Source organism: Rhinoderma darwinii, chromosome 5 (genome assembly GCF_050947455.1).
Source record: "Rhinoderma darwinii isolate aRhiDar2 chromosome 5, aRhiDar2.hap1, whole genome shotgun sequence".
In the NCBI taxonomy this organism is placed as follows: Eukaryota; Metazoa; Chordata; class Amphibia; order Anura; family Rhinodermatidae; genus Rhinoderma; species Rhinoderma darwinii.
This window is the reverse complement of record NC_134691.1, coordinates 80,216,682-80,360,860: the sequence shown is the minus strand read 5'-3', so window position 1 is coordinate 80,360,860 and position 144,179 is coordinate 80,216,682.

The window sequence follows — 144,179 nt, the reverse complement described above, 5'->3', positions numbered from 1 at the left end:
GTCCCCTCCATTTCCGGATCGACCCCCCCGGGATCTTCCTGGGGTGGGCATTAAAGCTTCTGCCCAGGTTCGCTCCATATCTAGTCGATTCCGTTTGGCTTCTCTTGACATGCGATTTGGACTGTGTGTTGGACTGCGATGCTCCTCGTGCTGGGGTCTGTGTCTGCAAAGCTCTGTAAGTGCGTCCTCCGCTTCCTTCGGTGTGGTGAAAATCTTGGTCCGCCCGTTTTCTTGAAACACCCGTAAGATGGCTGGGTACTGCAGGTTAAAACGTATTTTCGCTTGGAACAGCGCGGTTCAGATCTTGCTGAAAGAACGCCTTCGTTTTGCGACCTCCGTAGAATAGTCCTCGAAAAGTAGCACTTTCATGCCCATTATTTCCAAAGGATGCGATCTGCTGCGGAATGCCTTCATAAGTGCCACCTTATCATTGTAATCCAACAGCTTAAAGGGAATGTGTTGCCAGAAAAACATGTTTTTTTTTAAAAAATTAAACATTTAGTGTGTGGGTGATTAAACATTGTTCAAATTTTTTTTATTTTTTTCGCGAGTCAGGAAATATTATAAATTTTTTCTAATTTATAATACTACCCATTTTTGGTCACTAGATGGAGCTAGTTCCCAAAATTGCAGCATTGCAACATTGGGTTAAAAGCCCTCGCTCTAGTGAGCTCTCAGCATCCCCCCCTCCTTTATCCTGGCTAGTGCCGGGATAAACGAGGGGTTTGAAAGGTTTAACCTCCTACACTGTGTGTCGCCATTTTTTGAGGTAACCCACAGTGTAGTAGGTTTACATACAGTAGTAAACACACACAAACACTAACATACATTGAAATCTCTTACCTGCTCCTGCCGCCGCGGCTCCCTCCGGCCCGTCCGCTCCGTTTGCTGCCGCTGTTCCATGTGCACAAGTCCGGAAGCCGCGACCGGAAGTAGTAATATTACTGTCCGGCCGCGACTTCCGGTCCACAGGAAAATGGCGCCGGACGGCGCCAATTTCGAATAGGACTGTGTGGGAGCGGCGCATGCGCAGTTCCCACACAGACGCCGTACACGGCAGTCAATGGGACGGGAGCCGTTCGCAGTCCCTATGGGACTGTGGCTGCCGTATTCCATGTCTGTGTGTGTCGTTAATCGGCACACACAGAAATGGAACAAAAAATGGCAGCCCCCATAGGGAGGAAAAAGTGTAAAAATAAGAAACAGTAAAACACAAACACACAAATGAATATAAACGTTTTTATTAAAGCACTAACATCTTTAACATATAAAAAAATTATTTGTGATGACACTGTTCCTTTAAAGATTACTTGACTGGGACGAAGCGAACTGTGGTCATCTGCTGCTGGGAGATGTCTGGGGTCCGACCCCACCCTGTGTGCCCTCTCCACCCGGCAGGGATGCGGAAGACCTAACGCTGCTGGCAATGTCCTCTCACATAATCGCTGTAAATCAGAAGGGATCACCGCTTCTTTCAGACCCACCAGTCGTAGGTTGCTCCTCCTGGAGCGGTTTTCCAGATCCTCCACCTTGTCCCCCAACTGCGTAGTAGCAGACAGCACCACTTTAAGTTTGGATTGCAGGCGCTCATTTTCATCCTCCAGCAACGTCATACGCTGTTCTAATTCATCAGTCCTGGAAGTGACTTGTGCCAGCTCCGCATGCACGCGGTTCAGGGAATCTTGCACCGTTTTTTCCAGTGCCTTTTGCAGGTCTGGCGCTATCTGCTTGGCCACTTCACGGGCCAGGGCTATATAATCAATGGGTGCAGGATGAGAAGAGACTATGGGCTCTGCAGGGCTTGAAAGCTGGGACTGAGGGTGCTGCAGCTCATCTTCCTGTGTGTATAGCAGGGGCGCAGTGGCGGGAAGCGCCGCCATGTTACCTCCCTTTTCCACGGCCGCGGCTGAATCTTCCATGGCTGGCTTATGCGCACTTCTAAGGAGGTACCTGTCCATACAGGCACCACCGGGTATGTTTCTGTGTGCAGGGCTGGTGGCTTCACAGCTGATTGTCGTCGCCGGAGCGACTATTGCGAGCAAGCAGGCTGGACGGGAGCGGGAGCTCAGTCACTCGCGTCCTGCATCGCCAGCGCCGGAACCGGAAGTCGTCATCTATTTTTAAACGCTCCAAATTATTAGCTGAAAATGTTACACATAGTTTTTGCATGTCGTAGTGTTGAATGACTGATACAGGAATATACAATTTATTTCATTATAAATTATGTTATAAAAAAATTATTATAAATCATTTAATTTATTATAATATTTTTTTCTTGATGGATCTTAATGACTTGGAATCAGTATTTTAATATAATGAATGATGCAATTTAGCTAAAGAGGTAACAAAATATAAAATATCATTGACACATTATATTATGCAGATTTCTAATCCAAGAATAGATTTAACAATTTTTTGACATTTCATTGATATACATTAGGGCTCATTCAGAAAAACGTGAATAACGTCCATGTGCTATTCGTCAAAATCACGCACAGCACATGGACCATTTAATTTTAATTTGGCCATTCACACATGCGTTGTTTTTCATGCAGCATGAGTCCGTTGCGTAAAACTCACTGCATGTCCTATATTGGTATGTTGTTCACGCACTACGCGCCAATACAAGTCAATGGGTGCATGAAAATCATGCACAGCACACTTGCACTCGCATGAGCTGTGCGTTGTTCACGCAGAGTTGCAAAGACAGCGTGGCCAGATCCAGGAAGTGCAGTGTTGGAATACAGTCCTGTGCGCAGCCAGCTACAATGCCTCGCTCCATAGATGTGGAGAAGCTCATCACTTTGGTGGGGGAGAGGCCTGAGCTCTGGGACACTAGGTCCGAGGAATATCGTGACCATCTCAGGAAAGACACCGCGTGGGAGGCTGTAGCTAAAATCTTTTTCACTGCTCAGTGGACTAGTGCCAGACCCGCAGAAAAAAGTAAATTAGGTAAGTGCAAGCATAGTATAGACTGTATTGACACAAGAAAAAGTAGAAAAAATCCTCCAGCTCACCTGACACACTCCTGTGTGTCGTTGATAGCGCCCGGATCCTCGTGTCGGCACACGGAGTATCAAGTAGAAAACAAGGGAAGAAGGTAGGATCCAGCGCTGAGGCGTTTAAAATGGAAAACGATTTTCCAAGTTTAATTGTTAAATTCTAAAAAGAAGTCCAGTGGTATGAAGTCCAGGGTGTATAAGAAATTGAGGGAGGGTATCCTCTGTAAGCCTACGCGTTTCGGACAACGCTATGTCCTTAGACTTGGCCAAGTCTAAGGACATAGCGTTGTCCGAAACGCGTAGGCTTACAGAGGATACCCTCCCTCAATTTCTTATACACCCTGGACTTCATACCACTGGACTTCTTTTTAGAATTTAACAATTAAACTTGGAAAATAGACTGTATTGTATAGTTGTGTCCCTGTGTATCAAGTTTTGGCGACTATAGTTTGGGGCAACTATTGATGTAAATGACGCCATGTGGCCCTGACAGAGACATTGTTTCTGTTACTGGCCCAATGATATTTTCTTGTGGCCCTGTGTATCATTTTTGGCGCGTGTTGATCACCCCAAATGTGCGTATCAAGCGCAAGTATATGTTATCTAAAACAATATATTTTTCTTTTAAACAGTGGAGGAAGTCAATGGACGTTGGAGAAGCACAAGGGACCAGTATAGGAGAGAGCTGACCCAAAAAGAAAGGAGCGGTACAGAACCTTCTAAAAAAACAACCATAGCTATTCACATAGCAGCTAGCCTTCTAGAACCCGATTTTTTGAGCTTCGATCATAAGTATCGCAAATGAAAAATTACAATTAAACGTTCTACAGGTTTGTCACATCATGGAAATTGAGGACCTATCCACACAATTTTATTTCAAAATGTGAGAGATGTGGTATCCACCTCTGGGACACACACACACCTATCTATACAATAATCTGTACATAAACTACATTCTACTGCTATGTGTTCTACAGGTGGGAATTTGTATTGGCCATTGTGTATATAAAATGTCATGCCAGGAGGCTGCCATGCTATCAGGCTGGCAAAGTGCATTTTTCACTGCGTACATTATGGCAGAGAAACTTCACAACTTTTTGCTGCTGTTTTTATTCCAGATTACCCGGCGGCTCAAAGGCAGGATTCGCTACGTTCTATTACGCAGCGTATCCGCTCTGTGTGAACTCACATTACATGATGTGCAAACCACTTTAAAAAAAATTTAACATATATTAATTTTCTCAAAATTCCAGCACCCAAGACAACCTTGGGGAAAACGTTGTGGAAGGTGAGACCAGTGAAATGGAGGATAAGCCAGAGGACGCCAGTCTGCCAGAACAGGAGGAACTTCAGGAACAGCCTGACCCAGGAACTTCAGCTGGACCTATTTCATGCAGCCCTCCGCCTCTGCCAATTCAAACTTCCTCTGGTTCCGCTGCAAAAAGGAGAAAAGTGGAGCCTTTTACATGCAGCCAAGTGGACAGTATGGTGCTGGAATATCTGAATAGGCACCAGCCGGAGTATGACTTAGACACATTTGCATGTAGCATCTGTCCTTTCTTACGTCAAGTACCGGCTGAGCGTCGCCTACGCACACAAGGCGCAATGCTGATCTTGCTGGAAGCTCCCTCGCCACCAAATGACCCAAGGGAGTGCTTCTCAGCGCTCGAGCACTGGCGTCTCTATGGCCACACTATGCCGCAGGCTACAAACCCTGCAAGTTACAGTTCTCCACCTCCTCCTATGCAGTATGTCCAACGCCAAATGCCGCCAGAACAGAGCGCATATATATATATATATATATATATATATCTCAATCTATTTTACAAAGAACACTCAAATGAGGTATTAGTTGATATTCAGGTAAAAATATTAAGGTTTAATTTTTTTTACATTTATATAAAGTTTCTTAAAAACATTATTTTGACCTAAATATGAAAGCCCGCAACCCACATCATGGGTCCTCATTGTATTGCGAGTCCCTAAACTAAACTAAACTAACAAAACAGAACTATGTATTAACATAACTAACCAAATTTAAACTGCACACACAGAAATACATATCATCTCTAGTGGATAGAGTCCTGCTGCCAGAGCATGGCTCACAAAGTAATCCACAAAGAATTCCCGGATTCGTTGGCTAGATGTTCCTGGTCTTCCTTGCAGTGTCTCGTCCAAAGTCAATGCTCCAGAGGCCATGTGATGTTCCACGTCAACATCACCTGTTGAATCGGACATTCGTGTGAAGTTGTGCAGTATGACACAGGCCTTGATTACGTTATTGACATTGTCTGCACCCATTTGGGTTGTCGACATGAATACCCTCCATTTATTTGACAAAATCCCAAAGGCGCACTCCACATAACGACGAGCCCTGGTAAGCCGATAATTGAAAATGTGCCTCGGCTCGTCCAAACCACGCCTAGGAGAGGGGCGCATAAGATGGGTGGAGAGTCCAAATTTCTCATCTGCCACTATCACAAATGGTGCGGGGCTCCCGAAGATCCGAGCAGTAGGCGGAGTTCTGGGAGGCATAGCTGGTTGCTTAGAAGCCGCTGACCCGTTCTTGAAGCCTTGAAGATGCCAGCATCCGCAGTGCTTCCATTGGAACCGATGTCTACAATTACAAACCAGTATTGACTGGCCAACAGCACTACCGAGAAATACTGTTTGTAATTGTAAAATCGGGCTGCAGAGTGTGGCGGCTTCTTCACCCGGATATGTTTTCCGTCCAGAGCCCCAATGCAGTTTGCGAATTGTGCGTTGTCCATGAACCCATCAGCTATACTCAACCACTGTTCTGCTGTAGGTTCAGGCATCACGGTATCTTTTAGTTTCCGCCAGATGAGCTATGAGGTGGACATGAGAATTCCGGAAATGGTCGACGTCTCAAATAGGAATTCAAAATGAAGGGACGCAAACGAATTTCCAGTGGCAAGGAATCTGATGACAAAGGATATCAAATTTGATCAATTTTATAAACTTTTCTCTTCGAGAATATCAAGAGGGTCAAATACCATAATAATTATATGAACATTTTTTGGATATGGTCTTTGTGGGCTGCCAAAATGTTAGAGAAAGGTAACATGTTGAAAAAGGGGGCATTAAGGTCTCATTCGCACGCTTATCCAGCCGGAATTCCGTTGTGTGTGGACATGGCCTTAAAGGAACAGTGTCATCACAAATTTTTTTTTAATATGTTAAAGATGTTAGTGCTTTATTAAAAACGTTTATATTTATTTGTGTGTTTGTGTTTTACTTTTTCTTATTTTTACACTTTTTCTTCCCTATGGGGGCTGCCATTTTTTTTTCCATTTCTGTATGTGTCGATTAACGACACATACAGACATGGAATACGGCAGCCACAGTCCCATAGGGACTGCGAACGGGTCCCGTCCCATCCACTTCTGTGTACGCCGTCTGTGTGGGAACTGCGCATGCGCCGCTCCCACACAGTCCAATTTGAAATGCGCGCCGTCCGGCGCGATTTTCCTGTGGACCGGAAGTCGCGGCCGGACAGTAAGATTACTACTTCCGGTCGTGGCTTCTGGACTTGTGCACTTGGACCAGCGGCAGCAGACGGAGCGGACGGGCCGGAGGGAGCCGCGGCGGCAGGAGCAGGTAAGAGATTTCTATGTATGTTCGTGTTTGTGTACGTTTACTACTGTATGTAAACCTACTACACTGTGTGTTAGCTCAAAAAATGGCGACACACAGTGTAGGAGGTTAGACCGTTCAAACCCCTCGTTTATCCCGACACTAGCCAGGATAAAGGAGGGGGGGGATGCTGAGAGCTCACTAGAGCGAGGGCTTTTTACCCAATTTTGCAATGCTGCAATTTTGGGAATAGCTCCATCTAGTGACCAGCAATGGGAAATATTATAAATTAGAATTAATTTATAATATTTCCTGACTCGTGAAAAAAAAAAAAAAAAATTGAACAATGTTTAATCACCTACACACTAAATGTTTAATTAAAAAAAAAACAACATGTTTTTCTGGCAACACATTCCCTTTAATACTGATAATTGGATAAGGCATTTTAAGATACTGCTAGCCTAGGCTGACAGTGAAATTTTTTTTGCAAAATGCAGACACTATGTATTCTTACCTCAGGGCGACAATTAGACGTTCTTCTGGTCAAATGTTGCGACGTTTGTTAGTGTTCCATAATGTTAGTGCGGAACGCAGCTCCTCCAGTGGCGATCAAATGTTGCGACTGACATGCAACAGAAGGAATTAAATTTCGCCGGGTGCAGCCATAGGTACTCATAAAGGGTGTGGAAGTGCCCTTTGGAAGCACGTTGGGAGACAATGGGATGAACCCAAAGCCTCCTTCTCCTCCTAAGTTTTTCCTCCACCATCTTCCGTCGCCCTCCATATGTGCGAGAGATCAGCCACATCATAAGAACATGGTCCATAGCTTTGGATGTCATGTTCCTAAAAAAGTGGTTTTAATCAAAACAAACCAAGCACAGCAATCCAGCAAAACTCTCTACGCTGTAACAGGAATAGAAAATGGCGATTTCCGACCATGTGACCTACCTGCGGGTATTCCTAGAGGGTTGGAACCAAAATTGTGATCAAAAAGCCCTCCTTCAGTTTTTCACGCGCGTATTAAACGCGTGTCATACCCGCGTAAATTACGGACACACGGAAGCACAACGGAGACACTCACATGCGTATAACGAAGTGTATTTCACATACGCTCATGTTATTTGGTGTCATGGTTTGGCTTCAACTGCACAGGGGAGAAATTTCCTCAACCTGTTGCAGGAAAATTTTATGGGCCAGTTTGTGGAAGTCCCGACTAGAGGTGAAGCTCTGTTGGATCTGGTCATTTCTAATAATGCAGAGCTTGTTGGGAATGTCAATGTTCGTTTAAACCTCGGTAACCGTGATCACAATATAGTTACATTTTACCAATACTGTAAAAAACAAACACAGGCTGGGAGGGCAAATACACTTAATATTAAGAAGGCCAATTTCCCCAGGATGAGTGCTGAAATTCAGGATATAGACTGGGAAGAACTAATGTCAAATAATGGTACAAATGATAAATGGGAAATCTTAAAATCCACTTTGCATAATTATAGTGCAAAATTTATTCCTATAGGTAACAAGTATAAACGACTAAAATTAAACCCCACATGGCTTACACCTTCTGTAAAAAGGGCAATACCTGACAAAAAAAGGGCATTTGAAAAATACAAATCTGAGGGTACAGCTGTAGCCTTTTTAAGTTATAAAGAGCTTAATAAAAACTGTAAAAAGGTAATAAAATCAGCAAAAATACAGAATGAAAGGCGGGTGGCCAAGGATAGTAAAACAAATCCACAAAACTTCTTCAAGTATATAAATGAAAAAAAGCCAAGGTCTGAACATGTAGGACCTCTAGATAGTGGGAATGGGGAGTTGGTCACAGGGGATCAAGAGAAGGCAGAGTTACTAAATGGGTTCTTTAGCTCTGTATATACAACAGAAGAAAGAGCAGCTGATGTAGCCGGTGCCAGTGCTGCTAATATATCAGTTGATATACTGAATTGGCTGAATGTAAATATGGTCTAATCTAAGTTAAATAAAATAAATATACACAAGGCCCCGGGACCAAATGGGTTACACCCTAGAGTTCATAAAGAGCTTAGTTCAGTTATTCCTGTCCCACTCTTCATAATATTTAGAGATTCTCTAGTGACTGGTATAGTGCCAAAGGACTAGCGCAGGGCAAATGTGGTGCCTATTTTCAAAAAGGGCTCTAGGTCTTCCCCGGGTAATTATAGACCAGTAAGCTTAACATCCATCGTGGGGAAAATGTTTGAGGGGCTATTGATGGACTATATACAGGATTATGTGACAAAAAATAGTATTATAAGTGACAGACAGCACGGTTTAACTAATGACAGAAGTTGTCAAACGAACCTGATTTGTTTTTATGAAGAGGTGAGTAGAAGCCTAGACAGAGGGGCCACTGTGGATATAGTGTTTTTGGACTTTGCAAAGGCATTTGACACTGTCCCTCATTGACGTCTAGTGGGTAAATTAATGACCATAGGTTTAGAAAGTATCGTTTGTAATTGGATTGAGAATTGGCTCAAGGACCGTATCCAGAGAGTTGTGGTCAATGATTCCTACTCTGAATGGTCCCCGGTTATAAGTGGTGTACCCCAGGGTTCCGTGCCGGGACCACTATTATTCAACTTCTTTATTAATGATATAGAGGATGGGATTAATAGCACTATTTCTATTTTTGCAGATGACACCAAGCTATGTAGTATTGTTCAGTCTATGGAAGATGTTCGTGAATTGCATGCAGATTTAAACAAACTAAGGGTATGTTCACACGAGGTCATTACGTCCGTAATTGACGGACGTATTTCGGCCGCAAGTACCGGACCGAACACAGTGCAGGGAGCCGGGCTCCTAGCTTCATACTTATGTACGACGCTAGGAGTCCCTGCCTCGCTGCCGGACAACTGTCCCGTACTGTAATCATGTTTTCAGTATGGGACAGTTGTCCGGCAGCGAGGCAGGGACTCCTAGCGTCGTACATAAGTATGATGCTAGGAGCCCGGCTCCCTGCACTGTGTTCGGTCCGGTACTTGCGGCCGAAATACGTCCGTCAATTACGGACGTAATGACCTCATGTGAACAAACCCTATGTGTTTGGGCGTCCACTTGGCAAATGAAGTTTAATGTAGATAAATGTAAAGTTATGCATCTGGGTACCAACAACCTGCATGCATCATATGTCCTAGAGGGAGCTATACTGGGGGAGTCACTTGTTGAGAAGGATCTGGGTGTACTTGTAAATCATAAACTAAATAACCGCATGTAATGTCAATCAGCTGCTTCAAAGGCCAGTAAGATATTGTCGTGTATTAAAGAGGCATGGACTCGCTGGACAGGGATATAATATTACCACTTTACAAAGCATTAGTGAGGCCTCATCTAGAATATGCAGTTCAGTTCTGGGCTCCATTTCATAGAAAGGATGCCCTGGAGTTGGAAAAAAAATACAAAGAAGAGCAACGAAGCTAATAAGAGACATGGAGAATCTAAGTTATGAGGAAAGATTAAAAGAATTAAACCTATTTAGCCTTGAAAAAATGACGACAAAGGGGGACATGATTAACTTATATAAATATATGAATGGCACATACAAAAAATATAGTGAAATCTTATTCCATGCAAAACCCCCTCAAAAAACAAGCGGGCACTCCCTCCGTCTGGAGAAAAAAACTGCTCAATCTGCAGAGGCAACAATCCTTCTGTACTGTGAGAACTGTGAATTTATGGAATAGTCTACCGCTGGCGCTGGTCACAGCAGGGACAGTAGATGGATTTAAAAAAGGCTTAGATAATTTCCTAGAACAAAAAAATATTAGCTCCTATGTGTAGAAATTTTTACCTTCCTTTTTCCCATCCCTTGGTTGAACTTGATGGACATGTGTCTTTTTTTCAACCGTACTAACTATGTAATGTAGCCTTAGAAGATTGCATTGGCATAAAGTTCATAAGCTGTGACCCCAACCAACTGCTAAATTGCAGAAAGTGCCACGCCATACTTCTTGAATTAAATTAGCTCTGTTAGGTCTCCTATATTGACCTTTCTGAGGGAAGTATAGGTTATAGAGGGGGATGCTGAGCTTGCAATATAAAGTTTTCTATGATTTTATTCAGTATTTCTATGTAAAAAGCTGTTTAAACGCTGACAGGGCTCATAGAGGGAGCCTGGGAGTCCTGCTTCCTCCCGCCCACACACCGTGATTGACAGCTTTTTGCTCAAAAATATTGCATCAAATCATAGAACATTTTGTTTTTTTACCCCAACCTAGGCATCTTCCACTCTATCCTATGCTGCCTAGATATAAACATAGACGTCCTGAACCACTTTAACATGGACATTTCTTTCCTTCCGAGTTATGGCTCCCCCGTTTGAAAAGATTTAAACAGGAGAACAGTTAGAACAACTTGGAGATAAATAAAGTCCTGTGGCCCCTTCAGTGGGGTCACAGCTATCAATGCCATGTTGGAGGGTAAGTTGTTTGGCCAACCCTCATCGCACCCAGTCAACCAATTGAATGCGTGTTATTTCTATGGAAGATGGACGGTTGAGCTACTTGCATTGCTCATTCTCCAAGGCAGCATCATATGATGACAATAAACTAATGTATATTCCTTAGGAGTTACTTAGCTATTATCATGGGAAGACTTCAATGCCTATGTGTTGGAGGGGATTAGGGTATAAATTCCAGCCCATATCACACCCCTCCTTTTGTAACCACTCGTTTGCACCCAACCCTCCCCATTCCCCTAACCTCATTCTTTTTCTTTTGGGCCGGCCCAGAAGGCCAATTACTCATTGTTGTCAGGGCCACTCCCACAATTCATATTTTCAATATATATTTTCAATATATTCCCACTTTATTTTTTTTATCATCTAATTTCTGTTTATATTTAGTGTATTTAGTTTTTCCAAATTAGCGGAGTTTATGTCCACTAGACTGTGTAGCAAGACAACGTAGGACAAATGTAAATACTTTGTTTGCTGTTGTGATGGATAATCTTTGTCTACATATCGGCAGCTTCCTGTCTACATACAAGCCGTGCATTCTGGAGTACAGGTTCTGCAGAGGAACATGAATAATTTAGCTGGTGATTCATGTGAAACCTTAGTTCCCTCTGTAGCTGCTGTTTGTAATAATGTATCATACAATACTCCTCCTGGGAATCAGGATCCTCAGCATCCTCATTTTCTTTGTCTTTCTTTTAAGTGACCTATCATTTTATTTCCCAGCATTTAACAGTTTACTGGCGTGATGTCTGACGTTTTACTGATCATGTGTGGGCAGGGCTCATGTGCTTATAACAGGGGCATAATGCAAATAAAATGCAGAAAGCATAGAAGTCAGTATGTAAATTAAACCAATAGATACGTTCTATGGCGATGAAGATCAAAGAGAATTAATTGTGTAAAATCATTTTTTTCTTTCTTTTTCAAAGATTGATTATTTTGAAAGGGATCATGATGTGGCCATTTTAAAAAACCTTAAATGCTACTGAAATTCCATTTGAGTCTGTTATATTAGTCCCTTATCAAGCAATATAAGCTTCCCCTAAAATATAAAGGAAAAAGGAAATCGCCTTTAAATATAAGTCCTTAAAAAGGCTCTGTCACCAGTTTATAAATGCCCTATCTCCTACCTAATCTGATAGGCGCTGTAATGTAGATAACAACAATGGTTTTTATTTTGAAAAACTATAATTTTTCAGCAAGTTATGAACAATTTTAGATGTATGCTAATTAGTTTTTTAATGCCCAACTGGGCGTTTTTAGCTTTTGACCAAGTGGGCGTTGGAAAGACAAGTGTATGACGCTGATCAATCAGCGTCATACACTTCTCTTCATTCATTCCCATCTGTACTCACAGCACAGCGTGATCTCGTGAGATCACGCTGTGTTGTCACTTACTCCCACAGTAACTTTGCCGAAGTGTCTTGAGAGTGAATAGACATCGCCTTCAGCCAGGACGTGATGTCTATTCACACTCCCGACACTTCGGTAAAGTTACTGTGGGACTTACTCACAGCACAGCGTGATCTTGCGAGATAACACTATTCTGTCATTCATGTCCATCTGTAGTCACAGCACAGCATGATCTTGCGAGATCATGCTGTGCTGTGGGAATCAGGAACGTAGGAAAAATGCTCCTTGTATCGGGCGCTCTTGTGTGGCTGGTTCAGTAAGTCCACAGTCTCAGATGTTCTTTCTTTTCTTCCAAACATTCCGGAGTGCGCAGATACCCGACAATTCAAGCAATCCCACAAAGAAGCTCAGATGTTCTTTCCTTTCCTCCGATCACTCCGGAGTGCGTAGATGCCCAACAACTCAAGCAATCACAAATAGAAGCTGTGGAAAGTATTTGCCACCTCAGCGAATGGGATAAGTTGAAATTAATTTATAGATCTTCTTTACGAAGTTCAGTTGTTTTTTGATCATCCTGTGAGAAGGCTGCTAGTTCAACAGAACTAAATACAGCAAATACTTTCCACAGTTTCTTTTCGGGATTGCTTGAGTTGTCTGGTATCTACGCACTCCGGAGTGATCGAAGGAAAGGAAAGAACATCTGAGCTTCTTTTCGGGATTGCTTGAATTGTCTGGTATCTGCGCACTCCGGAATGGTCGGAAGAAAAGAAAGAACATCTGAGACTGTGGACTTACTGAACCAGCCACACAAGAGCGCCCGATACAAAGAGCATATTTCCTAGGTTCCTGATTCTAAGTGACCACGGCAAAGAAACCCCATTTTTGGAGGTATAAACTGTGGGTCTGCTCCGGATCCTTTCTCAGTGTGTTCGAGACTAGGGTGAACTCACCCGACAAGTATCAAAGTCAAGTTGTGCTGATGATCCGGCACAACTATCAGGTGAGTCTATCTAAACTCACTTGCACATATCCATCATTTAAAAGTACGTTATCACCTTAGAGGAGCGCCGTCTCTCTCTTTTTTTCTCCACATATCGAGCTGTGTTGTGTGAGTAAGTCCCACAGAAACTTTACTAAAGTGTGAATAGACATCGCTTCCTGGCTGGAGGCGATGTCTATTCACTCTCAAGACACTTTGGTAAAGTTACTGTGGAAGTATGTGACAGTACAGCGTGATCTCGCGAAATCACGCTGTGCTGTGAAAGAAGCTGGGCAGGAATGAAGAGAAGGGTATGACACTGGTTGGTCAGCATCATCCACTTCTCTTTACAATGCCCACTTGGTCAAAAGTTAAAAAACTGAATAAATCGAAAATTATTAATAACTTGCTCAAAAATGATAGTTTTTCAGAATAAAAACCACTGTTATCTACATTACATCACCTATCAGATTATGTAGGAGATAGGGCCCTTTTAATCTGGTGACAGAGCCTCTTTAAGTCAAGTTCTGTCAAGTTGTAAAAAAATAAAAATCTATTTAGCCATTTCTTAGCTATATCTGTTTTGCAGTATAACTGGGCAGATTTGGCATTTGGAAGTCTGAAAAACTAGGTGACAACCACCATGGGAGCTTTAATGCTGGCGCTTATTGATTGTCATCTGTCTTTCATAGAAAATTATATATCAGTTTAATAACGGAATATAATTTTTGACATCTTGACATTTGCTCTTTTTTTTTGTTATTTTAATTATTTTTTGTTGTTTATGTGGCATTAACATATTCCACAGCGCTGTACATCATTCCTGGGCCTCACCTTCTAGATTCTCAACACACACATTAGGGCCAACGACAAAAAAGCCAAGTAATCTATCAGTATGATTTTGGCGTTTAGGAGGTAAGCAGAGTACCCAGTGGAACCTTACTCAAACATGTGGAGAACATACAGAATCCATACAGACGTTGCCAGGATATAACACCAGTGGTGCAGGCAACAGTGATAGCCACTGGACCACCCACATTATTTAAAAAGGGAAATACTTGTTAAGGTTTATTCAACATGCTAAGCTTCTCTAGTCTAGACCATATTAGAGAAAACGTGACTGAAATTACAAAATGGCAATGACATAATATAAAAACATAAAAAATCTGTAAAAAAATATATTTATTTGCATATAAATTTTAAATAATTTCATTGCATTACACCTTAATGATTAATTTCTATGTTTTCATTAAATGTATAAAGAAATTAGAGAAATGCTTCAACGACCTTGCTAATACTCTCGTACATTTGTTTACAAGTGGTATCTTCTTTACCATTCATAATCCGCACACGGCTAATTATTTATTTTAGTCTATACCGAACTCAAAAGCATGCCACATTTGTTTCAGGCAAGTCAAGATGCTAGTCTCAAATACAATAAGATTGGCACTCTGACAGGTCTGCATTGTATATGTCTAATTACCTTATTAGATGTATTATGTATCAGTGATTTTTTTTGTGTGCCCAAATATTTCACAACATTGACACAACACTTACTTATATTGTCCAATAATTGCATTAAAGTTGAAAGTCCAACAACATTATTGTGTAAAATGTTTAATACCTAGTAATTAAAGACTTCCAGGCAAACTGAAATGCAGTAGTTTTAATTCCTCAAGCTGCTTAGATAGGCAGATCATCATCAGTAATATATATATATATATATATATATATATAAAGACTGCATTTATTTACATTTTCAGCACTTTATTTCATGGATTTTTAACGGTTTTTTTTTTTCATGCCTGCAGCTGCTTTTCTCAGCCTGTAGGAGGGTCAGCTACATGTCCGTCTGTTTCTAACCTTGCACAAGCTGTAAAACATCATGAACATAATCTCTTCTCTCAGTCATTGGGGTTCCCCTTTAAAAGAAGATTTAAGAAGGAAGAGGAATTATCTCGCAGTTAATGAAGCTCTGCCTGGAAGAAGCAGCATTCAGGACCTGCAGATCTTTCAACAAGACCATTCACTCATGCATTATTATGATTGTTCGATGTGACATGAATGACAAGGAAGCAGGGAGGAAACTTTGTAGGAAGAGTGAAATTAAAGCATTTTATGTATAATCCTTGGGACAGAAAGAGGTGGAGCCTGACAAAGTATACATAGAAAAATGTGGGAATAATCTACTCAGACATGACAAAAAGTGCTATAGGCCTCTATTACTATTATGGCCTTGCAATAAAAGACAATAGTGGTGCAACCAACAGGAAATAAGGAGAGGGGGTAGGTAGTGTTGTGGGCAGTGTTTAATTAAGCTTTTCTTTGTCACTTGCAAAAAATGGAGGCCTCAAATTGATTTTCCTTTCAACAAACATCCCCAATTCAAGCGCACAAATAATGAGGGCTAATGTTGGCTTGACTAAGGCCCCATGCACACGACCGTAAAAAAACTCCGTTTTTGCGGACCGCAATTGCGGTCTGCAAAAAATGAGCCATTCACTTTCATTGAACACTGACACCTTTCCGTAGCACTATGGAAGGGCGTCCGTGCCGTGGAAATGTTCCGGGAATTATGGAACATGTCCGTTCTTTTGCATTTTGCGGGCCGTGCTCCCATACTTTGTATGGGAGCACGGCCCGAAAATGCGGCTGTCAGTCGACGGGCCGTGATTGTGGGCACGGTCGTGTGCATGGGGCCTTAGGGTGTATAAAAAACTAAACCATTACTACGGTACACTACAAGAGACGTGCTCATTTTCTCAATTATGTATTCTAATTTGAAAATGATGCTATACATACTGTATATTTATTTACCATTTCTACAAATGTTATAAGCAGAATAAGTAATTAATAAAATATCATTAACATATTCCATATGCCCTCAAGTACTGTAACAGCTTTGCCTGTCCATGATGACATATATAATAACTCATTTTAGACCCCCCTACTCCCCAGGTATTAAAATAAGACATTTATCACAAAGCTTTTATATTACATTGTGTCTTTTTTCTTCTTCAAATACATCAAAGTTATGTTGGTTTTCCTTGGAAGCAAACAGCATTTTCCACTCCACTATCAGACATGACCCAACAGCTTAGCCCTAAAGGGGTTACAGACATCTGAGCTTCCCTTCAGGTAAAAAGTCACATTTTGCATTGTAGGCCTCATTCACACCTGCGTTCAGGGTTTCTGTTCTGCTTCATCAGAGCAGAAAAAAAAATACAGAAATGCTGAATCCGTCGCATGATGAACATCAACGGCGCTTGACGAAACCCATTGACTTTCAGGTCTATCAGGTTTCTGTCATAGGTTTCCTTGTATTAGCGGAACAATTAGCAAAGCATGCTGTGCTATTTTTTTCTGGTATTTTGAACCGGATATGCAACGAAGGCTCCTAACCTCTGGCGGAGATGTGAACAGAGCCTTACTAGTATGATGATAACACCTTTAACTGGAACTAAAAACCAGCACAAAATATGAGTTAGGCCTCATGCACACGGCCGTGCTCGTAATTACTGCCTACAATTGCGGGCACGGCTGGCTACTGACCTCATTTTCGGGTCGTGCTCCTATACAAAGTATGGGAGCACGGCCCGTAAAAAACGAAAGGTAGGACATGCTCCATAATTCCCGGCACGGTTTTATGGCACGGACACCTATCCTTAGCGATACGGAAAGGTGTCTGTGGCCAGTAGAACCGGACGGGTCCGTAATTGCAGACCATATTACGGTCTGCAATTACGTAGATTATTACGGTCATGTGCATGGGGCCTTAACCTGGGAAATTGTGTAAACTGTACAAACAGAATAATTAAATTGATGTAAACTTATAAGTTAAAGACTAAATGAAATCTCCATTATACGTCTTACTACAAACAAGATGGCCACAGCTATAACTAACCAGCTGACAGTGGTCATCCTGTCAACATCATGGGCGGCTGTTAAAAAAACCAAAAGTGTAATGTGACTAATATCTATGTACGAAATAATAAATAAAAGCGTACATTCTCTTAAAATGTGATATTTGTTTCTAATTTGTATGAATTATTGAGAAAACCCCATCTGGCATAGTATTCTTACTTTCATCTGTAACCCATAGAATCGCTTTAGCTCTGACTGATTTCCTTTGAAAAAGCCAATCTTTATTTAGCGTAACGCACAATACACAGCACTTTGCCTTCAGCTGACACACTTCTCTATAGAAATTTGATGTCACTCATATTCCTAATGTAACCTGAAAAGGCGGCAGTGTGAGTGGCTTGAAAGTACTGTGTAATTGCTCCTTAGTAAACACCATAATTACAAATTACTAATCCTGTTTAGTAAATCAGTGACACACTGGGATAGGGATAAAGAGTGTGGAAAATACCTTGATCGTTATGAAAAAAAAAAATCTAATTTATCTTTTTTTGTCCAGAGCATGTAATGCAGAGCATGGCTTAGAAAGAAGAAGCATTTTTTTTTATAGGATCTGTCAACAGCAGTACATGAATTTGTAGGTGAAGTGTAATTAAAAATGTAATTTCCAGTTTTATAAAAATCGAACTTATTTATTGTATATTACATAGTTACATAGTTACATAGTTAGTACGGCTGAAAAAAGACACATGTCCATCAAGTTCAACCAAGGGAAGGGAAAAGGGAAGGAAAAATTTCTACACATAGGAGCTAATATTTTTTTGTTCTAGGAAATTATCTAACCCTTTTTTAAAGCCATCTACTGTCCCTGCTGTGACCAGCTCCTGCGGTAGACTATTCCATAAATTCACAGTTCTCACTGTAAAGAAGCCTTGTCGCCTCTGCAGCTTGAACCTTTTTTTCTCCAGACGGAGGGAGTGCCCCCTTGTTTTTTGAGGGGGTTTTACAAGGAACAGGATTTCACCATATTTTTTGTATGTGCCATTAATATATTTATATAAGTTAATCATGTCCCCCCTTAGTCTTCTTTTTTCAAGGCTAAATAGGTTTAATTCTTTCAATCTTTCCTCATAACTTAAATTCTCCATGCCCCTTATTAGCTTCGTTGCTCTTCTTTGTATTTTTTCCAACTCCAGGGCATCCTTTCTATGAACTGGAGCCCAGAACTGAACTGCATATTCTAGATGAGGCCTCACTAATGCTTTGTAAAGTGGCATTATTACATCCCTGTCCCGCGAGTCCATGCCTCTTTTAATACACGACAATATCCTGCTGGCCTTTGAAGCAGCTGATTGACACTGCATGCTGTTATTGAGTTTATGATTTACAAGTACACCCAGATCCTTCTCAACAAGTGAATCCGCCAGTGTAGCGCCCCCTAGGACATATGATGCATGCAGGTTGTTGGTACCAAGATGCATAACTTTACATTTATCTACATTAAACTTCATTTGCCAAGTGGACGCCCAAACACTTAGTTTGTTTAAATCTGCCTGTAATTCATGAACATCTTCCATAGTCTGAACTATATTACATAGCTTGGTGTCATCTGCAAAAATAGAAATAGTGCTATTAATCCCTTCCTCTATAGTTATTGAAAAGTTATGCAACTGCCACAAAGACGCACAGATTGTTAAAATGTATCAGAGCTTTTTCTTGTAACGGAATCATGCACCTTTGCCAGTTGGTCATTATTGGTACAAGGTTCACTTTTTTTAGATGTAAACAATAATTTTTCCATTCACTGACAGCAAGATGGATCTTAAAAAAATTGTCTGTAATTGAATTACTTAGTTTATTAGAAGGTTGAATAACTTATGATGATGATGATTTACATAAAACCAGAAAACCTTTCAATCAAACAGTTTCTAAAAGTAAGTTAGACGGGGTTCCAACCTCTTGGCTGGAGAGTATGACATTGCCCCTCTCCATAGACTTGTATGGGATGCCAGAAATAGCTTTTACGGACTGCCCCATTTAAGTCTATTTAGAGAGACGGCACATGCTTGTCCTGCTCTCCAGCCGAAAATGAGGACTAAGGGCCCTTTGTTCTTGTCAATGGTGGGGGCCTGTTGGATTGACAGTTTATATAAGTAAAATAGAGGTTTATGTGGTAAACCCCTTCTAAGTATTGGAGTTTTACGGTTCATGCACCTGGGCGTATTACAGATCCATGTGGTGTGGATCCATAATATGGCTTCCATTCAATCCATACTGTACATCTATGTACCTCTTATAATACACACACAGATTCTTTATGTATTCCAACACATGCAATATTACGGAGATATTAACCTTAACATTATATGGGTATGTTCACACGGCGGGGGTCCGTAACGGCTGAAATTACGGGGATGTTTCAGCCTGAAAACATCCCCGTAATTTCAGCCGTACCGGCATGTGCAGGCGCTTGAACGCCGCGTCAATTACGGCCGTAATTAGCGCTGCTATTCATTGGAGTCAATGAATAGCGGCTCCAATTACGGCCAAAGAAGTGACAGGTCACTTCTTCTACGCGGGCGTCTATTTACGCGCCGTCATTTGACAGCGGCGCGTAAATATACGCCTCGTGTGAACAGACAAACGTCTGCCCATTGCTTTCAATGGGCAGATGTTTGTCAGCGCTATTGAGGCGCTATTTTCGGGCGTAATTCGGGGCAAAAACGCCCGATTTACGTCCGTAAATAGGCCGTGTGAACATACCCTAAGAATAATAAAAATACAGTGGCACAGAGAGTACCTATGGGTCCATAGGGACATTATGTTCCACCATACAGGATCAGTTTACATGTCATTGCTGTGTTCCCCCTAGTTTGCTAATATAAATAGGGATATAGAGATGTTTGTATGATATAACTGTATTACTGTGAGCATACTAATGAAATAATTTAGCTGGGGGAGGTGTAGAGACGGTATGGCAGCTGGCCAACAGGGCACTGGTCAATGTCTATGGCTCGTATAGGGTACCTGTGGCAGCTCGGACAGTAGCAAGGCAGGCTCGGCTGGAACTAGGCAGCAGGCAAACGTCAGGCGTGGAGAAGTAGGTCAGGCGTGGCATACAGCACGGCACGACTTTGGCTCAGCACAGTACGGAATGCAGGGAACAGCAACAGGAACACACTAGGAGGCCATCACATAGACAAACTTAGGAAACAACAGCAACGCTCAGGCATCGAAGCAGGGGGCTGGACCCCTCTTATAGTCCAGGGTACTCACGGCCTGATGTTCATCAAAAGTCCGGTGCACGCGCTGCCGCTTTAAGAGCGGGCACAAGCGTGCGCGCGCACCCTACGGGATCCGGCTGAGGTGAGTGGAAGCGAGCGCTGGTGTCTCCTGAGGAGGAGGCTGGGGCCATCGCTTGCCGACTCGTGGCTGCGGCTGTAAGGTGGAGATTGGAGCTGACGGCCTGCAGCCACGGACATGACACTCAGCAAACTGTATCACACATAAGATTAGATACAGGGCCCCAGCATTTAGTATCCCACATGATAGGCTTAGATACAGTGCCCCAGCAATCAGTATCACACATGTTAGGCTTAAAAACAGGATCCCAGCAGTCAGTATCAATATACTTACCCGCCTCACTCCTGAGTCGGGTTCTCTTTTGGTTCAGCGCTGGATCCCGACACCATTATTTTTACATTTTGGGTGGCAATGCTTTTTAGTTTAACAAAAACGTACAACACTGAAGTCTGCCACAAAGAGCTATAAAAACAATCCATATTCAGACAATGGACAATCTCTAGAAATGACCAGCCCATCATTTTATTCAAGGACAGATATTTCAGATATTTTTAACACAAGTTTTTTTTTTTTTATGACACTTAGTAAATAATCCGATATCCTTATACTTTTATTAATTCTCACATGCTGGTTTATGATATGCTGATTTTGATATACATGGTATCGACTCCCACAAAGAGTTTTATTGCATTTGATTAATTGAATGTTTTAACTATACCTAAAGGGAGTTGAGCGTCTCCCATGGTGAGTGTTAGATTTTGCTTTGCTCCAGTTAAAAATGGTAATATATTTTCTGGGTCATGGCCGAGATGAATGTTTAATTGAGTTATTATACTATTTGCAAACTCAAGTCAAATACAAGATTTATTTGCTTTTCAGGTTTTTTTTTGGTGGCTTAGCAAGAACAAATGGATTGCCTTTTTAATACAAATCACTGATTGACTTTTTACTGCCTGTAGAGTCAATAAGAAGTACTATATTTACCAAGGACATAGGCTACAGTGAGTCAAAGTAATTATTGCTGGCAGGGGAGTTGTGGCAATTGCCCTAGGTAAGTGAAGATGTCCCTTCACATTATGTTGCCCTGCTGAGGTGACAGCTAACATGATGCTTTGAGTTTTAACTCCTTGCAGGGTTAGGCTACATTTACACGAGCGCGACAGATTTACGCGTGTAAAAAACGTGCGTAAATCTGGTCCGTGTGCGTTGCGTTATTCATCAGTGTGCTTTGTGAGTGGCATGTGTTTTTCACGCCCTCGCAAAGCACTGCTTTTTTTTTTTGTCAATGGAATTGATGCACAAATCACGCACAGCACCTGGATGTGCATCTGTGTGCTATGCGTAATTTTCACGCACCCATTGACTTCAATGGGCACGTAGGTGCGTGAAAACTCACCAATATAGGATATGCAGTAAGTTTCACGCAACGGACACTCTCTGCATGTGTGAACGGCCCTATTGAAACCAATGGGTCCGTCCATGTGCTGTGAGTGATTTCCACTCACAGCACACGGATGGGTCTTACGCTTGTCTGAATGAGCCCTTACAGATTGCAACTTTTAGCATATACACTGTATGGACTAATGTATATGGACACACCTCTTAATCATTGAATTCAGGTGTTTCATTCGGTCCCATTGCCACAGGTGTATAAAATTCAGCACCTCACCATGCAGTCGCCTTTACGAACAATTTTTTGAAAGAATGGGTCGCTCTAAAGAGATTATTGAATTCCAGCGTGGTACTGTAAGAGGAGGCCACCGTTGTAACAAATCAGTTAACTAAATTTCTGCCCTCCTAGATATTCCACCATCAACTGTAAGGGTGTGTTCACACGATATAGCAAAATACGTCTGAAAATACGGAGCTGTTTTCAGGCGAAAACAGCTCCTGATTTTCAGACTTTTTTGTAGCCACCCGCGTTTTTAGCTGCGTATTTTACGGACGTTATTGGAGCTGTTTTTCAATGGAGTCAATGAAAAATGGCTCCAAAAACGTCCCAAGAAGTGGCATGCACTTCTTTTTTCACGGGCGTCTTTTTACGCGCCGTATTTTGACAGTGACGCGTAAAATAACACCTCGTGGGAACAGAACACTGTAAAACCCATTGAAAGCAATGGGCAGATGTTTGTAGGTGTAATGGAGCCGTTTTTCAGGCGTAATTTGAGGCGTAAAACCCCCGAATTACGTCTGAAAACAGTGCGTGTGAACATACCCTAAGTGGTATTATTGTGGTATATAGTGGTATATAGTGGTATTAAGTGGAAGCATTTAGGAATCACAGCAACTCAGCCACCAAAAGTTACAGAACGGGGTCGCCGAGTGCTGAGGCGCATAGTGAATAAAAGTCCATGCAGAGCTGTCAGGAGGGATTTGATAGGTGATGATGTAATCCTGTAGTTCAGAGGAAATCAAACACATAGGAGAAATTACCTCTTGTCGACACATGAGAACACGGTCTATTCTGCCTATAATAAATAATAAAACAGTTCAGAATGTATAGATGCAACTGAGCTGGAAAGAAACAAATGACACTGCTAGAATATTGTTGGCTTAGTACTTCTTTAAAGTTCTGGTAGATGTGCTATGTGTGATAGCCTAAACTGTGTGATGTCTTCTATATATAGAGTAGGTGATGTTATTAAGACTTAAATAGTATCTGTCATCAAAGTGTGTTTTGTGTACAAAAAAAATAGATAATAGAATGAGAAAACAAATATTTTAAATAACGAACATTATGGCGTTCCTGAAATTACTCCATCAAAATGGTGCTTCCTAAATATGCATTAGGGATTCAGGTTCAGTACTTTCACTTATGTATAACATTGCAGCAATGCTCTTGGAGAGAATAACGTCATACTAAGGCATGCAATACTGCAGGTCGTAATTTATTTTCTCATGGAATACATGACGAAAAAAAAACTCTAATGTAGCTTTGTAAAAACACCAGCGGCACACAATGTGAAGCTACAGTATGGGACCATAGAAATCTATGTGCGCTGTATTACTGATCTGTAATATGGCTGTGGTGCATGATCTCTAATAGTCAGTTTTCCTTGAGATCAGTTCCAGAGGGCACAGAGACTAGCTGCTATGATGTCTCCCATACACTGCGCACAGAGAAAATTGGAGAATCCTGCTCTCCTAGCTCTTTGTAGCACACCCTCAGAACCAGCAGCAGTACTAAGAAGTATAGCTGTGAATCCAGCACATGGGCAAGATAGAAAACTAAGGCTATGTTTACATTTGTGTTAGTTTTTCCATTTTTCCGTTTCATTATAGGAATAGAAAAACGAAAAAAAAAAAAGGAAGTGCCATATCCGCTGAATGACGGGCACCAAGGGTGCCTGACGGAATTGACTTTAATGGGTTCTTCCGGATTTTTCGTAATTTTCCTGGACAATATGGCAATGAATTTGTTACTGAATCTACAAAAAAGGCTCCTAATGGAGCAGATGTTTGCAGAGCCTTAATAGAAGCAGCAGCATATCTGTGTCTCTCTCTGCCTCTTTCTCTTTCCGGCAGCTTCCTCCTCTCTCCATAGACATCTATGGGCAGCTGGTAACCTGATCCCTCAGTGAGCTGATAACCCGTCTTGCCTCTCCAGATGGATTTTAGCAGTGAATTGAGAGTGAATGATCAGTGCGGGAGGCAGGAGAAGTGGTTGATAAGTGGGGAAAGAGGCATTTTTCTGTAATACAACATATTACAAAGTTTCTTATATTTTCCTGGACTATTGATTTATGCAACATTTGTTGAAAGGACAATGACCATTTCAATCTCATTTTTCATTTGTTTTACTCACTTGTGGCTGATTGATGATTAAATGGCTATATACTTGTGAATACTGGTGTAATGATGGGGGTAGGGAAACGGACAAGTGAGCCCTAATCTACCCGCCACTCTGTCCCTGCCTACTTGCAACGACCTGCCCTAGGCGACGGGGTACAACTGGGCGGCGGTCCCTACGCTCAGTAAGTGCACGAGACAAACAGACAAGGGTACACAAAGCTAAGGGAAATGGGGCAGTTGCCCACGGCAACACCGTGAGCAACAAGAGTGGTGAACGAGCCGAGTCAAACCAGGAGTGCACGAGGTACCAAACGCAGAGCAGGAGAGTAGTCAGTAAGCCAGGGTCAGTATGGAGCAGGATCAAATAGTTAGTAGCTGTAGCTGGGCCAGGAAACCACACGAGAAGAATCACAAGCAAAGGAGGAACAGGAAAGGCAGGTATAAATAGACAGAGGGCGGGAGCTAGCTCCGTCTGGCCAGGCTGCAATATGCTCTCCCACTCCTAAGCCTGCCATCCTGAGTGGTGGAAGCTGGAGTCAGTCTCAGAGACATAGACTCAGGTGCAGATTGATTACCTATGGGCGTATACACAGAAGTTGTGCCTGGCAGATCCTTTACAGTACCCCCCCTTTTATGAGGGGCCCACGGACCCTTTCTAAGTGGACCTTTTTTATTGGGGAAACGAAGGTGGAACTTACTGACCAATACCCCAGCGTGAACATCCCGGGCGGGTACCCAAGTCCCCTCCTCAGGCCCGTATCCTCTCCAATGGACCAGGTACTGGAGGGAGCCTTGGACCATCTTGCTGTCCACAATCTTGGCCACCTCGAATTCCACCCCCTCAGGGGTGAGAATGAGAACAGGAGGTTTCCTCGAGGGAGCCAAGGACGGGGAGCAGCGTTTAAGGAAGGAGGCATGAAACACGTCGTGTATTCGAAAAGATGGCGGCAACTCCAGTCGGAAGGAGACAGGATTGAGGACTTCAATGACCTTATACGGCCCAATAAACCGGGGAGCAAACTTCTTGGACGGGACCTTAAGGCGCAAGTTCCTAGACGATAACCACACCAGATCCCCGACCATAAACAAGGGGTTAGCAGAACGTCTTCTATCAGCCTGAGTTTTTTGTACGCTCTGGGACGCCTCTAGGTTCTTCTGAACCTGGGCCCAGACTGTGCACAGTTCCCGATGAACGACCTCTACCTCGGGATTGTTGGAACTACCAGGTGAAACGGAGGAGAACCGTGGATTAAACCCAAAATTACAGAAAAAGGGGGAGACCCCTGACGAGTTACTGACCCGGTTATTAAGGAAAAATTCAGTGAGGGGAATGAATGAGACCCAATCATATTGACAGTCAGAGATAAAACACATTAGTTTCAGGATGAAAGGCAGAGGAGAAGGACAGATCAATTTCAAACTTTTTACAGAAGGCTCTCCAAAACAATGAAACAAATTGTACCCCTCTGTCCGAAACAATATTGACAGGGACCCCATGGACCCATGGAGACGCAGGATGTGTTTGACAAACAAGGTAGCTAACGTCTTGGCATTGGGTAGTTTCTTGAGGGGCACAAAGTGGCACATCTTACTGAAGCGGTCTACTACAACCCACACCACCGACTTGCCTTGAGATGGAGGCAAATCGGTGATAAAATCCATGGAGATATGGGTCCAAGGTCTCTGGGGAATGGGCAAAGAACGTAGTAAGCCCGCTGGTCGGGACCTGGGAGTCTTGGACCTAGCACAAACCTCACAAGCGGCGACGTAGGCCTTAACGTCTTTAGGCAACCCAGTCCACCAATAGTTTCTGGCAATGAGGTGTTTGGTACCCAGGACGCCTGGATGACCAGATAGTGCGGAGTCATGATTTTCCCTAAGTACCCTTAGCCGGAATTGCAGGGGAACAAACAGCTTGTCCTCAGGAAGGTTCCCCGGAGCTGAACCTTGATCAGTCGCAATTTCAGAGACTAAATCAGAATCAATAGAAGAAATGATTATACCAGGAGGCAAAATACAAGCAGGATCTTCCATCGACGGAGGGCTGGCCATGAAGCTACGCGACAGTGCATCGGCCTTAATATTTTTAGACCAAGCCCTATAGGTAACCAAAAAGTTGAATCTGGTAAAAAATAGCGCCCATCGAGCTTGTCTCGGGTTTAGCCTCCGGGCAGATTCTAGGAAAACCAGATTCTTGTGGTCGGTAAGGACCGTTACCTGGTGCCTAGCCCCCTCCAGGAAGTGGCGCCACTCTTCAAATGCCCATTTAATGGCTAAGAGTTCGCGGTTGCCAATATCATAGTTACTCTCAGTGGGCGAAAACTTCCTAGAGAAGTAGGCACAGGGACGGCGATGGGTGAGGGACCTGGTACCCTGGGACAAGACAGCCCCCACTCCCACCTCGGATGCGTCAACTTCCACGATAAATGGCTCCATTTGGTTGGGCTGAACCAGCACCGTGGCCGAGATAAAGCACTTCTTAAGGACCTCAAAAGCCTGGACAGCCTCAGGAGGCCAGTAGAGGAGATCAGCACCTTTGCGAGTGAGGTCCGTAAGAGGCTTAGCGATGACCGAGAAGTTAGCAATAAATCTCCTGTAATAATTAGCGAACCCCAAGAAACACTGTAACGCCTTCAGGGAGGCAGGTTGGACCCATTCCGCCACAGCCTGGACCTTGGCGGGGTCCATGCGGAATTCATGAGGAGTGAGGATTTGACCCAAAAATGGTATCTCCTGTACCCCAAACACACATTTTTCGGTTTTCGCAAACAGTTTGTTTTCCCGAAGGACCTGGAGCACCTTCTTGACATGCTCAATGTGGGAGGACAAGTCCTTGGAAAACACCAGTATGTCATCAAGGTACACTACAAGAAATACCCCCAGGTAATCTCTTAAAATCTCATTTATGGAATTCTAGAAGACCGCAGGAGCATTACACAACCCAAAGGGCATGACGAGGTATTCGAAATGACCTTCGGGCGTGTTAAACGCAATCTTCCACTCATCCCCGTCTTTGATGCGGATAAGGTTATACACCCCCCGTAGATCAAACTTAGAGTACCATTGGGTCCCCTGAACCTGATTAAAGAGATCAGGAATCAAAGGAAGGGGATACTGGTTCCTTACAGTGACCTTATTCAGGTTACGGTAGTCAATGCATGGCCTAGGACCACCATCCTTCTTCCCTACGAAGAAGAAGCCAGCACCTACCGGAGAAGTAGAGGGACGAATGTATCCCTTGGCCAGGCATTCCTGGATATACTCTCTCATGGCTTCACGTTCGGGACAAGAAAGATTAAATATCCTACCCTTAGGGAGCTTAGCTCCTGGTACTAATTCGATAGCGCAATCGTATTCTCTATGAGGAGGTAACACTTCAGAGGCCTCCTTAGAGAAAACATCAGCGAAGTCCTGAACAAACTCAGGTAGCGTGTTCACCTCCTCAGGGGGAGAAATAGAATTAACAGAAAAACATGACGTCAAGCATTCATTACCCCATTTGGTAAGATCCCCAGTATTCCAGTCAAATGTGGGATTATGCAACTGCAACCAGGGAAGGCCTAAAACGAAATCGGACGATAATCCCTGCATCAACAGTACAGAGCACTGCTCCAAATGCATGGAGCCAACAAGGAGTTCAAAAACAGGGGTATGCTGTGTAAAATAACCATTAGCAAGAGGAGTGGAGTCGATACCCACTACCGGGACAGGTTTAGGCAAATCAATCAAAGGCATAGCTAGAGACATAGCAAATTCCACAGACATGATATTAGCAGAAGACCCTGAGTCCACGAAGGCACTGCCGGTAGCAGACCTACCACCAAAAGAGACCTGAAAGGGAAGGAAGATTTTATTACGTTTCATATTTACGGGAAATACCTTTGCGCCCAAGTGACCTCCCCGATGATCACTTAGGCGCGGAAGTTTTCCGGCTGCTTATTCTTACGCCTAGGACAGGTGTTCACTTGATGCTTGTCATCCCCATAATAGAAGCAGAGACCATTCTTCCTGCGGAACTCTCTACGTTGTCGGGGGGACACGGAGGCCCCGAGTTGCATAGGTACCTCCGAGTCTTCCGTGGAAGAGCGAAGCAACGGGACCTCGGGAGGCATCATGGGGGAGTCAGAGGGGAAAACACAAAAACGTTCAAGTTTTCATTCCCTGAGACGTCGGTCAAGTTGTACCGCTAATGCCATAACCTGGTCTAGGGAGTCAGAAGAGGGATAGCTAACTAGCAGGTCTTTCAGGGTGTTCGACAAACCCAACCTAAACTGGCACCTTAAGGCAGGGTCAGTCCACCGAGAAGCTACGCACCACTTCCTAAAGTCAGAACAATACTCCTCAACAGGTCTCTTACCCTGACGTAAGGTCACCAGCTGACTCTCGGCAAAGGCAGTCCTGTCAGTCTCGTCATAAATGAGTCCGAGAGCAGAAAAGAAACGATCAACAGAGGAAAGTTCAGGGGCGTCAGGAGCCAAGGAGAGGGCCCACTTGGGGCCCTTCCTGGAGCCGGGACATAATTATACCCACCCGCTGGCTCTCAGAACCTGAGGAGTGAAGCTTTAAGCGAAAGTAGAGCCTACAACTCTCCCGAAAGGAGAGAAAAGTCCTCCGGTCCCCTGAGAACCGGTCGGGCAGCTTGAGGTGGGGTTCAATAGGTGAGGTGAGGGGCACTACCATGGTAGCGTCAGGCTGGTTGACCCTCTGAGCCAGGGCCTGGACCTGTAGGGAGAGACCCTGCATTTGCTGGGCCAGGGTCTCAAGGGGGTCCATAGTAGTGTCAGGGACCAGGGTAGACTAGGTATATGGGCTTGTGATTATGTAATGATGGGGGTAGGGAAACGGACAAGTGAGCCCTAATCTACCCGCCACTCTGTCCCTGCCTATTTGCAACGACCCGCCCTAGGCGACGGGGTACAACTGGGCGGCGGTCCCTATGCTCAGTAAGTGCACGAGACAAACAGACAAGGGTACACAAAGCTAAGGGAAATGGGGCAGTTGCCCACGGCAACACCGTGAGCAACAAGAGTGGTGAACGAGCCGAGTCAAACCAGGAGTGCACGAGGTACCAAACGCAGAGCAGGAGAGTAGTCAGTAAGCCAGGGTCAGTATGGAGCAGGATCAAATAGTTAGTAGCTGTAGCTGGGCCAGGAAACCACACGAGAAGAATCACAAGCAAAGGAGGAACAGGAAAGGCAGGTATAAATAGACAGAGGGCGGGAGCTAGCTCCGTCTGGCCAGGCTGCGATAGGCTCTCCCACTCCTAAGCCTGCCATCCTGAGTGGTGGAAGATGGAGTCAGTCTCAGAGACATAGACTCGGGTGCAGACTGATTACCTATGGGCGTATACACAGAAGTTGTGCCTGGCAGATCCTTTACAACTGGAGTCAGTCTTCAATATGGCTGCTGCACGTATATAGATGTGTAAGGGTGGCAAGAGCTAATAACTATGTCTGACTTTTCCAATTGTTGATGTTTAATGTACTACTGACCTTTAATTGTTTCTCTTCCGTTATTCTATAAATCACTTGCTATGTTATAAGATGGAAAGAGTTGACTCAGAGGTTTTCAGTGCTATAAAAAAAAATGACACCAAGAGACTTGATGGAGACCCTTGTCGAAATCCCAATGTCAGCTTATTGTGACCTTGGACAAGTAATTTGTCTCTCTATGTCCCTTGAACAAAAATTAAATTGTATGGTTGACTGAGCATGTAGACAGTGTCTGATATAACTGGTGTATGACACTGGGAAAACTTTAAGAGCAGATTTGCTTGTGGTTGTAATCTTTTTATTTTTCTACTTTTGAAAATGAAATACTGAAACATTTTTTTTTCTAATTTGTTTTAACTTTTTGAATATATATATATATATATATATATATATATATATATATATATATACACATTGGATTTGAAATGAAACAACTGAGATGCAATTGAGGTGTAGACTTTCAGGTTTAATTTAAGGGGTTGAACAAAAATATCCTGTGAAATGTTTAGGAATTGCAACCATTTTTCTACACAGCCGCCTCATTTCAGGGGCTCAAAAGTAATTGGACAAATTAACGTTATCATAAATAAAATGTTTTTTTTAATACTTTGTCGAGAATCCTTTGCAGGCAATGACTGCCTGAAGTCTGGCACCCATGGACATCAGTGCAATACAGTACCCCACCTCCCCATTGTAGACCGTGCCCCCAAACAAACAAAAATTTTACTCACCTAGGCCCCATTCCCATGACGAACTGAGCTGCTCCACGACGGGATCCTGTAGCCAGAGTTTCCCAACCTTTTCGGACTCAAGGCAGCACTGGAAAAATAAAATTTCCTCAGGGCACCCCTTCCAAAATTGTTTTGAGAAAAACCAAAAACGGCTAAAAAAAAAAGAAGCACTGCACTCGTAGGGTATGTTTACACATGTTTTTTGTAAGGTAAAAAAATCTGCCTCAAAATTCCTTCAGGAACTGACGGCATTGTTTGACCTTTTTTTGTGTTTTTTCTTAAGCTGTTGAAGCTAATGCAAAAGTTGCAGGCAAAAAAAGCTCCAAACGGGCGCCTCCTATTAATTTCAATTGGAGGTCAGAGGCGGAAACCACTTGAAGACCATAAGCCAACCACTCACAGTAAAATGACCATCAGCCCGCCACTCACAGTAAAATGACCATCAGCCCCCCACTCACAGTAAAATGACCATCAGCCCCCCCACTCACAGTAAAATGATCATCAGCCCACCTATCAGAGATAGGTAGCGCCACACGGCCCCCTTGTAGGTAGCGCCACACAGCCCCCTTGTAGATAGCACCACACAGCCCACTGGTAGATAGCGCAACACAGCCCCCTAGTAGATAGCGCCACACAGCCCCCTGGTAGATAGCGCCACACAGCTCCCTGGTCGATAGCGCCACACAGCCCCCTGGTAGGGAGCGCCACACAGCCCCCTGGTAGATAGCGCCACACAGCCCCCTGGTTGGTAGCGCCACACAGCCCCCTGGTTGGTAGTGCAACACAGCCCCCTGGTTGGTAGCACCACACAACCCACAGCCCCCTGGTTGGTAGCACCCCACAGCCCCCTGGTTGGTAGTGCCACACAGCCCCCGGGTTGGTAGTACCACACAGCCCACAGCCCCCTAGTTGGTAGTGCCACACAGCCCCCTAGTTGGTAGTGCCACACAGCCCTAAGCCTCTGGTAGGTAGTGGCACACAGCCCACAGCCCCTTTGTAGATAGCGCCACTGTAGCTTCCTGAAGGAGCGGAATCCCCGGCCACACAGAGCGCTCCTTGAGGTCTCTGTCCATATATGGACAGAGACATCAGGGGAAACTCCTGAAGCGGAATCCCCGTCCACAGCGTTGCCGACACTGTGACCGGGGATTCCACTCCAGGAGAAGCTAATGACGTCTGTGTCCATTTATGAACAATGATGTCATTGGCTTCTCCTGGAGTGGAATCCCCGGTCACAGCGTCTGCAATGCTGTGGACGGTGATTCCGCTGCAGGAGTTTCCCCTGATGTCACTGTCCATATATGGACAGAGACATCAAGGAGCACTCCAGGAGCAGAATCCCCGGCCAAACGGGGATTCCGCTCCTTCAGGGAGCTACAGTGGCGCTAGTAGATAGCAGAGCAGGGAGATACCTCCCTGCTCTGCTATAGTGCCGTCGCTACCGCTGTAGCAGTCGCAGCGGCTGCTAGTGATGCCACCGCCCTCATGCCCGGTGTCGCCGCTAGCACCTGCTATGCCTGCTGCAGCGGTAGCGACAGCCACTAAGTGAAGAAGCAACCGGGTGGAAAGGCGACTGCTGAGTCGCTGGGCCCGGGCGCTTCTGAAACAAGCAGGGCAAGGGAGGCAGCGCAGCGCACCTTATGCCTGCTGGAGTGATGCACCCCTAAGGCCATCACACTGCCTCCACCATGTTTTACAGAGGATGTGGTGTGCTTTGGAACATGAGCCATTTCAAGCCTTCTCCATACTTTCTCCCTCCCATTATTCTGGTACAGGTTGATCTTAGTCTCATCTGTCCAAAGAATGCTGTTCCAGAACTGGGCTGGCTTATTTAGATGTTGTTTGGCAAAGTCTAATCTGGCCTTCTATTTTTGAGGCTGATTAATGGTCTGCACCTTGTGGTGAACCCTCTGTATTTTCTCTGATGAAGTCTTCTCTTTAAGGTAGACGTTGATAATGATACACCTACTTCCAGGAGAGTATTCTTTACTTGGGTAGATGTTGTGAAGGGGTTTTTCTTCACCATGGAAAGAATTCTGCGTTCATCCACCTTGTCTTTTTTGGACGTCCAGGCCTTTTGGAGTTTACAAGATCACCAGTGCGCTCTTTTTTTTTAAAAATTTACCATTTTGCAACTCATAACATTTGTGCTATCTCTCTGATGGATTTCTTCATATTTTTTCAGGTTAACGATGGCCTGTTTCACTTGCATTGAGAGCTTCTTTGACCTCATGTTGTGGGTTCACAGCAACAGCTTCCAAATGCAAATACCACACTTGGAATCAACTCCAGACCTTTTACCTGCTTAATTGATGATGTATTAATGAGGGAATAGACCATGCAGCCCATTAAATAGCTTTGAGATAATTGTCCAATTACCTTTGGTCCCCTGAAAAAGAGGCAGCAACATAATAAAGAGCTGGAATTCCTAAACCCTTCTTCAAATTAGGATATGAATACCCTCAAACAAAATCTGAAGTTCTGCACTTTAAGCCCATATTGATTATATAACTTTATATACCATATGTTTTGGTAAACAGCTAAAATGCCAAAACATGTCACTGTCCAAATAATTCTGGACCTAACTGTATATTTTAGTCTATTTTCTGTAAATGATTATAGGGGCAGTCTTCTTGTCTGAAGTGCTGCTCTGACTCTAAACCACAGTTCCAGAGATTTGTTTTACAGCAGTCACATTGACATAAGAAACCTCCATATAAGAAAATGATTAGGGTTGAGTGAATTTACCGAAAGTCGTTTCGGTCCGATTCGGTTGAACCAGCTGTGAGATTCGATTTGGTGCGGCTGTAAAACAAATCTCTGGAACTGAGGGAGACACTCTGAGTTCTTCTAGGACCCCATCCAACCCCTTTCAAGATCTTTAAAGCAAGACAGCATCATATTTATGGCAATGGGTAAACGGAGGGTAGCTGGAGGTAACAAACAGCATGCTTAAAAATACACTGCACTGTTGGACTTTTTATGGTTTTTAAATCTAAAAAAATGTTACTTGGACACAAACCGAAGTATAACGGCGCTCTATAACTGCTTGACGTAGAATATGCCAATTTTTGGTGGCACTATTATTAGCAATTAGATATATGCAAAACAATGAGTGATGCCACGCCTGTGACGTCTGTATTAGAAGGCAGCGACACACTTTCAGTAACGTGATTAATATTATTGAAGATTTGTGAATGTGAAGATTGGTAATTCACAAATTAATGTAAGAATTGTATAGCGGCAGCAGCACTCACTCACAGCAATGGCTGCCTGTGCCTGCCTAACACACTGACTGACTCCTATCTCTCTAACTAGAGGGAGGGATGCCTGTAAGGCATTATTAGGAAGGCTGCTGCCCGAGGTCATGTGTGCCTTCTTCTTCATCTTCTTGTCTTCTGATCTGTAAAATGGCGGCAACCATTTTGAGCAATTTGTTTTGGTCAAATGCCAAAAGTTTCGGATTCACAAAAATCTGAAACGTTTTGGAAATTCGCAACGACTTGGATTCGCGTAGAATCAATTTGCTCATCTCTAAAAATGACCTATTGACTTCTTTAAGAAAGTTATAGATTTACATTTAGAGCCTGACTTCAGGTCCCTACAGCCTGATTTCAGGTCCCATTATAATACTCACAAACATGAATAAAAACAACGCTTTTTAATAACAATGCAAGCAGCACGCCTCACATAGACCAGACAATGGGTTTCGCCTTAAAGCTTCTTCCTGGGGCAGGAAGCGCTGTTTTTGTTTGTCTCTGTGAGTATAATTAAAAACCCCTGTTCATCTGAAGTTGCGAAGTTACACTATGTTTGGGCCATTTTAAACTTTGTTACAGTGAGAGGCTTTGTTGCAGTGAGAGTGGAGCGGAAACATTCGGGGAGACGCTCTTGTTTTTTGATCTGAATGAAGCAAACACTGGAAGGAGGTTTGGCCTGAAAAAACATATTTCTCTGCACTGCTAGAGTAAGATCACTTACACCTTTACTACAAGGTGGAGTTGAAGGGAGGATAGCCCCTAAGTTGGATAGTTTTGCGGTTTATTAGTAGAGTGGGAGCGAAGGACTTCTTTTGATTGCGTTTGGACATTTTTTGGACTTTGTCTTTGGACCTCGAGCTCCATTTTGCTTTTTTGTAGTTTCCTGTGGTTATTAGTTACATCATATTGTAGTTCCTTGTGTGTAACAGCTTACACTATATAATATTCCAATATACTTCTATTGCTGATTTTGCTTCCTTCATATTTCAGCACAGACAGCTGTAGGCTTCTCATATAATGAATGAGAGGAGTCCTAGCGCTGGCTCCTAGGCTTCCAAATGCAAAAGGGGGGTGTCCTATTATAAAGTATAGGAGCTTTGCAGCAGTGCCCCATTGTACATAAGTCTATTATGTATATAAGTTATGTTCAACATGTATACTATGTTGCTTACTTGCTTTCTGCACAATGTGTTCCAAATCTATTTCCTCAATCGGTGGCTGCTTTAGCCAATGTATACAATGATGTGGTCTGGTATTCAAGGGAGATATCCTTCCCAGTTCATAGACTGAGTAGTAAAGGCTTCCTATTGGTGTCCTTACAGGGGGTAACCAGAATTCATATGGTCCCATAGCAAAATCAGGAATGCTCCTCTCCCCAGCTTTGTTAACAGTAAATTGAGATGCAGTAATGCAAACTGTAGCATTACTCAGAGGTATAGCTAGATTCTCCTGCACCCAGGGCAAAGATTTATTTTGCCCCTCCCTCAACTACTTTCCCGACATCTCATTCCCCCTCGCCATGTTTGCTTTTTCTACCAATCGATGAGGTGTAATTGTTTTTTATGTAACTCGAGCATAAAACCATTTGTACATTTTACAAGCAATATAGTTATATAAGGTAGTTAACATAACAATAAATAAAAAGAAAATAAATTCTTATAGCTAGTGCCACACCCCCCCCTTGTAGATACCGCCACTCAGCCCCCTGAAGATAGTGCCACATCCCCCCTCTTGTACATAAAGCCACACAGGCCCCGCATGTACATAGTGCCACACACAACCCCCCTGTAGATAGTGCCACACCCCCCCCCCCCTAGTAGATGACTCGTTGATCGGCACTTGCTGCACTAGCCGATTATCGGCCGGTGTAATAGGGCCTTCAGTTGGGAGATCGCTGCACATACAGCACTGTAAAATACCTTCTCAGTGAGGTCGTCCTTCTTTTATTATAGTATACTATAATATAACTTTTTGTATAATCTATAATTCATTAAGGGCAGCATATTGTAAATCCAGGTGAGAAAAGTTGATTGGACAAATGACACAAAAACGTATTGTAGCGTTTGTTACCCTTTACAAAGAACATGCTGCACTCATGAGGGAGCACTGCCCCACATTTGTGTGACTGCAGTCGCTGTATAAGCCTTTATACAGCGGCTGCCATCACTCAAGAGTTAGGAGGGCAAGAGGTGATAGGGATAGGTGGGGGAACGTTCATGAATATTATACTTGTGTATCCTTTCTACAGGGTTATTAGACGAATGGAACAATTTTTTTTTTTGTGCTGTTTGACCTATTAACCCATAGGATCTGGATATAAAATATTGTGCCCGTAATTCGTGGAACATTTGTATGGAGAGCTCTACATATGGTTATTAGTGAGACTATTAGTGAGAACATGCCGGTAAATGAATGATATTTCGATAGTAGTGATGCTATAATCTATATATAAGCTATGTTTGAAGAGTAGTGGTGTATTTTTTTATCACTCGTTCGTTCCATAATGCAATGCACAATTACCAGTAAAAGTAATAACAGCATGCATTACATTACAGAGGGGATCAATGGCCTATTTGGCAGACTGTGAATGACATTCTTCTTGTGTTGGGTCAGTGCCAGCGATCAACATGGAGCAGGGAGACAATTGCACATGCCAGCTATAATCTATTCTTAAAACTAGGGTAGCACAGTGGTAAACAATGTTGACACACAGCAACATCACAGGCCATCAGTGGACATAGCCGTATGGTCCACACCAGTCTGAGCGGGTGCAATGTAATGGGGCCATGATGTTGTCTTATTACTGCAGCAGATTGGCAGGTTTTGTTGCTGCAGGCAAATAATGCCAAGTAAACCGTGATTTTCATTTAATTGCCACTGTTCACTTATATCAAATGGATGAGGTATATGTTCATAAGTATGAATTTCAGGTGACTGTGAGAATTTATTTACATAAGTTGTTGGTTTTTTTGTAGGAATTTTACCAAAACTGCGCCATATTTGTAAAACGCCACAGTTTTTAACCCGATTACGAGATTTGCAGCAAAAATATGCAGCAAAAAGAACTCATGTAAATAAATTTTTATGGCGTTTTTTACTTCGTGTCCTTTTGTACAAGTGTTTTTTTTTCTGAGGTTTTGAAGTTATGCAGAGAAGCCTTTGAAAAAATACCATGCCTATAGCCTGCTGTGTGCACAAATCAAAACACTGTGTATGTAGGCTTTCTCATATTTCACAAAAACCTTTTAGCGTAACATCTGTCTGCAACGTTTTTAGCCCAAAAAATTGCTGCGAATAACGCCACCAAAAGAGCTATGTGTAAATCCAGCCTTAGAGCATCTGGAAAAGAGCCTCAGTTAAAGCAGTCTATCAGTAGCGTAGCTATAGGGGTAGCAGTGGTCGCAACTGCAAACAGGCCCTGGAGCCAGGGAGGACCTTGGCCCCCACATCCCGTCTGTCAACAGTTACTGTAGTAAGTGGGGCCTATGTAATTTCCAATAAGTGAAACTACACAAACCCCTCTTATTACAGAAACTCCTCCATATATCTACCTTCCTCAAGTCTATTATGTGTGATATTGTCTGCTTAAGCCCTGTATCTAAGCCTATCACGTTTGATACTGTATCCTGATGCCTGTATCTAATCATATAATGTGTTATACCGTAGACTAAGCGGTGTATCTAAGCCTATCATGTGTGATACTTTCTGCTGTGCCACAGTGTCTAGTCCTATCCAGTGGCGTAGCTATAGAGGTCGCAGTCTGATATATATGCTGTTTCTGATATAAAGTTACGGGCGGGCAGCGGCCGTTGACTGGGAAGAGAAGTTGCACCTGGGCCCATGAGCCTTTAGCTACGCCCCTGGAGTCTACCCTGGTGGTAAGTGGTCTAGCACACTGAGTAATGTATGTTCATGGGAAACTAGATTTCTAAGCTCCTTTAAGACCAGCACTAGCATTTCCTGGACAACATTGCAGAATATTTTGGTTATATATGAATACATGTAATGATATTTGCATTTCAGCTTTCAATCAAGGTAATGAAAAATGAAATTATAGAAGTCATGGAGCATAATAATAAATTCACATTCAGTATTATTCACTGAGCGTTCGAAAAATGTGTACAAATAAATCCAACATTTCATTGAATGCCAATATTATGGCCGCTATCAGCCAAGAACCTTAATATTTTGACCTCCTGTTACACATTAATGGGCTCCAGGGCAGCATCCAGGCATTTTCTTTACCCTTTTCATATACCGTTCTCCTTTCTTTATAACAGCAATAAAGTTGGCAATGAACTGCACCGCAGAGGTAATTGTCTCCCCATGATTTACAATTCATCAAATTGCCATCTATCTATTACTTCCTACACATTCTCCTCCTTGCATCGCAATCTCATTACAGCTTTGCACATTAATATGTTTACATATATCACCTTCAAGACAACAAGAAAGTCGTCACAGAGTCACCTTTATTCTAAGAATTTGACTGTTCGAGGCTTTGACTTTTCTACCTGGGCAGTTTAATAATAATCTAATAATAATCAAATGAGTTTCTTCCAGTTGATGCAATTATTATTAATGATATTACAGTAATCACTGCTCTGAATGATAGGTTAGATGACCACTGCTATTTTTATATTCTTTTCCTAAAATAGTCACAGACATTCATTTTTTTTTTTCTCTTCAGGATCCAGTAATAATAACAGGACCCAAAGTCATTGAGCGTTGCAGTAGATGAGAATAAAACCTGCACCGCTGAGCACTAAGAATGTAAAAAAGGCCATATATTAGTAAATCATAAGTAAGGGCTCGTGCACACTGGCATGGAGCTTGTACGGCACTGCACAGAGCATGTACAGCTCCTTTAGTACAGTGCCATGCAGCCTCCATGCACTGCCGCACATGCTCTGTTGGGCAATACAATGAAATGCTTATCAGGGACAATACCTCGGTACAATCCCGTACAGTCTGATAGAGCGTGCCACAATTTTCTTTTCTGGTGGATTCGGATTTACCTCTGTATGCCTCTTTATGAAGTCGTCGGCATGCAAGGGTTCATTAGAGGCCTCATAGACTCTCTACGGCGTTTCTATTATGGCTCAGTACAAAGCGGCGTCATGATACGGCCATGTGCATGAGCCCCTATACTTTTCCTCTGTTTAAGATCCACTCCTGGAGATTGTCTGTGTTAGGTATCTTCCAGCTAGGTCCTCCGCCTCTCCACACTTGCCATGGATCTAGTTTATGGCCTTCCCACTAGCCCAGATATCCTCTCCATTGCAGTGTCCCATCACCATAATAACTATCTTCTCCCTTTGCCCTGTCCCCATGACAACTACTTACACCAAACCATGTCTCTGTAACATGACCAATATCTTCTCAGTACTCCTCTTATATATTTTGTACATGCTTCCTCTATATTATAATGCAATTAAATTATTTGATTTTATTATGTTCAATCCACAGTGATTTTTATCTTTTTTTTTTTCTAATCTCTCATATCTCTCGTTGACTTTTTGTGAGGGTTTTTTCTCCGTTATTTTATGTACTTGTCACTTTTTTTCTTTTTTTCTTTTGTATGCCTTAAGGCACCAGTACGATGCCGCAACACGTAGCATATTTCAAAATAAAAGTCTTTACTACTCACCTCTTGTCCTCACTTGAAGCTCCTGTTATATAGTTTCTTAAGACATAGGGCGAGATTGATTAAGTTAAATGCACCAGAATTCTTTCTCAATTTGCGCCAAAAGCGTGCACCACTGTACAAAATTTGGGTCATCTTTTGCCTGCGTTGTCCAGTGTTATTCTAAGTTTAAGACAGTAATGAGAAATCCGCCCCATAGTCTGTATTTAGTCTAGTCTAGATTTTCTCTCGATAGTACTCCATTTTTTTTTTTCCATAATCAAAAAACATACGGATATGTTAAGTAATTATGAGAGATTTATATTCACTTATATTAGCCTCTGTCCCCAGTGGAGCTCACAATCTGATCTTCCTGTTTCAGACACAGATATCTGTTCTGTCTACCACTCTACAGAATATTTTAGTGTTATACAAATAATATTTTATTTAAAAAAAAACTGAAAAAGTGTTGAAACATTCTGACTTTTATCTGCAATGTGGCAAAAACCTTAGCAACAGGAAAACGTTAGCCGGGCGCAGTGCTCCACAAACTGTGATGCAGGGCTTACTGGTGAGGTGCCCCCGATTGTTGGTGAGTCATAGCTTAGGAAGTAATTTTGACAGAAGTGATTATATACTGCACAGACCTTTATATAATTGCACCAGTCTCTAATTTAGCAACACAATTGACTTATTTGTGCAATAAAAATTTTCTACAGGGTTTATGAGACAAATGATGATACATTTTTACCATTTTTAAAAACTTCGGCCCAAGCATCAATGATTTCTGGATGGAATGGCCCGAGTACAAAAATATTGAGAAGGCCTGACCTGGAGGATCGAGAATAATAAGAAAAACGACATATTCATTTTTAAAGACTTGCCATCTCTAATGAAAATATGTGTCTTTTTTTGCGGTGATTTGCTTCCCCCCTCTGGTTAAGGTACAGTAATATATCCCCTGGAGCAGTTTTATCAGATGACCCGAATCTGCCCTCAGGACGCACTCTCATCAATCCCCATCATCCTTCTTTTATCATTTGAATAGCTTAAGATAAGGCTGTAAAGACCACAGGGGGTCTGACCCTATTTAAAAATGATTTTTTTTAAAGATCCTGTAGATTACCTTCTTGTCCTCTTACCTTATCAACAAGAGGATGCCTCAGCTCCCTGCTGTTCTATTCGACCTTTAAGTACTGTAAATTTGAGGCTATTATGTCTCCTTGGGAATTTCTCTTTGTGTTCTAACTACTTCCCAGGGAAGAGTACAATATACCAGAAAGTGCAATAAACCAGAAGTAGACGATTAACTGGGGTGTAATTAACCCCTTCTATGTGTAGCGTATAACACAGTGGTGTGGGAAATTGCATTCACCGGCATTAGTCCTTTTTATTTTATATACATTTAGCTTTTATTACACTTTGACCTCATGAAGATCCCCATGATTCACCTAATGATGAAAAGCTGAATACATCAAGGGAAATAATGTCTGCTTTGTCAGTTTTCTGCCAATTATGTGTGCCTTTATTTGAACTGCATTGACATGCCATAGGTCACATACAAGGCATGGTGGACAATGTTTTGGGGGGCTTTGTGGACCCTCCCATTCATTCCTTAAAGTGCACCAAATCTTACTATAAGCAATACAAAAACTGGGGGACATGTATCATCTTTTTTGCGCCGTTTTTCTGGCATAATTTGTGAAATTTTTCCTTCTAATTTGAATGAAGACAGATTTATCACTTATTTGTGCTTTTTTTCAATCACTTTTACACTGACACTTTTCAGTTTTGTCTAGCAAACTGGGCATTGCTTGGCTGAAGTGAATTAGCTTAGCTTTTTGCAAAAGTAAAAAAATGTTGGCGCAACTTGACACCACTACAAAAGTGGTGTAAATTGAGGAACCAATAAGAGAAGATACCCAATTGCAGGTTATCTAACTCCTGCAGCTGCATTCCCCCCCCCCTCCCACAGCATGTGAGCCACCAAAAAGCTTCCTGGTTCCTTCTCTTTTCACTCCCGCAAATATAAGGTGTGAACTTTTTGAAAAGCTGGGTGACTCAGCATTTACAGTCAAGCCCCCCAGCTTTCAGGGGCTCCTGGTGCCCTTTTCAGAAAACTGACTGGAAAGTCAGAGCGTTTAACAAGATGTGCCAAATTCACTATACACTGTGCGACACTTTGGCCACGTTCACACGTGGCAGAATTTTTCCGCTGCAAATCTAGGTGCAGATTTGTGGCAATTACGCAATGAATCCGCACCAACCTTTGCATATTCGACAGGTAATTCAGACGTTGCAGCTATCACAGCGGACTTGCCACAGATTTCAGTACTTGAGTTGCAATGGCTGAAATCTGCAGTGAAATTCCGCTGCTTCCCCGCAACCTAATGAGCATGTTGTGGAGGGGGAAATTCTGCACCGCAGCCTGATCTCCGCACAGTTATTTTCCGCAACGTCTGAACTAAGTTTCCTAAAAAATTATAGAAACAAAAGTAAAAGATGGCTGCTGCATAATTCCACTGCGGACTGTCCGCAGCAAAATTCAACAGCAAATCTGGCACGTCTGAACATGGCCTTTAGAGGCTTTAGTGCAAAATTCACAGGTTCAAAATACTACACCTAGACACAAAACGGTCTTGAAAAAAATCTTCTCATGATAAATGCCCCCCAATGTCTTTTCATCTTTTAATGTAAAATTGGTGGTGTAAAGAACCATGCAGAGGAAGAAGACCTTAGGCCACTTTCACACTGCAGTATTTTGGTCAGTATTTGTAAGCCAAAAGCAGGAGTGGGTTTCAAAACAAAGAACTTTGTGCTCCATGCGGCATCGCATTACAGGGTTATTCTATCCGAAAATAGCTCTATAAAATGGCATCTGATAGAAAAAGCCACTTTTTTAATCTATGTTTTCATATGAAAACCTCTGAAAGTCTATTGCTGCTGTATTATAGATCTGTTCAACTTAGAGGCTGTAAGGAGCCATAATACAGCCATGTGCACAAGTCCTCAGGCCGTGGACCCACTCAGTAGTTTTTCTGTGGATTATTAAAGACAACCTAACCAAAAACCTCACACCAACTGAATGGCATGTAATGGGGTCCCCTATAACAGTTAAACCTAAAAACGAACCAATTGGGACATATCCCTGAAAGAAATATTGTACTCAATATAAAAAGTACAAAAAAATATCTTTATTAAATATAATGACAAAATAACACAATGATAGGAAAAAGAGGAATGATACAACAAATACGGAGACATAAACAGCAGGGTCAGATGTACAAGACCATGACCGACAGAATCAACCGTCCACTAATGACCTAAAACACGCTCAGATGATAATAAGTAACACACAAGCCCAGGGGTGTATAATGTGACATATGGCACAATATTGCTGGCAAAAAATTCCCGTGTACAGAGATGATAACCTATACACAGACGAAACCTACACAGTATATGATAACATATAGAAAAAGCAATGTGCATATGGCGATCTACATGTAATAATGCATAAAGGCCAGTACGATAAGTAAAGGGAGCATCTAAATAGATATGCATCCAATGGAACGTACAATGCTGGCACAAGAAATAATGCAGATACCAATGTATATCAAAAGGTGTAATAGGACGTGCAGTACTAGCACAGAAGGCAATGTATATCAGAAGGTGTAGCAGCTCAGGTAGTAAAAAAAGAAAAAACTGCCATAGCAAGACCGAATGAACACATACCCTGAGACATGTTGAGGAGCGTGAGGGGTCAGAAGAGCTGGATGGGTGAACAGACGCCTCGACGCGCGTTTCGCCCGATAGACCGGCTTCGTCAGGAGGCTAGTTTAATATGATTCTCAGGGGGTTTATAAATGAGTAAAACAAAGTTGAAATCACCTGTGATGAGCGCAAATCGGCGCTCGGCACCCACGCCCAGTGACGCCCACAACACGGGACGCGCCGCGCGTCAGATGCATGGCGAAACATCACCATGACAACGTAAGACGCCGAGCGGCACTCCCGGATGCGAGCCACACTGCGCATGCGCAGCCGAGCGTCTGTGCAGACGCCACAGGGGAGACAACATAGAACATAGCAGTGAGTGGGAAATGAAAAAATGAAAAATGAATGAATGAATGAAACGGACCGGACAGGACCTAATCGCAAAAGATAAATAGATGGAACAACATATTAAAAAATAAAAATAAAAATAAATATAAATAAAAATGAAAATAAAAATAAAAATAAAAAAGTGCACATATGAAAGTGAAAAGACCGTGCACAATAAAAAATCGAGTGAAACATATTGTGCAGTAATAGATGAATATATAGTGCAGGAAATATATATATGACAGAATAAATATATAATAATATAAACATGTGAAAACAAACAAACACCCATAGTGAAAATAATAAATATATATAGTACAACCATGTGTATACAGTGAATACATATAAATGTATAAACTTATGTAAAACTTACAGACATAGAATGTGCAATACATATATATATAATGAAAAATATATATAAAAAATATGTGAAATATAAAATATATATATAGTCCATCTAATTATATACAAAAATATACAGAAGCAGATAATATAAGATCCAATACATAATAATAAATAAAATCCATAATGCTAAATATCTCAAAAGTACAAATTTACCTATAAATGCATTAATAAATGTACAGAGTACTGCAGCAAAAAAAAAAAAAAAAAAAATTATATATACACAAAAATAATAATAATAAAAATAATAATAATAATAATAATAAATATAGTGATAGAAAGATAATGAATATATCAAAGATATATAATATAATAGCAGCACTCACAGCACATATATAAGAAGCACATGTATAGGCAGCAATAGTACTACAAAAAATATAAAAAATACACAATACATCAAGAACATATTCAATATACATATATATATGGATCTTCTCCGCCTCTTGATTTGCAATAGCAACCATGTACGATCCTCATCGATGTAGAGAAATTTGACCCACTCACAGGATAGGATAAACTGAAACAGACAAAAAAGATATAAAAAACAAGAAAAAAGCCCTAGAGAAAATAAAATTCACGCATGGTTAAAAAATTACAAAAAAGGCCTGAAACTAGTGGCTTCGTTTAGACCAAATGGGGCCACAGTATTAAGTAACGTGATCCATTTCATCTCTTTTCTCAGTAGTGCTATGCGTACATCCCCACCTCTACAACACAGGGAGATTCTGTCTATTCCACGTACCTCAAAGCCCTTGGGGTTACAAGAATGGTGCTCACGAAAATGTCGAGCAACAGGCTGGAGTTTATCCATGTCCAAAACATTAGAAGCCGACTTAATTTTGCTGACATGTTCCAGTACTCGCACCTTCAATTGCCTGGTAGTCATACCAACATAGATAAGCCCACATGGGCAGGTGGCGAAATACACCACAGCTACGGTATTACACGTAATGTGGTAGACAATTTTATAATCTTTCTTTCTGTTTGAACTGTGGAAGTTAAAGGTCCGTAGGACGTATTTACAAGCAGAACAGTTGCCGCAGTTATATGAGCCCCAGGGTGGGCCTTTACTCCCAAATGGATTGGGGGGAGCACTGGGGATATAATGGCTAGCTGTCAGGAGGTCCTTAAGATTTTTAGAACGTCTCCAAGTAATGGAGGGATAATTAGATAGGACCCCTGACAAATCCCGGTCAGTGAGAAGGACCTGCCAGTGCTTTTGCAGGATATCACGGATCTCGGTCCAATGGGGGTTAAAAGTGGTGATAAATCTGACATTCTGATCTATTTTATGTCTCTTAGGTCTACTCACCAGAAGTCCGTCGCGAGTCGAATTTTTAGCTCTGAGATAGCCTTTCTTTATAACCCTCTGGCTATACCCACGGTTCTTAAATCTTGCCGTCAAATCCAATGCTTGACGCTCAAAGTTGCTGTCACTGGAGCAGATACGCTTAGCCCTCAAAAATTGGCCCACGGGTATAGATGTTGTAACCTTCGGATAGTGGGCAGACGTAGCATGGAGGAGGGCATTAGTGGAGGTTTTTTTCCTAAAAATATCGGTAGAAATAAAACCGCTATCATTTCTACAGATACAGATATCCAAGAAGTCGACGCGAGCTGAACTAAACTGCCATGTGAGTTTTATATTAACATCGTTCCTATTCAGGGAACCGAGGAAGGATTCCAAATTAGACGTGGAGTTTTTCTGTGGATTATTTACAGATTTTCGGTGCGGAATCTGTAAAGTACAGTACAATGCATGTGAATGGAGTTTAGTTAAAATGTACATAATATATAGAGAAGATCAGAATGCTGGCTTCCGAATTTGAATGGTAGTATTTATCCTGTTAATGAATGTGCACATAGATATCTTCCATAGCCTTTAATGTTCAGAACAGACAGAGTACTGTAATAAAGAAATACACTGAACCAGTATTATCCAAAAATTTAAAATTTATAGTTTGGGTATGTGCACACACACTAATTACGTCCGTAATTGACGGACGTATTTCGGCCGCAAGTACCGGACCGAACACAGTGCAGGGAGCCGAGCTCCTAGCATCATACTTATGTACGATGCTAGGAGTCCCCGCCTCTCCGTGGAACTACTGTCCCGAACTGAAAACATGATTACAGTACGGGACAGTAGTTCCACGGAGAGGCTGGGACTCCTAGCATTGTACATAACTATGATGCTAGGAGCCCGGCTCCCTGCACTGAGTTCGGTCCGGGACTTCCGGCCGAAATACGTCCGTCCATTACGGTCGTTAATGTGGTCGTGTGAACCCAGCCTTTGAGTGCAAGTGAAACAGTCCTGATTAGGGTAATGCATAAAAGGTGAATTGTCCTTTCATGATGACCAAAAAAGTATACTGCCACGCTTTAATTGAAATGTATTAGTTTAAATCTTAATTTTGTTTCCTGATTGTTGTGCAGCGCCAACATATTCTGCAGCGTTGTACAGTGATTGTCGCTCTTCAAATCAGTACCTGATGCCAATGCGGCTCACAGTCTAATTTCACTATCTCAGACATACATACTAGGGTCAATTTGATAGAAAGCTAATTAACTTATTAGTATGTTTTTGGAATGTGGGAGGAAACTAGAGCACCCAGAGGAAACCCGCACGAACACGGGGAGAACATACACGTTCCATTCAGGTGTAATACCTTGGTTGGAAAAGTTTTATCTTTAGATTTTCCTTAAACCAGACATGTGAAACTCCTAAATATGAAATGACTTATCAATATGTCTAAATATTCATCAACATTTATCATAGAAGCACAATGATGGGGCTTTGGAAAGATTAGATCAGATATTAATTTGGCTCTAGATTGGAGGAATGGGCCATTGAAGAACATTTTTCTTGGTTATTGACTATCCAACTGTCACCAAATATGGGCCATGCTGTCAATGAATTTTAAAAGGCTGACCTGATTGAGAAGCGGTCATACACAATCTCACGGCTATCCGTGTTTCCCTGTTATTTATATGTGTTAAATTGTTGGTCCTTACAATATTGAAAATACATTTAATATCCGCTGTTTTATATCATAATTAGGCCCTGTTCACTCTGAGTTTTTTTGCAGGCAGAAAAATCTGCCTCAAAATTCCTAAAGGAATTTTCAGGCAGATTTGGACCTCCCTACACTTTCTTTGCATGGTTTTTTGCGACGTTTTTCACCCACGGCCATAGAGCGCCACGGGCAAAAAACGCTGCAAAAACCACTTTCTCTGCCTCCCATGCCAATGGGAGGTCAGAGGCGGAAACGCGGGAAGAAAGAGCATGACGCTTTTTCTTCCGCAAAAGTTTTTTCCCGCTCGCGGAAAATTAATGGGTGGCGGTTTTTGCGGATTTTTCCGGCGCGACTTCCGTGTCAAAAACAGCGCCAAAAACTCTGTGTGAACTAGCCCTTAGAGATAAAACTTTCTCCAAAGCGGCTTGCTGACAAATTTCTTATTATGGAGCCATATTTTTCTTATATAAGACAATGGAGGCTGAAATAGGGATCTGTATTAATGTAGTTTAGCCACCATTGCCTGATAGGTAGGAAATCCGTATGTCAGGGAGACAATTTTTTTCTCCTTTTTTTTTCATATTCTAAATTTTTATTGTTTTTAATACAAACAAGTACAAACACAGGAGGAGAAGAGGTGTCCACATAATAAAAAGAACATGACAAATAAGGGCACAGCCCAAACAGGAGGGTGAACATCACAACCTATAAGGCTGGGTTCACACGACCATGTTACGTCCGTAATGTACGGAACGTATTTCGGCCGAAAGTCCCGGACCGAACACAGTGCAGGGAGCCGGGCTCCTAGCATCATAGTGATGTACGATGCTAGGAGTCCCTGCCTCGCTGCAGGACAGATGTCCCGTACTGTAATCATGATTTCAGTACGGGACAGTAGTTCCACGCAGAGGCAGGGACTCTTAGCGTCGTACATCACTATGATGCTAGGAGCCCGGCCCCCTGCAGTGTGTTCGGTCCGGGTCTTCCGGCCGAAATACGTTCCGTACATTACGGACGTAACATGGTCGTGTGAACCCAGCCTGAGAAGCACAAAATTCAGCTTCCTGTACATCCTAAAATGCAGTGGCAATAGTAGGTAAGCACAATCACAGGAAGAAAATGACCACTCAAACACATTTTTTGCTCCTTTCTATGTATTTCATAAAATACATCAAGCTACTTTGATAAAACAATGATTTTTTAAGACTCGTACATACAGTGAAGGAAATAAGTATTTGATCCCTTGCTGATTTTGTAAGTTTGGCCACTGTCAAAGACATGAGCAGTCTAGAATTTTTAGGCTAGTTTAATTTTACCAGTGAGAGATAGATTATATAAAAAAAAAAAAAAATCACATTGTCAAAATTATATATATTTATTTGCATTGTGCACAGAGAAATAAGTATTTGATCCCTTTGGCAAACAAGACTTAATACTTGGTGGCAAAACCCTTGTTGGCACGCACAGCAGTCAGACATTTTTAGTAGTTGATGATGAGGTTTGCACACATGTTAGATGGAATTTTGGCCCACTCCTCTTTGCAGATCATCTGTAAATCATTAAGATTTCGAGGCTGTCGCTTGGCAACTCGGATCTTCAGCTCCCTCCATAAGTTTTCGATGGGATTAAGGTCTGGAGACTGGCTAGGCCACTCCATGACCTTAATGTGCTTCTTTTTGAGACACTCCTTTGTTGCCTTGGCTGTATGTTTCGGGTCATTGTCGTGCTGGAAGACCCAGCCACGAGCCATTTTTAATGTCCTGGTGGAGGGAAGGAGGTTGTCACTCAGGATTTGACAGTACATGGCTCCATCCGTTCTCCCATTGATGCGGTGAAGTAGTCCTGTGCCCTTAGCAGAGAAACACCCCCAAAACATAATGTTTCCACCTCCATGCTTGACAGTGGGGACGGTGTTCTTTGGGTCATAGGCAGCATTTCTCTTCCTCCAAAAACGGCGAGTTGAGTTAATGCCAAAGAGCTCAATTTTAGTCTCATCTGACCACAGCACCTTCTCCCAATCACTCTTAGAATCATCCAGATGTTCATTTGCAAACTTCAGACGGGCCTGTACATGTGCCTTCTTGAGCAGGTGGACCTTGCGGGCACTGCAGGATTTGAATCCATTACGGCGTAATGTGTTACCAATGGTTTTCTTGGTGACTGTCGTCCAAGCTGCCTTGAGATCATTAACAAGTTCCCCCGTGTAGTTTTCGGCTGAGCTCTCACCTTCCTCAGGATCAAGGATACCCCACGAGGTGAGATTTTGCATGGAGCCCCAGATCGATGTCGATTGACAGTCATTTTGTATGTCTTCCATTTTCTTACTATTGCACCAACAGTTGTCTCCTTCTCACCCAGCGTCTTACTTATGGTTTTGTAGCCCATTCCAGCCTTGTGCAGGTCTATGATCTTGTCCCTGACATCCTTAGAAAGCTCTTTGGTCTTGCCCATGTTGTAGAGGTTAGAGTCAGACTGATTAATTGAGTCTGTGGACAGGAGTCTTTTATACAGGTGACCATTTAAGACAGCTGTCTTTAATGCAGGCACCAAGTTGATTTGGAGCGTGTAACTGGTCTGGAGGAGGCTGAACTCTTAATGGTTGGTAGGGGATCAAATACTTATTTCTCTGTGCACAATGCAAATAAATATATATCATTTTGACAATGTGATTTTCTTTTTTTTTTTAAATATAATCTATCTCTCACTGGTAAAATTAGACTAGCCTAAAAATTCTAGACTGTTCATGACTTTGACAGTGGGCAAACTTACAAAATCAGCAAGGGATCAAATACTTATTTCCTCCACTGTATATTTAATGTATCCATATTGCGAAACATACTTAAGGCTATCTGGAACCTACAGGCAGTGGCGTAACTACCGCGGTAGCAGCTGTAGCGGTCCAAATGTTCGGTGACGCCGCTAGCAGCCGCGCCGTCGAGCCTCTAACATGTATGGGCCGGGGGCGTCGCTAGCACTGGAGGGGGCCCGGGTACTAGCGACAGCCACCCCCCCTTGCAGTAATTGTAACTGTGTCTATAGCACGCAGTTACAAATGCATGCATTAGCGCTGAATCGCCGGGCATGTTCCGTGCCCGACCATTCAGCGCCTCACAATGGCGCTGATTGGCGGGGCAAACTGACTTGCACCGCCAATCAGCGCCTTTCAACGTGCTTGAAAGGCGGTAATTGACGGGGCAAGTCATTCTGCCCTTCCAATCAGCACCTTTGAACGATGCATCATTCAGCTCCAGCAGACTTGCTCAGAAGAGAGCGGATCTGCATTGCCACTGGACAGCGCGGAAGGGGATCATGTGAGTATGTAAAGTTTTTTTCTAATAAAACTGTGAGTGGCATTTTCTTCAGGGGGTGTCTATGTGTGGATGTGGGCCACTGTATACAGGGGGGTCTATATGTGGGGATGTGGGGCACTATCTACAGGGGGGTCTATATGTGGGGATGTGGGGCACTATCTACAGGGGAGTCTATATGTGGGGATGTGAGCCACTATATACAGGGTGGGGTCTATATGTGGGATGTGGGCCACTATATACAGAGGGGGTCTATATGTGGGGATGTGGGTCACTATATACAGGGGGGTATATATGTGGGGATGTGGGCCACTATATACGGGGGTCTATATGTGGGGCACTATCTACAGGGGGGTCTATATGTGGGGATGTGGGGCACTATCTACAGGGGAGTCTATATGTGGGGATGTGAGCCACTATATACAGGGGGAGTCTATATGTGGGATGTGGGCCACTATATAAAGGGGGGTCTATATGTGAGGATGTGGGCCACTATATACAGGGGGGTATATATGTGGGGATGTGGGCCACTATCTACAGGGGGGTCTATATGTGGGGATGTGGGGCACTATATACAGGGGAGCTTTATGCAGGACACTATATACATGGGTGGGCTATATGTAGAGCACTATCTATACTGGAGCTATTTGTTAGGCACTATCTATAGGGGTGGGCTATATGTGGGAAACTATATACAGGGGTGGGTTACCTGTGGGGCACTATTTACAGAGGGCTGTATGTGGAGCACTATCTACAGGGGCTTCTATGTAGGGCACTATCTACAGAGGGCTGTATGTGGAGCACTATCTACAGGGGCTTCTATGTAGGGCACTATCTACAGAGGCTCTATGGGGGTCACTATCTATAGGGGTCTATGGGGGCACTATCTACAGGGGGCACGGTGTGTGTGTGGAACACAGTGTATGGTACTATCAAAATCAGGGACACAGTGTATGGCGCTATTATAATTAGAGGTGCACTGTATGGTACTATTATAATCAGCGACACAGTGTATGGCGCTTTATTATATTTAAAAGGTGTTGAGAATTTTAACTTCGTTTATAGGCGCAGAAATGTTTTAAAAGTGAGAAGTGAAGACATCTGAGTGGAAAAAGGCAGAAATGGGTCGTGGCCAGAAGAAATTCATCATAGAGGTCTGGACTGGAGAGAGAAGAAAAGAACTAGAATCTGAGACGTTACCGGTGAGACACTTAATGTAAATGTTTATTCTGCCTCTAATCAGTAATGTAGTCACTGTATGATCTGCAGCAAGATGATGGGTGGTATGAATTTTTTTGTGAAACAGCATCTCCCAGCATATCCTTACTATTGTTCGGGCCATGGTGGGAGCTGCAATTTTACGCCGTACAAACCTATACGGCAGGGGTTGCACTAAATTGAACGGTATTTGTTCTGATGTTGTATATATATATGTACTGAGCTTGGTTCTGGGGCTGTATGTATGTACTGATCTTGGTTCTGATGCTGTATTTAAGTACTGAGCTTTGTTCTGGTGCTGTATATATGTATGAGCTTGATTGTGGGGATGTATATATGTACTGATCTTTCTTCTGGTATTGTATATATGTACTGAGCTTGGTTCTAGTGCTGTATTTATGTACTGTGGTTAGTTCTGGTATTGTATATATGTACTGAGCTTGTTTCTAGGGATGTATATAAGTATGAGCTTTGTTCTAGTGCTGTATTTATGTACGGAGCTTGGTTCTGTATTTATGTACTGAGCTTGGTTGTAGTACTGTATATATAGCTTGGTTGTAGTACTGTATACATGTACTGAGCTCGGTTCTGGTGCTGTATTTATGTACTGTGCTTGATTCTGGTGCTGTATTTATGTACTGAGCTCGGTTCTGGTGCTCTATATATGTATTGAGCTTGGTTCTGGAGCCGTATATGTCAGACCTTGGTTCTAGAGATGTAATTATATAGAATATATTTCTAATAACAAAATTGTAGGGCAGGTGGAATTGTTCTCAATTCATTGTATATTTCATGGGAATGTGTCTGGTAGTTTTTTCTTTTTTTAATGTATGTATTTTTATTTTTCCAAACATTACAAACAAGCGCACAAAAATTCAACAATATGTCCCATGGCAATAGCATCTCTGAATACTTATATCATTATTTTGCATATTATATAATCTACAATTTGTATAAATTACTTCAAATGATCCTAGTTGGAACGAGGACAGAATTAGAGATTTTACCCCAAAGACAAATGGAAAAAGTGTCAATATTCATAGGACATGAAACACACTAAATAAACCATAAAGAAGGGGGAAGGGAAGGATAGAGGGGGAGGGGGGAAGAGGATGGACACGTGTATCCCCCATTGGTACCGTGATTCCACACAGATATTTAAGGAATCATATCATGATTGGTGTCACACCAGACAGCTGATGTTCCAGATACCAAGTTGTGGAGCCAAAGCATGCAATTAGTTTTTGTTTTATATGAAGTGGTAAGAGGTATAAAGTTCTCCCACAACTTAAAAAAAACTTCAGTTTTGTGCTCTTTTCGAAGGGAGGTTTTCACCCAATCCATTCGGAAAAGATAAGATATTTTTTCTAGGAAAATACGATGTGTGCGGTGTGTATTATTTATCCAAACCTGGAGAATCGCCTTCCTAGCTGTCGCAGAGACATAGTATAACAGTTTTTTGTGATGTTTCGGGATAAAAAGCATGGAAGGTGGCAGTATCCCAAAGAGACCCCACTTTTGGGTTGAGGGGCATTCTATAGACAGGGTGTTTGACACAAAATATTGTATCTTTCGCCAAAAGTCAACAATAGTTAGGCATAACCAGAGACAATGTAATAAGTCTGCATGTGGGGCTCCACACTTTAAACACGAATGGTCAGAGGAGTTACCCATGAGAAAGCCCCTATTTGGGGACACGTAAGCCCTATGAGCTATTTTAAAAGACATCTCCCAGTACATGGCTGATGGGAGGTATTTGGAAGCCGTAGTTACAGATGACAGGATATCATCATGAGTTATTTGATCTAAGTGGTCAACCCAGTAAGATACACCCGATCTCGGTTTAGCGTAGTCCAATGGCTGTCTTAAAACTTTATAGTAGGTAGTGATTAGTCTTTTTCGGCATTGATGAGATGGAGTTAAGTGACAGAAGAAGTCATCCCAGTCTTGATCTTGTAAGTGTCTAATGACCTTGTGAGCATAGCTACAGGCCTGCATGTAATAAAATGGGTCTTGGTCCAAAAAATCATATTGGATACGTAGTTCATTAAATGAATATGGACGACAAGTGAACATGTTAATTATCTGATTAATACATGTCAACCCCCTCCTAGCCCATCCTCGAAAAACCACATGGGGATTGGCGTTTTGGAAGTCAAAGTTATAGATCCAAGGAAGGAGTAGGGAAAATCTAGGCTTTAAACCTAAGTGTTGTCTGACCTTGGTCCATGTATTCCAGGAGGACATGACTAGGGGGTTAGCTAGTTGATCAGGTCATAGAGCCGAGTAGGGAGTGTGTAAGAGGCATGTTAAGGAAACGGGTCTTGAAAATTGTTGGTCTAATGTAGAATCAGTAAAGCAGGAGCTACCAGTTATCCAATCTTCAATCACTCGCAGTTGAGCTGCCATAGCGTATAAGTGAATCTGTGGAAAATTAATCCCTCCATGCTTACGATGTTGCTGCAATATGCATAGGCTCACTCTTGGTCACTTTTGGTTCCAAATGAAGTCTCGAAAGAGAGTATTCAGCCACCTAACGTCCGTGTCTGGTAGTTTTAACCCCTTGAACCGCCACCATGCGGTAATACATGACCTGACAATATTTCCAAATGTATGTTTTTTTCAGATGCAGCAAAATCTTTAAAACCATTTTTAAATCGGCACACACTACATGCTAATTACTCATTAAAGGGTCATGGGGCAGTGCCGCTTTCCTGAAGAGTCACATAGTCCTGCCTCCAAACCCAACTTTCCATGTTTGATTGACATCCCCCTGGCTGATACAACTTTCTCGGATGCGTCATTGCCTTGTGGCACTATACACAAGGGAGGGCTGTGTGGCACTATACACAAGTGGGAGCTGTGTGGCACTATACACAAGTCGGAGCTGTGTCGCACTATACACAAGAGGGGACTGTGTGGCACTATAAACAAGAGGAGCTGTGTGGCACTATATACAAGGGGCTGTGTGGGTGGCACTACTAAGGGGGGGCTGTGTGGCACTATCTACTAGGGGGGCTGTATGGCACTATTTACAAGGGGGAGGGCTGTGGCTCTATCTACAGGGGGCTGTGTGTGGCACAATCTACAGGGGTCTGTGTGTGGCGCTATCTACTAAGGGGGGGGGGGGGCTGTGTGGCACTATCTACTAAGGGGGGCTGTGTGGCACTATATACAAGGGAGGGGGGCTGTGTGGCACTATATACAAGGGAAGGGGGGCTGTGTGGCACTAGATACAGTGGAAGCTGTAAGCGCTATATACAAGGGGCTTTATGGCGATATCTACAGGGTGGCCGTATGGGACTATCTACAAGGGGGAGGGGGAGGGTGCTATCTACAAGTGGAATGTGACTGTCTATAGGCGTGGCTGTACAGCACTGTCTACAGGGGGGCAGTATGGCACATTCTACAGGGGGCACTATTTATAAGGGGGGCTGCTTGTGGCACCTGGGGGGGCCCAGTCAAGAGTTTGCTATGGGGCCCAGTCTTTCCTAGTCACGCCCCTGCCTGCAGGTATTTTCTTTTTCTGTAAATGGACATTCCCTCCTATGTTGTGATCACAGCTAAAAACAGCCCTGACTGGAGAAGATTAGCCAGTCAGACATCAATTATTTCACCTAAGGGAGCTGTTCGCCTCAGGCACCACAATTCTACGATCAGAAATACCTTTACAAAACCAGTTGTCAACCAGCACAGACTCATCTGCTCTTACAGCACAGCAAGGCTTCCATGCACACTTACCTATAGATTTCAGTTAGCTAATGAAAAATGAATAGCTGGGTGTCAATAGTACTAATAGGTAGATACCTGTTTTATAATAGTAATACCAATATCTTTTGTTTATGTGACTTATTATTGTTACTCTTTTTCCCTCATTACCAAATTAAATAAGAAAGAACAGATTATTTTTTTTTTATTCAAAAAGGAAGAGAAAAATGCATTAGCAAAAATTATTAAATGAGAGCACATTGAGATATACGTATTTTGAGGAATTATGGCAAGAAAATCCTTTGGAATTAGTCCATGGCCTTTAATTAAGATCAGCTTGACAGCAGTAACTGTATAGTATAGTATAGTACAATTAGTATTACTTACCTACTACGCACCTTTATGCAAACTACAGCAAACCCTTTTTAGGTTGCATCAGCCTGGCGATCAGCTGATCACTGCAGGTTCCGATTCATAAAACCCTGTCTGCTGTCAATATTGGAGGAAACTGTAGAAGGATATGCATTACCCAGATAGTGGGCACTGTGAAATCTAATGTCAAATGCCGGCCATTCAAATGAATCCAGTGTCAACAATTCCGCCTGTTTCAGTTTATATCTATGCAGAGATGAAGCGCCATACTGGCCATACCAGCAGTTAAAAAAATAATCACAACTAGAATAATTTTCCTCAGCAAAATTGTTCAAAATTGTTCAAATAATAGAACAATAGATAATATTTGCAGCCATGGCGTTATCACAGATATTGAATAAATAGCTTATTCATCAAACTGACTATGCCTATAATTTCTGATCTATGTACAGTATGACTGACCATGTGGTGATACATTGTATCGTACATGTGAATAAGAAGCAACACTAATGTTTTTTTTAATCGGGTTACTCAAAGTACTGACTTGAATCCATTCTATAGCCGGACATGTAACAAGCAGTTCATGTATGAAAACTTACCAATGTCCGCATTAAAACAGTTCTACAAAGCAGCGTCAGCTAGAATAACAGTGATGTAGTTTCCTGTAATATTAAATTATACGGAGCATTTGGCTACAATTACTGCTAAAGGTGATGAAACAAATTATTAATCGGCATTTAACTTTTTACATTGACGATATGGGGGATTGATACTTAATAAGACAATCCCTTTCTAAATGCCCAAATAAATCCATAATACGGCTTCTGATTGATTTGTATTCACGGGGAATCTGACAGAAAACCTCCATTAAAGCTCGGAGGTATACGGAGGCACAGCTTGGCACCATAGAAGTCTATGGTACGCTGTAGTGGCTCTATTGCAACTCAGAGGTTGCGGATGTACAATACTATGGTGTGCATGAGCCCTAAATCCATAACAATTATCCCAGCCATGGTATTCCTGAAAAGCTGTAAACACAACCCTGTGAATTCATTTTTTACAGTTGGGTGCAACACAATTGGGCAGATTCACTAAACCTACATGCATACGTTGCGAAATTTGATGCAGAAAATCTGCATCAAAACTGCAGGTAAAAGAAGGAATTCTGCAGGTAAAACCCACACATAATATTGCGGATTTTTTTAAAATGCATTTTTAGATGTGGCTATCATCTTGATGCGGAAATAGGTGTGGTTTTTAATGCTGCGGCTTTAGATGCCGTTTTTTAATAAACTTGCCAGACACAATTCTGAGACAGAAACTGAAGATAAATTGACATGCTGCAGATTTTAAAATATGCACCACAGGTTTATTTATATGCGGAAAAATTCTGCAACGCGTAGATGAAATTACTTAGGATCTCATTTATTTTGCTGGTACTGTATTAAAGAGTCTCTGTCACCACATTATAAGTGGCCTATATTGTACATGATGTGATCGGCGCTGTAATGTAGATTACAGCAGTGTTTTTTATTCAGCAAAACGATCATTTTTGACGGAGTTATGACCTATATTACCTTTATGCTAATGACCTTCTCAATGGACAACTGGGCATGTTTTACTATATGGCCAAGTGGACGTTGTGGAGAGAAGTGTATGACGCTGACCAGTCAGTGACCAATCAGCGTCATACACTTCTCTCCATTCATTTACACTGCAGATAGCGATATAGCTATATCGCTATGTGCAGCCACATAAACACACTATAACATTACTGCAGTGTCCTGACCATGAATATACATTACCTCCAGCCAGAATGTGATGTGTATTCAGAATCCTGACCACTTCTCTGCACGTCTCTGTGATTTACAGCACAGCACGGTGAGATCTCGCTGTAAATGAAAGCTTACAGCGTAATCTCGCGAGACTACGCCTGCTATTCTGTAAATCACAGAGAAGTGCAGAAAAGTGGTCAGGATTCTGAATACACATCACGTTCTGGCTGGAGGTAATGTATATTCATGGTCAGGACACTGCAGTAATGTTATAGTGTGTTTATGTGGCTGCACATAGCGATATAGCTATATCGCTATCTGCAGTGTAAATGAATGGAGAGAAGTGTATGATGCTGATTGGTCACTGATTGGTCAGCGTCATACACTTCTCTCCACAACGCCCACTTGGCCATATAGTAAAACACGCCCAGTTGTTCATTGAGAAACTCATTAGCATAAAGCTAATATAGGTCATAACTCCGTCAAAAATGATCGTTTTTCTAAATAAAAAACACTGCTGTAATCTACATTACAGCGCCGATCATATTATGTACAAGATAGGGCACTTATAATGTGGTGACAGAGCCTCTTTAAGATGTGGATTTGCCACAGGAAATTCTGCACGGCTAATCCACACGTAATGCGTATCGTGTGCATGTGGCCTCATAGTTTCTTAAATTCAGACAGTTTAGAATTAGAGATGCTCCAAATATAATACAGTGGATCATGGTTGTGTTTTTTTAGTAAGGTTTTATTTGGTGCATCATAAACCACACCCCTTTTCCGCTAAGATACGCCCCCCTGTCACAAACATCTGTTCTTTTTGGTGCATTTTATTGATTGATTAATTTGCGGCTTTGGATGAGTTCCGGCCTGACAAAGGCCTCTTATGAAAAAAAACCTGTAATCTACAATTCAGAATTGTAGTCATATAAAAATGGAATATTCTTTACACATTGTTGAAATTCTGGATGCCAAATAATAATAATTTGCAGGTAATAAGAAAATAAATATTAATTTGCTGTAAAGCCATCACAACAATAAGAAATATTTCCAGAAATCTAAGTAAGGCTAAGTGGTACAAATCTTTCTGTTTTACAGAACAGAATGTCATCGTGTTAACTTCTGAATGCAATACAGCAGGGAGCCATACAAAACCACTTACGGAGGGTTATGAAAGACAATTGCTTGTTAACAAAACTGCATAGAATTTCAGATATCCTGATCTGTCCTATGGCGCTCTGTCAGTCCAAATAATTGCGTCTTTTGTTTCCGTTAAATTGTCTTGCTGCAGATTTTGTGTAATCTCACATGAGTTTACTTCAATTTCATAGAGAAAAACAGAGAACAAAGAAGTGACTCGAGAATGTAGACAGGACATCTGATATGACTAAAGTTCTAGAGAGTGCGGCATGAGACATCTGCTGACTCATGTTCTTTATAAGTAACAGCCAGTGCTAAGCACAAGAAAACAAGGCAGTGACAGGACTGAGTCATTCTAAGGGATCAGAGAACATTTTAATTAGTTCCTAACCAGAATCTGAGTCACTTCTTCTTTTCAAATTTAATCCTCTACCTGTGATAAATCTGTCTGACCCATCTCTGTTTTCCAGTAACTCGCTAACCGTCTTCCAGTAAATATGATCCCTCAGGTAACACTGTTTCCACTTACCAACTCAAAGCAAATTTCTTCAATTATTCATGATGTCCTGTGCAAAATATTCTTTAACTCTGGTGTCACAGATCAGAAATCCATAAGATGTGTCACTGAAAGGTCCCTCTAAGGCCTGTTCACATCAGCGTTCGGTTTCCTTTGATGGGTTCCGTTAGACCTTTCCATAAAAGGAAGCCATGAACGGAAAGGCAAATGGGAACCATAGCTTCCATTTACATTACCATTGATTTCAATGGTAATGCTTCTGTTGCTAATGGTTTCCATTTGTCTCAGTTCCGTAAGGTTTCCGTTTATTTGACGGAATCGAATGCGCAGTCGACTGCATAGGATGTGGAGCGTGTCGTCCGAGTGTATCAAGAGTTTGGTGCCCTTTTGGGTATTCAGATAAGTTGGCCTAAATCTATGTTTCTCCCCTTTGCGAGTATAGATTCAGCTTACCAATTGAAGAGAAATATTCAAGTAGAGGACCAGATTAGTTACCTGGGTGTTATTTAAAAAAAGATTCAGGAGTATAATTCTTTGAATATTCTTCCTTTTAATGAGTAGGTCGAGAAGTAAGGTAAAGACTTGAAATCGTCTCCTTCTGTCCAGGGTAGCAGGGATTGCATTGATTGAAATGGTTATATTACCTATGGTGCTGCATATTTTTGGCAATTCCCCAGTTTGGATTCCGGGAAAGATCTTCAACATACTAGAGTCAATTGTCAACGATTTAATATGGCGTGGTAAGAAAACTCGCATTATATATATTAAATTATGCCGCACAGTGATAGAGGGAGGTTTTGCACTACCCGATTTTAGGCTGAAGTTTCTATCTTCACAGATTCAGCAGTTTATTGATTGGAATTATTCTGCGGCAAATAGATGGATATTGGCCAATGGGGGTACTATGCGAAGGGAAAATATCTTCCAGGCTCTGGAGGCAGGATGTCTAAATAAGATGCCACCTAGATATAAAGTCTTGGTTTCACCACACTCCAAACCTTGTACAACATACTAAATTGGGAGTAAGGCAGCATTCACTCGAGCGTGACAGATTTTCCCACGTAAAAAAATGCGCGTAAATCTGTCCGTGTGCGTTGCGTTATGCATCAGTGTGCTTTGTGAGTGGCATGTGTTTTTTACGCACTCGCAAGCACTTCTTTCTTTTTTTCAATGTAATTGATGCGTAAAAAAACATAGACAGTACACGGATGTGTATTTGTGGGCAGCTAGGTGCGTGAAAACATGCACTGCAGGACATGCAGTGAGTTTCACGCAACGGACACTCGCTGCGTGAAAACTGCCGCACGTGTGAATAGCCCCTTTTGAAATTAATTGGGTCACACACACTGTTTTTCCTTTACCGCTATATAGGGAAATTAAGTGTTCACTGAATTTGCTAAGGTAGAGGATAATAGATTTTGGTTGAAGTGTGTTATTACTCAATTGTCACGTTTATTTATTAACGGGGTAATTAAAACAATGGACACATTACAGAGGGAGTTCAGTATTTTATCTGGGTCCCTCTATCTGCACTATTTTCAAGTTAAGCACGCTTGGGAAGCAACACGTGATAGTGAATCTTTTAAGATTGGCTCTGAGGAGCTATTTATAAAACTATATAAAAGGGGTCACGTCTTTGGTGTATAACGAATTAAGTATGTCCGTAAATAGAGAGAGGTCAATAAGGGCGGAATTAAATACGAAATGGGGAAAAGATTTGGGAAATGATGATATAGACATGTCTCACTGAACTATTCACGGAGATTGTCCAAATTTATGTTGGTACACCGAACGTTCTATACTCCTAAATTGCTACATAGAATGGGATGTAGAGAAAATTACACTTGTCCTAGGTCCTTGTAATATGGATCAGGCTGATTTGATACATCGATTGCATCGATATTTGTTTTCAGTAGTTAGAATTATTGAATCTGTTTGTAGTAGAGCTTTGGAGATCTCCCAGGGTTTAATGATCTTGGGAGATTACGAAAGAGTACCAGGCTTAAAGAAGGCAGACAACTGTGACCTTGTGATACAGCTACTATTTCAGGCAAGACAGCAAATTCTTAGGAAATGGTTTACAAAAAATCCACTGGGTGTGATCGAATGGCAGAATGCAGTATTTAGAGTGCTACACTATGAACGAGCCTACTACACTTCAAAGGGGAGGAACACATTTTTGTAATAAAAGGAGAGGATGGATTGGTCAACTGGATCCTGGGGATAAAATTATCGCTCTAACGCCCCATGTATGATGTTGGAAAATGTTTCCATGAAAAGGTGTTCTGTGATCCTTTATTTTTTTTTTCTCTCTTCTTTTCCTTTTCTCTCTTCCTCTTATTCTTGGGCGCCAGGCAGGGAAGGGTTTGGTGGGTGCTACATTGATTGTGTATTTTCCGTATGATTAAAATTATGTTAAAAAAATATATGAAAACAATAAAGAATTTATAAAAAAATAGAAAATAATATACACTGAAATACACCTTTTTTCTATATTGTTTTTATTTTCTGATTAAAAAAATATACAATCTATTTCATTTACATGATTATAGGGGCAGTCACCGTGCTGTGAGCTGGGAACAGAAGTTCTAGAGATTTGCTCTACAGCAGGTACCTTTTTATATAAGAAAAAGTAACAAAAAAAATCAAAAATCATTGACTTCCATGGTCATGTTTTGTGACATATGCAAAGGTCATCGTGCTGGGAGGGGGAGGAGGGGAGCTGTTCGCCTCACCTATTGTCAACGGTTTGATCCTGTGTTATCTATATAGAGGTGTTACTTGTTATTGTAATCCTGCCTGTGATGATAATGATTACAAGTGATCTCTACAGAACAGGAAGTGTCAGTCTATTGTGATGCTCAGTGACCAGTGAGAAAACTGCAAGTTTTTAGGATAATTTTTAAAAATAGTGTTAAAAAAACCCACAACCATTTAAATAAAAAAAATGTTTAACATTAAAACGTGATTTAAACAATAGGTAATTTCATGTTGATAAATTCCCCTTAAGGACATTACATTTATTTATTATTTCTATAGTACCAACACTTACTGTCCCCATTGGGGCTCACAAAATAAGGTCCATATCAGTATGTTTTTGGGTTGTGGGAGAAAACCAGAGTACCGGAGGAAACCCGCACAAACACAGGGAGAACATACAGGCTTCATGCAGATGTTGTCCTTCACACCCAGTGGATTTTTTTGTAATCCATTTCCTAAGAATTTGCTGTCTTGCCTGAAATAGTAGCTGTATCACAAGATCACAGTTGTCCGCCTTCTTTAAGCCTGGTACTTTTGAGAAATCTCCCAAGATTATTAAACCCTGGGAGATCTCCAAAGTTCTACTACAAACAGATTCAATAATTCTAACTACTGAAAACAAATATCGATGCAATTTCGGGCATCGCCACATCAAATGTATCAAATCAGCCTGATCCATATTACAAGGACCTATGATAAGTGTCATTTTCTCTACATCCCATTCAATGTAGCAATTTAGGAGTATAGTACATTCGGTGTACCAACATAAATTTGGAGAATCTACGTGAATAGTTCAGTGACACATGTCTATATCATCATTCCCCAAACCTTTTCCCCATTTTGTATTTAATTCCGCCCTTGATGACCTCTCTCTATTTACGGACATACTTAATTCGTTATACACCAAAGATGTGACCCCTTTTCTTTTCCCCCTTTTATATAGTTTTATAAACAGTGCTAACCACCAAGCCACCGTGCTGCCAAATGTGTCAGTATATCTTTTACATAGGGTCAAAAACTATAGCTAGACTGCTGTTATATTTGAAGCATATGCAGATGGCAATGTAGGAAAACTTTTCCCGATTCCCCCTTGTCATTGCTATTGTAATGAAGTTGACTTTATAATAAGTGACACGTAACGACCGTCTTATCAGGAACATTCAGGGCTATTGAGAATACAGTTATCTAATGCATGACAAAGACCCAAGTAATATGGGACAAGTCAAAGCAATCTGGTCCCTTTAAGAAGCCAGACAGCCTAAATGACTGCGGGTTAATTCCCAAGAGCACTTCTGTATCAGGCTCTGAGAGCAGCACAACAACAGACACAGCTGTCTCTTATTGTCCCCGGGGAATAGTATTTATGTTTACATGAATGATCACTTGGTAACCTCTTCCAGCTTCTGGCCCGGCCACTCACTTACCTCATCTTCAGCAAAATTACCTCACCCATTTAAAATGGAGTAAGTGCAAAGCAGTAGCACAACACAACGGCCTCAAGGGCCTGCACCGCTCGTTATGAGGTTGTGAAGAACCTCTTTTACTCAGACTAAAGCAGAATAAGCATGCTGGTTATTCATTTCTGGATGATTGATATTAACACACAGTAAATGAACATATATACGTCAGCTGTGGAGGAAAAAAATTCTTGTTAAATCAAAGACCCTTTTCTGTTAATAAGGAATTCCGCCCTAAACTTAAAATTAACCATAAATTAGCAAATGGTAATTACATCTGGCGGCTATTTGTGCAAAAATGACAACCGGAAGTGCAATATTGGTTAGCACTTTTGAACTTGCTTCTCTTTGTACTTTGTATTTGATAGAATATGCTGACAAAATATCAGTTTGTTTTCAGCAGCTTTAGGCTATGTTCACACGGGGCGGATACGCTGCATAAAAGCACTCAGCGCCACAGTGAATTCCGGCTGAAAAAGCGCACCAAATTTTGGTGCAGTTTTTCAGACGAAATGTCTGCTGCGGAAAGTTGCATATAAAAAAAAATAAAGGTTCATACTTTTGTAGCCATGGCGACGCGTCCCATCTTGCAGGCCGGCCTCCTGGGATGACATGTCATCCCATGTAACCGCTGCAGTCTGTGATTGGCTGCGGCGGTCACATGGGATGATACGTCATCCCATGACGCCAGCCTGGATGAAAAAGCACAGAATTCTGAGTAAGTATAAGATTTTTTTTTTTCTGAGTTGTGATTTTTGCGGCGGAATCGCAGCTTTTCCACCACAAATATTGCGACATATGCTATTTGTTGCGGGTTTTACCTCCCATTGAATGCAATGGGGAAAACCCGCAGCAAAAAAGCAGCAATTACGCATAGACAACTGAAACGTGCTGGTGATTAAGAAAAACGCACCGCAGTTCAATTTGAGCGTTTTTACACGCATCATTTATGCAGAGTGTGGATGAAATTTGTTCAAATCTAATCCACTCAGCTGCTACTGTATTATGGTGTGGATTTTCCGCAACTAAATCCATGGAGGAAAATCTGCAGTATTTACGCTACAGGTGAACTTACCCTAAAAGGTGATTCAAAGGTGACAGCCAACATTATGAAAAATTTTCCAGGGACACTTTTGCCAGGATGGGGGCAGAAGGTTCGGGGTATGTCTAATTGGCAAAATAATGATAATTTTTGACCACCTCATGGTAATAAGCCACACCAAGCTCACATAATTCTGCTTTGTGATGCTATATGATGACAAGCATATCGGGCGGTGTTTTTTTTACTGCAAACAAAACAAAGTAGATGTCAAAAATTAGTGATTGACTGCAGTGGTCACATGGGACAAGACAAAGTCATGTCAGGAGGCCGCCAGGGATGCTTTGCAGCAGCCGTCACACAGGACAAAACAACGTCATCTCAGGAGGCCGGCAGGGACGCTTCACTACGGGAGACCAGATGGGTATATGTTTTGTTTGTTTTTTTCCCCTCCTCTTCTCCCCTCTTCCTTTTTCTACTCTGTGAAATGCAGCTGGCTTTTTGCGGATTTGTGTGCTGCAAATGCCAAAAGATTCATATTTGGCCAAAATCCGATACTTTTGGGAAATTCAGACCTAATTTGATTGTTTTATAATCGATTTTCTCATCTCTAATCTCTGGATATTCTTATAGTGTTACCGCGGCATTTATGGCCCTGTACTGCGGAGCACAGCATGGGGACTTTAGCACAATGATTGTATTCTCTTGCTGTAGTCAATAATTTTAGATTTCCCTCTGGCCAATATAAAATTGTTCCCAGTTGTAATGGATCATCATTAATTCACTGCAACCTCATCTCTAGATACCGTAATTGCTCATTACATTAAAAGTTATTTTAAAAATAATATATAGATTCCAAAAACATCATGTGTTATATGCATTTTTTTAAACTTTACCAGTTTATTTTTGGCACATTGTTTGGAATAATATGAATCCACATTTTCTAAGCAATGTGCCCTCTACATGTCACTGAGATGCGGAAACCCTTGAAGAACATTTTTCTGCCTCCGAGCTGAATAATTTTACATGGGGCATACAAAGTGTCCCTGCCCAGCAGTGCCAGGTGTGCATGTATATTATATTTCACAATACTCCACTCCTGGGGGAAAACAATAAACCATAATAAGGTAATTAAGAAGTTGCATGCGTTGCACATCAGGACAGGTTTGTGTGTTTGAAGCTGTGGCTGGGAATATGAAGGACAGCTCTGTGAGCAGGTGATGTGTGCTTCTATAGCCCACCATGCCAACACAATGCTTGTTGCTAAGGTCTTGGAGACAAGAAGATCAACTAAAAGGTAAATAATGAGCAACATAAAAGACACTAACAATATAGAACAGGTTTCTGAATTGTGGCAAAGATAAGATTCGCTGTATGTTATATAAGGGAAATAACATCACCCCATTTGTCAAGTTACTGTAATGGCAGGAAGGAGGTGAAGGGAAAGTGAGCCCTAATCTACCCACCGCCCTGTCCCTGCCTACTTGCAACGACCCGCCCTAGGCGACGGGGTACAACTGGGCGGCGGTCCCTACGCTGTCTAAGTGCACGGGAGAACAAACAGGGAACACGCAAGGGAAGGGGCAGTAGCCCACGGAACGCCGCGAGGAAACGGAGCGGGGAATGAGTAGTCAGGACCAGGATGAAGTGGAGTATACCAATGTGAGTACGGAGAAGGAAGCAAGCCAGGGGCAAAGCGAAGCAGGTTAAGCGGAACTGCAGCAAGGCAGAAGCACGGCAGAAGCAGGCTGGAGCAAGCAGCAGTGGGGCCAGGAATCCAGAAGAATTACAAGCACTGAGGAAGAGAACACGGCAGGTAATAAAGGACAGGGGGCGGAGCTAACTCCGACTGACCAGGCCGCGATAGGCTCTCCCACTCCTGAGCCTGCCACCCTGGTTGGTGGGAGACGGTGTCAGTCTAACAGGTCTGGCCTCAGGTGTGGATTGATTAATCCCAGGAGTATACCTAGACGTAGTACCTGGCAGATCCCTAACAGTACTCCCCCTTTTATGAGGGGCCACCGGACCCTTACTAAGAGGACCCGGTTTAGTAGGGAAGAGAAGGTGGAACCTCCTGATCAATACCCCAGCGTGAACATCACGGGCAGGTACCCAAGTCCTCTCCTCCGGCCCGTAACCTCTCCAATGGACCAGGTACTGGAGGGAGCCCTGGACCATCCTACTGTCCATAATCTTGGCCACCTCGAATTCCACCCCCTCAGGGGTGAGAACGGGAACAGGAGGTTTCCTCGAGGGGGACCAGGACGGGGAGCAGCGTTTAAGGAGGGAGGCATGGAAGACGTCATGTATGCGAAAGGATGGGGGCAGCTCCAGACGGAAGGATACAGGGTTGAGGACTTCAATGATCTTATAAGGTCCAATAAATCGGGGAGCAAACTTCCTGGACGGGACCTTAAGGTGCAAGTTCCTGGACGACAACCAGACCAAATCCCCGACGACAAACCGGGGGTTAGCAGAACGTCTACTATCAGCCTGAATCTTTTGTGGGCTCTGGGACGCCTCTAGGTTCTTCTGAACCTGGGCCCAGACTGTGCACAGTTCCCGATGAACATCCTCTACCTCAGGATTATTGGAACAACTAGGGGAAACGGAGGAGAACCTTGGGTTAAACCCGAAATTACAGAAAAACGGGGAGACCCCTGACGAGTTACTGACCCGGTTATTCAGGGAAAATTCAGCAAGGGGAAGGAATGAGACCCAATCGAATTGACAGTCAGAGATGAAACACCTTAAATATTGTTCCAGGGATTGCTTAGTCCTTTCCGTTTGGCCATTAGTTTCGGGATGGAAGGCGGAGGAGAAGGACAGATCAATCTCCAACTTTTTACAAAAAGCTCTCCAAAATAAGGAAACAAATTGTACCCCTCTGTCAGAAACGATATTGACTGGGGCCCCATGGAGACGCAGGATGTGTTTCACAAACAAAGAAGCTAACGTCTTGGCGTTAGGTATCTTCTTAAGGGGCACAAAGTGGCACATCTTGCTGAAGCGGTCTACTACCACCCACACTACCGACTTGCCCTGAGATGGGGGCAAATCGGTGATAAAATCCATGGAGATATGGGTCCAAGGTCTCTGGGGAATGGGCAAGGAACGTAGTAAGCCCGCAGGTCGGGACCTAGGGGTTTTGGACCTAGCGCAAACCTCACAAGCGGCGACGTAAGCCCTAACGTCTTTAGGCAACCCAGGCCACCAATAGTTTCTGGTAATGAGGTGTTTGGTGCCCAAGATGCCAGGATGACCAGATAGAGCGGAGTCATGGTTTTCCCTGAGTACCCTTAGCCGGTATTGCAGGGGAACAAACAGTTTGTCCCCAGGGACGTTCCCGGGAGCTGAACCCTGATCAGCCGCGATATCAGAAGCTAGATCAGAATCCGTGGCAGAAACGATTATACCAGGGGGTAAAATACAAGCAGGATCTTTCTCGGAAGGAGGATTGGCCATGAAGCTACGTGACAGAGCATCAGCCTTAATATTCTTGGACCCAGCCCTATAGGTAACCAAGAAATTAAATCTGGTAAAGAATAGTGCCCACCGAGCTTGTCTAGGATTAAGCCTCCGGGCCGATTCTAGGAAAACCAGATTCTTGTGATCCGTAAGGACCGTTACCTGGTGTCTGGCCCCCTCCAGGAAGTGCCGCCACTCTTCAAAAGCCCATTTAATGGCTAGAAGTTCGCGGTTGCCAATATCATAGTTACTCTCCGTGGGCGAAAACTTCCTAGAGAAGTAAGCACAGGGGCGGAGATGGGTGAGGGAGCTGGTACCCTGGGACAAGACGGCCCCCACTCCCACCTCGGATGCGTCAACCTCCACAATAAATGGCTCCTCTTGGTTGGGCTGAATCAGCACGGGGGCCGAGATAAAGCACTTCTTGAGGGTCTCAAAGGCCTGGACGGCCTCAGGGGGCCAATGGAGGACATCAGCACCCTTGCGAGTAAGGTCCGTAAGAGGCTTAGCGACGACCGAGAAGTTGGCAATAAATCTCCTGTAATAGTTGGCGAACCCTAAAAAACACTGTAACGCCTTAAGGGAGGCAGGTTGGACCCATTCCGCCACAGCCTGAACCTTGGCAGGGTCCATGCGGAATTCATGAGGAGTGAGGATTTGCCCTAAAAATGGTATCTCCTGTACCCCAAAGACACATTTTTCAGTTTTAGCAAACAGATTATTCTCCCGAAGGACCTGGAGCACCTTCCTGACATGCACCACGTGGGAGGACCAGTCCTTGGAAAACACCAGTATGTCATCAAGGTACACAACAAGAAAATTACCCAGGTAATCTCTCAGGATTTCATTAATAAAATTCTGGAAGACAGCAGGGGCATTACACAACCCAAAGGGCATGACCAGGTATTCGAAATGACCCTCGGGTGTTTTGAACGCAGTTTTCCACTCATCCCCCTCTTTGATGCGGATAAGGTTATATGCCCCCCGTAGATCGAACTTAGAAAACCATTGGGCTCCCTGAACCTGATTAAAAAGATCCGGAATCAAAGGAAGTGGGTACTGGTTCCTTACGGTGACCTTATTCAGGTTACGATAATCAATGCACGGCCTAAGACCACTATCCTTCTTCCCCACGAAGAAGAAGCCAGCACCTACAGGAGAAGTCGAGGGGCGAATGAAACCCTTGGCCAGGCATTCTTGGATATACACCCTCATAGCTTCACGTTCAGGACATGAAAGATTAAATATCCTACCCTTAGGAAGCTTGGCACCAGGCACCAAATCGATGGCGCAATCGTAATCTCTATGGGGGGGGCAACACCTCGGAGGCCTCCTTAGAAAACACATCGGCGAAGTCCTGAACAAACTCAGGAAGCGTGTTTACCTCCTCCCGGGGAGAAATAGAGTTAACAGAAAGACATGACATCAGGCATTCACTACCCCATTTGGTGAGATCCCCAGTATTCCAATCAAACGTGGGATTATGCAACTGCAACCAGGGAAGACCTAATACCAGATCAGACGATAATCCCTGCATCACCAGTACAGAGCACTGCTCCAAATGCATGGAGCCAACAAGGAGTTCAAAAACAGGAGTATGCTGAGTAAAATAACCATTAGCAAGGGGAGTTGAGTCGATACCTACTACAGGGATAGGATAAGGTAAATCAATAAAAGGCATCTTTAGAGACATAGCAAATTCCACAGACATGATATTAGCAGATGAGCCAGAATCCACGAAAGCACTGCCCGTGGCAGACCGGCCAGCAAACGAGACCTGAAAGGGAAGCAAAATTTTATTGCATTTCACATTAACGGGAAATACCTGTGCGCCAAATTGACCTCCCCGATGATCACTTAGGCGCGGAAGTTTTCCGGCTTTTTATTCTTGCGCCTGGGACAGGTGTTCAGTAGATGCTTGTCGTCCCCACAGTAGAAGCAGAGACCATTCATTCTGCGAAACTCCCTACGTTGTCGAGGAGACATGGAGGCCCCGAGTTGCATAGGTACCTCCGAGTCCTCCGTGGAGGGGCGAGGAGACGGGACCTCGGGGGGGATCGCAGAAAAGTTAGAGGGGAGCACATTGAAACGTTCAAGCTGACGTTCCCTGAGACGTCGGTCAAGTCGTACTGCTAGGGCCATAACCTGGTCAAGGGAGTCAGAAGAGGGGTAGCTAACCAGCAGATCCTTCAGGGCGTCAGATAATCCTAACCTAAACTGGCACCTTAGGGCCGGATCGTTCCACCGAGAAGCTACGCACCACTTTCTAAAATCAGAACAGTATTCCTCAACCGGTCTCCTACCCTGACGTAAGGTCACCAGCTGACTCTCGGCTAAAGCAGTCCTGTCAGTCTAGTCGTAAATGAGTCCGAGTGCAGAGAAAAAACGATCAACAGAGGAAAGTTCAGGGGCGTCAGGAGCCAAGGAGAAAGCCCACTCTTGGGGCCCTTCCTGGAGTTGGGATATGATGATACCCACCCGCTGGTTCTCGGAACCTGAGGAGTGGGGTTTTAGGCGGAAATACAGTCTGCAACTCTCCCGGAAGGAGAGAAACGTCTTACGGTCCCCTGAGATCCGGTCAGGTAACTTGAGGTCGGGTTCTAGAGGTGAGGTGAGGGGTACTACTAAGGCAGCGTCACCCTGGTTGACCCTCTGGGCCAGGGCCTGGACCTGTAGGGAGAGGCCCTGCATCTGCTGGGTCAGGGTCTCAAGGGGGTCCATGATAGCGTCAGCGTAGGAGAAATGGTAGACTAGGTATGGGCTTGTAATTATGTAATGGCAGGAAGGAGGTGAAGGGAAAGTGAGCCCTAATCTACCCACCGCCCTGTCCCTGCCTACTTGCAACGACCCGCCCTAGGCGACGGGGTACAACTGGGCGGCGGTCCCTACGCTGTCTAAGTGCACGGGAGAACAAACAGGGAACACGCAAGGGAAGGGGCAGTAGCCCACGGAACACCGCGAGGAAACGGAGCGGGGAATGAGTAGTCAGGACCAGGATGAAGTGGAGTATACCAATGTGAGCACGGAGAAGGAAGCAAGCCAGGGGCAAAGCGAAGCAGGTTAAGCGGAACTGCAGCAAGGCAGAAGCACGGCAGAAGCAGGCTGGAGCAAGCAGCAGTGGGGCCAGGAATCCAGAAGAATTACAAGCACTGAGGAAGAGAACACGGCAGGTAATAAAGGACAGGGGGCGGAGCTAACTCCGACTGACCAGACCGCGATAGGCTCTCCCACTCCTGAGCCTGCCACCCTGGTTGGTGGGAGACGGTGTCAGTCTAACAGGTCTGGCCTCAGGTGTGGATTGATTAATCCCAGGAGTATACCTAGACGTAGTACCTGACAGATCCCTAACAGTTAGGCCTCATTTACACGAGCGTAATATACGCGCGTGCGACGCGCGTGCTTTTCACGCGTGTCGTACGCACCTATATTACTCTATGGGGCAGTTTAGACGATGCGTGAATTTTGCGCAGCGTGAGTGCGTTGCGTAAAACTCACGACATGTTCTATAATCGTGCGTTTTTCACGCAACACGCACCCATTGAAGTCAATGGGTGCGTGAAAACAACGCATGCCACACGGACGCTACTGCGTTGCATGCGCGAAAATCACGCAAGAGCTGTCAAAAGGATGAATGTAAACAGAAAAGCACCACGTGCTTTTCTGTTTACAAACATCCAAACGGAGTGTCAAATTAGAGATGAGCGCACCGAACTTCACCGGGTTCGGCCGAACTCGTTTTGACCGAACCCGGCAAAAAATGTTCGGGTGGGTACGCGACGTCAGGAGACAGTCACTGCCCACGGTGCTGAAAGACTTAAACTGTTTCAGCACCATGGACAGTGACTTTCGATCGCCATATACATATACGTGTAAAAAAAAACAGAAGTTCGGACTTACCGATAAATCCCGGCTCCTTCCTCCAGTCCGACCTCCCGGGATGACAATTCAGGCCAAGTGACAGCTGCAGCCAATCACAGGCCAAGCACAGGCTGCAGCCAATCACAGGCTGCAGCGGTCTCATGGACTGCCGCGTCATCCTGGGAGGTGGGGCCGGATGACAAGAGAGGGACGCGTCACCAAGGCAACGGCCGGGAGACCGGACTGGAGGAAGCAGGCAGTTCATGGTAAGTTTGAACGTCTTTTTTTATTCACAGGTTGCTGTATATTGTGATCGGCATTCACTGTCGAGGGTGCTGAAAGAGTTACTGCCGATCAGTTAGCTCTTTCAGCACCTTGGACAGTGACGGGCGTCGACTAGCCTCATCTCTATGATAGCGGCTGCGCGAAAATCACGCAGCCGCGCATCATACACGGATGACACACGGAGCTGTCAAATGCCTTTTGCGCGCGCAAAACGCAGCGTTTTTTGCGCGCGCAAAACGCACACGCTCGTGTAAATCAGGCCTTACACTGTGAAATATTTTTTAACCTTGGGCCCCATAGCAAAACTTGGAATGGGACCCACTCCACCATGACTACCTTCAGTAACACAACCAAAGGCTTATGGTTATTATATGTCTTTCTCTAATTCACAGGGATAAAGTACTGTAATGTCACAGCATAGATATAATACATACAATAATATCACAGTAAAGGGATAATTAACTCAATGAAGTTACATCATGGGAATCATGCTCACAGGGATGCCACAGTTGTGGGAAAATGCACAGTTATGGCACACTACTGTCAGAATACTGGAATATAATGCAAAAAACAATACTACTCTACTAATGCATATAGTAGGGTGTAACAAGTAACCAAGGCTTTCAATAGCAGAACTTGGTATGGGGCCCTATTCAATTTTCCTCTCCCCTTTCAATAAAAATAACATGGTAATGTCATAGCACAAGCATAAAACATACAAAAATCTCACCCTGCACGCTGACATCACAGCACAAGATAAAATATAATGATGTCACAGTTCAGGTATAATGCACACAATGATGTCACCATACAGGGAGAATACATATAGAGAAGTCACAACATGGGAATAATGCAAGAAGTGATTTTATAGTAGAGGGATAATATACATAGCAACCATGGGGCTCTAAAGGAAATGGGGCCCCATTAAATTTGCCACACCCCCTTTTATAATCTATGGCCACCAATAACAACCTTATCTCTGAGTGGTGAATTGCTCCTTAGCTGTAGGGGCACATAGCAGTTAGTGCTACACTTGTAGTCACACCCATGTTTCAAACCAAGATTTTGAACTAGTGCAAGTTCAGACCCGGTAGATCTCTACCAATTTTGTGTTATATTGAGATTTGCAGTGCATTATGCTGCTGATTTGTTGCATATAAAGCTCCCAATGTCTAGTCACTAGTCACCCTTTGCATCTGTCCGACTAAAAAACCCAATAACGGGAAGCATGAAAAAAAAAAAAAGGTGGACATTGACTAAGAATTTATACAGGACCCACATAATAAAGAAGATCCAAGATAAGAAAAGATCAGTACTTCTTTGGCTCTTGGAGCACTATAAGTCTCAGCGATCAAATGACCACACGAGTTTTAACGGATTCAATTAGAACAGGCGGATCTTAGTAGTATAATGAGATAAGTGTAGGTACAATAGTAAAGGTAGAAAAGATTCACGGCACTCACCATTTAGTAGAATTTAAATTTATTGTTGCGGGAAAACAGATAAAAGCAGTATGGATGTAGAGCTCAAGCCTATGGCCGTTTTGCGTGCACCCACACTTTGTCGAGGCCTTGACAAAACGTAGATGGACGCGAAACGACCATAGGCTTGAGCTTCGCATCAATACTGCTTTTATATGTTCTGTCGCAACAATAAATAAAAATTCTACTGAATGGTGAGTGCCGTGGATCTTTTCTAACTTTACTGTCCCACATAATAAATGGTTGAAAAATACAACACTGTCAAACAGAATGCATTTGTATTATGTTTTGACAGATGAACAGCAATGAACCTTCCCTAATGCTATGTTGTTGTAAAACCCAAACAGTGGATATCTTTCCATACTAACACTTCTTTATAATTTGCAAAGGTGGTCTTACACGATATCGCCAGTGTTTACCACCTTTATAAACGGGTGCCGATTGACAATACAGCTTGTCGATCGGCGCTCGTTTGCTCCCTTCAAACAGAGCAATGGTCTTTTAGTATGGGGATAAACGATCATTACTACGATCGTTCGTCCCCATGCATTTGCAACATGTCAGCAGCACGTCTCCCTCATTACAAAGGTCAATTTTTTTTGGCCGTATAATAGATGCGAATAGCCGATGAACAAGCGGTTGCTCTGTTTATTTTTATCCTACTTACCAGTATCAGATTGGTGTTTCTTGGACTCACAAGAGGAGATGATTCCGCCTTCCATCCATACAGAACATGTGCACGTTCACTTATCATTTTATCATAGTCCTTGTTATCATTAATAAGGTCTAATAGGTTATTTATCAATCACCCCATAACAAAATAGACCCTAGTGGTAAGTAAATGGCTCCAGTCAGCTCCAAATGTTTTTTTTTATGCAGTGCAGCACCTGCCATGAGGCGAGGTGAGTTGACAGCCTCAGGCGGCGCCACCTAGCAGAAAATTGGGGGCGGCATCAGTGGCGTAACTACAGCGGTAGCAGCCGTAGCGGCTGCTACGGGGCCTATGGCTTGAGGGGGCCTGTGGTGCTAGCCGACACCCCCCCCCCCGTATGCCCGGTGTCGCCTCTAGTAGCCGTTATGGCTGCTACTGCTGTAGCGACGCTACTACGGGGCCCGCACCGCCGAGCCTCTAACATTTATGGGCCGGGCGACACGGGCCCCCTAATGCCCGGGGGTGTCGCTAGCACCGGAGGGGACCCGGTGCTAGCGACAGCCACCCTGTATTGCAGTAATTGTACTTGCGTCTATAGCACGCAGATACAAATAAATGCATTAGTGCTGAATGGCCCGACCATTCAACAACTTACAATAACGCTGATTTGCGGAGCAAAATGACTTGCCCCGCCAATCAGCGCCTTTCAACAACACTAGTGTCGCAATGACGTCATCGCGCCGCTTCCATGCTTGACAGGCTCTGATTGACGGGGCAAGTCATTCTGCACCGCCAATCAGCGCCTTTGAACGACGCGTCGCTCAGCTCCAGCAGACCTGCTCAGAAGAGAGCAGATCTGCATTGCCACCGGACGGGATCATGTGAGTATGTAAAGTTTTATTTTTTTTCTATACTATAACTGTGTGTGGCATTATCTACAGTGGGGACTCTATCTACAATGGGGGTCGTCTATATGTGGGGATGTCGGCCACTGTATACTGGGGGGGGGGGAGACGGGTCTATATGTGGGCCACTATATACAGGGGGGTCTATATGGGGATCTAGGACACCATATACAGGGGGAGTCTATATGGGGATGTGGTGCACTATGCACAGGGGGGTCTATATGTGTGGATGTGGGCCACTATATACAGGGGGGTCTATATGTGGGGATGTGGGGCACTATCTACAGAGGGGTCTATATGTGGGGATGTGGGGTACTATATACAGGGGGGTCTATATGTGGGGATGTGGGGCACTATATACAGGGGGAGCTATATGTGGGGATGTGGGGCACTATATACAGGGGGAGCTATATGTGGGACACTATATACAGGGGGAGCTATATGTGAGGTACTATCTACAGACACAGTGTATGGTACTATTATATTCAGGGACACAGTGTATGGCGCTATTATATTTAGAGGTTTTGAGAATTTTAACTTCGTTTATAGGTGCAGAAATGTTTTAAAAGTGAGAAGCTGAAGACATCTGAGCAGAAAACTGCAGAAATGGGTCATGGCCGGGAGAAGTCATCATAGAGGTCTGGACCGGAGGAAGAAGAAAAGAACTAGAATCTGAGACGTCACCGATGAGTCACTTAGTTAATGTAAATGTAAAGGATCTGCCAGGCACAGCTTCGGGGTTAACTCCCTTAATTAATCAGTCAGCACCTGAATCTACATCCCTGAGACTGACTCCAGCTTCCACCACTCAGGCTGGCAGGCTTAGGAGTGGGAGAGCCTATCGCAGCCTGGCCAGACTCAGCTAGCTCCCGCCCTCTGTCTATTTATACCTGCATTTCCTGTTCCTCCTTGCTTGTTATTCTTTTTCGTGTGGTTTCCTGGCCCAGCTACAGCTCCTTCTATTTTGTTCCTGCTCCATACAGACCCTGGCTTACTGACTACTCTTCTGCTCTTCGTTTGTTACCTCGCACACTCCTGGCTTGACTCGGCTCGTTCACCACTCTGGTTGCTCACGGTGTTGCCGTGGGCAACTGCCCCTTTCCCTTGCTTGTATTCCCTTGTATGTTTGTCGTGTTTGTCGTGCACTTACTGAGTGCAGGGACCGCCGCCCAGTTGTACCCCGTCGCCTAGGGCGGGTCGTTGCAAGTAGGCAGGGACAGAGTGGCGGGTAGATTAGGGCTCACTTGTCCGTTTCCCTACCCCCCGGTCATTACATAATAACAAGCCCATACCTAGTCTACCCTGGTCCCTGACACCACTATGGACCCCCGTGAGACCCTGGCTCAGCAAATGCAGGGTCTCTCCCTACAGGTCCAGGCCCTGGCTCAGAGGGTCAACCAGCCTGATGCTACCTTGGTAGTTCCCCTCACCGCACCTCTTGAACCCCACCTCAAGTTGCCCGACCGGTTCTCAAGGGACCGGAGGGCTTTTCTCTCCTTTCGGGAGAGTTGTAGGCTTTACTTTCGTTTAAAGCCTCATTCCTCAGGTTCTGAGAGCCAGCGGGTGGGTATAATTATGTCCCGGCTCCAGGAAGGGCCCCAAGAGTGGGCCTTCTCCTTCGCTCCTGACGCCCCTGAACTTTCCTCCGTTGATTGTTTCTTTTCTGCTCTCGGACTTATTTATGACGAGACTGACAGGACTGCCTTTGCCGAGAGTCAGCTGGTGACCTTACGTCAGGGTAAGAGACCTGTTGAGGAGTATTGCTCTGACTTTAGGAAGTGGTGCATAGCTTTTCGGTGGAATGACCCTGCCTTAAGGTGCCAGTTTAGGTTGGGTCTGTTGAATGCCCTGAAAGACCTGCTAGTTAGCTATCCCTCTTCTGACTCCCTAGACCAGGCTATGGCTTTAGCGGTACGACTTGACCGACGTCTCAGGGAACGACAACATGAACGTTTATGTGTTTTCTCCTCCGACTCCCCCATGATGCCTCCCGAAGTTCCGTTGCTTCGTTCCTCCAGGAAAGACTCAGAGATACCTATGCAACTCGGGGCCTCCGTGTCCCCCCAACAACGTCGAGAATTCCGCAGGAAGAATGGTCTCTGCTTCTACTGTGGGGATGACAAGCATCAAGTGAACAACTGTCCTAAGCGTAAGAATGCAGCCAGAGAACTTCCGCGCCTAAGTGATCATCGGGGAGGTCACTTGGGCGCACAGGTATTTCCAGTAAATAGGAAACGTACTAAGATCTTGCTTCTCTTTCAGGTCTCTTTTGGTGGTAGGTCTGCTACCGGCAGTGCCTTCGTGGATTCAGGGTCCTCTACTAATATTATGTCTGTGGAATTTGCTATGTCTCTTGCTATGCCTCTGATTGATTTGCCTAAACTTGTCCCGGTAGTGGGTATCGACTCCACTCCTCTTGCTAATGGTTATTTTACACAGCATACCCCTGTTTTTGAACTCCTTGTTGGCTCCATGCATTTGGAGCAATGCTCTGTACTGTTGATGCAGGGATTATCGTACGATTTGGTTCTAGGCCTTCCCTGGTTGCAGTTGCATAATCCCACGTTTGACTGGAATACTGGGGAGCTAACCAAATGGGGTAATGAATGTTGTACGTCATGTTTTTCTGTTAATTCTATTTCTCCCCCTGAGGAGGCGAATACGCTACCCGAGTTTGTTCAGGACTTCGCTGATGTTTTCTCTAGGGAGGCCTCCGAAGTGTTACCTCCTCATAGAGAATACGATTGCGCTATCGAATTGGTACCAGGAGCTAAGCTTCCTAAGGGTAGGATATTTAATCTTTCTTGTCCCGAACGTGAAGCCATGAGAGAGTATATCCAGGAATCCCTGGCCAAGGGTTACATTCGTCCCTCTTCTTCTCCGGTAGGTGCTGGCTTCTTCTTCGTGGGGAAGAAGGATGGTGGTCTTAGGCCATGCATTGACTACCGTAGCCTGAATAAGGTCACGGTAAGGAACCAGTATCCCCTTCCTTTGATTCCTGATCTCTTTAATCAGGTTCAGGGGGCCCAATGGTTCTCTAAATTGGATCTACGGGGGGCGTATAACCTTATTCGCATCAAAGAGGGGGATGAGTGGAAGACTGCGTTTAACACGCCCGAAGGCCATTTCGAATACCTCGTCATGCCCTTTGGGTTGTGTAATGCCCTGCGGTCTTCCAGAATTTCATAAATGAGATTTTGAGAAATTACCTGGGGATATTTCTTGTAGTGTACCTTGATGACATACTGGTGTTTTCCAAGGACTGGTCCTCCCACATTGAGCATGTCAGGAAGGTGCTCCAGGTCCTTCGGGAAAACAAACTGTTTGCCAAAACCGAAAAATGTGTGTTTGGGGTACAGGAGATACCATTTTTGGGTCAAATCCTCACTCCTCATGAATTCCGCATGGACCCCGCCAAGGTTCAGGCTGTGGCGGAATGGGTCCAACCTGCCTCCCTGAAGGCGTTACAGTGTTTTTTGGGGTTCGCTAATTATTACAGGAGATTTATTGCTAACTTCTCGGTCATCGCTAAGCCTCTTACGGACCTCACTCGCAAAGGTGCTGATCTCCTCCACTGGCCTCCTGAGGCTGTCCAGGCTTTTGAGGTCCTTAAGAAGTGCTTTATCTCGGCCCCGGTGCTGGTTCAGCCCAACCAAATGGAGCCATTTATCGTGGAAGTTGACGCATCTGAGGTGGGAGTGGGGGCTGTCTTGTCCCAGGGTACCAGGTCCCTCACCCATCTCCGCCCCTGTGCCTACTTCTCCAGGAAGTTTTCGCCAACTGAGAGTAACTATGATATTGGCAACCGCGAACTCTTAGCCATTAAATGGGCATTTGAAGAGTGGCGCCACTTCCTGGAGGGGGCTAGACACCAGGTAACGGTCCTTACCGACCACAAGAATCTGGTTTTCCTAGAATCTGCCCGGAGGCTAAACCCGAGACAAGCTCGATGGGCGTTATTTTTTACCAGATTCAATTTTTTGGTTACCTATAGGGCTGGGTCTAAAAATATTAAGGCTGATGCACTGTCGCGTAGCTTCATGGCCAGCCCTCCTTCGGAGGAAGATCCTGCTTGTATTTTGCCTCCAGGTATAATCATTTCCTCGATCGATTCTGATTTAGTCTCTGAAATTGCTGCTGCTCAAGGTTCAGCTCCCGGGAACCTTCCTGAGAACAAGCTGTTTGTTCCCCTGCAATTCCGGCTAAGGGTACTTAGGGAAAATCATGACTCCGCACTATCTGGTCATCCAGGCATCCTGGGTACCAAACACCTCATTACCAGAAATTATTGGTGGCCTGGGTTGCCTAAAGACGTTAAGGCCTACGTCGCCGCTTGTGAGGTTTGTGCTAGGTCCAAGACTCCCAGGTCCCGACCAGCGGGCTTACTGCGTTCGTTGCCCATTCCCCAGAGACCTTGGACACATATCTCCATGGATTTTATCACCGATTTGCCTCCATCCCAAGGCAAGTCGGTGGTGTGGGTGGTGGTAGACCGCTTCAGTAAGATGTGCCACTTTGTGCCCCTCAAGAAACTACCCAACGCCAAGACGTTGGCTACCTTGTTTGTCAAACACATCCTGCGTCTCCATGGGGTCCCTGTCAATATTGTTTCGGACAGAGGGGTACAATTTGTTTCATTGTTTTGGAGAGCCTTCTGTATGAAGTTGGGGATTGATCTGTCCTTCTCCTCTGCCTTCCATCCTGAAACCAATGGTCAAACGGAGAGGACTAATCAATCTCTAGAACAATACTTAAGGTGTTTTGTCTCTGACTGTCAATATGATTGGGTCTCATTCATTCCCCTCGCCGAATTTTCCCTTAATAACCGGGTCAGTAACTCGTCAGGGGTCTCTCCCTTTTTCTGTAATTTTGGGTTTAATCCACGGTCCTCCTCCGTTCCACCTGGTAGTTCCAACAATCCCGAGGTAGAGGTCGTTCATCGGGAACTGTGCACAGTCTGGGCCCAGGTTCAGAAGAACCTAGAGGCGTCCCAGAGCGTACAAAACACTCAGGCTGATAGAAAACGTTCTGCTAACCCCCTGTTTATGGTCGGGGATCTGGTGTGGTTGTCGTCTAGGAACTTGCGTCTCAAGGTTCCGTCCAAGAAGTTTGCTCCCCGGTTTATTGGGCCGTATAAGGTCATTGAGGTCCTCAATCCTGTCTCCTTCCGGCTGGAGTTACCCCCGTCTTTTCGTATACACGACGTGTTTCATGCCTCCCTCCTTAAACGCTGCTCCCCGTCCTTGGCTCCCTCGAGGAGACCTCCTGTTCCCGTCCTCACCCCTGAGGGGGTGGAATTCGAGGTGGCCAGGATTGTGGACAGCAAGATGGTCCAAGGCTCCCTCCAGTACCTGGTCCATTGGAGAGGTTACGGGCCCGAGGAGAGGACTTGGGTACCCGCCCGGGATGTTCACGCTGGGGTATTGGTCAGGAGGTTCCACCTGCGTTTCCCCAGTAAGCCAGGTCCACTTAGAAAGGGTCCGGTGGCCCCTCATAAAAGGGGGGGTACTGTAAAGGATCTGCCAGGCACAGCTTCGGGGTTAACTCCCTTAATTAATCAGTTAGCACCTGAATCTACATCCCTGAGACTGACTCCAGCTTCCACCAATCAGGCTGGCAGGCTTAGGAGTGGGAGAGCCTATCGCAGCCTGGCCAGACTCAGCTAGCTCCCGCCCTCTGTCTATTTATACCTGCATTTCCTGTTCCTCCTTGCTTGTTATTCTTTTTCGTGTGGTTTCCTGGCCCAGCTACAGCTCCTTCTATTTTGTTCCTGCTCCATACAGACCCTGGCTTACTGACTACTCTTCTGCTCTTCGTTTGGTACCTCGCACACTCCTCGCTTGACTCGGCTCGTTCACCACTCTGGTTGCTCACGGTGTTGCCGTGGGCAACTGCCCCTTTCCCCTGCTTGTATTCCCTTGTATGTTTGTCGTGTTTGTCGTGCACTTACTGAGTGCAGGGACCGCCGCCCAGTTGTACCCCGTCGCCGAGGGCGGGTCGTTGCAAGTAGGCAGGGACAGAGTGGCGGGTAGATTAGGGCTCACTTGTCCGTTTCCCTACCCCCCGGTCATTACAGTAAATGTTTATTATCCCTCTAATCAGCACTGTAGTCACTGTGTGATCTGCAGCGAGATGATGGGTGGTATGATTTTATTTTGTGAAACAGCATCTCCCAGTATATCCTTACCATTGTTCGGGCTATGCTGGGAGTTGTAGTTTTACGCCGTACAAACCTATGCAGCAGGGGTTGCACTAAATTGAGCTGTATTGTTCTGGTGCTGCATATATGTACTGAGCTTTGTTCTGGTGCTGTATATATGTATTTGCTTTGTTCTAGTGCTGCACTTATGTACTGAGCCTTGTTCTGGTGTTTTATATATGTACTGAGGTTTGTTCTGGTGTTTTACATATATATATATATATGTACTGAGTTTGGTTCTGGTGTTTTATATATGTACTGAGGTTCATTCTAGTGCTGTATATATATGCACTGAGCTTGGTTCTGTTATGTATGAACTTGGTTCTGGTGCTGTATATATATGTCAGAGCTTGGTTCTATTACTGTATTTATGTACTGAGCTTGGTTGTGGTACTGTATATATGTCAGAGATTGGTTCTGGAGCTGTAATTATATAGGATATATCTATAATAACAAAATTGCAGGGCTGATGGAATTGTTCTCAATTCTTTGTATATTTCATGGGAACCTGTCTGGTAGTTTTAACCCCTTGAGCCGCCACCATGCAGTAATACATGATCTGACAATATTCCCCTGTATGTTTTTTCTCAGATGAAGAAAAAATCTTTAAAATCCACTTTTAAAACGGCGCACACTATATGCTAATTACTCATTAAAGGGTCATGGGGCGGTGCTGCTATCCTGACGAGTCACATAGTCCTGCCTCCAAACCTATTATTACCCCGCTACCTACCACCACCAGGAGTACCGGGAAAAGCTGGTTACGATCCAGTACCCGACCATCTGAAGTGAAGGGCACTGGGGTGGCCGCAGGCTGGTACTATCAGGCTAGAAAGGGCCTAAAACCATGGCACTTCCCACCCTGGTGATGCTAGGCTGCTGCTGCTTTATTGTATCTGGCTGGTTATGAAAAATGGAGGGGATCTCACATAATTTTTTTTTCTATTTATTTTTAAAAAATGACGTGGGGTTCCCCCTATTTTTCATAACCAGTCAGATACAATAAAGCAGCTGCAGCCTAGCATCACCAGGGTGGGAAGGGCCACGTTTTTTGGCCCTTCCCAGCCTGATAATACCAGCCTGCGGCCGAACCGTCGTTTCAGATGGCCAGGGACTGAATCATACTCGACTCTTCCCGGTATCCCTGAACTCAGTTAAAAATCATAAGTCAATTAGGCAATAAAAAGGGGGCATAGAAGATGCGTTAAACCATTTTCACTGTTAATGCTGCATTGTTGATCTATGATAATAAAGTAATACAGTAAGTAGAATTCTTTAAATCTTTTCTATACCTCAAACAGCACTTTAGCAAATAAACAACAAAGGTTTTCCTATTTAAAAACATGTATATATTGCGTGTTTGTTGTGTAAAGCTAGTAATGAGAAAACTCTGATAGATTGGGGGGGGGGGGGTCATCTTTTTATAGTTCGCCTCAGGCAGGAGAGGGGCTAGGTTCACCCCTGCCTTTATGGTGTCAGAGCCTGGACCCACAGGAGGACTCTTTGCTTCTCAGATGGGCCAGTCTGATCCTGCTTCTTACATTTTACGTTTAAGGTACAGTATGTATCTGTATGAACTTTAAGCACCTCCTTGCATGTCATATTTTATAACTTGTCTATCCACAAATACTCTAACCTGAGGCCCCTTAGTTCCAAACTCTCTAGCATGTAAATCATATATCTCCTGTTGTAGGTTACCATGAATACAGATACAAAGTAATACATGCAAGAACCATATCTTTCCATTCCATATTCTCAATGTTACCATAAGTAAAAAGCCCTTTGTTTGTACTATATATGGGATTATTTGTCAAATATTATGCAAGAATTGTAATGCCTTATCTGAATGTGTGGCATTCTATGTAAAATAATTAGTAAATCAACTAGTAGCCATGTTATAAAGTTAGCAATGAACTGTAAAGGGAATGGTCAAATATCTGTATTTCCAGAGATTTCACCACAATTGTTTATTGCTTTGGTTTTTATACAGCTATGTCCCAGATTGCCAGATATTGATATTTGTTGTAACCCAAGTCAGTAGTAAAAGTAGTTACTCCCTTCCTCACTGATATGGGGTAAACCTCAGAAAAGGAAGGGGTGGACTCCTGGGTGACAGTTCGAATGGATCTAATATGGTTGACAATGAAAGTTGACAGACAGCTGCATCCTGTTACATAGTTACATAGTTACATAGTTACATAGTTCATACGGTTGAAAAAAGACACCTGTCCATCAAGTTCAACCAAGGGATGGGAAAGGGGAAGTAAAAAATTTCTACACATAAGAGCTTATATTTTTTTTGTTCTAGGAAATTATCTAAGCCTTTTCTAAAGCCATCTACTGTCCCTGCTGTGACCAGCGCTTGCGGTAGACTATTCCATAAATTTACTGTTCTCACAGTAAAGAAGGCTTGTCGCCTCTGGAGGTTGAACCTTTCTTTTTCCAGACGGAGGGAGTGCCCCCTTGTTTTTTGAGGGGGTTTTACATGGAACAGGATTTCACCATATTTTTTGTATGTGCCATTAATATATTTATATAAGTTAATCATGTCCCCCCTTAGTCGTCTTTTTTCAAGGCTAAATAGGTATAATTTTTTTAATCTTTCCTCATAACTTAGATTATCCATGTCCCTTATTAGCTTCGTTGCTCTTCTTTGTATTTTTTCCAACTCCAGGGCATCCTTTCTATGAACTGGAGCCCAGAACTGAACTGCATATTCTAGGTGAGGCCTCACTAATGCTTTGTAAAGTGGTAATATTATATCCCTGTCCCGCGAGTCCATGCCTCTTTTAAACCCTTAATGACCGGGCCATTTTGCACGTTAATGACCAAGGATTATTTTTTGTTTTTTCATGGTCACATTCCAAGAGTCGTAACTTTTTTTTTATTACGTCGACATAGCCGTATAAGGGCTTGTTTTTTGCGGGACGAGTTGTATTTTGTAATTGCACCATTTTTAGATGCTTACAATATATTGATTAACTTTTATTAACTTTATTTTAGGAGAGAATTGAAAATAAGCAGCTATTCCAGCATTAATTTTCACGTTATAAATTTACGCCGTTTACTATGCAGCGTAAATAACATGTTAACTTTATTCTATGGGTCGGCACGATTACGGGGATACCAAATATGTAAAGGTTTTATATGTTTTCCTGCGTTTGCACAATAAAAACCCTTTTAGAAAAAAATTACTTGTTTTTGCATCGCCGCATTCCAAGAGCCGTCATTTTTTTATTTTTCCGTCGATGTGGTCGTATGTGGGCTTGATTTTTGTGGGCCAATGTGTAGTTTTCATTAGTACTATTTTGGGGTTCATAGGACTTATAGATTAACGTTTATTTTATTTCTTATGGGGAGAATGGGAGAAAAGAGAGAATTTTGCCGTTGTTTTTTGCGTTTTTTTTGGACGCCGTTCATCCGGCGGTTTAATTAATGTGTTCATTTTATTGGTCAAGTTGTTACGATCGTGGCGATACCATATATGTGTATGTGTTATTTGTTTTGACACTTTTACTGAATAAAACCACTTTTTGGGCAAAAAAAGTAGTTTTATTTGATTTTGACTGTAATTGTTTTTGTTTTTTTTCAACAAACTTTATTTAACTGATTGACTTTTTTTTTTTTAAGTCCCACCAGGGGACTTCACAATGCGATGTGCCGATCGCATATATAATGCTTTGGTATACTTAGTATACCAAAGCATTATTGCCTGTCAGTGTAAAACTGAAAGGCAACCTGTTAGGTCATGCCTCCAGCATCGCCTACCAGGCAGTTGCGGAAGACAGACCTGGGGGTCTTTGTTAGACCCCCGGCTGTCATGGAAACCCGACTGCGACCCACGATTTGTTTGCGGGGGCGCCGATCGGGTGACAGAGGGAGCTCCCTCCCTCTGTCAAACACATTAGATGCCGCTGTCACTATTGACAGCGGCATTTAATGGGTTAAACTGCCAGAATCGGAGCGCACTTCGATTCCGGCAGTTGCAGCAGGAGCCAGGCTGTATATAACAGCTGTGCTCCTGCCGCTGATCGCGTGGGTACAGTGGCAGTACCCGCGCCATCACAGGACGGATATATCCGTCCTCCTGCGCGAACTAGCAGCTGCTGAGGACGGATATATCCGTCCTTCGGCGTTAAGGAGTTAATACACGACAATATCTTGCTGGCCCTTGAAGCAGCTGATTGACATTACAAGCTGTTATTTAGTTTATGATCTACAAGTACACCCAGATCCTTCTCAACAAGTGACTCCCCCAGTGTAGCACCCCTAGGACATATTACGCATGCAGATGGTTGCATGCAGATAGATGCATAACTTTACATTTATCTACATTAAACTTCATTTGCCAAGTGGATGCCCAATCACTCGGTTTGTTTAAATCAGCTTGCAATTTACGAACATCTTCCATAGACTGAACTATATTACATAGCTTGGTGTCATCTGCAAAAATAGAAATAGTGCTATTAATCCCATCCTCTATATCATTAATAAATAAGTTGAATAATAGTTGTCCCAGCACTGAACCCTGGGGTACACCACTTATTACCGGGGACCATTCAGAGTAGGAATCATTCACCACAACTCTCTGGATACGGCCTTGAGCCAATTCTCAATCTAATTACAAACTATACTTTCTAAAACTATAGTCCTTAACCCCTTCAGGACCCAGCCTGTTTTGGCCTTCAGGACAAAGCCGATTTTTTCAAATCTCACATGTGTTACTTTATGTGGTAATAACGTTGGAATGCTTTTACCTATCCAAGCGATTCTGAGATTGTTTTCTCGTGACATGTTGTACTTTATGTTAGTGAAAAATTTTGTCGATAATTTTGGTATTTATTTCTGAAAAACACCACAATTTAGAAAAACTGCAAAAATTAGCATTTTTCTAAATTTAAATGTATCTGCTTGTAAAATAGATAGTAATACCACACAAAATAGTTACTAGTTAACATTTCCCATATATGTTTGCATCGTTTTTTTGAACGTCCTTTTATTTTTCTAGGACGTTACAAGGCTTAGAACTTTAGCAGCAATTTCTCATATTTTCAAGAAAATTTCAAAAGGCCATTTTTTCAGGGACCAGTTCAGTTCTGAGGTGGCTTTGAGGGCCTTATATATTAGAAAATCCCAAGAAGTCACCCCATTTTGAAAACTGCACCCCTCAAGGTATTCGAATCAGCATTCACAAAGTGTTTTAACCCTTTAGGCGTTTCACAGGAATTAAAGCAAAGTAGAGGTGAAATGTACAAATTTTTTTTTTTTGCCAAAATTCATTTCTAATGCATTTTGTTTTGTAACACAGAAGGATTTACCAGAGAAATACAACTCAATATTTATTCCCCGGATTCTGCAGTTTTTAGAAATATCCCACATGTGGCCCTAGTGCGATAATGGACTGAAGCACCGGCCTCAGAAGCAAAGGAGCACCCAGTGGATTTTGTGCCTCCTTTTTTTTTTAAATATATTTTAGGCACCTTGTCAGGTTTGAAGAGATCTTGTGGTGCCAAAACAGTGGAAACTCCCCAAAAGTGACCCCATTTTGGAAACGACACCTCTCAAGGAATTTATCTAGGTGCATAGTTAGCATTTTGACCACACAGGTTTTTCGCTAAATTTATTAGAAGTAGTCTGTAAATATGAAAATCTACTTTTGTTTCTGAAAAAACATAGAAATTTTTAATATTTACAAGAAATAATAAAGAAAATGCACCTCAAAATATGTAAAGCAATGTCTTCCAATTATGGCAATATCCCATATGTGGTAATAAACTGCTGATTGGACCCACAGCAAGGCTCAGAAGGGAAGAAGCACCATTTGGATTTTGGAGCACAGATTTTGCTGTATTGGTTTTCGTTGCCATGTCGCGTTTGCAATGCCCTGGAGGGACCAAAACAGGGGAAACCCCCAAAAGTGACCCCATTTTGGAAACTACACCTATCAAGGAATTTATCTAGGGGTATATTTATCATTTTGACCACACAGGTTTTTCGCTAAATATATTGGAATTAGTCTGTAAAAATGAAAATCTACTTTTTTTCTGAAAAAACATAGAAATTTGTAATATTTACGAGGAATAATGAAGAAAATCACCCTAACATTTGTAAAGCAATGTCTCCTGAGTACAGTAATACCCCATATGTGGTAATAAACTGCTGATTGGACCCACAGCAGGGCTCAGAAGGGAAGGAGGCCATTTGGATTTTAGAGAACGGATTTTGCTGGATTGGTTTTTGGTGCCGTGTCGCGTTTGCAACGCCCTGGAGAGACCAACACAGGGGAAACCCCCCAAAATTGACCACATTTTGGAAACTACACCTCTCAAGGAATTTATCTAGGTGTATAGTTAGCATTTTGACCACACAGGTTTTTTGCAGAATTTAGTGGAATTAGGCAGTGAAAATGAAAATCAACTTTTTTTTCTGAAAAAGCATAGAAATTTTACATTTTTACAAGGAATAAAGAAAAAAAAGAACCACAACATTTGTAAAGCATTTTCTCCTGATTACGGAAATACCCCATATGTGGTAATAAACTGCTGATTGGACCCATGGCAGCGCTCAGTAGGGAAGTAGCGCCATTTGGATTTTGGAGCACGGATTGCTGGATTGTTTTTCGGTGCCATGCCGCCTTTGCAATGCCCTGGCGGGACCAAAACAGTGGAAACCCCCCAAGTTACCGCATTTTGGAAACACCCCTCAAGGAATTTTTCTAGGGGTATAGTGAGCATTTAGACTCCACGGGTCTTTTGCAGAATTTATTAGAATTAGGCGGAGAAAATGAATATCACAATTTTTTTCCACTAAAATGTTGAATTTTCTCATTTTCACAAGGGATAAAGGAGAAATAAACAACCAATTTTTGTAAAGCAATTTCTCCCGGGTACGGAAATACCCCACATGTGGTCAGAATTTTTTTTCATTAGAAATTAATTAACCCTTTCAGGACTGATCCATTTTTTGCTTTCTTATTTTCGTTTTTTCACTCCCCGCCTTCCAAGAGCCATAACTTTTTTCTTTTTCCGTCAGTAGAGTGATGTGAGGGCTTATTTCTTGCAGGAGGAATTGTAGTTTCTATTGACACCATTTAAAGTGCCATAAAAAGTGCTGGGAAACGGAAAAAAAATAGGAAAATATAGTAATATAGGAAAAAAATCTGATTCCATTTTTTGGGGTTTACGTTTTTACAGCTTTCGTCGTGCAGTAAAAACAAAAACGACAGCGATTTTGGCGGTTTAAATTATTTACGTTTTTTACGGTGTTCACCGTGCGAGTTAAATAATGGTATATTGTAATAGTTCGGCCTTTTACGGATGTAGCGATAACAATTCTGTTTCTTTTTTTACATTACTTTAGAAGAAAAATGGGAAAAGGTTTTTTTTTTTAACTTTAAACTTTTTTCTTTCTCACTACTAATAACTTTAATTCTTCTACACATTTTATTAGTCCCCTTAGGGGACTTGAGCCAGCGGTCATTGGATCGCGGGTACAATATGCTGCAATACTAATGTATTGCAGTGTATTGTTATTTTTACAGACTCCTGTAACAGCGCGATCGCTGTACCTGTCCGTTAGTCCCGGGTGTCAGCTGTAATACACAGCCGACACCCGCAGCGTATGGAGCGGGCTCAGCACGCGAGCCCGCTCCATACATCAACCCTCGCACCATGACGTGCAATTAAGTCATAGTGCGCAAAGGGGTTAATGCACAGCGGATGGTGTGAATATTGCAATTTTCCACTGATATGCCATTTTAGTGCATAATATGTCGTGCCCAGTTTGTGCCACTGAAGACAAATACCTCATAAAACGTTAAGCGTGTTCTCCCGGGCATGGCGATGCCATATATGTGGGCGCAAACTGCTGTTTGGGCACGCTGCAGGGCTCAGAAGGGAGGGACGCCATTTTGCTTTTGGAGCGCAGATTTTGCTTGGTAGTAGTTCTGTTTTGGGTTTAATAATTCATAGATGTGTGGCCGGTGTCGCACTGATAAATGGTGTCGGATGTTACCCGCTTTTAGAAAACACTGCACATTTTGCATCGCCATATTCTGAGAGCCAGAACTTCTTTATTTTTTCACCACCGGAGCTGTGTGAGGGCTTATTTGTTGCGGGACAATTTGTACTTTTCATTGGTACCATTTTGGGGTACATGCGATTTTTTGAATCACTTTTTATTACATTTTTTTGCAAGCCGAGTGACCAAAAACAAGCAATTCTGACAATGTTTTTTAGTTTATTTTTTGGGGCGTTCACCGTGCACTATAAATGACGATTTTACTTTATTCTGCGGGTCGATACAATCGGCGATACCATATGTATATAGTTTTTTTTTATGTTTTGCAGTGTTTGCGCAATAAAATCACTTTTTTATCAAATAATTTATTTTCTGTGTCACAATATTCTGAGAGCCGTAACTTTTTTATTTTTCAGTCAAAAAAGCTGTGTAAGGGCTTGTTTTTTGCGGGACGGATTGAAGTTTTTATCGGTACTATTTTCGGGTACATGCGACTTTTTGATCACTTTTTATTCTCTATTTTGGGAGGGGTGGTGACCAAAAAATAGCGATTCTGGTGTAGTTTTTTATTGATTTTTTTTTGGGGTGTTCATCGTGCGGGAAAAATAACATTACAGTTTTATAGTTGGGGTTGTTACGAACACGGCGATAACAGATATGTGTACTTTTTTTAACGTGTTCATTTTTTTCCTATAATGAAAGACTTATTATAGGAAAAAAATGCAGTGTTAGTTTATATAATTTCTAACTTTTATTTTTACACTTTTTTAAAACATTTTTATTACTTTTTTTTACTTTTTTCACTTGTCCCACTAGGGGACACTTAGACTTGAATATCTGATCGCTGCTGGAATACATTACACTACACACATAGTATCACTGCCTAAAGGAACGATTAAAATATGATTTTTATTATAGAAAACCTTACTAAAATAAGGGCTAAATAGCCAATTGTACTAATAGAGGCATAAGCACGGTAGACCAGACAGAGGAGGAACGGTTACAATATTGTTGTTAGCACCATTGCTGCCAACCAACAATTCCCCCAGTCTGAATTATAATATAACACCCGGTCAATCCGTGCCACTAACACGTGTCCCTACGCGTTTCCGCACCGTTATTATCACAGTGCTTCATCAGGGGTACACTGATGTGATTTCAACACATCGATTTAGATTAGTATGGCCGGGAGACACCTATTGCGTGTCTCATTTACATTCACCCGGCTCGTATACGACACTGGTCAGCTGGTCGAACACGAGCCGAGTGAAATGCCGGACATAAATAGTACTAAGCCCCTCCCTCCCTGAAGTGACGCGGCGGCCGTGTAGCCAACCCATGTCGAGCAACGCACATGACGCGGCCCAACCAGGGCTGGCCCCCCGGCGTTCGCCGTCACTACAGGAGTGAAGGACAAAAGCGTCCATGGTAACCAGGGATCACAAGGCGGCCAGATCTCACTGGTATCTAAGAGGTAGCTAAGGAGAGGATCCAGGAAAGCGACGCGGCGATCGTAGACCGCAGCATTAGCCAACTATGTCACCACAGTGTGACATCCATATGAGGAGGGACATAGCGATGACAGACATAAATTCCCGATCAACAGGGGTATCTCGGGGGAAAACCAAAGGAGGACCAGTGATGTCACCGCGATATTGTCGCAAAACAGAGGGCTGGACCCAATATAGTAACCACGGGGCAACCATATTGGAAAGGAATGAAAATACGGTATATACCCAGGAGTGTAACCAGTCGGGGTCACAACAGTGCTATCAAAGGAAACAATTATACGATATTTGTTCATTGAGACCCGCCGGTTTCATGGTATGCATGCGGAAAATCCATTGGGCCTCTTTTTGTAATATCCTCTTATCCCAATTGCCACCCCTGGCAGATGGCCTGATGTGCTCAATCCCCTGGAATTGAATGGCATGGGTGTCACCGTTATGCTGTTCCCAAACATGTCGAGCCACCGAGGTATCAACATTACGACGAATGTCGCCTATATGGTCCCTTATTCGTCTCCTGAATTCTCTAATTGTCTTGCCGACATATTGCAGTCCGCAGACACATGAGATCAGGTAAACGATGCCCTTGGTTTTGCAATTGATAAATGATCTATTGTCATATGTCCGACCAGTCACATGGCTATGAAAGTTGTTACCACATGAAATAGAATCGCAGGCTTTACAAGACCCACATCTAAATGTACCTTTGATATTGTGCGTGAGCCATGTAGTGGGGCGAATGGATAGCATATGGCTATGGACTAAACGGTCCCTGATATTCCTCCCCCTCCTGTACGTGACTAGAGGTCTGGCACCCACAATGTCCCCCACATCTGGGTCAGTCCGCAAGATCCCCCAGTAGGTCTGTAGGATATTCATGACCTCACGATTGGATGAATCATAGGTACCTATAATGCGCATTTTGTCGTCAGTCATGCGCTTTTTAGGATTCAAGAGTTCACTCCTATTACAATGAATTGCATTGCGGTAGGCCGATCCAAGGACATCATGGGGATAACCCCTACGATGAAATCTATTCCGTAGGTCCGAAGCAGCTAGTTTGAAGTCAGTCATGGTGGAGCAATTCCTGCGTACCCTTAAATATTGCCCCTTGGGTATGCCTTTTCTCAGGGGTGCGGGATGCCAACTCTCCCATCGAAGGAGACTGTTTGTTGCTGTCTCCTTCCTAAAGATATTGGTTTGTATATATCCCTGTTCAGTCTTAAGTATATTGATATCCAAAAAGGTCATTTTGCTCTCATGAATAACCGACGTAAAAAAGAGCCCCATATCATTAACATTAAGGATGCTCACAAATTCACTGAACTCCTCTTTAGTTCCAGACCACAAGATCATGATGTCATCAATAAATCTTAGCCAAAGGATGATCATGGAGGTCCATCGATCCATCTCCTCCCCAAATACAATCATCTTCTCCCACCAGCCCAGATAGATGTTGGCATAGGAGGGTGCACACGGAGTCCCCATTGCTACCCCCCTAAGCTGGTGGAAGAATTTGCCATCGAACAGAAAAAAATTATGTTCGAGAACAAAATGAAGGAGGTTAACTACGAACTCATTATGAGCCTGAAACTGTATTCCCCTTTCCTTCAAGAAATCCTCAACAGCCCTACATCCCGTGGTATGGGGTATGGAGCTATATAGGGCCTCTACATCCAGTGAGGCCAGATATACACCAGGATCGCATTTGATGCCCTCTAGACGTCTCAGTACATCCATAGTATCGCGCACATACGATGGAAGGGCGGATACGAATGGACTGAGGATACGATCAATATAAAGACTAGCATTCTGAGTCAGGTTGTCGACCCCAGAGACAATGGGGCGACCCTTAAGAGGAGATATACCTTTGTGTACCTTGGGTAGGCTATAAAAGGTGGCATATTGTGGATGATCAGTCAGAATAAAGCGTTGTTCATTGATGCTCACCACATTGAGAGATCTGCCTTGATTTACCAATCTCTTTAGTTGGTTTGAAAAAGTCAGCATAGGATCATTTGGTAAAATTCTATAACAAGCAGTATCACCCAAAATACGGTGGCACATTTCGCTGTACTGAATACGATCCATCACAACAATATTGCCACCTTTGTCTGATGGTTTGATGACAATATTGTCATCCTGCTCAAGGGCCTGTAAGCCAGCCATCTCATCTCTCGAGGTGTTGAATTTAACAGTATTGGAAGGATCGATCTTCCTAAGTTGATCTACCACCACCTCCAGAAATACATCCATTGGAGTATTGTCATTAATGGGGGCATTTCTGGTAGATGGCTGTCTCAAATCTGTGAAGGGACCATCACCCACATTCCTCTGACCCTCTTCTAGTAATTGATTAAGTGTTCTAAAATGTGGCATATCCTCCTCAGAGATACCTAATTCAAGGCATTCTCGCCTATCGTGGGTCTTGAAAAATTTCTTCCATTTTAATTTGCGCACGAATAGATTCAAATCTTTGACCCACATAAAGAGATCGAATCTATTCGTGGGCACAAATGAGAGGCCTTTCTTAAGAATGCTAGTCTCCTCGGTCGTTAGGGTACGTGATGAGAGATTGATTATCTGCAGGTCGTCTTCGTATTTACCACAAGCTACACCTCTCTCCTGTCTCTTAGTAGGTATTCCGAGATGGGGTGATTTCGTGATAAAAAACCGTCCCTATTGGGGCCCTTGCCTCTACCTTTGCCCCGTTGATGATTGCGGGTTGGATTTCTCCCAGAATTATAACTTCCCCTAGCTCTCCTACTGGGAATTCTAGCAGTATCGGAATCTGATTGGTCCTGTTCTGAGGAGGATTGTTCGGTCTCAATATCAAATCCCCCCAGATTTTTAACGCTGTAATCGAAGATTTTACCTTCTTTAAAATCAGCGGTATCACGGACATATTGGAAGTGTTTTCTCCCTTTTATGTGTCCAGTAAATTTTTCAATACCCTGTTGAAGTGCAATCTCTTTTCTCTCATAATCTGCATTGTTAGAAAATCTCCTGACCGATTCAATGCCCTCCTTCAGTTCCGTTGTGCTGCGTGCCAATAATATTTTTTCCTCCTCCAGTAGGATCCCCATAAACCTAAGGGATGAATCAATAGACTCTTTCTCCCATTTGCGGAGTAAATCTGGGGACCTAACCCGTGCAGCAGGGATGAGGGCGATGCGTAGGCCCCTGGGTACTATCTTATTCCTGAGATAAGTATCAAGCGTCTGAATCTCCCACCACGACCTAATATGATCCTTATAGATCCTGGTAAGATTATTGAAGGAAGCACTAATACTAAGATGTTGGGTCTGTGATACCAGTTCATTTTCAGAAAACACTTCCTGAGCATCACTCATCCACTTAGCCACATTGATCTCACCAGTGAGAAAACCTGCCATCCCCACTGTAATTGTTAGATTGTAGATATGGAATTGACGTTAAGCAACAATTGTTGCATTGATATACAATAGGTATTCGTTCACTTGATAAGTTAAATTGTATCACTGCCTAAAGGAACGATTAAAATATGATTTTTATTATAGAAAACCTTACTAAAATAAGGGCTAAATAGCCAATTGTACTAATAGAGGCATAAGCACGGTAGACCAGACAGAGGAGGAACGGTTACAATATTGTTGTTAGCACCATTGCTGCCAACCAACAATTCCCCCAGTCTGAATTATAATATAACACCCGGTCAATCCGTGCCACTAACACGTGTCCCTACGCGTTTCCGCACCGTTATTATCACAGTGCTTCATCAGGGGTACACTGATGTGATTTCAACACATCGATTTAGATTAGTATGGCCGGGAGACACCTATTGCGTGTCTCATTTACATTCACCCGGCTCGTATACGACACTGGTCAGCTGGTCGAACACGAGCCGAGTGAAATGCCGGACATAAATAGTACTAAGCCCCTCCCTCCCTGAAGTGACGCGGCGGCCGTGTAGCCAACCCATGTCGAGCAACGCACATGACGCGGCCCAACCAGGGCTGGCCCCCCGGCGTTCGCCGTCACTACAGGAGTGAAGGACAAAAGCGTCCATGGTAACCAGGGATCACAAGGCGGCCAGATCTCACTGGTATCTAAGAGGTAGCTAAGGAGAGGATCCAGGAAAGCGACGCGGCGATCGTAGACCGCAGCATTAGCCAACTATGTCACCACAGTGTGACATCCATATGAGGAGGGACATAGCGATGACAGACATAAATTCCCGATCAACAGGGGTATCTCGGGGGAAAACCAAAGGAGGACCAGTGATGTCACCGCGATATTGTCGCAAAACAGAGGGCTGGACCCAATATAGTAACCACGGGGCAACCATATTGGAAAGGAATGAAAATACGGTATATACCCAGGAGTGTAACCAGTCGGGGTCACAACAGTGCTATCAAAGGAAACAATTATACGATATTTGTTCATTGAGACCCGCCGGTTTCATGGTATGCATGCGGAAAATCCATTGGGCCTCTTTTTGTAATATCCTCTTATCCCAATTGCCACCCCTGGCAGATGGCCTGATGTGCTCAATCCCCTGGAATTGAATGGCATGGGTGTCACCGTTATGCTGTTCCCAAACATGTCGAGCCACCGAGGTATCAACATTACGACGAATGTCGCCTATATGGTCCCTTATTCGTCTCCTGAATTCTCTAATTGTCTTGCCGACATATTGCAGTCCGCAGACACATGAGATCAGGTAAACGATGCCCTTGGTTTTGCAATTGATAAATGATCTATTGTCATATGTCCGACCAGTCACATGGCTATGAAAGTTGTTACCACATGAAATAGAATCGCAGGCTTTACAAGACCCACATCTAAATGTACCTTTGATATTGTGCGTGAGCCATGTAGTGGGGCGAATGGATAGCATATGGCTATGGACTAAACGGTCCCTGATATTCCTCCCCCTCCTGTACGTGACTAGAGGTCTGGCACCCACAATGTCCCCCACATCTGGGTCAGTCCGCAAGATCCCCCAGTAGGTCTGTAGGATATTCATGACCTCACGATTGGATGAATCATAGGTACCTATAATGCGCATTTTGTCGTCAGTCATGCGCTTTTTAGGATTCAAGAGTTCACTCCTATTACAATGAATTGCATTGCGGTAGGCCGATCCAAGGACATCATGGGGATAACCCCTACGATGAAATCTATTCCGTAGGTCCGAAGCAGCTAGTTTGAAGTCAGTCATGGTGGAGCAATTCCTGCGTACCCTTAAATATTGCCCCTTGGGTATGCCTTTTCTCAGGGGTGCGGGATGCCAACTCTCCCATCGAAGGAGACTGTTTGTTGCTGTCTCCTTCCTAAAGATATTGGTTTGTATATATCCCTGTTCAGTCTTAAGTATATTGATATCCAAAAAGGTCATTTTGCTCTCATGAATAACCGACGTAAAAAAGAGCCCCATATCATTAACATTAAGGATGCTCACAAATTCACTGAACTCCTCTTTAGTTCCAGACCACAAGATCATGATGTCATCAATAAATCTTAGCCAAAGGATGATCATGGAGGTCCATCGATCCATCTCCTCCCCAAATACAATCATCTTCTCCCACCAGCCCAGATAGATGTTGGCATAGGAGGGTGCACACGGAGTCCCCATTGCTACCCCCCTAAGCTGGTGGAAGAATTTGCCATCGAACAGAAAAAAATTATGTTCGAGAACAAAATGAAGGAGGTTAACTACGAACTCATTATGAGCCTGAAACTGTATTCCCCTTTCCTTCAAGAAATCCTCAACAGCCCTACATCCCGTGGTATGGGGTATGGAGCTATATAGGGCCTCTACATCCAGTGAGGCCAGATATACACCAGGATCGCATTTGATGCCCTCTAGACGTCTCAGTACATCCATAGTATCGCGCACATACGATGGAAGGGCGGATACGAATGGACTGAGGATACGATCAATATAAAGACTAGCATTCTGAGTCAGGTTGTCGACCCCAGAGACAATGGGGCGACCCTTAAGAGGAGATATACCTTTGTGTACCTTGGGTAGGCTATAAAAGGTGGCATATTGTGGATGATCAGTCAGAATAAAGCGTTGTTCATTGATGCTCACCACATTGAGAGATCTGCCTTGATTTACCAATCTCTTTAGTTGGTTTGAAAAAGTCAGCATAGGATCATTTGGTAAAATTCTATAACAAGCAGTATCACCCAAAATACGGTGGCACATTTCGCTGTACTGAATACGATCCATCACAACAATATTGCCACCTTTGTCTGATGGTTTGATGACAATATTGTCATCCTGCTCAAGGGCCTGTAAGCCAGCCATCTCATCTCTCGAGGTGTTGAATTTAACAGTATTGGAAGGATCGATCTTCCTAAGTTGATCTACCACCACCTCCAGAAATACATCCATTGGAGTATTGTCATTAATGGGGGCATTTCTGGTAGATGGCTGTCTCAAATCTGTGAAGGGACCATCACCCACATTCCTCTGACCCTCTTCTAGTAATTGATTAAGTGTTCTAAAATGTGGCATATCCTCCTCAGAGATACCTAATTCAAGGCATTCTCGCCTATCGTGGGTCTTGAAAAATTTCTTCCATTTTAATTTGCGCACGAATAGATTCAAATCTTTGACCCACATAAAGAGATCGAATCTATTCGTGGGCACAAATGAGAGGCCTTTCTTAAGAATGCTAGTCTCCTCGGTCGTTAGGGTACGTGATGAGAGATTGATTATCTGCAGGTCGTCTTCGTATTTACCACAAGCTACACCTCTCTCCTGTCTCTTAGTAGGTATTCCGAGATGGGGTGATTTCGTGATAAAAAACCGTCCCTATTGGGGCCCTTGCCTCTACCTTTGCCCCGTTGATGATTGCGGGTTGGATTTCTCCCAGAATTATAACTTCCCCTAGCTCTCCTACTGGGAATTCTAGCAGTATCGGAATCTGATTGGTCCTGTTCTGAGGAGGATTGTTCGGTCTCAATATCAAATCCCCCCAGATTTTTAACGCTGTAATCGAAGATTTTACCTTCTTTAAAATCAGCGGTATCACGGACATATTGGAAGTGTTTTCTCCCTTTTATGTGTCCAGTAAATTTTTCAATACCCTGTTGAAGTGCAATCTCTTTTCTCTCATAATCTGCATTGTTAGAAAATCTCCTGACCGATTCAATGCCCTCCTTCAGTTCCGTTGTGCTGCGTGCCAATAATATTTTTTCCTCCTCCAGTAGGATCCCCATAAACCTAAGGGATGAATCAATAGACTCTTTCTCCCATTTGCGGAGTAAATCTGGGGACCTAACCCGTGCAGCAGGGATGAGGGCGATGCGTAGGCCCCTGGGTACTATCTTATTCCTGAGATAAGTATCAAGCGTCTGAATCTCCCACCACGACCTAATATGATCCTTATAGATCCTGGTAAGATTATTGAAGGAAGCACTAATACTAAGATGTTGGGTCTGTGATACCAGTTCATTTTCAGAAAACACTTCCTGAGCATCACTCATCCACTTAGCCACATTGATCTCACCAGTGAGAAAACCTGCCATCCCCACTGTAATTGTTAGATTGTAGATATGGAATTGACGTTAAGCAACAATTGTTGCATTGATATACAATAGGTATTCGTTCACTTGATAAGTTAAATTGTATCACTGCCTAAAGGAACGATTAAAATATGATTTTTATTATAGAAAACCTTACTAAAATAAGGGCTAAATAGCCAATTGTACTAATAGAGGCATAAGCACGGTAGACCAGACAGAGGAGGAACGGTTACAATATTGTTGTTAGCACCATTGCTGCCAACCAACAATTCCCCCAGTCTGAATTATAATATAACACCCGGTCAATCCGTGCCACTAACACGTGTCCCTACGCGTTTCCGCACCGTTATTATCACAGTGCTTCATCAGGGGTACACTGATGTGATTTCAACACATCGATTTAGATTAGTATGGCCGGGAGACACCTATTGCGTGTCTCATTTACATTCACCCGGCTCGTATACGACACTGGTCAGCTGGTCGAACACGAGCCGAGTGAAATGCCGGACATAAATAGTACTAAGCCCCTCCCTCCCTGAAGTGACGCGGCGGCCGTGTAGCCAACCCATGTCGAGCAACGCACATGACGCGGCCCAACCAGGGCTGGCCCCCCGGCGTTCGCCGTCACTACAGGAGTGAAGGACAAAAGCGTCCATGGTAACCAGGGATCACAAGGCGGCCAGATCTCACTGGTATCTAAGAGGTAGCTAAGGAGAGGATCCAGGAAAGCGACGCGGCGATCGTAGACCGCAGCATTAGCCAACTATGTCACCACAGTGTGACATCCATATGAGGAGGGACATAGCGATGACAGACATAAATTCCCGATCAACAGGGGTATCTCGGGGGAAAACCAAAGGAGGACCAGTGATGTCACCGCGATATTGTCGCAAAACAGAGGGCTGGACCCAATATAGTAACCACGGGGCAACCATATTGGAAAGGAATGAAAATACGGTATATACCCAGGAGTGTAACCAGTCGGGGTCACAACAGTGCTATCAAAGGAAACAATTATACGATATTTGTTCATTGAGACCCGCCGGTTTCATGGTATGCATGCGGAAAATCCATTGGGCCTCTTTTTGTAATATCCTCTTATCCCAATTGCCACCCCTGGCAGATGGCCTGATGTGCTCAATCCCCTGGAATTGAATGGCATGGGTGTCACCGTTATGCTGTTCCCAAACATGTCGAGCCACCGAGGTATCAACATTACGACGAATGTCGCCTATATGGTCCCTTATTCGTCTCCTGAATTCTCTAATTGTCTTGCCGACATATTGCAGTCCGCAGACACATGAGATCAGGTAAACGATGCCCTTGGTTTTGCAATTGATAAATGATCTATTGTCATATGTCCGACCAGTCACATGGCTATGAAAGTTGTTACCACATGAAATAGAATCGCAGGCTTTACAAGACCCACATCTAAATGTACCTTTGATATTGTGCGTGAGCCATGTAGTGGGGCGAATGGATAGCATATGGCTATGGACTAAACGGTCCCTGATATTCCTCCCCCTCCTGTACGTGACTAGAGGTCTGGCACCCACAATGTCCCCCACATCTGGGTCAGTCCGCAAGATCCCCCAGTAGGTCTGTAGGATATTCATGACCTCACGATTGGATGAATCATAGGTACCTATAATGCGCATTTTGTCGTCAGTCATGCGCTTTTTAGGATTCAAGAGTTCACTCCTATTACAATGAATTGCATTGCGGTAGGCCGATCCAAGGACATCATGGGGATAACCCCTACGATGAAATCTATTCCGTAGGTCCGAAGCAGCTAGTTTGAAGTCAGTCATGGTGGAGCAATTCCTGCGTACCCTTAAATATTGCCCCTTGGGTATGCCTTTTCTCAGGGGTGCGGGATGCCAACTCTCCCATCGAAGGAGACTGTTTGTTGCTGTCTCCTTCCTAAAGATATTGGTTTGTATATATCCCTGTTCAGTCTTAAGTATATTGATATCCAAAAAGGTCATTTTGCTCTCATGAATAACCGACGTAAAAAAGAGCCCCATATCATTAACATTAAGGATGCTCACAAATTCACTGAACTCCTCTTTAGTTCCAGACCACAAGATCATGATGTCATCAATAAATCTTAGCCAAAGGATGATCATGGAGGTCCATCGATCCATCTCCTCCCCAAATACAATCATCTTCTCCCACCAGCCCAGATAGATGTTGGCATAGGAGGGTGCACACGGAGTCCCCATTGCTACCCCCCTAAGCTGGTGGAAGAATTTGCCATCGAACAGAAAAAAATTATGTTCGAGAACAAAATGAAGGAGGTTAACTACGAACTCATTATGAGCCTGAAACTGTATTCCCCTTTCCTTCAAGAAATCCTCAACAGCCCTACATCCCGTGGTATGGGGTATGGAGCTATATAGGGCCTCTACATCCAGTGAGGCCAGATATACACCAGGATCGCATTTGATGCCCTCTAGACGTCTCAGTACATCCATAGTATCGCGCACATACGATGGAAGGGCGGATACGAATGGACTGAGGATACGATCAATATAAAGACTAGCATTCTGAGTCAGGTTGTCGACCCCAGAGACAATGGGGCGACCCTTAAGAGGAGATATACCTTTGTGTACCTTGGGTAGGCTATAAAAGGTGGCATATTGTGGATGATCAGTCAGAATAAAGCGTTGTTCATTGATGCTCACCACATTGAGAGATCTGCCTTGATTTACCAATCTCTTTAGTTGGTTTGAAAAAGTCAGCATAGGATCATTTGGTAAAATTCTATAACAAGCAGTATCACCCAAAATACGGTGGCACATTTCGCTGTACTGAATACGATCCATCACAACAATATTGCCACCTTTGTCTGATGGTTTGATGACAATATTGTCATCCTGCTCAAGGGCCTGTAAGCCAGCCATCTCATCTCTCGAGGTGTTGAATTTAACAGTATTGGAAGGATCGATCTTCCTAAGTTGATCTACCACCACCTCCAGAAATACATCCATTGGAGTATTGTCATTAATGGGGGCATTTCTGGTAGATGGCTGTCTCAAATCTGTGAAGGGACCATCACCCACATTCCTCTGACCCTCTTCTAGTAATTGATTAAGTGTTCTAAAATGTGGCATATCCTCCTCAGAGATACCTAATTCAAGGCATTCTCGCCTATCGTGGGTCTTGAAAAATTTCTTCCATTTTAATTTGCGCACGAATAGATTCAAATCTTTGACCCACATAAAGAGATCGAATCTATTCGTGGGCACAAATGAGAGGCCTTTCTTAAGAATGCTAGTCTCCTCGGTCGTTAGGGTACGTGATGAGAGATTGATTATCTGCAGGTCGTCTTCGTATTTACCACAAGCTACACCTCTCTCCTGTCTCTTAGTAGGTATTCCGAGATGGGGTGATTTCGTGATAAAAAACCGTCCCTATTGGGGCCCTTGCCTCTACCTTTGCCCCGTTGATGATTGCGGGTTGGATTTCTCCCAGAATTATAACTTCCCCTAGCTCTCCTACTGGGAATTCTAGCAGTATCGGAATCTGATTGGTCCTGTTCTGAGGAGGATTGTTCGGTCTCAATATCAAATCCCCCCAGATTTTTAACGCTGTAATCGAAGATTTTACCTTCTTTAAAATCAGCGGTATCACGGACATATTGGAAGTGTTTTCTCCCTTTTATGTGTCCAGTAAATTTTTCAATACCCTGTTGAAGTGCAATCTCTTTTCTCTCATAATCTGCATTGTTAGAAAATCTCCTGACCGATTCAATGCCCTCCTTCAGTTCCGTTGTGCTGCGTGCCAATAATATTTTTTCCTCCTCCAGTAGGATCCCCATAAACCTAAGGGATGAATCAATAGACTCTTTCTCCCATTTGCGGAGTAAATCTGGGGACCTAACCCGTGCAGCAGGGATGAGGGCGATGCGTAGGCCCCTGGGTACTATCTTATTCCTGAGATAAGTATCAAGCGTCTGAATCTCCCACCACGACCTAATATGATCCTTATAGATCCTGGTAAGATTATTGAAGGAAGCACTAATACTAAGATGTTGGGTCTGTGATACCAGTTCATTTTCAGAAAACACTTCCTGAGCATCACTCATCCACTTAGCCACATTGATCTCACCAGTGAGAAAACCTGCCATCCCCACTGTAATTGTTAGATTGTAGATATGGAATTGACGTTAAGCAACAATTGTTGCATTGATATACAATAGGTATTCGTTCACTTGATAAGTTAAATTGTATCACTGCCTAAAGGAACGATTAAAATATGATTTTTATTATAGAAAACCTTACTAAAATAAGGGCTAAATAGCCAATTGTACTAATAGAGGCATAAGCACGGTAGACCAGACAGAGGAGGAACGGTTACAATATTGTTGTTAGCACCATTGCTGCCAACCAACAATTCCCCCAGTCTGAATTATAATATAACACCCGGTCAATCCGTGCCACTAACACGTGTCCCTACGCGTTTCCGCACCGTTATTATCACAGTGCTTCATCAGGGGTACACTGATGTGATTTCAACACATCGATTTAGATTAGTATGGCCGGGAGACACCTATTGCGTGTCTCATTTACATTCACCCGGCTCGTATACGACACTGGTCAGCTGGTCGAACACGAGCCGAGTGAAATGCCGGACATAAATAGTACTAAGCCCCTCCCTCCCTGAAGTGACGCGGCGGCCGTGTAGCCAACCCATGTCGAGCAACGCACATGACGCGGCCCAACCAGGGCTGGCCCCCCGGCGTTCGCCGTCACTACAGGAGTGAAGGACAAAAGCGTCCATGGTAACCAGGGATCACAAGGCGGCCAGATCTCACTGGTATCTAAGAGGTAGCTAAGGAGAGGATCCAGGAAAGCGACGCGGCGATCGTAGACCGCAGCATTAGCCAACTATGTCACCACAGTGTGACATCCATATGAGGAGGGACATAGCGATGACAGACATAAATTCCCGATCAACAGGGGTATCTCGGGGGAAAACCAAAGGAGGACCAGTGATGTCACCGCGATATTGTCGCAAAACAGAGGGCTGGACCCAATATAGTAACCACGGGGCAACCATATTGGAAAGGAATGAAAATACGGTATATACCCAGGAGTGTAACCAGTCGGGGTCACAACAGTGCTATCAAAGGAAACAATTATACGATATTTGTTCATTGAGACCCGCCGGTTTCATGGTATGCATGCGGAAAATCCATTGGGCCTCTTTTTGTAATATCCTCTTATCCCAATTGCCACCCCTGGCAGATGGCCTGATGTGCTCAATCCCCTGGAATTGAATGGCATGGGTGTCACCGTTATGCTGTTCCCAAACATGTCGAGCCACCGAGGTATCAACATTACGACGAATGTCGCCTATATGGTCCCTTATTCGTCTCCTGAATTCTCTAATTGTCTTGCCGACATATTGCAGTCCGCAGACACATGAGATCAGGTAAACGATGCCCTTGGTTTTGCAATTGATAAATGATCTATTGTCATATGTCCGACCAGTCACATGGCTATGAAAGTTGTTACCACATGAAATAGAATCGCAGGCTTTACAAGACCCACATCTAAATGTACCTTTGATATTGTGCGTGAGCCATGTAGTGGGGCGAATGGATAGCATATGGCTATGGACTAAACGGTCCCTGATATTCCTCCCCCTCCTGTACGTGACTAGAGGTCTGGCACCCACAATGTCCCCCACATCTGGGTCAGTCCGCAAGATCCCCCAGTAGGTCTGTAGGATATTCATGACCTCACGATTGGATGAATCATAGGTACCTATAATGCGCATTTTGTCGTCAGTCATGCGCTTTTTAGGATTCAAGAGTTCACTCCTATTACAATGAATTGCATTGCGGTAGGCCGATCCAAGGACATCATGGGGATAACCCCTACGATGAAATCTATTCCGTAGGTCCGAAGCAGCTAGTTTGAAGTCAGTCATGGTGGAGCAATTCCTGCGTACCCTTAAATATTGCCCCTTGGGTATGCCTTTTCTCAGGGGTGCGGGATGCCAACTCTCCCATCGAAGGAGACTGTTTGTTGCTGTCTCCTTCCTAAAGATATTGGTTTGTATATATCCCTGTTCAGTCTTAAGTATATTGATATCCAAAAAGGTCATTTTGCTCTCATGAATAACCGACGTAAAAAAGAGCCCCATATCATTAACATTAAGGATGCTCACAAATTCACTGAACTCCTCTTTAGTTCCAGACCACAAGATCATGATGTCATCAATAAATCTTAGCCAAAGGATGATCATGGAGGTCCATCGATCCATCTCCTCCCCAAATACAATCATCTTCTCCCACCAGCCCAGATAGATGTTGGCATAGGAGGGTGCACACGGAGTCCCCATTGCTACCCCCCTAAGCTGGTGGAAGAATTTGCCATCGAACAGAAAAAAATTATGTTCGAGAACAAAATGAAGGAGGTTAACTACGAACTCATTATGAGCCTGAAACTGTATTCCCCTTTCCTTCAAGAAATCCTCAACAGCCCTACATCCCGTGGTATGGGGTATGGAGCTATATAGGGCCTCTACATCCAGTGAGGCCAGATATACACCAGGATCGCATTTGATGCCCTCTAGACGTCTCAGTACATCCATAGTATCGCGCACATACGATGGAAGGGCGGATACGAATGGACTGAGGATACGATCAATATAAAGACTAGCATTCTGAGTCAGGTTGTCGACCCCAGAGACAATGGGGCGACCCTTAAGAGGAGATATACCTTTGTGTACCTTGGGTAGGCTATAAAAGGTGGCATATTGTGGATGATCAGTCAGAATAAAGCGTTGTTCATTGATGCTCACCACATTGAGAGATCTGCCTTGATTTACCAGTCTCTTTAGTTGGTTTGAAAAAGTCAGCATAGGATCATTTGGTAAAATTCTATAACAAGCAGTATCACCCAAAATACGGTGGCACATTTCGCTGTACTGAATACGATCCATCACAACAATATTGCCACCTTTGTCTGATGGTTTGATGACAATATTGTCATCCTGCTCAAGGGCCTGTAAGCCAGCCATCTCATCTCTCGAGGTGTTGAATTTAACAGTATTGGAAGGATCGATCTTCCTAAGTTGATCTACCACCACCTCCAGAAATACATCCATTGGAGTATTGTCATTAATGGGGGCATTTCTGGTAGATGGCTGTCTCAAATCTGTGAAGGGACCATCACCCACATTCCTCTGACCCTCTTCTAGTAATTGATTAAGTGTTCTAAAATGTGGCATATCCTCCTCAGAGATACCTAATTCAAGGCATTCTCGCCTATCGTGGGTCTTGAAAAATTTCTTCCATTTTAATTTGCGCACGAATAGATTCAAATCTTTGACCCACATAAAGAGATCGAATCTATTCGTGGGCACAAATGAGAGGCCTTTCTTAAGAATGCTAGTCTCCTCGGTCGTTAGGGTACGTGATGAGAGATTGATTATCTGCAGGTCGTCTTCGTATTTACCACAAGCTACACCTCTCTCCTGTCTCTTAGTAGGTATTCCGAGATGGGGTGATTTCGTGATAAAAAACCGTCCCTATTGGGGCCCTTGCCTCTACCTTTGCCCCGTTGATGATTGCGGGTTGGATTTCTCCCAGAATTATAACTTCCCCTAGCTCTCCTACTGGGAATTCTAGCAGTATCGGAATCTGATTGGTCCTGTTCTGAGGAGGATTGTTCGGTCTCAATATCAAATCCCCCCAGATTTTTAACGCTGTAATCGAAGATTTTACCTTCTTTAAAATCAGCGGTATCACGGACATATTGGAAGTGTTTTCTCCCTTTTATGTGTCCAGTAAATTTTTCAATACCCTGTTGAAGTGCAATCTCTTTTCTCTCATAATCTGCATTGTTAGAAAATCTCCTGACCGATTCAATGCCCTCCTTCAGTTCCGTTGTGCTGCGTGCCAATAATATTTTTTCCTCCTCCAGTAGGATCCCCATAAACCTAAGGGATGAATCAATAGACTCTTTCTCCCATTTGCGGAGTAAATCTGGGGACCTAACCCGTGCAGCAGGGATGAGGGCGATGCGTAGGCCCCTGGGTACTATCTTATTCCTGAGATAAGTATCAAGCGTCTGAATCTCCCACCACGACCTAATATGATCCTTATAGATCCTGGTAAGATTATTGAAGGAAGCACTAATACTAAGATGTTGGGTCTGTGATACCAGTTCATTTTCAGAAAACACTTCCTGAGCATCACTCATCCACTTAGCCACATTGATCTCACCAGTGAGAAAACCTGCCATCCCCACTGTAATTGTTAGATTGTAGATATGGAATTGACGTTAAGCAACAATTGTTGCATTGATATACAATAGGTACAGATATGTGTACTTTTTTTAACGTGTTCATTTTTTTCCTATAATGAAAGACTTATTATAGGAAAAAAATGCAGTGTTAGTTTATATAATTTCTAACTTTTATTTTTACACTTTTTTAAAACATTTTTATTACTTTTTTTTACTTTTTTCACTTGTCCCACTAGGGGACACTTAGACTTGAATATCTGATCGCTGCTGGAATACATTACACTACACACATAGTGTAATGCATTCCAACTGTCATTGTGACGTGACAGTCTCACTGACAGGAAGACTCGGAGGACCGGCCGGAGGCTGCTCCTCCGAGGGTTCCGTACATTGCAACCCGGGGGTCATTGTCTGACCTCCGATTGCCGTGACAAGCATCGGTAGCCCCCACGATCACTTCGTGGGGGCTGCCGATGTGCTTCAAACCCCTTAAATGCGGCGACGGCAATCTGTCGCTGCATTTAAGGGGTTAATTGCCGAAATCAGCGGCGATGGTCCGCTGACCGGCAAGGCTGGAGTGTCAGCTGTCGGGGACAGCTGACCTCCCGGTTCCCGGACACTGTCCGTTAGGACAGTGTGCGCCGGGAACTACTCCGCAACTGTACGTCCTGATGCGGGAACTAACCCCTCTGCAGGACGTACTATTGCGGAGCAGCGTGGCAAGTGGTTAATTTACCCATTAGACGTCTATGAGGGACAACGTCAAATGCCTTTGCAAAGTCCAAAAACACTATATCCACAGCGGCCTCTCTGTCTAGGCTTCTGCTCACCACTTCATAAAAACAAATCAGGTTGGTTTGACAGATTCTGTCCTTAGTAAAACCGTGCTGGCTGTCAGTTATAATACTATTTTTTGTCACATAATTCTGTATATAGTCCCTCAAACATTTTCCCCACAAATGGATGTTACGCTTACTGGTCTATAATTACCTGGGGAAGACCTAGAGCCCTTTTTGAAAATAGGCACCACATTTGCTCTGCGCCAGTCCCTTGGCACTATACTAGTCACTAGAGAATCTCTAAATATTAAGAGGGGGACAGAAATAACTGAACTAAAGTATTTAAGAACTCTAGGGTGTAACCCATCTGGTCCCGGGGCCTTGTGTACATTTATTTTGTTTAATTTAGCTTGGACCATATCTACATTCATCCAATTCAGTATATCAACTGATATATTAACAGCACTGGCACCGGCTACATCAGCTGCTCTTTCTTCTGTTGTATATACAGAGCTAAAGAACACATTTAGTAACTCTGCCTTCACTTGATCCCCTGTGACCAACTCCCCATTACCACTATCTAGGGGTCCTACATGTTCAGACCTTGGCTTTTTTGCATTTATATACTTGGAGATTTTTGGGGGATTTGTTTTACTTACCTTTTTACACATTTTATTAAGCTCTTAGTAATTTACAAAGGCTACAGCTGTACCCTCAGATTTGTATTTTTCAAATGCCCTTTTTTTGTCATGTATTGCCCTTTTTACAGAAGGTGTAAGCAATGTGAGGTTTAATTTGAGTCGTTTATACTTGTTACCTATAGGAATAAATTTTGCACTATAATAACCCAAAGTAGATTTGAAAATCTCCCATTTATCATTTGTTCCATTATTTGACATTAGTTCTTCCCAGTCTATATCCTGAATTGCAGCCCTCATCCTGGGGAAATTGGCTTTCTTAAAATTAAGTGTTTTTGCCCTCCCAGCCTGTGTTTGTTTTTTACAGTATAGGTAAAATGTAACTATATTGTGATCACTGTTACCGAGGTTTTCATGAACATTGACATTCCCAACAAGCTCTGCATTAGTAGAAATGACCAGATCCAACAGAGCTTCACCTCTAGTCGGCTCTTCCACGAACTGGCCCATAAAATTTTCCTGCAACAGGTTGAGAAAATGTCTCCCCTTTGCAAGTGAATCCGAACCGTGACACCAATTAATATCCCGGTAATTAAAATCTCTCATTATCACTACAGTACCTCCCTGTGCTGCTCGATCCATTTGTTTATATATTTGACCTTCCATCTCCTCAGTTATATTGGGGGGTCTATAGATTACACCAAAAGTAATTTTTTCGGTGTTTACCTCCCTTTGTAATTCCACCCACAAGGTTTCAACCTCCTCACAGTCTTCACCCTCTAATGTCTCTTTCACACTCGCCTTCATATCCCTTCTCACATACAGACATACACCACTGCCTTTCCTATTTGTCCTGTCTTTCCGAAACAATGTAAAACCCTATAGATTTACAGCCCAGTCGTGTTAAGAGTTCCAACTGAAGGTAGAAAAAGTCTGGAGCAAAAACAGCTGAGTTTACAGACTGCGCATAGTTCATTGGAGTTCAAGGGCCAGTAAATATTTTTTCTCTCTCAACAATCTCTCTGTTTTGAGGAATCATAGAGTCAACATTCAATATGCACAAGGTCCCAAACATGAAGAACCAGTTAGGGTAATTTTTCATAATGTTTTGTCAAGGAGGTTAAAATGACTTATTACGGATGATAGGAACAAATTTCCATTATAACATAAACATAGGTAAAAAAAATAGTGGCCAAAACCATGAATGTTTATACCCGATTTCCAAATATTGTTGGAAGCAAAAAGTCCACCTGGACAACTGTATACGCTGAAAGAGGACCTGTCATATTTTTTTTTTTTTAAAAACACATACCTCTCCTTATTCCTGGCATCCTCTCAATTCCAATGCTGTAATTTTTATATTTTTTTGGCCCTCCAGTTGCTCCGCTTCGTGACTAATATGCTAATTTTGAGTAAAGGTACAGGGAGGAGGAAACCTCTACGCTCCTCAGTAGACGTTGCCTCCTGCATCACCGTGACGCTGTCCAATCAGAGTGGAGAGCCTCACAGTGATGCAGAAGACCCGCTCTTAAAGGACAGCGTCACAGTGATGCAGAAGGCAATGCCTGCTTAGGAGATATGAGATTTCCATCTTTTTTGTACCTTTACTCAAAATTAGGATATTAGTCGCCAAGCTGAGCTTGGGCCATAGCGAGACAATGGGAGGGCAAAAATAAATAAATAGAGATGGAATCGAGAGGATGCCAGGAATAAGGGGAGGTTTGTGGCTTAAAAGAAAATACCATGACAGGTCCTCTTTAAATAACACAGAAGCTGAGATAACCGAAGCCACATTCAGTTTATCAACATCTGAAGACTTTGGATAAAGGGTTTAGCAACTCCAGATAATTACATAATAACTTTACCTACCTATATCTCACCTTCACTACTTGCTGAATACACGAAATGCCCTTATAAACGGTCAATTTTTCATTTTCGGCTGAAGTTTCTGTTTCAAATTTCAGATCAATACAAAATATTCAAACCAAAACAAATAACACCATATTATACATATAGCAAACTACAGTGCCATACCTCATATATATATATATATATATATATATATATATATATATATATATATATATATGTATATATATATATGTATATATATATACGTATATATATATATATATATATATATATATATACTTACTATACAATGAAAGATAACCGTTTTAATTTCCTTATATTAGGTTTCTAAGCATAAATATTATGCAGAATAGATACATTAATCTGGTCTACATAATGAAAGTAATTTGTTAAACTGATGACGGATAAAGAAAAGAAACTCCTGTGAACTATACCATGATATCCAAACTGGTATGTCTGAATGGTTCATCTTTGTTGTTCCTGCATACCTAAATGTAAATGTTGCTAGTAGAGATATACATTTACCGTACAGTGGTACTGACTATTGCACATCTCTCGCGAGATATGGTTTGGACAATTGCTCCAGATAAACAGGCAAGATCAGTGTATAATCAAATTATATATATATATATATATATATATATATATATATATATATATATATATATATAATATATATATATAGTTGCTGTCACAGTAGAAGAACTCGTGTATCGGGAGACCTTGGCATGTCTGAGGATGTCTGACCTTATCTCCTTTTAGAACATGTGAGCACTGCATGCAGTGTCGACATGGAAAAGTGCCCTTTTTAGGGGTGCGCAGAAACATCTGTCTTGGTACAGATATACCAGACCCCTCATCAGCTTTGATTAGCTTGTCTTGTAGGTTTTTTAGGCGTCTGTTACATGGGAGTATGGGATTACCAAACTCCTCGACTGTGCGATAAGCTTTCCCAAGGAGTTCCCACTGTCCCCTGATAATGTTTAGGATTTTGCCTCTAAATGGATGGTAAGTGTGTATGAAAGGTATTTGTTTATTAGTTTCTCTCCTTGGTCTAATATCTGGGTTGTTGGGCCTCTCTGAGTAAGTATGGTGGATAACCATGGTGTAAAAATCTGTTGGTCATTTCCTCCATGCGGGCTATTTTCTGGCCTGCCTTATCCACAATTCTATTCACCCTGTCGTATTGTGATCTGGGTAGTGATTTTATGGTAGTGGCAGGGTGAAAGCTAGAGTATTGAAGTAAACTGTTCCGATCTGTAACTTTAGTATAAAGGTCAGTGCTTAAGTGACCTTGTGCGTCCGTAATAACAAGTGTATCTAAAAAGCTAACTTGACCAGGATCTATGTGTGCAGTAAATTGAAGTTCAGGCCAGATGCTGTTCAGGTAATGGCAGAAAGTCTCCAAAGTTTCTCTGGGCCCCTCCCAAATGCAAAATTTTTGATCTATGTAACGTTTTCAAGTTGTGGCATGTTTTTTGAATAGTTCGTTGGGATATATGAATGTTTTTTCGAAACTCGACATATAACAATTTGCATATGGGGGGCCACATGAGACCCCATCGCGGTGCCTTGAATCTGTAGAAAAAAAGTCATTTTGGAAAAGAAAAAAGTTCTCTTTGAGAACCAGTTTTAGTAGGTCCATGTACAGGTCAACTACCTTTGCATCTAGTCCCGCTTTAGTGAGTATAGTGTGTACTGCTACCATACCTTACAGATAGCCCAGTTAGAATGACGTGTACTTCTTTTTGCTAAATGTGTGTAATAGTTATGGAGTTTTCCTGTTGCCACAGCTTTCCCCAGTAGGGGTTATGTAAGTGTTGAGCAGTGTCTGTTACTTGTGGTGGCACCAAAGGAATCTAAGTGGTGGCATTATTGTATGAACATTATTATGACTTCATATGGCACTCGCTGGGCACCACTATGCCTGGTATTGTATAGGTGCTAGCACTATTGCATGGACACTACTATGGCTGCCACGTTTCTATGGGCACTATTCCCTCTATTGTATAGGCATTATTTTAGAGGTCACTATTGCTTAGGTTCTATCATAACTGTCTAGGTTACAATATATGTGCACTGTAATTGGTTTGGAATTATTGTATAGTGAATACTATGACGCTATTGAATGGGAATACCTATGACTAGATGTAGCCTCATTATGTCCCAGTTGCGCCCCATATCCAAAGCTCTGTGGTTTGAAGCACATGGCCTGCGAGCACTTACATGGTGCATTATGTATAGGTGGTAATTGTATCTTGTGCGTACTTATGTGGTGTGTTTTTCTTTGCTTTAGTAAATGGCAATGTAGTTTGTAGTCCAGTTAATTTATTTAGGCTTTTTTTTGGTATGATTAACAAAAACGAATTTTAATCCATAATGTCCTGCCTTTATTTTATCTACTACCATGGTTGCTTAGATAGTGTGCAGTGTTCATGGCTATGACGAGGAGTAAGATAAGTAGGTGGCTGCCTAGGGCATCATTCAAGGGGAGGGGCACAATTTTAAAAAATTATAATTCTGCCTTTAAATTTATTTGTATGACCAATTGGTAGCTGTGTCCACGCAGTTGATGATAATGCACTTTCTGAAGTCTGAGAAGAGATTCCTTTTAGTTCAATTCAATGAATAATTGTCTATTAGACAGCCAGCATGCTAAACTTCAGAGATCGAGGCTACATGGACACACTCTGAAACTCCTGCCTTGGGCTCCAATAGAGCTTGTCCTGCCCCTGACAGTGTTTGTTTTTTATGGCCAAACAGCTCAATTTTGGTCTCATCAGATCATAAAAGCTTTTTTCACTTAACCTCAGACTCTTGTGCCTTTTGGCAAACTGTGGCCAGCATGTGTTTTTCAACAATAGTTTCACTCTTTGTCGCTCTCTTATAAATCTGTGACTGGTGAAGCCCCCAGGCATCAATTGTTTCATATTATATCTGCTACAAATAAATGTAACTCCTTCAGAATTGTCATCGGTCTCTTGGTGGCCTTCTTGCTAGTATCATATTTGCATGATAATTGTATGGTCAACATGATTTTGCCATTTTTAATAACTGGATTAAGAGGCTAAACAGGATCTATGAACTTTATTAGGCTTTTCTGCTTTAATCAACATAAAAAGACTAATGTCAAAGTGAAAATAAACTGTGAAATAATTTGCATAAAAACACGACACAATTTTTTCCACATTATTATTGCCTTTATGTAAGGAACAAAGGTATAAAATACTTAAATCTGTCACGACGCGTGGTGTGGACCCACTGGGCCTTACAGCATAGCGGGATAGCAGCTGGCCAAACAGGTACAGTACAAAGCCTATAGTCCAGAAATGGTACCTGAGGCAATGCAGACAGTAGCGGTGATTCAGGCTGAAGATAAGGCCCCGGCAGCAGACGGACACCCGGCGGGGTATGACGCAGTAGATGCAGTGGAAGACACAACTTGACTTCGACTCTAGATGGCACAGAGGCACGGTAGCACAGGATACAGGGTACAGGCAGCAGGAACGGGTAACACTGGGAACTGGAAAACACTAGGAGACCATTTGCAAGACATACTTTAGGTACACAACAAAGCTCAGGCACAGATCAAGAGGGCAGAGACCCTTTTACAGTCCAGCAGCATTCTGGACTGATTGCAGACTTCCTGCAATTGTGTGCACAATGGACCTGCGGGAGACAGTCTCAGAACCAGGAAGGAAGACGCTGCAGGGAACTCACGTGTCCATGGCCGTGGTCGTCAGAGGGTAAGTCAGAACGACGGGCCGCGGCCATAGATGTTACAATATCATTCATGCGAAAAAAGTAATTACCCCCCTAAACTTAACAACTGGGAAAGTTTCTTTTAGAAATAATTATTACAACCAAATTTGAGTTGATATCAGCCACAGGTATAGAGATTGTAAGGCTAGGGAACCTTCAGACCGGAAGTCCAAAATACAATAGTTTACTTTGTTTTTTTTAATAAGATGAATATTATAATTCTTTTCTCTGCTTAGTCTACTGTTTCTGGCCATGTAGAATTTGACATGTTGCAGTTTAGTGATGGAAACAAGTGCTGCATTAACATAGTTCCTAGATTATTACATGCCTGATTAGAGGAATTTCACTGTACCATTATATATTGAACATTACAATAACAGTGAAGTAGTCACTACAAAGTTCATATGAGCAGACTATTCTTCAAATAAACCATTTCCAGAATTAATCAGTAAAACAAAGGTTGTTGCGACATATCAGTCTGGAAAGAGATGCAACACTCTTTGTAATGCTCTGGGAAATAATCAACTATGCAATAATTGAGCACATCTGGAATAGGACCAGGGCTGGATTTACCTATAGGCACAGTAGGCCTGTGTCTACTATGTGTATTCATACTGTATATAAATTATGGGTGTCCTTATATTAATTAGGCAATCGCAATACCGTGGGCGTGAAAGGAGGACACCCAGAAATGGGCAAGATGTGGCCTACTTGATGGGCAGATTCTAAGGCCACATACAATTTGTGCCTACAGAGTCCTGAGATCCAGTACTCTGTATGATGTATTTTCAAATTACTGTATGTACAATATGATGGGAATAACACTATGGATCTACCAGATTTGTCTCGGTACAATTTAAATTTTACTATATAATAGAGAGACTATGGAGAATAAAGAGACGTTCGTTATTTTTGGCAACATCTTTTTTGTGCGTCTTTTACTTTTTTTGTTTACCTCCACCCTCCCCAAAGTATACAGAGTATTTAGAGATAATAGCTTACGCTTCATCTCTTATCAAGTCTGACAATCCATTAATACTGACCTTCTGCTATTTTCGAAACCCATTTAAATAATTTTCATCATGTAGCCATACATCTTTGCTCAGTTGTAGTGTACCCCCTGATGGTACCAGTTGACTACACAACTATTAAGCCATGTCAACATCATATACTATTAATCATGCTCCAGATGCTGGAACCAATTTGAGATAACAAAGTACAGGGATTTGCTGAGTCTGTGTCTCTCAGACAAAGGGTTTTATTTTGGAAGTCCACAGTGTTATAAATGTGCAATACATTAACCTAAAATCTATTGATGTTAACAACTGATACACAGTAATTGAGCAGACAATGAAAAGTAAATACATTTTCAGATTTGTTTTCAAAATAATTTTCAAAATAAATTTTTAAAATCAAGGACTGTGAGTATCTTTTTTTTTTTATATCCCCTTTGGTTTTATTGTTTTTATACATATGACATAGTCTAGTTTGCTGAAACTCTTTTTCTGAACAAGTAAAAGGACCTTCATGTTTAACAACTTTTTACACTTACCGTACATTTCAATAAAGCCTCATGGTTACGGCCATATTATGGATCCATGTTGTAGAAATGTATGGGCCCATATTGTACCTTTTGTTGCATGCCATATTATGCAACCCATAATAAGGTAAAGAACACACAAGGGTCAAGAGCAAAAATATTTAAATCTATATATCAATGATCAGAGATATCCATAAACTATATAACAGATTAATAGTAAACCATGTCAACAAGTGCATACAGCTTAGATAGATATAGTCAGAGAAAAATATATGACATCGATATACAATTATTTGAATATGCACACAATTGGCCGGATAAACCACTAACACCGCATGGGAAATTATACAATACAAAATGCCCAAATTAAATCAATGGGCTGTCTTGGAAATGCAGAGATGTGGCAAGTCCTCCAAAGGAAGAGACGTTCTTTGTAGTTGCTCTGTGGCGTATTTGATACTGTACGTGTGAGGAAACCGTTAATTCTCTCGCCTTCCTTATCTAGCTGGGCAATCATAGAACAGCTATAAGGATGCGCAGTCTGATATACTGGTTCAGTAAGGAAAGAGGCCTCAAGGCTGTATAGCCGTAAGGTCCTTTTGCACGGGCCAATATGGGCCATGAAAACGAGCGCCGATCAACGAGACAGCTCCTTGATTGGTGCTCGTTTGCTCCTTTTACAAGGACCAAAGGTTGGTTACGAATGGGGATGAGTGATTGTTACTACAATCGTTCATCCCCATACATTTCTATCATGTTGGCAGCACATCTCCCTGTTTACACGGGAAAATGTGCTGCAACAACGATAAGATTTAGTGCTGCATAAAAGATGTGATCAGTTGATGTACGAGCGTTTGCTCGCTTATCGGCTGATTGTTGCTCTGTTTACAGGGGCCAATATTGGAAACGAATGTTTATGTGACCCGTGTAAAAGTGCCTTTACTGCTGACCATTTGGATGAAGGCTCTGAACTTTTTTTGTTTGCTGGAATTCTATATTACAGAATTCAGAAATTTACATTACAGAATTCCCTAAAAGTGTACTTGAAAATTAGTTTTCTAAACCAGATAACCCCCTAAACTACTTACTGTTATTCAGTGCCACTGCTTTTCCCAGCATAAGAATTGGTTCACATCTGGGTTTAAAACGTAAAGCATGACGCAGTCCTGGGTCAATTGTACCACCGATATTACCGAAATCTGACAGAGCACTTTGACTTATATTGGGGTCTGTCGGGTTTCAGCATGGTGTCCATCATTTTGACAGAAATAGTTTGGATATAATCTCAAAAAACATTAAATCTTGATCCCCCAATGGATGTGTAGGCACATTTAGTGCTAGAGAGGAGTTTATTTTATTTATTCGTTTGTCTATTTGCTAGTCCTTAGAATATAATGTAGAATGTCAAATCTCAGACCTAACACATTTTTCTGCCAATTCAAGCTAATGCCTTTCAATGAGGTGAATCGGTGAAGCAAAGATCTGGTGAAAAAGCAGATTCACACCACTTGTCTATAATGGTGTATGATCTCTCCAATACTACTGTTTAAACAATATGGAATATCGATGTGAAAGAAGGCTCGCCTCTTTAATGACCAGTTCTTAGCCTGTATCACACTGGTTTACAGGAAGAAGGAAGATTACATTTATTTAAAGCTTTACGTTCCATATCATCATTTCATGTTTGTGAGGAAGGAAGCATTAGGGTGCAATTGGAGCAGGCATTTACTTTTTTTTAATGATAATGACTAAGACCAGTCACTATGCTGACAGAGGAAGAATGGGACTCACATTAATAGCTGGGAAAACAACGGTAATATTTAATTAGCCTTTTGAAACAGCTAATCTGGGAATCTGCACGTGTCAGCTCATCTTTACAACTGAGGGACTGTGTGTTTGTCTGCCAAAATCAACATACTCGCTCTGGAGATTTGTTCCATTAGGGATTTACAGTCCATAGATAAAGGAACCATACTGTATGTTCACATTTAACATTTTAAATATATATTTCATGACAAATTTTGCTAATATTGGATAGTTGACATCATATTTAGGCATTCTAAGTAACAAGTAAATATTGTGTATAATTACAGATTATAGTTTTATTTTTTTTTCTTCATCGCTGATGTGGTTGTAAATAAGCAGCAAAATAGATCTCAGTTCAGGGAAAACATGAAGGAGTCCTCATTAGTATCGTAATTCGGTCATTTCCCAAGTGAAAAGCTTAAAGGGGATTTATCCACCTCAGATAACTCTGTATCTAGAACAAAGTGATGCAGCGCTTGGTATAGCACAGGGATCTCTTTGACTTTTTTCTGGAAACATGCATGTATGAGCGTTTGCTCGCTTATCGGCTGATTGTTGCCCTGTTTACAGAGACCAATGATGGAAACTAATGTTTATGTGACCCGTGTAAAAGTGCCTTTACTGCTGACCATTTGGATGAAGGCTCTGAACTTTTTTGTTTGCTGGAATTCTACATTACAGAATTCAGAAATTGACATTACAGAATTCCCTAAAAGCGTACTTGAAAATTCGTTTTCTAAACCAGATAACCCCCTAAACTACTAACTGTTATTCAGTGCCACTGCTTTTCTTAGCATAAGGATTGGTTGACATGTCCCAAACATGCAGTGCTCCCAACTTGTGGTTCTACGGTTGTCACAGAACTACAACTCCCACCATGCCCTGACAGAGACAGGCTTTGCAAGTGCCAATTTTTTTGCAAATTTCTATCTCAAAGAAAACAAAACATCCTCACTGTCCCATTGTTCTAGGCATTATTTATTTCTGTTACCTATATAGCACCAACATATATTATGCAGCGCTGTACAGAGGTCCTCACTTACTGTCCCCATTGGGGCTCACAATCTAAATTCCCTATCGGTATGTTTTTTGGGTGTGGGAGGAAGCCAGAGTACCTGGAGGAAACCCATGAGAACATACAAACTCCACGCATGTGTTGTTCTTCAGTGCTAACTGCTGAGCCATCCGTGGGGGCCTTTTTAATGGAATTTCTATTTAGTAGATATTCAAGAAATCAGCAGCACAGCCATATAGATTTCACCAGTGGGAAAGGACAACTCCCCAATCATGGGTGGTGCACGCAGCAAAGATTCCCAGGTCCAAGGGAAACAATACATATGCAAATCGAAGAAAGGAACTGCAGCACTCGAGATAATCCAATGAAGTGTATTTGATTTATTCACCAAGCATAAAAACACTTGCAACGTTTCAACCCATACATAACATGCTTGATGAAGACCCATTTATGGGTTGAAAAGTTGCAAGTGTTTTTATGCTTGGTGACTAAATCAAATACACTTCATTGGATTATGTTGAGTGCTGCAGTTCCTTTCTTCGATTTGGGATTTCTATTTAGCTATATATGCTTTTGTCAGGGCTGGATGACAACCAATATGATCACTATTACTGCTTCCACAGGGGTGGTCCCTGTTTCCCCCAGAATCCTAGTTCTAATACATCCACTGCTCCCACATTGCAGCATTAATAGGGAAATGTGTCATTCAGAACTCTAGAAAAGATATCTCTTGTGGAAACGGCAATGGTGACCATAGTGGTGGTCTCTAAGTTTTTTTTCACTAAAACTAATAAATGTTTTGTTTTTAAGGAATTTATACTTGCATATTTTTCATTTTGGTTGTCAACACTTATAACTATGAGGACTGGACAGGGGGACAACCATATTTCTGCATTCAGTCAGGATGTGGATAACCTCACCAAGTTATTCAACCCCTTTATTTCTTCTAATGCATATACCTTTGTAATAGTTTTTCTTTATTTATCCAGTAATAATGAAGCACTTGAATCACTAACGGAGAATAAGTAGAATTCTACTGTAAATTCAATGAATATTCTTCCATACAGTAGTTGATTTACAACTCTTTATAAACTTTTACCTTTTGGCTAGTTACATGTGATATGGTGGACTAACTGAAGTCCCTGATGGGTCTAGTAGCAAATTAACTAACTCTTCCATCCAGAACACAATGGGGTACACACTTTTTTATTCTCCATCATCAACTACATTTTAGCTTTGGCTCTCTCTGAGTCTGAAGAAAACCTGAACAAGTAGAAGAAACTGTTCTGCACAGCATGGACAGATGAGAAAATCATAACAGGTAATGTTTTACGTTCAATTGTTTTTTCTCTTCTATTTAGTTTGAACACCTTGTGGGAACTGTATAGCTAGAAGGATTTCAGGCCCTACTTGTTCTCATAACTTGGACCAAACATCACAGGAGACTTTTAGTAGGTAACAGATTTAGAGAACACTGGGTAAGTAGACTACGTTCCTTCATGAATGATGTTTAATTATGTAAATCAATAAAGTATAGCTCTAAGTAAAGCTGGTAGTTGCAAAAATGGAATCAAGTTTTTCCCACAGGCTAGGTGATAAATGTTAGATTGCTGGAGTCCCCACTGCTGGGACCCTCACCACTCCCTAGCAAAGGGTTTCCAAGTAAACTTTTCTCTTTAGCGTAAAACTGGAGTGAGGAGCAGTTTGTTTGGAGTGGCAAATGAACATGTGTGCTGCCAGTCCATATAAACTCTAAGGGAGTTACAAAAAGAACCAAATGAGGGGAGTTACGAAAAGAACCAAATGAGAAGACTTGCTTGTTTTCGCAACTCCCATAGAGTTTTAGTTTTAAGAAGCAGATTGGCATAGCACACCCGTCATACCAACAACCGTTATGTGGAATAAGTGCACATGAAGCAGGGTTGCCATCAATCTGTAATTTCACAGACGCTCTGCAAACTTTAGGGCTAATTTCTGTAATAAAGAAAAGAAGAATTGGTGGTGTTTTTAAAGCTGGAGGTGCTTGTGTAGGTTATTGTAAATGCTGCTAATTTGTTTATATCCATTTTCTGAGCTATAGACAGATATTACTTATTTTTCTTTATCATTCATTTTGAGTTTTCAAATTTGCCTATATAAATTTTGGCTGTCCGTCATTTTTAGCTAGATTAGAAAAAGGAAGTGGCCACCCCTAACATAAAAGTGATCTGAAAAGATGCCTATGACTCATATCCATGTGTTATTTAGGATGTAAACATTTTATTGTTCTTCAAAAGATATACATTTACTGGATTGTTAAATTAAATTCAATGCATTCACGATTTCAAATACACTGTCACCTATTGTTGGGAAATCTTAGTGTGATGATAACAGTCCTTCCCTTTTCTCATGGATGGCGTTTAGCTTTCATGTGCCACTACCAAGATCTATAGGAGCAATATCATAGGACTGCTAATGTTAACCTTGTACATGAGGAGTTATGTCCTGTGTATGTTTTGGTGGTCTACCAGAATTCTTTTATATTAAAAAAAATAATTAAATATATTCATTTAAGCTGTGTTTTGCCCATCCTTTACGTTTTTTTTTTATGCACTCTCAAGGCTTTCTTACCTCTAATGTGTAACTGTTTTACCAAACCAGTGGCATGAAACAAGAACATGCAGTATAAACTGTATTATGTCCAAAGCCAACATCAGCTTTACTGTATTCTGAGCCAAGGCTACCTTTTCAATTATTCTCTGAAGCAGTGAGTGAAATTCCCTAAGCGCTTGTTGTAAAGAACACAACAGCATTTATCAATTTGGAAACATATGTTGTTCATTTTTTAGCCTGTCTCTAAAGTTTCCTGCACCTGTAAGTCATACAAAACATATACAGGTTGTCCTAAAATATACAAATAGCTAAATATAGTAGTTGTATCCTATTTACAATGTGTTCATCTGTACTAGTCTTGATCATTTCCAGAAAAATGTGAACATACATTATTAAAGGGAAGATATAGTGTATATAGATGGAATCAAAAGTCAGGGAGCGGACTACCTTTTGGTTTGAAGTTTTTGTGGTATTTATATCGGCAGCTTTACAGATGTAGGGAGTGAAATACATTAATTTCTTTAACACAAAATGGTAATTATAAGATTAATATAACATTATTAATTTTACATAGTTTATTTCTGAGGTTTTTCTGGTTTCGACAACACCTACTCACCGAGGCGTACATAGAGGTGAGACAGACACATGGAAATGGGGCCACCTTCTGTTACTGGTTAAAATCAACACACCTCTGACTACCTGATTTGGTGCTTGCTTGCCCCATCTCCCTTCTAGTATATTTGGGCTGATTAACCACACTCCCTGCACAGGATCTCATCACCCATTAAAATATATGCCGCAGCCAACCTGGGATGGGTCCCATAGCAGCCACATGGGCTGTCTCTATTGTATGTATGCCGGTGCCTATCTATGTAATCGGTTGCCTGCCAAAGTGCTGATCTTGGGGTCCCAATGCCAGCATTCCACATAACCCTCTGTTTTTACAGAGGGAAGTGGTTAACATGAGTGCTCATATCACCTGCAGTGACACTAAAGGAGAAATTAGGACATTACCTGGCGCCAACAGAAATCAATGGGTCGTCTGTAAAATGTACAAAGGCACTTGGTCCTTCATATGGAGAACTACACCTTTCTGTGACTCTTCGCTCTGGCTAATAGGGGGGTTCTGCACAGTAGACAATGGCGGATTAAACTTGGGCCCCTTTTCCCCACCACCGCTCTGTCGTGTCTATAGTGAACACCACCTTTCTGTGCGAGCATTGACAAATGGGTGTTACGATTCCCCTTGTCAAAGGGCCGTGTCCCTACATACTGACAGTCTCCAACCATTGCTGACCATATCATACTGTGTAGGGACACATCCTCTTGACATTGGGAATGGTCACACGCATTTGTCTATTAGTACTGGGTACACGCAGACTTTATGTGGAATACAAGGATTTGCTACATCAGACATGTCAGGAGAGGGGACAGATCCTCTATAGATCCAGTGACTCACAAGTGACGTCTTCTCTGATGGGAGTCGTTCTCTTTTCTTCTCCATGTGACACAGACTGTTATGGTGTCTTCTTCTGTTGAGACATCTTTGCTCCTCGCTTCTGCAGCCATTTCCAGCCTCTATAGAAACACAAAAAATCAGACACCAAGGCCCACACATTAAAGGGGTTGTCCGGGCACAGACTGTTTTTTCATACTGATGACCTATCTATGTGGCCGGACAACCCCTTTCACTCAGACAAATTAGAATACATACAAATCCTAGATCTTATAAACTATTGCAGTCCCCAGACCGGACCCCCTAAACAAATACAGACCCCAGAACAAGTACCCTAAATAAATACAGACCCAACAAGCACCCTAACTAAAGACCCAAGACCTGACCCCCTAAACTAATAATGACCCCCAGACCTGACTCCCTAAACTAATACAGACCCCAGACCGGACCCCCTAAACTAATACAGACCCCAGAACAGGCACCCTAAACTAATACATAATCCAGACCAGGCCCCTAAACTAATACAGACCAGACTGCATAAACGAATTCAGACCAGACCCCTAAACTAATACAGACCCCAGACCAGACCCCCTAAATACAGACCCCTTAAGCAAATCCATCCCCTTATACATACGTAGCAGCTCACCTCACCACACGGTCTTCTCTCTTGCTGCTGTTCTAGGTCCAGCGGTCATGTGACCAGCAGGTCTCTAATCAGTAACAAGAACTGCAGACATAAAGTCATGTGACCTTTATGTCTGCAGGTCCTTTACAGGACATACACAATGCCGTTTTGTTGCGGTTTTAAACGCATTGTGCTTCATGCGGCCATGGGCCCCCCCGGGAGCCTCCCAAAACGCCCAATGATGATCCGCCATTGACAGGAGACACCCTTCGGTTACATATATGTACCCTAATAAGGCACATCCATTTGTGCGGCATCCTTCTATACTCAGTCATAACGATTTTGTAATATAATTGAATAGACAAACTTTTATCTAGTATATTTCAATAATATGACTTATTTTTAATTTATTTTGACTAATTCCTAACATTATTGCATACTGTGGTGTAATATGACTCAGGAGACTGTTGTTCACAGTCATGTTGTTTGGATAAATATGATGTTTGAGCTTCTGTGCTGTGTAGTATATATGTTATATATTGAGTGGCCTTTACAATGGTTAACGTTACAGCTAGTTAGTACAATTACAGGTTTGATAAAAAAAAAAAAAAGTATGAGATCAACATCTCTGGAAGATTATACTTTCCAATGAAACACAACAGCTTTGTTTTGTTTTTTTAGATTATGTCCTGGTCATTTAAAGACACAGCATAGCTATCACTACTATAGTGATCGCTGCACTTAACACAGGAGTGCAATATGGGAGACCAGAAAACTAGAGTGTATGAGATAATCTTAAGATAGAAAACCAAAAAACAGACACATGCACAATTCTGGGTGTCTTCCAAGACTATTATAGAGCTGTAAAAATAAAAGAAAATATACCACTAAAATGTATATGATAAGCATATAGTGCCCCCATACAATAAATCACCAAATTAACATAAAATCTATTTTACGATATCTAGGCATCAAATGTATTTAATTTCCACAAATAAAGAACCTTATTTTATTTATGGCTGTGCCTGATTTACATGATGTCATTGTCCTGATTTAAAATGGTAGTCCAGTCTTTAAAGAGTTACTCCAGCACACACACAGGAAATCATGGTCACCACCCCCTAATCCTAGCCCACAATATTACAGTCGTCTTATACCCCATACCTGTAACTTTCTTTTTAAAAAAGAATAACCCCGCTACAGTCCTCCATCGTGATTGGAGAAAACACTGTCTACAGGTAGTAGCTCTGGTAACTTCATGTACCATGATGTCTTGCGTATCTTTCCATATTGTGGGCAGGATGGACAGATGCAGGGCTAAGGCACAGGACAGGCTGCAGACTGTGTCCTGTGCGGCAGCACTCATGTCACAGGTATGCTGCAGAGGGCGGCAGAGGGGACTGGCTGTCATCAGTCGTAGGGTATGTTCACATGCTTAGCAAAAAATGTCTGAAAATACAGAGCTGTTTTCAAGGAAAAACAGCTCCTGATTTTCAGACGTTTTTTAAGCAACTCGCGTTTTTTGCGGCGTTTTTTACGACCGTATTTGGATCTGTTTTTCTATAGAGTCAATGAAAAACGGCTCAAAAACACGGCTCAAGAAGTGACATGCACTTCTTTTTCGCGGGTGTTTTTTTACGTGGGCGTTTTTAAAAACTGCCGTGTAAAAAAACGCCCCATCGAAACAGAACGCAGTTTTTCCCATTGAAATCAATGGGCAGATGTTTGGAGGCGTTCTGCTTCTGATTTTTCGGCCGCTTACAGCCCGAAAAACGGCCGAAAAAAAGCCGTTTGAACATACCCTTACATGAGCTACTGAAAACAGCAATCAGTCTGGAGGTGTTTCAGTGACAACAACAGAATACACAGGGGTAAGAAGATTTGCAATTATCACCAGATGCATTTTCGGCTTGTACCATGTAGTGTCTGTAATTTTATTTCCGAAAGCAAATGGTGTGTTATTTCACATCTAAAATAAAGAACCAATCAAATATTACATGATATTTAATAAGGGATAATGCATTCTCGTTCACACAATGTGCTTTTAAGAGCAATGCTGCATGCATGGAACCTAGGCCAAAGTGCTACTGATAGTCTGCTATATCTTTTAAAATGCAGAAAACCCTATCCCTGCTATCAATGTGTATAATCCCCTATTGACTTCATTAAAATAAAATAAAAAACATAATTTGAATGTATATGCATCAAATTACTTTTTTAATAGGGAAAATGTTTCCTTAGTCTTCTGTTTCTTCAAAAAATAAAACCCGTCAATGCAGCAAAAAAAAAAAAATCTCAAATGAAATGCCGGTGCACCTAAATGAATGATTGTGCTTTTTAGGTTTGGACTCTACGGCAACATATCGCTCGCAATGCGTTGCGATGCAATCTCATGCTACCCTCGATATTAGTAAGAAGGGGGAGAGACTTCGATTGTGTTTCTACAATATTAGTGAAAAAATATCCACTACTGTTGGATCATTTGGCAATTTCAATATTGCAGATGCATGACATCGACTTATGCAGGGGTGGATTGGCCATTGTATCTACCGGGAAGATTCCCGGTGGGTGGCGGGGCTGCAGGGCCGCCCATCCCTCCTCCTCTGTGATTACATTTATTTTAAGTATGTTTTCTCCGCGGCCGGCCCGGCTAGTGGCCAGTGTGAGAGAATTTCGAGCGGCAGGCGGCCATGTCGCAGCTGCGCACAGACAGTCCTGCCGCTGGCCAGGCCAGCGTCAGGACGTTCTGTGCGGAGCTAGCTCTGCTGTCACCTTCAATACATGTCTACGCCTCCCTCTCTCTGAACACCTGTTCACGTGCGGCAGCGGTGCCATCATCATTGTCTTCCGGCTCCTGAGCTGAGCCGACTTACATTTAAGAAGAGTGGCCACCAGCTAGTCACAGCCAGGAAATGTAACTTGTGTGAGTGACATTTTGTGAGTGTGTCTGTGTTTTTTTGACTGACATGATCTCTGTACTAAGGGCTGATTATCAGCCCCACCCCTAAGGCTACATAAGTGACAACTCTGCCTAGTACAGAAATCATGTCAGCCCACACAGAAGTAATCAGCCCCTGGACTAGAGGCTGATGACTTATTTATGGACTGACATGATTTCTGTGCCAGGTGTTGATATAACTTATGGAGCATAGGGGCTGATTATAAGCCCCTAGAACAGAAATCATGTCAGCCCAGGATAGGGGATACATGTGTGATCGATGAGAATGGAGCAGAGCTCCATTGATTTCTATGGGACATCTGAGACCGCTGTCTCTGGCAGCTCTATAGAAATGTATGGAGCGCATGTCGTTCATGCGTACCAGCGCTGCATTCTCAGCGAGCACTTCAGGGGAATTTCAGCCCCTTTCTCCTTTTCGCTGGGGGTCCCAACGGTCGGACCCCCAGCGATCACACATGTATCCTCTATCCGTTACAAATAGCTTTGTTTTTCCACCCCCTTCCACTAAAAATTTGTTAAAAGTTAATTAATAATTCCAATTTACCCCAAAATTATACTAATCAAAACTACATCCCATCCCGCAAATATCAAGCCTGCATACGGTCAGGGTATGTTCACACGGCAACCTCAATTACGCCTGAAATTACAGAGCTGTATTCAGGCGAAAACAGCTCCTGAATTTCAGACGTAATTGCTCGTACTTGCTCGCGTTTTTTGCGCGTCCATTGCAGACGTAATTGGAGCTGTTTTTCAATGGAGTCAATGAAAAACAGGTCCAATTACGTCTCAAGAAGTGACATGCACCTCTTTGACGTGGGCGTCTTTTTACGCGCCGTCTTTTGACAGCGGCACGTAAAAAAAAAGCCCGTCTGCACAGAACATTGTAAGACCCATTGAATTCAATGGGCAGATGTTTGCAGCCGGTTTGGAGCTGTATTTTCGGACGTAATTCGAGGCGTAAAACGCTCGAATTACGTCCGTAAATAGGGTGTGTGAACATGCCCTTACATCGACAGAAAAAAATCAAGTTATGGCTCCTTGAACACAACGATGCAAAAACAAATTATTTAAAAGTATTTTTATTGTGCAAAAGTAGTAGAATATGAAAAAACCTATGCATATTTGCCATCACCGTTATCGTATAGAACCATAGAATAAAGGTAACGCACAATAAACGATGTGTATTTAAAATGCAAAAAATAATTGTGGAATTGCTGGTTTTTTTTTTCCCATTCCACCCCCAAAGTAAATAAGTTAATCAATAAACTAAATGCAAGTCAAAATAGTTACATTAAAATATATAACTCGTCCTGCAAAAAACAAGACTCATACAGCTATGTTGACGGAAATATAAGGCTGGGTTCACACAACCTATTTTCAGGCGTAAACGAGGCGTATTATGCCTCGTTTTACGTCTGAAAATACGGCTACAATACGTCGGCAAACATCTGCCCATGCATTTGAATGGGTTTGCCGACGTACTGTGCCGACGACCTGTAATTTACGCGTCGTCGTTTGAGAGCTGTCAAACGACGATGCGTAAATTGACTGCCTTGGCAAAGAAGTGCAGGACACTTCTTTGCAACGTAATTTGAGCCGTTCTTCATTGAAGTCAATGAAGAGCAGCTCAAGATTACGGGCGTCAAAGACGCCTCGCATAATGCGAGGAGGAGCTTTTACGTCTGAAACGACACAGCTGTTTTCTCCTGAAAACAGTCTGTCTTTTCAGACGTAAAAGACAGTTCTCGCGTGCACATACCCTAAAAGAGTAAAGCTGGGTTCACACGACCTATTTTCAGACGTAATGGAGGCGTTTTCCGCCTCGAATTACGTCTGAAAAAATGGCTCCAATACGTCGGCAAACATCTGCCCATTACTTTCAATGGGTTTGCCGATGTACTGTGCCGACGACCTGTAATTTTACGCGTCGCTGTCAAAAGACGGTGCGTAAAATAACAGCCTCGTCAAAGAAATTCAGGACACTTCTTGGGACGTAATTTGAGCCGTTTTTCATTGACTTCAATGAAGAACAGCTCCAAATTACGTCCGTAATAAACGCCTCGCAAAACGCGAGTACGAGCAATTACGTCTCAAATGCAGGAGCTGTTTTCTCCTGAAAACAGCTCCGTAATTTCAGCCGTAATTGACGTTATCGTGTGCACATACCCTTAGGTTATGTTCACACACAGTGTTTTCAGGCGTAATTCAGGCATTTTACGCTTCGAAGTTCGCCTAAAAAACGGCTCCATTACGCCTACAAACATCTGCCCATTGCCTGCAATGGGTTTTACAATGTTCTGTTCCCACGAGCCTTTATTTTACACGTCGCTGTAAAAAAACGGAGCGTAAAAAGATGCTCCGTAAAAAGAAGTAGCATGTCACTTCTTGAGGCGTTTTTTGGTGCTGATTTTCCATTGAACACTAAGGCTGGGTTCACACGACCTATTTTCAGACGTAAACGAGGCGTATTATGCCTCGTTTTACGTCTGAAAATAGGGCTACAATACGTCGGCAAACATCTGCCCATTCATCTGAATGGGTTTGCCGACGTACTGTGCTGACGACCTGTCATTTACGCGTCGTCGTTTGACAGCTGTCAAACGACGACGCGTAAAAATACAGCCTCGTCAAAAGAAGTGCAGGACACTTCTCAGACGTAATTTGAGCCGTTCTTCATTGAACTCAATGAAGCACAGCTCAAAATTTACGGCTGTCAGAGAATCCTCGCAAAATGCGAGGAGGAGCAATTACAGCTGAAACGAGACAGCTGTTTTCTCCTGAAAACAGTCTGTCATTTCAGCCGTAAAAGCCTGCTACCGTGTGCACATACCCTAAGGTATGTTCAAGAGGCTCTGTCACCAGATTTTGCAACCCCTATCTGCTATTGCAGCAGATCGGCGCTGCAATGTAGATAAGAGTAACGTTTTTATTTTTAAAAAAGAAGCATTTTTGGCCAAGTTATGACCATTTTTATATTTATGCAAATGAGGCTTGCTAAAGTCCAACTGGGCGTGTTTAAAGTAAAAGTCCAACTGGGCGTGTATTATGTGTGTTACATCTGGGCGTGTTTACTACTTTTACTATCTGGGCGTTCTGACGAGAAGTATCATCCACTTCTCTTCAGAACGCCCAGCTTCTGGCAGTGCAGACACAGCGTGTTCTCGAGAGATCACGCTGTGTCGTCACTCACTTCCTGCCCCAGGTCCTGCATCGTGTCGGACGAGGACACATCGGCACCAGAGGCTACAGATGATTCTGCAGCAGCATCGGCGTTTGCAGATAAGTCGATGTAGCTACTTACCTGCAAACGCTGATGCTGCTGCAGAATCAACTGTAGCCTCTGGTGCCGATGTGGCCGACACGATGCAGTACCTGGGGCAGGAAGTGAGTGACGTCACAGCGTGATCTCTCGAGAACACACTGTGTCTGTGCACTGCCAGAAGCTGGGTGTTAACAAACAGCAGTGGATGATGCTGATTCGTCAGCATCATACACTCCCATTCCTAACGCCCAGCTAGTAAAAGAAGTAAAAACTCCCCTATGTACGCACATAATACACGCCCAGTTGTACTTTTACTGTAAACACGCCCAGTTGTACTTTTGCAAGCCTCATTTGCATAAATACAAAAATGGTCATAACTTGGCCAAAAATGCTCGTTTTTTAAAAATAAAAACGTTACTGTAATCTACATTGCAGCGCCTATCTGCTGCAATAGCAGATAGGGGCTGCAAAATCTGGTGACAGAGCCTCTTTCACACGTAGAGTCAAAAACGTCTCAAAATACGGAGCTGTTTTCAAGGGAAAACAGCCCCTGATTTTCAGAAGTTTTTTGAGCAACTCGCGTTTTTCGCGGCGTTTTCGCTGCGTTTTAGCTGCGTTTTTTACAGCCGTTTTGGAGCTGTTTTCATTGAAGTCTATGAGAAAACGGCTCCAAAAACGTCCCAAGAAGTGTCCTGCACTTCTTTTGACGAGGCTGTTAGGGTATGTGCACACGATAACTGCATTTCAGTAGAAAACAGCTCCTGAATTTCAGACGTAATTGCTCGTACTCGCGTTTTGTGGGGCGTCCATTACGAACGTAATTTCGAGCTGTTCTTCATTGGATTCAATGAAAAACGGCTCCAATTATGTCCCAAGAAGTGTCCTGCACTTCTTTGACGAGGCTGTTATTTTACACGCCGTCTTTTGACAGCGACGCGTAAAATTACAGGTCGTCGGCACAGTACATCGGCAAACCCGTTGAAATGAATGGGCATATGTTTGCCGACGTATTGGAGCCGTATTTTCAGGCGTCATTCGAGGCGTAAAACGCCTCCATTACGCCTGAAAATAGGTCGTGTGAACCCAGCCTTAGGGTATGTTCACACGCAGAGTCAAAAACGTCTCAAAATACAGAGCTGTTTTCAAGAGAAAACTGCTCCTGATTTTCAGAAGTTTTATGTGCCACTCGAGATTTTCGCTACGTTTTTCGCTGCGTTTTTTACGGCTGTTTTTGGAGCTTTTTTCAATAGAGTCTATTGAAAACGGCTCCAAAAACATCCCAAGAAGTGTCCTGCACTTCTTTTTTGCGGCCGGTTTTTAACGCGTAAAAAACCGCTCCAAAAACGGCCGTAAAAAACGCCGCAAAAAATGCGAGTGGCTTAAAAAATGGCTGAAAATCAGGAGCTGTTTTCCCTTCAAAACCACTCCGTATTTTCAGACATTTTTTATTCAAACTCGCGTTTTTTACATCCGTTTTTGGAGCTGTTTTTCTATAGATTCAATGAAAAACGACTCACGAAGTCACATGCACTTCTTTTTCGCGGGCGTTTTCAACGCGGCCGATTTTAAAAACGGCTGTGTAAAAAAACGCCCCATTGGAACAGAATGCCGTTTTTCCCCACTGGAATCAATGGGCAGATGTTTGGAGGCGTTTTGCGTCCGATTTTTCGGCCGTTTTTCGTCGGTTTACGTCCCGAAAAACGGCCGAAAATAAGCCATGTGAACATACCCTTATGGCTCTTTGAATGCGACGATGAAAAAATTGCTGTGTCATTAAAGTGTCCCAACAAAGTTATCCTCCTGCCCAATCTGACATTGGGCATGGAGAGCCGTAACACGCTGGCCAGTGCAGTTACCAAGACAACTGTACGACGCCCCGCGAGTATCATGCACATTTTAATTACTAGGACATGTGCACGAGACTGACAGGGTGACGTACGGTTGCCTTGGCAACTGTACCGCCCAGCGTGCTGTTACAGACTCTCCACGCTCTGTCAGATCGGGTGGGAGAGTAACTTTGGAGTAGGGCTGGGCAATTAGTCAAAAAATAACCAAAAATGAACTTTAGTACAATTAATCAACGTCATCTTGTGCATTTCGGTTTTTTCAATTATTTTTATTTCCCCCAGACATTATACTGTGTGGAGGGCAGCTATAGGGGGCATTATTCTGTGTAAAGGGAAGCTATATCGGGCATTATACTGTGTGGAGGGCAGCTATACGGCACATTATTCTGTGTAAAGGGCAGCTATAGGGGGCATTATTCTGTGTGGAGTGCAGCTACAGGGGGCATTATACTGTGTGGATGGCAGCTATAGGAGCATTATAATGCGTGGAGGGCAGCTATAGGGGCATTATAATGCGTGGAGGGCAGTTATAGGGGAATTATACAGTGTGGCAGGCAGTTATGGGGGCATTATACAGTGTGGCAGGCAGTTATGGGGGCATTATACTGTCTGGAGGGCAGTTATAGGGGCATTATATTATGAAGGGCAGTTATGGGGAGCATTATACTGTGTGGAAGGCAACTACAGGGGCATTATACTGTTTTGGGGCTGCTATGGGGCATTATACTGTGTGGTGGGAGCACTATGGGGGCAGTATCAGGGGGTATGTTATATACAGTAGTATACAGCAGGCTCGGGCGATAAATATAAATTCAATGGTGAAGCATGCAAATAGGGTGCGTGGTATTAAAATGGGGTGTGGCTTAAATAATCGTTAGAGGTACACTTTTAAGGCCAAAACAGGCTGGTCGCTGAAGGGTTAAAGGGCCTTAGGCTACAGTACTTCATTTTCTAAGTGCCCTAATAGGATGCCTGTCAGCTTTACACTGACAGGCACAATACACTGTGATCAAACGATGGCATCTTCAAGTCCCTAACCAAATGCAAAACCAAATGGAAAAAAAAGAACTACACATAATTGGTATCACCGTGTATGTGTTTTTTTTTCATCTTGCCTACCAAAAAACAGATTATGACTAATTTTCATCCCATATATTTCACAGTCACAGAAGCCACTGCAGAACGGTACTCTTAGATGAGACACGGTTAGATTGCGCCTCTCATTCGCAGGAAAGATCCCAATAGTAAGGACTTCTGAGAAGTGGAACAGTGGAGACATAATGAATATAATAAATAAATTTGAATTCTTGAAAACAATAGAGGCAGAGCAGGAATACACCACTGTATAAGGCAAGGACCGCCTAAGGCCTCATGCACACGAACGTATTTTTTTCCTCCCGTAAATACTGGCGTAAATATGGGTACTTTGTCACACGTATTCGACCCATATTCCACCAGTATTTACGGACCGGTGCCCGTAAATACGGCCCCATTGTCACCAGTATTCCAGCCGCATTTACGGACCCGTTTTCTCTGCAAAATTGCATACTAATCCGCAGCCCCTTCTCTCTATCAGTGGGGGATAGAGAGAAGGGGCAGCCATTTCGGGCAGAGTTTCCGCAGCGGAACGCAGTGATTGTAAGTAAAAGAAGTTCATACGTACCCCGGCCGTTGTCTTGGTGACGTGTCCCTCTTTTGACATCCAGTCCGACCTCCCTGGATGTCCATGTGACCGCTGCAGCCTGTGATTGGCCTGTGATTGGCTTCAGCGGTCACATGGGATGAAACATCATCCTGGGAGGCCGGACTGGAGGAAGAAGCAGGTAAGTTAACTTTTAATACTATTAACTTCAGCGCTAGTCACTGTCCCGGGTTCTGAAAGAGTTACTGCCGATCAGTTAACTCTTTCAGCACCCTGGACAGTGACTATCCCCCGACATCGCCTAGCAACGCTCCCGTAATTTTGGGTGCACACACGTAGCTACCCGTATTTACGGGAGCCCCATAGACTTCTATGGGCCTGCCCGTGCCGTAATTACGGCCTGAAATAGGACATGTTGCATATTTTTCAATGGCACGGGCACCTTCCTGTAAGCAAACGGGAAGGTACCCGTGGCCAATAGAAGTCTATGGGCCCGTAATTACAGGCCGTAATTTATGGGCATTTTTACGTTTCTGTGAATGAGGCCTAATACAGTGGTGCGTTCCCACCTTGTCTGTGCCTCTCTCTGCCGTGCACTATACTGGCTGTCTGCTGCCTACTAGCTCAGTAATGCCTCTGTAAAGGATCTGCCAGACACAGCTTCTGTGTCGACGCCCGTGGTTAATCAGTCTGCATCTGCTCCTAGGTCTGTGAGAGTGACTCGATCTGCTACGACTCAGGCTGGTAGGCTGAGGAGTGGGAGAACCTATCACAGCCTGGCCAGATGGTTCTAGCTCCCGCCCTCAGTCTATGTATACCTTCATTTTCTTCTTGTCTTTGCCTGTGATTCTCTCTTGTTTCCTGGCTCTGCTGTTCCAGCTATTACTATTGACCTCAGCTTCATTTTGACCCTGGCTTTACTGACTACGCTCCTGCTCTGCGTTTGGTACCTCGTACACTCCTGGTTTGACTTGGCTCGTTCACTACTCTTGTTGCTCACGGTGTTGCCGTGGGCAACTGCCCCATTTCCCTTAGCTTCTGTGTAGCCTTGTCTGTTTGTCTCTCGTGCACGTATTGAGTCGCCCAGTTGTACGCCGTCGCCTAGGACGGGTCGTGCAAGTAGGCAGGGACTGAGTGGCGGGTAGATTAGGGCTCACCTGTCTATCTCCTTACCCCGTCATTACAGCCTCTGAGGATTCCCACCCATTTTAGGTAAATCATTTTATTAAAGGGGTTTCCCACAATCATCTATAATCATCTATCAACAGCATAGTTAATAATTGTCTGATTGACGGGGATCCCACCACTGGGACCACCACCGATTAGGAGAACTGGGGTTAGACCCGCCTGCTGCCAATTTGGACCCACCCACAACATAGGGCCACTTTTACATTTTTTTCCAGGGCCTCTTTAAATTCCTAATCTGCCCCTGGATTTAGGTGTTATTGCACTGCGCTCTAACGTGAACAGTAATGTGCGATTATTGGCTGCGATATATTGTCATGGAGTCCTGCCTATATGATGCACTTGTTGGTGTGTTTTTTAAACGCAGTTCTTATACTCGAGCAAGGCCAATGATCCCACATTGGAATGATCCATCACTAGGTCTCTATAGGTGTACTAATATATTTAATATCTCTATCTAATCTTGTCTATCTATATCATAGATTTGAAACACATTAATAGATTTAAGCCATAGAAAAGATTAGATTTAGACAATTTATAAAATCTTTTCTTATCTTTAACAGAGATTTTATATATATATATATATATATATATATATATATATATATATATATATATATATATATATATATATATATATATATATATATATATATATATATATATATACTGTATATATAAGCCACTGCAGTAAAAATAAAATATTGATTGCAGATTCTATAAAAAAAATATTTCAGTGCTTTTTTTCACACTCCTCATCAGAAAAGTGTCTTAGATTTGAAGGTCACTCAGCCTGCTACTCATCACAAATGCAATTTCTTTTCTCTGCTCATTGAGCAGAATGACCCTACATATAACAGGTAGCTTCCCCATCCCCCTCCAGCTGAACACATTGCTTGCTGATGACTCTTCCCGTTCTTTAATATTCTCCGTATCTCTATTCATTTCCACGCTTCTTTTTGCTCCATTTTTGTATTATTTTGTTTTGATTCCTTGTTGTTGCTTGTGGTGTTTTTTTTTAACCAAAGCTGTCATTTAGCGTGAGAACAAGTGCAGCCATGTGTTCATTTTTCTGCATTTAGTTTGGATTTAGTCCCAGTGCTAATGAACACCCTTTCAATGTGCTAAGGAGCTAATGCCAAAATCCGTTAGAGTGAAAACAATAGGGGAGTGGCATGGAGTGACTGTGCGTGTGTTCATGAGGGGACAGGAAGGCAGAGGCACAGCAGGGTCGGAGAAAATGCAACCTCTTCCACCCGGTTTCTTCCTCCAGTCATTATAATGCAATGGTGAAACAGCTGGAGGCACAACTTTATATTGTGCACGCTATTTTTTCCTTTCTGGAGCTAAATAGCTACTAAGCTTTCCTTGTGTATATTATCTAGCAGAGGCAGCACCAACTGTTTTCATTGTTATTTGCTGCTTTTAACTATCTCACTGTCCATCAAATTGCCTATCAAGTTATAGCTACAAGGCCTGGTCCCATTCACAGGGTTGGATTTATCGGTACTGTCCTGGGCACTAATTCAGTCTCTGTATAAAAACTACCATTCATTTGACTGATGACGTATTTATTAATATGTTTATTAATATGTTCTTAAATAGCTCATGGAAAATGTTCCCATTGCAAATTTTTATATAGATATTACAATGTGGCAATTGGACAATGCCCAATTATAAAATAAACACAAGTTGTACATGTAATGTTGGGTTGAATAGTCAGATGATGATTATCTATGACTTGTAAATGTTAAAAGGTACCAATGGGGCTTCTGCCAGCTATTTTTGGAAACAACAACAAGTTACTAACAAGTGGTGCTACCGAGACCTAGGGTCGCCAACCACGCATGACCAGTCCACCTTCAGCTGTTCCAGTGAGTCTGAGCTGCAGTGAGATTGGCGCTATATCTAAGAGTGCCACCATGGGTCAAAGAAGGGCAATCTTTTACACTATGGCCTGTTTGTGAGGCCAGAAAACCCAACAGACTACACCAAACTCCCTGCTGAAGTACCCTATCCAGCATCAGCCATGACTAAGGACGCGTGTAGCGTCTGAAACGCGTAGGCTTCATTCACTATTGATTTTTTCCTCACACTACCAGGATTGCACACTCCCAACCATCCATCCTGGTTTTTTCCTTTTTTAATCTACGAATTTCATTAAACTTGGAACATTGTTCCATTTTATTCCACTAATCTACGCTGGATCCAAAATCCTCCTTTTTTCTATTGCTACCCTATCAGCACCTCTGCAGGTTCTAGCAGCCGCTACATTGCTAGCTTTCATGGCCCAGCTCATGGACCCAGTGGCGGTTGTTATTTGAAACTAACCACCTATCTAGGCGCCCGCAGCACAGTACCAGACATGTTCTGGACTAGGCCTGGCGACAACAAGTGATTAGTGGAATCCCCGGTCACAGAGTCGGCAACGCTGTGGACGGGGATTCCGCTTCAGGAGTTTCCCCTGATGTCACTGTCCATATATGGACAGAGACATCAAGGAGCACTCCAGGAGCGGAATCCCCGGCCACACGGGGATTCCGCTCCTTCAGGGAGTTACAGTGGCGCTAGTAGATAGCAGAGCAGGGAGATACCTCCCTGCTCTGCTATAGTGCCGTCGCTACTGCTGTAGCAGCCGCTGCAGCTGCTAGAGGCACCACCGCCCTCATTCCCGGTGTCGCCGCTAGCAGCTGCTATGGCTGCTACATTGGTAGCGATGGCCACTGAGTGAGGAAGCGCACGGGAGGAAAGGCGACTGCTGCGTCGCTGGGCCTTGTACTACTTGGGAACGCACCGTGCAGCGAGGTGTACTCTGCCCGGCTTCATTACTGCACCGCGCATTCCAACGGAGTACAAGGCAACGGCGCATCCGCAAGAGTTTGAGGAGGCTGCTAGCGGCGCCACCGCCCTCATTCCCGGTGTCGCCGCTAGCAGCTGCTATGGCTGCTACATTGGTAGCGATGGCCACTGAGTGAGGAAGCGCACGGGAGGAAAGGCGACTGCTGCGTCGCTGGGCCTTGTACTACTTGGGAACGCACCGTGCAGCGAGGTGTACTCTGCCCGGCTTCATTACTGCACCGCGCATTCCAACGGAGTACAAGGCAACGGCGCATCTGCAAGAGTTTGAGGAGGCTGGTAGTGATGTAGAACAGCCAGGGGGATGTCAATCAAAATCTGGGGGACGCCATTTCAATTTTTGCCTCAGGCAGCAGAAAAGCTAGAATCGGCCTTGAGGCTGCAGGCCTCTTTAGGCCTGCAGCCTATAAGGCGCCGGGAAGACCCGTCACTGCATCATGCTGGTCTGCCCGACCGAAGCCTGTTTAGCGCTCCGTCCATCGCAAGAACGGGGCAAGGTATGTACAATATATATATAGTATTTTTTTGGGGGGGCTGTGTGGCACTATATACAAGAGGGGGGAGCACGGTGGCACTATATTCAAGGGAGAGCATTGTGGCACTATATTCCAGGGAGGAGCAGGGTGACACTATTTACAAGGGGTGGCAGGGTGGCACTATATACAAGGGGGAGCAGGGTGGCACTATACAGGGGGGGCTGTGTGGCACTTTACACAAGGGGGAGCTGCGTGGCACTATATACAAGGGGCTGTGTGGCACTTCTAAGGGGGGGGCTGTGTGGCACTATCTACTAGGAGGGCTGTATAGCATTATGTACAAGGGGGAGGGCTGTGGCACTATTTACAGGGGTCTATGTGTCTATATGGGTCTGTGTGTGGCACTATCTACTGAGGGGGGGAGCTGTGTGACACTATATACAGGGGGAGCTGTATGGCGCTATATACAGGGGAGCTGTATGGCACTATCTACAAGGGGGAGGTGGTGGCACTATATACAAGTGTGACACTGTCTACAGGGGGGCTGTATGGCACAATCTATAGAGGGCACCATCTATAAGGGGGCTGCGTGTGGCACATGGGGTTGCCCAGTCAAAAGTTTGCTATGGGGCCCAGTCTTTCCAAGTTAGGCCCTGCCACTTAGATGTGACAATTGATTACGATCGCCGCATTTAGTGGGTTTGTAGCACATCGACAGTCCCCACAATGCGATTTCGGGTGCTGACGATGGTTGCCATGTACGGAAGCCTATGAGGACTAGCCTCCGGCCGGTCCTGATAGGCTTCCTATTACGTCTGTGTCGAACTGACAGAATACATTACTCTACCTAGGTAGTGTAAGGTATTCTAGCAGCAATCAGTGTAGGTGAGAAAAATGAAAATGCGGCACTCACCTGTTTGTATTTCTTCTGAACTTTAATGTAGCATCTTGGCAAAGATAAAAAGCGTTACCGGGAGGTCAGCAAGTTGTTGGTTAGAGCCTGTTTCGCGCTGAGACATCGCTTCTTCTGACCTAAAACATCATTGCTGGCGGCGTTCTTTTAAACTACCGTCAGCTGTAGCTACCATAGCAACGCGTGTAGCAACAGTGAATAGCTTCTGAGACACACCCCTTTATGTTAATTCCTTTCAGGAAGGAAAACACTTTGTTTTATCTTGACTGAAAAGGATTCCACAAATCACACCTGGTCCTGACCTATAGACCGCTGAGAAAAGAACATTTCTATTGCGGCTGCGTCGGACTTAAATAAGTGAGATTTTAGTGATAAAGAACCTTTTAATACATGTCGGGTGGTGGAGCATAGAACCGTATTTAAATGTATACGATATTATTAAATTAGGTTGTCCTTGAGTAACAATTTTTTTATATATAAAACAAGAATGGTTACGATGTAGGAAGCCGTTCATTGTTCTTTTACAGAACGCATAGTCAACTGCTGTACACATGAGAAAAGATAAAATGTAACACATATTAATTGTGTAACAAATTAAACACAAAGACCATAAGCAAAAGAATCATTATAAAAACACTGCCATGTCATTTTTATCATTTAGACCATACGTCTCATTGCATTGGCACGTATCTTTTCTCAATAACATCTTATGTCTATCCCCCCCCCCCCCCACCCTGTTTTCTGGGATTGGGACATGTTCAATACCTGCAAACCTCAGTAAACTAGAATCTCCGCCATGGGCACTATTCATATGTTTAATTAATCTTGGAACTCCCTCATTTGTTGTTATAGATCTACAGTGTTCTCTAAATCTGACGTATAGGCATCTGATGGTTTTCCCTATATAAAATTGTCCACATGGACAAAAAATGATATAAACAACGAATTTAGTTTTACAACTAATAAATTGTTCTATTTTTTGTGTGATTCCCCCAAAATTTAGTATTTTTGCTTGGAGGTTGAACCTACAAAAAGTGCAGTTTCCACATCGATGGTTCCCTTTCGAGATTTGTTTGTCGAGCCAGTTATATTTAATTAGTCTACTGCGTACCAGATTATCTTTTAATGTGGCACTTAGTCTGAAAGAGATTAGTTTTTTTTTTACGGCTACATTTCTTAGGCAAGAGTCTCCTTCGATTAAATGCCAGTGTTTAAAAATCAAATTTTTTATAATTTGTGCTTGACATGTATGTTTGAAAGTGAAAATGAATCTCTTTTCTTCATGGTCATTTCTTTTTTTATTTTTATGATTTTTTTATTTTAATAAATCATTTTGGTTTTTAATGAAAGCAGTATTCATTGCTTTGTCTATTATATCAAGCGGAAAGCCTCTTTCTAATAGGCGTTTTTTTTTAGAGCAGTTGCCTGTTTTAAGAAAGATTCATTAGTATCGTTTATTCGTCTTAATCTTATAAATTGACCGTATGGAATTGCTCTCTTGACGTGTAGGGGATGAAAACTGTCATAACGTAATAAAGAATTTGTAGCAGTTGGTTTTCTAAAACCTTCTGTATGTAACGTATTTTCCCTAACTGTTAGTTTTACGTCAAGAAAGTCTAACTCCACAGGGTCAATTTTACTTGTAAATTTCATATGCATTTCATTAGTATCGTTCAAATAAGTGACAAAAAACTCGAACACTGATTTTGTACCAGACCAGACCATAAAAATATCGTCAAAAAATCTGACGAACAATTTAATTTTAGTTAAGAACGGATTCAGGTGTGTGATGATATATCTATTTTCGATTTACCCCTAAAAAGATGTTAGCCAAAGTACAAGCTACTGGGGTTCCCATGGCAGTACCATTATTTTGTATATACCATTTGTCATTGAATTTGAAAGCATTGTGTGTGAGGATAAAGTTTAGACCTTCACTAATGAAAGAAATAAAGTTTTCACTTTTATTGGCTGAGGAGAGGACTTTTTTCACAGTATCTACACCTACATCGTGAGGGATTGTGGTGTAGAGACTTTCAACATCTATAGACGTAAGATAGAAATCTTTTTCCCAAGTAAAATTCCTAATAACATTAAAGAATTCATTAGTATCTTTTATATATGATAGAATACTTTTTAATAAAGGTCTCAACAGCCAATCAATATATTTAGAGAGGGGCTCAGATAAGGAGCCCACACACAAAACTATTGGGCGGCCGGGAGGATATTTGTCATCCTTATGTATTTTAGGGAGAAAATACCTAGCAGCAATCAGTGCTGCAAGCCTTCAATTCCCCTAGAGTGGCAAAAATATTTTTTTCAAGAAAAGTTAATAAAAATATTTTATAAAAGTGTAAAAATAAACGTTATAAGTTACAAAAACAAAAAATGCTTTTTTTCCTATAATAAGTCTTTTATTATAGGAAAAGAGTGAAAACGTTAAACATAAATACACATATTTGGTATCACCGCTTTCATAATGACCCAAACTATAACATTATTTTTCCTGCATGGTGAACACCGCAAATATTTTTTATTAAAAAACAATGTCAGCATCACAATTTTTTGGTCAACACCCCTCCCAAAATATAGAATAAAAAGTGATCAAAAAGTTGCATGTACCCCAAAATAGTACCAATGAAAACTACAACCCGTCCCGCACAAAACAAGTCCTTACACAGCTTTTTTGACTGAAAAAAAAAAGTTATGGCTCTCAGAATATGGTGACACAAAAAATGTATTATTTTATAAAAAAGTGATTTTATTGCGCAAACGCTGCAAAACATAAAAAAAATATATACTAGTCCTTCTCAATGAATTAGAATATCATCAAAAAGTTCATTTATTTCAGTAATTCAATTCAAAAAGTGAAACTCCTATATTCTATAGATTCATTACACACAGAGTGATCTATTTCCAGCATTTTTTTCTTTTAATGTTGATGATTATGGTAACAGTTAAAGAAAACCCAAAATTTAGTGTCTCAGAAAATTAGAATATTAAATAAGACCAATTTTAAAAATTATTTTTAATACCAAAATGTTGGCCTACTGAAAAGTATGTCCAGTATATGCACTCAATACTTGGTCGGGGCTCCTTTTTCATGAATTACTGCATCAATGCAGCGTGGCATGGAGGCGATCAGCCTGTGGCACTGCTGAGGTGTTATCAATGCGGCGTGGCATGGAGGCGATCAGCCTGTGGCACTGCTGAGGTGTTATCAATGCGACGTGGCACGGAGGCGATCAGCCTGTGGCACTGCTGAGGTGTTATGAAAGCCCAGGTTGCTTTGATAGCGGCCTTCAGCTCGTCTGCATTGTTGGGTCTGGTGTCTCTCATCTTCCTCTTGACAATACCCTATAGATTCTCTATGGGGTTTAGGTCAGGCGAGTTTGCTGGCCAATCAAGTACAGTGATACTAGGGTTATTAAACCAGGTATTGGTACTTTTGGCAGTGTGGGCAGGTGCCAAGTCCTGCTGGAAAATTAAATCAGCATTTCCATAAAGCTTGTCAGCAGAGGGAAGCATTTGGTGCTCTAAAATTTCCTGGTAGACTCTGCGTTGTCTCTGGACTTGATATAACTCAGTGGACCAACACCAGCAGATGACATGGCCCCCAAACCATCACTAACTGTGGAAACTTCACACTGGACCACAAGCAACTTGGATTGATGCCTCTCCACTCTTCCTCCAGACTCTGGGACCTTGATTTCCAAATGAAATGCAAAATTTACTTTCATCTGAGAACAGGACTTTGGACCACTGAGCAGCAGACCAGTCTTTTTAACCAGTTCCCAACCGCTGGCTGTGTATTTACGGCCGGCGATCAGAGTAATTAAAACCCGCGCCCTAGACTATTTACGCTATTTCAGCAAACAACAGACAAACAGACAGACCAACATAAATGTTTAAAATTCTCTATGCAAGGAACGGGTCAGCAATCATTAGTAATTGTGTCAGTGAGCACATGTATTTGCCGTCTGTATCCTATAGACCGGCAGGGTCTGGAAAGCGTGGTTTGTACCAGTGGACTCCTAACAGTTAAATTGTTAAATTGTTAGATTGCTAATCCTTAGTATCCAGCATGTATTAAAATTGACAAGAGAGCCCCCCCGACATGTTTCGCTACGAATGTAGCGTCCTCAGGGGTTCACGGGGCTACATTCGGGGGGGGGGGGGGGGGCTCTCTTGTCAATTTTAATACATGCTGGATACTAAGGATTAGCAATCTAACAATTTAACTGTTAGGAGTCCGCTGGTACAAACCACGCTCTCCAGACCCTGCCGGTCTATAGGATACAGACGGCAAATACATGTGCTCACTGACACAATTACTAATGATTGCTGACCCGTTCCTTGCTTAGATAATTTTAAACATATATGTTGGTCTGTCTGATTGTCTGTTGTTTGCTGAAATAGCATAATAAAGATTAGTTTATATAATTTAACAATTTCTATGGTAGCTGGGAAATAGGGCTTCCCTGCCTTTGGCATTTGTTTTTTCATTGTTGTATCTGGCCTGCCAGCTACCAAGGGTCCAACCACATTTCCTTGCTAGACTATTTACGTCGCGGGTTTTAGCTTGCTGCCCGTGCGATCGGGCAGCTGAATGTCGGGTCTCCGGAAGTCAGTGACTGCCGGGGACGTGAGGAGAAGATAGAAGCAGCTTTCGCTTCTTCTATCTTCTCTGATCTCTGCTACACAGAGCTCAATGATCGCTGTGTATATTAATAGGGGCAGCGGCAGTGCAGCTGTCTTTATTGGTCCCGGTGATCATGTGACTGGTCACATATTCGCCGGGATGCCGTTAGTGGCAGACTGCTGCTGGGTCTTACTAGACCCAGCACAGCCCTATTAGTAAAAATATCCACTATAAGAGGGCTGATTTCCTGTTGAAGAACCTGGCTCTGATGAAGAACCTGTGGGAGGAAGTCCCATCACAGTGTGATCTCGAGAGATCACGTTGTGCAGTGAAACAAGCTGGGCATGAATGAAGAGAAGTGTAGGACGCTGATTGGTCACTAATTGGTCAGTGTCATACACTTCTCTTTACAATGCTCACTTGGTAAAAAGTTAAAAAAAACTCCCAGTTGGTCATTAAGAACTAATTAACATAGATCTAAAATTGTTAATAACTTGCTCAAAAATGATCATTTTTCAAAATAAAAACCACTGTTATCTACATTACAGCGCCGATCAGATTATGTAGGGGATAGGGCACTTATAATGTGGTGACAGAGCCTCTTTAAATGAGCTGCCAGGAGAGGAGAGAGATAGGCTGGACTACACTGACGGATTTAACGCTGAGTGAACCAGAGCAGCCTGCAATGGATGTATATACATGTAGGTGGCACAAGAAAAAGAGTACAATATTTTAAATTAAGACCTATTGTAAAAATGCATTCAAAGGTGTCCATGGCCTTTGACTGACACAATCACACATATACCATGGTTGTGGTAACTTAAAGAAGAACTCCCCATGACATTTTTTATTTCTCTGCCTGTTTGCAATGGGCATCCTCTACATCTGAGTGATATTTATTTGCTCACCGAGAGTCTAATATACAAAACGCAGGCTCCGTTTGGCTCCCCCGTTCGGTCACGTGATCTGTAAACTGACTCACCAATTCACACAGCGTCTTATGTGTGGACTGGAAGCCAGTTTCTCTATGTAAGTCTATGAGACTCAGAATGTGAGACATAAGACGCTGTATAATGGACTCTCGGTGAGCAAATAAATATCATTTAGATGTACAGGGTGGGCCATTTATATGGATACACCTAAATAAAATGGGAATGGTTGGTGATATTAACTTCCTGTTTGTGGCACATTAGTATATGGGAGGGGGGAAACTTTTCAAGCTGGGTGTTGACCATGGCGGCCATTTTGAAGTTGGCCATTTTGTATCCAACTTTAGTTTTTTCAATGGGAAGAGGGTCATGTGACACATCAAACTTATCGAGAATTTCACAAGAAAAACAATGGTGTGCTTGGTTTTAATGTTACTTTATTCTTTCATGAGTTATTTACAAGCTTCTCTTTGTTTACAGCCATTGACATGTCGCAGAGGTTATTCATCAGGTTATTACGGTTGTGTAGATACCTGTGCAGCAGCATCGGCGTTTGCAGGTAAGTCGATGTAGCTACTTACCTGCAAACGCTGATGCTGCTGCAGAATCAACTGTAGCCTCTGGTGCCGATGTGTCCTCGCTCGTCCGACACGATGCAGGACCTGGGGCAGGAAGTGAGTGACGTCACAGCGTGATCTCTCGAGAACACGCTGTGTCTGCACTGCCAGAAGCTGGGCGTTGTGAAGAGAAGTGGATGATGCTGATTCGTCAGCATCATTCACTTCTATACACAACGCCCAGCTAGTAAAATAAGTAGAAACGCCCAGATGTACGCACATAATACACGCCCAGTTGTACTTTTACTTTAAACACGCCCAGTTGTACTTTAGAAAGCCTCATTTGCATAAATATAAAAATGGTCATAACTTGGCC